At 36.5% G+C, this 116,078-nt stretch overlaps 5 protein-coding genes across 7 annotated transcripts; 4 read left to right on the top strand and 1 right to left on the bottom strand.

Moving 5' to 3' along the window:
- Nucleotides 1-2,329: 2,329 nt before the first annotated feature.
- On the top strand, nt 2,330-12,413 carry ube2d2l (ubiquitin-conjugating enzyme E2D 2 (UBC4/5 homolog, yeast), like). The gene is made up of 7 exons (XM_039648868.2): nt 2,330-2,676; nt 7,961-8,024; nt 8,116-8,147; nt 8,305-8,382; nt 9,550-9,655; nt 9,762-9,855; nt 12,085-12,413. The coding sequence occupies exons 1-7, from the start codon at nt 2,653-2,655 to the stop codon at nt 12,128-12,130; spliced, it is 444 nt and encodes a 147-aa protein (XP_039504802.1). The 5' UTR covers nt 2,330-2,652; the 3' UTR covers nt 12,131-12,413.
- Nucleotides 12,414-13,530: 1,117 nt separating this feature from the next.
- On the top strand, nt 13,531-52,650 carry nfkb1 (nuclear factor of kappa light polypeptide gene enhancer in B-cells 1). Of its 3 annotated transcripts, none has more exons than XM_039648866.2 (25): nt 13,531-13,807; nt 13,896-13,975; nt 17,266-17,300; nt 18,190-18,289; nt 30,697-30,737; nt 30,962-31,060; nt 36,144-36,292; nt 36,403-36,566; nt 37,498-37,656; nt 39,288-39,392; nt 40,902-40,993; nt 42,238-42,376; nt 42,611-42,754; nt 42,879-42,971; nt 43,196-43,369; nt 43,448-43,589; nt 43,706-43,820; nt 44,502-44,703; nt 44,787-44,956; nt 46,212-46,314; nt 46,446-46,582; nt 46,663-46,723; nt 47,936-48,102; nt 48,538-48,664; nt 52,092-52,650. In XM_039648866.2, exons 3-25 carry the CDS (start codon nt 17,271-17,273, stop codon nt 52,184-52,186), a joined length of 2,808 nt encoding a protein of 935 aa, XP_039504800.2. In that variant the 5' UTR covers nt 13,531-13,807; nt 13,896-13,975; nt 17,266-17,270; the 3' UTR covers nt 52,187-52,650. The 3 variants fall into 3 exon arrangements, with proteins under 3 accessions (XP_039504800.2, XP_088991144.1, XP_039504799.2); XM_039648865.2 differs by having other exon boundaries at nt 13,669-13,807; nt 13,914-13,975; XM_089135018.1 differs by lacking the exon at nt 13,896-13,975 and having other exon boundaries at nt 13,668-13,807.
- Nucleotides 52,651-57,201: 4,551 nt separating this feature from the next.
- dgkq (diacylglycerol kinase theta) lies at nt 57,202-95,526 on the top strand. Its single transcript, XM_089135017.1, has 23 exons — nt 57,202-58,059; nt 62,621-62,700; nt 71,788-71,887; nt 74,066-74,151; nt 75,595-75,720; nt 78,167-78,323; nt 79,662-79,736; nt 79,815-79,915; nt 80,066-80,280; nt 82,852-82,942; nt 83,229-83,283; nt 84,315-84,376; nt 84,551-84,701; nt 84,995-85,033; nt 87,548-87,663; nt 88,426-88,577; nt 88,679-88,827; nt 88,921-89,099; nt 89,699-89,800; nt 89,903-90,048; nt 90,155-90,266; nt 91,219-91,371; nt 92,876-95,526. Exons 1-23 carry the CDS (start codon nt 57,852-57,854, stop codon nt 92,975-92,977), a joined length of 2,757 nt encoding a protein of 918 aa, XP_088991143.1. The 5' UTR covers nt 57,202-57,851; the 3' UTR covers nt 92,978-95,526.
- LOC120460703 (metal cation symporter ZIP8) lies at nt 95,089-104,747 on the bottom strand. Its single transcript, XM_039648624.2, has 8 exons — nt 104,227-104,747; nt 103,870-104,032; nt 102,267-102,436; nt 101,020-101,142; nt 100,257-100,385; nt 98,017-98,206; nt 97,684-97,868; nt 95,089-96,008 (listed from the first exon to the last, which is right to left on the bottom strand). Exons 1-8 carry the CDS (start codon nt 104,440-104,442, stop codon nt 95,859-95,861), a joined length of 1,326 nt encoding a protein of 441 aa, XP_039504558.1. The 5' UTR covers nt 104,443-104,747; the 3' UTR covers nt 95,089-95,858.
- A 686-nt stretch (nt 104,748-105,433) lies between these two features.
- Nucleotides 105,434-112,747, top strand: abhd18 (abhydrolase domain containing 18). The gene is made up of 13 exons (XM_089135016.1): nt 105,434-105,597; nt 106,492-106,601; nt 106,970-107,054; nt 107,154-107,254; nt 107,377-107,452; nt 108,629-108,715; nt 108,824-108,849; nt 108,958-109,096; nt 109,199-109,288; nt 110,093-110,194; nt 110,349-110,727; nt 110,813-110,975; nt 112,279-112,747. The coding sequence occupies exons 2-13, from the start codon at nt 106,510-106,512 to the stop codon at nt 112,331-112,333; spliced, it is 1,395 nt and encodes a 464-aa protein (XP_088991142.1). The 5' UTR covers nt 105,434-105,597; nt 106,492-106,509; the 3' UTR covers nt 112,334-112,747.
- Nucleotides 112,748-116,078: the final 3,331 nt, after the last annotated feature.

Here is a 116,078-nt window from a genome sequence, read left to right as displayed (position 1 = left end):
TTGATTTTGACATGACAAAGCAGTGATTTTTAAGTGGCTGAGCTGTTTACTTACTTTTTTGCAAACGCAGAACAAGCACTAAAACAAGAGACGGTGTCCAATCACAGCCAATCATGATGTGATGGAGCCATTGCCTCTTCTCATGTGACTTTCCCTAATTCATCCTCAATTACATCATGCAACACATGCATTAGGGGGTCTGTTGAAACTCAATGGGCTCTGGGGAGGCAAGAGAGTCACAGACCACCGCTGTAACTTTACCTGCGGGTGTCGCTGTTGCACAGTGGTTTAGAAAAGGTGATTTATGCACTTTTTAATGTCACATTTTGTAATATTTGCATTGTTTTATTTTTGTAATATGGATTTTTTTAGGAGGCACTGCCACCATTGACTCCTTGGAGGAAATGTCCCATATATATATATATATATATATATATATATATATATATGTATATATATATATATATATATGTAAATGTATGTATGTATGTATGTATGTATGTATGTATGTATGTATGTATGTATGTATAACAATCAAATTTATGCACATTCTGTTATGTGAAGAGTTTATAGCCAACAATATTTTAATAATCATAATCAACTGCTGCCGATCAACATATTCTTATAAAATTGATATTAAAGAACAAGAAATATATGACCTTGTCACTTAAATATGAAAATTAATAAAATATTTTAACAAATCAGATTTGAGTAAACCTGTTAAAAGAATGTCTCCTATAGGGTGACCAACAGTCCTGTTTTCCCAGGACATGTCCTGTTTTCACGTCCTGTCCTGGCCATCCTGGCTGACGTTTTATAACTGTCCTGGTTTCAAAAAACTGCTGCAGCTCTGCAATATATAGATGGGTGAACAAGGAGGATGAGGAAGAAAAACAGGATAAAGAGGAAGAAAACTAATGATATCAATATATTTTGTTTGTTTGTGTAAAGATGAAAATCATACTGAAAAAAATGCAATTCTCTTTTAAGACCCACAGAGAAGAGGATGTTCTGCAACATTTATATTGATATTAAGAATGTGTAATATTTTTACAGCTCAGAAGGGTAAGAGCACAGTATTTAGGTCAATGTAAATTTAAATTCCAATGATGAAATTGCTCCTGTTCACAAAATTTCTGGCAAGGGTATGACAAAATAATTTGAGGTCTCACTGACCAACCAGGGACCTTCTGCCATGATGATTGACAAGGAAGCCTGAGGCCTCAGGAAACTGGCCCCAATTACCAAATCTATAGTCCATGGTTGTGATTGTTCAGAAGGAAGGAAGGAAGATGCCATCGCTGCCCCCTTTTTAGTGGATTTCACAATGAGGTTCTCTGGCTATTGTGTTGTGTGTGTATGTAATTATGTTTTTGTATAGGTTTTTATATAGGTTTACATATGGAACAATAAACTTGATTTTAAAGTTGGCATGAAACAGAATTAGCGATAGTCTTTTCGTGATGTATATCCAAGTGAAAATTGCAATCAAGAAAAATGTAGGCTGGGCCTTAATTTTGTCCATCTGAAATTGGTTGAGTCGTTGATGGTTGTGGTTTGCTAATGCAGGGATTTCATGTGAGCGACAGGTTGATGCAAGATAGTGGCTGCGTCAAAAATCGCATACAGATAGGCTACTTATTTTGAGTAAGTAGGCCTAATTACTTAACAGCCGTCTAAAAAAGTATGTTTGGCTATAGTGTGTAGTATGGACGTAACCTACTAGGCTAGGCCTATCTGCAATACTGTCATGTAACCTTCCAGGGTCAGTTGTGTGGCTTTACTGCCATTCATCCTCTCCCGTGGTCCAGATACTTTTTGCCTATTCGGACATAGCCTGTGTAGACTTTTGTCACATACTGTTTTTTGCCCACTAGCCTATATAGTAGGGAAATATCCGATTTTGCAGCCGTTGTTGCAAGAGGGGGCAAGTTATATTTTGCTTAAATATAAAGATATGAATAATGATCAATTTAAAAAAAAAAAATGATGTGGATATAGCTATTTAAATCTAATTTATAATAAATATGGAAATGTTCCATAAAAATTAAAAATGTTCAATTTTGATTTCATTGTGTGACTAACTTGCTGTCAGTAGGCACTTGGTTTTGAGACACAACCACTAAAAAGAAATAACCCTGACACAAATCCTCATATTTTGTAAGACTGTTTCGTAATGCCTTTTCCTCTCTATTCACTGCTTCCAGGATTTAACACAACATTTCCGCAAACCGATGCTGTGCGTAGACGTCAGGAGAGATAGAGGGAGTGAGAAAGAGGACATTTTGTAGAGAGAGAGAGAGAGAGAGAGAGAGAGAGAGAGAGAGAGAGAGAGAGAGAGAGAGAGAGAGAGAGAGAGAGAGAGAGAGAGAGAGAGGAGGTGGAGACACACACATACCTATACAAGTATTCAGTATTGATATACAGGCCTTCACGTTCATACTGAATATAACTTTCATTTTAGTCAGGATTATAATCGCTCGAACTGCTGGGATTCCGTTGGTCCATTTTAGAGGCTTATTTTCTTCGTTTCCTTTTCGGTCTTTTCTGGTTTCTGTTGGATCTTTAGTGTCTGGCTAGCGAGCACAGCTAACCGCAGCTAGCCGGATATTTCCTCTTTCCTCGGCCTCGGGAGCCCAGTACACCCACAGAATGGCATTAAAACGAATTCACAAGGTAAAATATTATATTTTATGTTAATAATTTTAAATTCACTGCCCAAACCCTTTGGTTTTTCGCTGGATATTTTATAGAAAGGTATAGCCTATGTTAACAATGCTATGAGGATAGCACAGGCTTGGCTAGTAGGCTGTTTTCATGTTAGTAGTATTATTTAGTATTATGTATAGTATTATGTTGTTGTTTATTGTTAACTTGCCTCAAAGGAATGCCTATCTATCTATCTATCTATCTATCTATCTATCTATCTATCTATCTATCTATCTATCTATCTATCTATCTATCTATCTATCTATCTATCTATCTATCAATTTGTTAATTCATTACATTTAGGCTAATACCCATAAAGACAGGTGCCACATTGTAATAGTTAAAGTTAAAATAACTATATGACATTCCTCATATTACTAGTTAAAAACAGTGGAAATACTGGAATCAGATTTTAGGTGGTGGATGAGGGGGGTTTATGTGGATGTGTTTCCTCTGTGAGTCACATCCAGGTGAATTCAACCATATGGGAGTTCTCATGTTTTTACTCATGGTGTTGGTTCAGGTGAATGCTATTTATGAATCATCTCAGCCACAAAAGTTCTGGTTGGGACAAGGATTTGCATTACTGATTTTGAGTAAATCCTATGGGCATATAAGCCTATTAAGATAAGATTGTTCTTATCTCTTTTAATAGTGATGTTATTTTATTTTGGTAAACGCAACAAAAACTTTGCGTCATTGCTAGAAGTGCTTCCTGGAAAGCTTCTATGAGCACATAATACTCCAATCAGATATATCCGGCCCATACCAGCATGAAGTAGTTGCACAATAGTTGTTGAACTTGGCGAAAGGATAATTTTCACCTGTTTCGCTGACTTTGAGAGCTTCTATGAATTAGACTGACACAGCAGATTGTTTGCAGGCAGATGGCCAAATACTGAGTTTGTCCAACTTTCTGTGGCTTGTTGTACCCATATCAATCAGTTTTCAGGTCTTTTTTGTTGTTTAATAGGGAAATGAAAAGAATGGCTGACATTGAAAGATGAGCTGATCATTTTGGAACAGCAAATACCAAGTGGCCACACAGACGACTAGTTGAAAATACCAGCAACGTGTAGACGTATCTCAAGTGGGAGGGCTGGTTTATTCCCCACACCCTCATCTGAAGTATGCAGACGTAAAAATAGCTGCTACTGTTAGTGCTGATATTCACACTGTCCTATATTGGTTGGCTGAATTGGTGTCGTACATTGACTGTAAAGGCTTCCTCCACATGTCATCCAGGCAGCTTTAAGGATGACAATTTTTGTTGATTTGGCATTTGTCTGTCAATTAACAATAGGCTGAAATGCTATATCTACACAGACAGAATGGCCTTGATTTAACTCTGTCAACTTTGTTTTTCTCGTGTGGCTTGTGACTGACTGTTTAGTTTCTAGTTTAGACTGTTTAAGTTCCTCATTAGTACCTCAGAGATGGATCTAAGTGAATCTCAGATCCATATTGTTTGATTATTTTGCTTCTCGCAGCACAGATTTCCAACAATTTAATACAACTGAATTATACAATTTTTCTTTTTAAATTTGGAATACATTTTCTTATTATATTCTTATTTTATATTATAATTAATAATACTGTTTTTAATGTATAGGCCTTTTTAATTGTTGCAGTCTGATTCATTTTATTGTCAAAAAGTAGAACAAAATTTGGTTCTTAAAATTGGTTGTAGGAGGACAATAATGTGAGGTGGTATGATACCGGTTAAAAAATAATATCAGTCTGTGGTTTTAATTTTTACCCATAATCGTTCAGGTCTGAGCAACTGATGTTCTCATAGGCATTTGTATGTTCGCCAACTGGTTTTGTATTTAGAGATGTGCAACCTGTCGACAGTATTATGACTAAACAGTGAGTCTACCTGTATTTGTTTTGATGTTTCCATCTTAGACATTCTCATCATCAAAGAAGGCTCTGACCTCTACTTCCTGTATGGTCACATGTTCACATGCACAGGCAAGCACTGCCAGAGGGTTGCCAGCACTTCGCATTCATGAATTCTCAGAAACTTGCCATTTTCTCAGAAGTGGTTTATATAGAGGCATGTCACTGTATTTTCTCCTGAAGAGAGACCGAAAGATCTAGAACGGTAGTTATTTCCTTGTTGTCTAAATGCCTAGGTGTGGCCAGAGATCGGAAGACTGGATTGCCAGGATTCAATTATTATCCTCCAATTTTGTTATTAATAATTACTGTATTAATAATGACAATATAGTTATTTCTTACAATATAAGAAACAAATTAAATGACTTTTTTTCATTTTTACATCTATTTAGGAGAAGGATTAAGGAAAGACATAATACAGAAATATTATAATCAGATTTTTTAAATCACTGCATAGTCTTTAGTCTATTAATTACAAATAAATGGATTATTATTAAAGCTATGAAAGTTATTCAGTCAAGAGCAATGAGCGATTCCCTCTTTTCTTTTGGTGCTTGATTAACAGTAATGAGCAGCAGGTTTATAATAAGACCTAAATGCACAGATTTAATATGATGTTACGCAACAGATTCCCCTCAACTGTTTTGTTTCACTTAAAACATAACCGGCAATGCTTTTGTGAGTACTCGCCAAGGCAGATATTTTGAAATCAAACTATACTATCTGTCTACTATCTGTATCTGATTCTGACCATTCTAGGGCAAATATTCCAGAATTCAGGATCGTATGCTGTCTGAGAAGCGTATTTTTGTGAGCGCTCTTATGTAACACATGAAATTCTTTTTCGTAGCGTGTTTATCTCTGACTCTGTTTGACATCAAGCACATCCTGCACTTTATTTTCATATTCATGCATGTTCTTTTCATAAAAACCGAAAGGACATAAGTATACACATTTTTTTATAAACATAAGAGTACTTTATTTCAAATAAAACGGCACAATAATATGTAGGCTTTAATTATAGGCCAATTTAATTCGATTTTTAAAAAATTGGTTCTTTTTTTATGCACGGATGCCGAGATGTTCACAGCATCGTGATGGATCATAAAAACTAGGTTATTCTATTCCAAAGCTAGGCCTATAGACCACCCTATTTCACCTAGAAATCTAGCCAAAGCAGAAACAGTGAAATCCGTGCTACCTGAAGACCTTGATCAAGTGCTGATATTGTAGCGAGTTGATTGGACAATATTGGTTTATTTAGGCCTATGACAATCTTAACATGATTTTTACAATTCTTTTTGTATATATTTGTTTTTGATGCAATAATAATAAATTATAACTAAAACAATTGACAATAATATAATCTACATGATGCTAATATGCATTTATTATTTTTTTATCATTATTAAAATAATGCATTGTTTGCATCAAAAATACAGAAGATATTGTGAAATATTCAAATTTAAAATAGATGTTTTATATTTTAACATAATTTAAAATGTAATGTATTCCTTTGATTAATATTTTTCCGGGATTAACTTTAAAATAAATATAAATCTTTTAAATATTATAAAATGTATTTTTATAAGCACATTTTATAAGTTACTTTGAGAGTGATAGTATTCTTTAAAACCTTTCTCAAAATAGTACAAGTAAAAGTGTAAAAAAGAAAAAAATAAGATGATGTTTGTTGAGAGAGTGTGTGTGTGTGTGTGTGTGTGTGTGTGTGTGTGTGTGTGTGTGTGTGTGTGAACTTGAGTTTCGTTTCCCAACATTTTAAATCTAAGGACCAACTGCAGACTGTTTGAAATGTTTATTGGGGCAGCCGGCAGTGTGAACTAGCCATTAGACCAGCTTTTACTGTAGAGGGTTCCAATATCGGGATCAAACACTGTATCATTTATAGAATAGGCGAAAGAACTTCAATTGGTTTGACTTTATACTAACGATTTCGATTTCTTTAATTTCAGGCCATAAAGTCTGGTCACTGTGATTTTTGCCAAGACATGGTCCAAAAATATAGTCCTAAGCCTATCCCTATCCCTACTCCTAAACCTAACCCATTACTTATCCATAAAATCAGAGGGAAATATAGGAGAATAACACTGATGTAGAAGCATAACCCAGGTTGCAATCCTAAACTTGACATAAACTGTAAACTTGTCCCTCACATCTGATTGGTTGATTGGAATGTACTTGGTGAATCACATTATACTAGTACATATGTCACATTCTGAGTCTGACAAGTGATCCTTTGATTATTTTTATTTTATTTTTTTTTGCTGAACTTGCGGGTGTTTGTGTTTTAGGTGATTGTTAGGAAACCAAAAGAACATTTTGCAACTTCTGATATTCTTTGTTAAGTTACATTAAGAAGACATCAGGACTGTCATTTCCTGCCTGTTTTTCAAGATTTGAGAAAGATGTCAGTATCAGTGAGGGGTGAGAGCATGTGAAATTAGAGGATAATATGTCCACTGTTCCTATCTTATTATGACACATGAGTCTCTGATTGTTCTCCTGGGTCAACAGTTTGGGCCTTGGGGACAGAAGAGCGTATAACAGTTCATTAATTACGTGTTATCTGTCTGGAAGAGAAATGCATCTGGATTAAAAGGAAATGACTGAAGTCTAGATTTCAGCTTTTTTAAATGGCTAAATGTGAATTATAGTAGAACCAGATAACTGACACAATGACTGAGAATGTACTTTGAATCAAAACCCGATTGCTTATCCAGTACATTAAAAGAGACGATCAATCAGAGCATGGTACATTATAACTGGTGTCTGTCTTACTTGTCCTGATAGTGGATAAGACTCTTGCTGTAAAAACTACTGTAAATTATTATACATAACAACATTATGAACCAGCTGTGCAACTTCCTTGACACACCCACTGTGATGACTGATTGTTTGCACAGACCTTGTCTTGTATTATTGCTTAATTGCTTCAAACCAAGTAGGTTATTGGTTATTCAAAATGATTTTCCATGATGGTGTAATAGACCATTTTTTGACACGTTCCATGAAAGAATAAGAAAATTGTACACAAAAGATTCAGTATACAGTAGCACGTCACAGAAAATGTTATCTTAGCTAAGCTAAGTCAACTAGCTTTATATAATTATATCGATAATTTGTATATATTTATATAAAATTAGCTTTTTTTAATTTTTTATCATCCCAGTCCCATTAAACATGGGAGTACAATGGAAAAAGTATTTTTCATTTTGCTGTTTTACCTCAAGAATGAAGAAATGTATGGAAACTGTATTGATGGATAAAAGATGTCATAGTTGATGGGATACTCAGAATTAAGAAGAAAATAAATCCTCTCTGTCTTTAGGAACTGACCGATCTGGGCCGGGACCCGCCAGCGCAGTGCTCAGCAGGGCCGGTTGGAGATGACTGTGAGTGATTTTGCTGTTTGTTTTCATTTTCTCTATCCGAGCACATCACAGAGCTCACCTTAATGAGACGTTTCTTGCTCTTTATTTGCAGTGTTTCACTGGCAAGCAACAATTATGGGACCTGTAAGTGGATATATGTCCTTATTTGCATATGCATGTTAATGATGGATTGTGACATTTATTTGCATGCAGTGTCTGGACTGTTATAACACTGAATTCACTAAAGGAGTCAAAGAAAAATCGTGTAACACTGTTGTTTTTTTTTTCTTTTTCTTCACAGAATGACAGTCCTTATCAAGGCGGTGTGTTTTTCTTGACCATTCATTTTCCTACAGACTACCCTTTCAAACCACCTAAGGCAAGAATCAAGTATTTAAACAACATTTTAGGTTTAATCTGTCTGTAAAAAGTACATTTTAATAAGATTGTCAAGTTTTTAATGTGTTTTTTGGCGCTTAAGGCTCAGACTTCAGGAGTTTCAAGCCGATTTATGGCTGAATTACACCACCTGACATTCATCAGTCGGTTCCAAGGTTCGGCCCTGTTTATCTGGTAATGTGAGGCATTTACAGATCAAATCTCAAACCTCCTGATCTGCTCGCGGACACATCGGGCTGCCCCGACGACAATATTAAACATGTTTGATATTCAGGATTTTAAATCGGGATGATTATTACTATGATTATGTCAGTACTTAAGAGGAGAGAAGCGCCGAGACTTTTAACAACAAACAGCTGTGAGAGTTCGGTGGACAACAGAGATGGAGGAACGGCTGGTCGAAATGTGGCAACAACACAACTGCCTTTTATAATGTCTCCTCATATAATATCTACAGCATGTTTCCACAACACAGTATCCATTTTGTTTACATCCTCTTCCCTGTGAGATCACTCCCACTTTATATTAAGTGGCTTTAAGTACCATGTACTTACATTGAAACGAATCATTTGATACAATGGATTTATTGTGTACATGCATGTTTTTACATTGTACTTATATTTTAAAAATACAAGCATGTAATTACAGCTGTGACTAATTTATGTAATTACATCTGTAATTACACAGCTGACCCATCCCTTACACTTTAACCTATCCTTAAATCTACCCATACCACCACACCTGTCCCTAACCTCACCCTCAATAGCAGCAAAAATGTTTTACAATACAACATGAGCACAATAAGTACATTATACTTATTTTTCAATGTAAGTACATAGTACTTAAAGCCACTTAATATAAAGTGGGACCACGTGGGGTGCTAAAGCACCATGTGATGCACCATGATTTTTAAATCTTGTAGTGTGTGTGGGTTTGAGATTTCAGAAGAATCTGCAAAAAGTCTCCTTTTGTGCGTGATGCAACCATATTTCACTATCGGTTAGGATTTCAAAACTCCTGCAGTCTGAGTCTGTCTTTATCAGTATTTTGCACATAATCAGGTTCCTGCTGCAATTCTAGAGATCTACAGTAAGGTTGGATTGATATGTGTGCGTTCTGACCGTCTGTTTCACCCTCTAATTTGCAGGTTGCTTTCACCACAAGAATTTATCACCCAAATATTAACAGTAATGGCAGCATCTGTTTGGATATTCTAAGGTCACAGTGGTCTCCTGCGTTAACTATCTCTAAAGGTGAGTTCATTAAAATAAACAGGGAACAAAATCCTTTTTCTTAAGAGTCATTTGATTGGATAGCCAATATATGCACTGATGCACCTCTCTCTTCTTTCTGTTGCAGTTCTATTGTCCATCTGCTCACTGTTATGTGATCCAAACCCAGATGATCCATTAGTGCCAGAGATAGCACGTATCTATAAAACAGACAATGAAAAGTAAGTGTATTTGTTTAAATAAATCCAGGCTGTTTGTTCTTTAGCTGATGTAAATCATAGAGATGCCTTTTAGGTAGGGGTCTTACAAGATCTTACCACAAGGTATCGCGATATTTCTCGTCGAGGTGAAAATCTCACGATATCAGGATGACGGAATTGAATTTGTGGCAAAACCCCTTCTGAAGTGTATATAATAAAGGTTGTTAAATAATTGCCTAATATCAACTCTACTTTGGTGCTGCAAAGATATGAGCTGCCTCAGTGGTCCAACACCCCTCGTCTATGTCAAATTGTTTGAGATGACAAATCAAATCAAAGTAGGTGGGCTTTATGTTCACAAAAGCGTCTGAGTGCGAAGCACCGCTTCAGTTAACGGTCATAGTGCGAGATATGATGTAAGTACAGCTGTTTTATGATAACTGGTGAAGAACTGAGAGATAATCAGGGATGCAAAATAATAAACTTTTGTCTAATTTTACTATTTATTTATTTTTAAATATATTTTACATTATTCACGTAATGTAATTCGTTACTGTCGACGAGACGAAATATTAACATTAAGTCGTTTTCACCAACTCTACTATCAAGCTAAAATTTTTGAAACCTCGGTATTTCCACCACAACCCTCTGGTGTTTATAAAAGATGATTAGTTAAACCGTTACAAAATGCACCTGCATTATTTAGCATTTTGTTACTTTTTTTCCAGTCTTTTATTCTTGTTCAAGTCTTGTTCTTGTGGAACCAATATCGTGTATCATCTCAAGCTAAGTGTATCATCATTCACAGACCTACTTTAAGGTTGTGTGAATAGTTTGATGTCTCCTTTCAGGTATAATAAACTAGCCAGGGAATGGACAGAGAAATATGCCATGTTATAGGGGTTAAGGTGAGCAAGGTATCGTGGGAGAGTGTTTTTGTGCGAGCATGAAAAAGGCTTACTAATCTCTGGACGTCACCGTGTTGCAGAATTGTGTTGGGGGTGATTGCATGGGGACAGGTGGGGCACGAACCCTTCCCTACCTTCAAAGTAGGGAATGGCAGAAAAAAGTTTGCAAAAACACTGTCTTAAATTATAGTAATAGTTCAAAATATTACAGTGTTTACTGAATTTTTCATCAAATAAGTGCAGCCTTGGTAAGCACAAGAGAATTCAAACCCCAAACTTTTGAATGGTAGTATATGGCTGTTGAAAATGTCTTTTTAGTTTTTGAAAAGTAATTTTTCTTCCTACTGAAATTAACAATATGCATGGTAAATGTTTGCAAATAAATTTGATTGATTTGTAATATATATATATATTAGGGCTGTGCAAAAGTTAATTGCGATTAATCGCATCCAAAATAAAAGTCTGTGTTTAAATAATATATTTGTGTGTGCTGTATATAATTATTTTGTATATATAAATACACACACATGCATGTATACATTTAAGAATTATTTGCGCTTAAATTCTGTATATATTTATAAATACATAATCTATATTATATAAATATAAATATTTTATATATGAATAACACATTTTCTTAAATGTATACATGCATGTGTGTGTATTTATATATACAAAATAATTATATACAGCACACACAAATATATTATGTAAACACAGACTTTTATTTTGGATGCGATTAATCGCAATTAATTTTTGCACAGCCCAAATATATTAATATATATATATATATATATATATATATATATATATATATTACATTGTGTGTGCGTGTATATATCAATTTTAATTAATGTTAATGTTTTCTGAAATCTGTTTTTCCAGAATAATTTCTGAATTATTATTTTGATTGTGATTTAATTCATTTTCATGACTTGTGGAAATAAATGATAAATTAGGCTATTTATATGAAAAATGAAGCAGTTTTCACACAAACCAGCCAGTTGTGTTTTAAATGTACATGGTTTAACTTTCAAAGGTCATGCCTACAAAAATCCGATCTAAATATGTCTGGTTTTATCATAGGTCTGATAACAAAACGTTTGGTTGAGGTAAACCGTTCAGGCTGACTAGCATCAAAGTAAATACTAGTATAAGTAAAGCTTAGAGTCGCAGTGTACACATGGAGAAGATGCCACTGTGTTCGACCTTGAGCTGTTTCTGAACTCTGTGTGTTTGTGTTGGCCAGTGCCGAGTTGGCAGACGGTCTGCTTACCCAGCATGTGTGACAGTGCCTCTGCACCAATGCCACACTTCATCTCTCTTTCTTTCTCTTGCACAGGTACAACAGAATAGCTCGGGAATGGACTCAAAAGTACGCCATGTGATACCCGAGGAACATCAGACCAATCTGCAGTTTAGCTGGAAAAAGAATTGAACAACTTTTTTTTTTCGTCCCCTCAATGAATCGACAGTTCCCCTTGTATTCAGACAATATCAGTTCTGCTTGTTTTTTTGTTTTGTTTATTTTTTGTTTTTTACCCCCTTTCAACCTTCATTCACATGCTGTAAAAAAGAAAAAAAGACCACAGTATTGCAAAGATCACCAACTTTTATGTTCAGAAAAATGCTCGTGTCAAAGAAGCATGTTTTAACTACGAGCTCAGACCTTTTTTTATTGAGATAAGAAAAAAAACATAAGTAAGGTGAACGCTTCTGACTCACGCCACTGGCTAGAGGTGCTATTTCAGAAAAAGAAACAACGATTCTGCAGGTGCCAGCGTACCTCAAAAAGTCGATCTTTCTTCATGTTTTTATATGCTTTTACAATAGCAATGAGAAGAACTACGGTCTGTGAAATATATTCTTGCTTATATCTGACTGTTTCTTACCAAATCAGTCACGTCATTGTATCAGCAGTTACGGAAAAATATATATTTTGCATGTTAATGGAACAGTTTAAAGTAATTGGTCTGTGGTCTGCCAAAAATGAATATCTGCAGACGATGTTAAGCAAATACATGTCCACTTTTAGAGTCTTGAGAACTTATTTTGTTACTCCTTTTCTCTCCTCTTTTTGATGTTTTTAGAATGGGGAGCTATTAGTTTGTCGATCCTCCTAAACACTGTTCTCTCATTGTGATTGGAAGCTCTCAATGGATGCCCGATCAACTAATAGCTCCGCTAGCTGTTCATTTTGTTTGCTCAATAAAGTTGCTAAACTATCATTTTGTGTTTCCTTCTGAGAGAAGTCCTTTTGAGAACCCTAATTGCACTTTTCATTTCACTGTATTCCATATCTGGGACAATACTGTTTCAGGAATGAATGGAATTTGATACTGTAGTTGTTGCTAAAATGCATGACCCATCGTCCAAATGAGATCTCTCAACGACTGCTGGACTATAATTAGTTTTCTGAAGGAGGGAGCCCAATTGTGAGGTGAATAGCAGCTATCCAACACCATTGTAGTTGTCACTGATGTATATGTGGACAGATGTAGAGGAGTGCCCACAAATGATTGACACTTAAACAGGTCCAAAGTATTTATTTTTGCTGAACTTAGATGGTTTAGAAGGCCTCCCTATACGCCTAAAACCTCTTTAAGGATATGGGACCTGTAAACCATTTTAGACTCTTTGTTTCCATGTTCAAAAACAGTAAATGAAATCAGGTTCATCCACATGTGGGCGCAAGAGGACGTTTTTGAAAGCAAGACATGAACATGAGTTACGTCAGGGAATTTCCAGTAAGGAAGTCAAGCCGTCTATTCAAACGTCGCGTTGATCTCGACATGATTTACTGTGATCATTCGCGACCGGCGATTAAAATCGATTGATCGATCGATGCGCCTTTTCACCTCAGTGGGCCTTCTGCTATCCATGTCTGGCAGACGCAACGATCTTCCTGAATAAGGAGCCTGCACTGAACTGACTTTCTATGAGCTTACATTAGTTGACTTCAGCGCAACATGGAGAAATAAGTTACGAATAAGAAAGCTTGACTCGGAATCCCAGATCCCAGCTGTTTGATGTTGATCCTGAACCACGAATATCTGTCGGGAAAGGTAAGCACCCTCGTAGATCCAGCCATGCTTGTTGTCTTTGAGTTGCCCATGTTGCCATCTAAAGGTTGTTGTGATACTACTTATCAAGTGCTGCTGAACTTCCTAGTTCTTGCCTCAGAGGCCAAATGCACATTTCAGCTCTCAAGGACTTTTGATCAACTCGTTTGGGTGAGTAAGAGCTACTCATGATGCACTTAATGTGTTTGTGATGGAAGTTAGTCAGGATTTGATAGTACAAAGTTTGAGATAAGTGACTGTTATGTGTTGTGCTGGCCGTGTGTCAAAATCTATCAATAAAGGCTGTGGGCATCAAGGCGCATTCATTCCGAACATCCGGAGTTGGTCAGAATATAAGTTTTATTCGAATTTCAAATCTGTTGTTCCAAACGCGCGAGATCTAGTTTGTTTTATATGAGCTTGGATTTATTAGAGTCTAGTGTCATTCGGTGTTTGAGACGAGTAGCCTAGTAACTGAGATTTTGATTAATTTCAATAACGCTAATAATGTTTTAAACGCCTCAAATAATTTGCTCACCGATTCGTTCAGTGAACGATTCACAAAGCCAGCAGTAGGTGGCGACTCCGAGACAATTTCTGTGAGTGATTCACTTGATCTACTCAACCGATTCCCTACAAATGACAACAAAACCATCATCGCATCCATCGCAACTTTTTTTGTTTGTTGTTATAAAATAAAGACAGAAAAATATCACGTGCCTGCATAACCTAACATTCTGTCATTAATTACTCACCCTCATGTCGTGTAACTCGTAAGACTTTAGTTCACCCAACTTTAGAACACAAATGAAGAACTTATTAATAAAATCGGAGAGCTTTCTGTCCCAAAATAGACCTAGACAACTGACACCTTGATGCTTCAAAAAATTCAATCAAAGATCAAAAGAGATAATAAAAATAATCCCTATGATTTGAGCAGTTTTGTCCAAATTATCTGAAGTGACTTGATCGCTTTATATGATTTATATGATGAATTTAGGCTTTTATTCACATATAAACGTTGATCAGCGACCATAAACAGAAGCTCAATCGAACCTGCTAGAGTCGCGAGAACAAACCTCATTGGTTCTTGTCAAAGCTCAAAAGAGCTGCGTAAAACACAAGAATGAACCTCATTGGTTCTGGCGTGTCAAGCAAACATAAGCTTCGGTTTACCTCAACTGATGTTTGAGTTGATGAATGTTTAGATGTGAATAAAAACCTAAATTCAATCTGTTCAATAAAGCGATCAAGTCTCTAAATGAAAATTTATCAAAACCGCTAAATTCATATCAGTTTTACGATCTCTTTATGATCTTTTTGAAGTGTCAAAAGTGTTGCGTGGACTGTCAATCTCTATTGTGCACATTCCTTAAAGGAGTAGTTCACTTTAAAAGGAAAATTACCCCATGATTTACTCCCCCTGAAAGGAGTATGGCATTCTTCTTTCAGACGAATGCAATCGGACTTATATTAATAAACACCCTTACGCTTCCTGATTCCTAGCTTTATGCTGCGTTCACACTGAACGCGAATTGAGCATCTGGAGCGAGTGATTTTTCCATTTTAAGTCAATGCAATTTCGTCTCATTCGTGTGTCCAGTTCAAGCGAAACAGGCGAATGGAGCTTCTGGCGCAAGTGATTTTATTTGGTGCTTTTTGTGCAATCACGCGTTTGAAGCGAATTCGCGTTTAACGCCCGAGTTGAAAAATCTGAACGTCTGTTCGTGCCGTGTTAACCAATCAGGAGCCTGCTTGCAGCTGTCAAGTTGTGAAATGACGTTATAAACGGGGGCAGGTCTGCTCAGAGTCACATGGGTGATTCTCGCTCTGATGCGGGACAACAGGTCATCAAACTGGCCACGGGACAGATGGAAGTACAACTGAAAGCGGCTGTCATCCAGGCGCAGATCCTGGAGCAAATTGGTGAAACTCTCCAAACTGGGTACGCCTCCGGAGGGTCTGGCGACAATGAGCTGTCCAGAGCAAAACAGAACGGTGACTCTCTCAATGACAACGTTACCGTCTAGCACTTCCTCCCACAAGAAGCAACTTTCACCTCGGACGCGTGTCCATTTCACTTCAAACACTTGGTTTAAACGCGCCTCCTATTTGCTTTGGACACCCGAATGGATTCAAAATGTTCAAGCATCCAACTAGACGTGAATTTGACACTCTATTCGCGTTTGGTGTGAACAAAGCATTATAATGGCAGTGGATTGCAACCGTCTATGGCTCCAGGGGGGTTAATAAAGGCCATCGGAAGCAAAGCGAAAATTCATATTTAACACGTTACAAAGTAATTTTCTAGCTTCCGGCTAAACTGTCATACGCTCTACTTGCGTCTAAAGCGAAACTTATGATGTCGCAAGTAGCGTAGTGCATCATGGCTAGCGTAAATATCAGTGCATTACTTGCACAAATTGCGAAGTTGAATCCGTATAATCGTTTGGCCGGAAGCTAAATATGAATATTTTTCTTGCACAAACTCATCGCTTTGCTTCAGAAGTCCTTCATTAACCCCCCAGAACCGTGTGGATTTCTTTTTATGATGGATGGATGCACTTTTTTGAGCTTTTAAACTGATGGTTAGTTTACTAAGTTAGCTTCTTCCTTCTCCTTTTTTTTTTCTATATTCTTTTTCTTCTCTTTTGAACATGCTGAGATTTTGTTTTTATTATTTTTTGTTTGGATATGCTCTGTTATCAATGACCATGTTCTGAAGAGGAAAAGGAAATGAAAAGAAATAAATTATTCATTCATTCATTCATGGTTGCAATCCACTGCCATGATAGAGCTCGGAAGCGTCAGGGTGTTTAATTATTAATATAACTCCGATTGTATTAGTCTAAAAGTCATATACATCTAGGATGGCTTGAGGGTGAATAAATCATGGGGTAATTTTCATTTTAAAGTGAACTACTCCTTTAAGGGAGCATAGGGCCTTTCAAAGGAGGGACAGAAATCTCTGAGATTTCATTAAAACGATCTTTATTTGTGTTACGAAGTAGTCGTGTTTGGAAAGACATAAGGGTGAGTAATTAATGAAAGAATTGTTGGTGAACTAATAATTGTATGGTTGGCCATTAGTCATTGATTTAAGACGTTTAAGATTTCCATGAAACAGAAGTTGTGGTAGTCTTTTCTTCTCTATTGTGACATATCCAAGTGAAACGGCTTCTGGAACATGAAAAAAATGTAGTAGGTTGAGGACTTGATTTTGTCCGTCGTGAATTAACGTGCACGGACTATTCCATAAATATTAAGAATTGTCCATTTTGATTTCATGGTGACTTTAGTGTCCTTTACTTGCAAAGGACATTGACTGAACAAAATCCAGATTTAGCGTTTAACATCACCCTCATATTCTCCATTTTATATTTTCAGTGTTTGACTACTTTTGGACATGACTATTTTCTGAAAATGAATCATAAATTCATTTGTTTTACTTTTCTTCTTAGGAATCATGGCTGGAGAGGACACATACCATCCGGGGGTGAGGAAATGCTTTCTACAATGTTTGGAGTCACAGTTGCCATTCGAAACTTATTTTACTTCAGAAATCTGACATTTTTCTGACATGAGTAACTAAGCTCAGTTTTGATTTCATGTTAACTTTAAGCTTCTGTTGCTACCTGCTGATTTATTTATAAAAAAATGTTTATTGTCATGAAGACCACATAGATAGCAGACAAGCGTGCAGGGAGCATGAAGCTTATACCTTACATTTATCTTCACAAGGTAAACATGGAACACAGAGCTATAACAGATTTATGCCTTTGAAGGCACATAAGCCTGATAGTAAATGATTAAATTTGAAACGGGACATATTAATTTCTGCAAATACCACAGCATCACACAGGAAGTGTCTCTTAGAAAGCTGAGGAGGTGTTCGTTTTTCCTGCCTACTGTGGTTGATATTTCACCCCTAACACAGCAGCTTTAGATTGAGACAAGGGTTTATTCAGTTTTGAATCCACATATGTCTAGTGTCTGCACTCACTTCATGCATCTTACAACTTTGCTAATAATCTGACTCCTAAATTCAAACGCTACACTGGAAAAGCTCTCTGTGTTTATGGTCATGAAGCTCTTTCTAAAGTACATTGTAGCTTAAATTAAATTCGAAACGTTTACAAATGTCCGAATTTCATGCATGAATAAGCCTTTATTAAAAATCAATTCTCTACAGTATAAATGGGAACCGGCAAATAGGATTTATTATGCTGTGTTTTTAGTAATTCTAAAATTATGCTTTTTAATGTGATTTAATATGTTTGCATGACAATGCATAATATGGATATGACCAAATTATAAATATATGATTAATAATATGACTATTCTTGTGCATATAAACTCATTGTTTTTCTTTTTATACTCTGAAGTTCATGGTGGAACCAATTGAATTCAATAACGAAGCATTGTGGATGAACATGGACCCGACACCATTTCCAGGCATTCACAACAATAATGTTATGAGGACAGGTAAGAGTTTCCTTTCAGTTTGAGTTTTATTAAACTTGTCGTTCAATCAAAGTCTTTAATTGACCATGAATCAAAAGTTGTGATAATCTTTTTGTCCCCCATTGTGAATTGTATCTGAGTAAAACGGCTTCTTGAGCATGAAAAATTGTAGGGCGGGACTTGATCTGGTGGGAAATGATTGGGTGGTTGTGGTTTGCTATTACTGTGATGTAATGTGAGTGACAGGTCATCCCGCCCTCATGCCCTCATGAGATGTTGCTGCAAATGGGAGGGAAAGTTATTTTGATTAAAGATTAATAGGCCACATGAACAAAAATGATACAGATACATCATTTATATACCTATAATAAATACGGCAATATTCCATAAAACAATAAAAATTGTTCAATTTGATTTCATGGTGACTTTAATCATAAGATAATTTGCTGAACATTGGAGAATGGATGCAGTAACACTAGCCTGCATTTCCCCTTTTTTTTCTTGCTCTATTCCTTCCTCAAGAAAACAGTAACGCTGCACCCTAAGATTCAGTCAGAGGTCTAAATCTGATAAACTGCACAGTCTAGCTGTGTTAAAAATCCCTCACTCAATGATGTCAGACGCTGTCATGTATTATTTTGGTTGTCGCTATAGGAGGAGATCTATTTTTTCATGCATTTTTCACTTCCTTATTTTATTGCTACAGAACCCAAGAAGTCACCTGTGGGAAAAAAAAAAAAACAACAATTAAAGTTTCACAAACAAACAAAATTTGACGCACATTGTTACAGTGGAGGCTCCCGCTCCGCTTCCTCTCCGCCACCAGAGGGAGCCTTCACCGGAGTATTGATCATTGGACATAAACTCAAATTCCCATCATACCTCTTACCTGGGACTGATTGCGTCACACACCTGCACCGCATTAGCACACACACATAAAAGCCACCTTCACACACACACTGTTGCGAAGTCTTGATTTGCCCCGGTGATCATTTCTGAGCGTTATTCCCTGTTTCTGGTTTTCTGGTTTTTGACTTTGGACTGTTTGATTATTCTACGAGTGATTTCTGCCTGGCCTGATCTTGGACTGTCTTTGGATTGTGATTATTGCTGCCTGCCCCGAACTCTGCCTGTTATCTGGATTATCCTTTAGCTCTGTCTGCATTGCTCTGTCTGCCTCGTTTTGACCCTGCCTGTACGACTCTGTTTAATAAAACTGCAAATGGATTCTTCTGTGTTCCGTGAGTCATTACAGAAGACTTCGCCATCAACTAATCCAGCAGCCGTCATGCAATTGACCACCGAACTCACGTCCCAAGCTTCACGCTTAGATCTACACCAGCAACAGCTCAGCCACCTGACTACCCTCACTGAGCAGCTCGTACAGGCATTTCAGGAGCTTCGCACCGCTGCTGGTAGCATACCTAGCACGCCTGCTACACCACCTCCACCGAGTGTGCCTCCTGATACTGTGAGTACGGCAGTCAATCCCAGACTCGCTTTTCCTGATAAATTTGACGGTACCCCAACCAAATGCAAGGGGTTCCTGTTACAATGTACACTCTTCGTGGAGCAACAACCAGCACTATACGCCAGTCATGGGAGTCGCATCGCTTTCCTTTGTTCACTCCTCACCGGCAGAGCATTAGAGTGGGCTACGGCTGTCTGGAGACCAGAGGGTAATACTTTTGCTACATTCGAAGAGTTTATTCAACAGTTTCGTCAAGTATTTGAACATACCACGGAGAAAGGTGATGCTGGCGACCAACTCTTAAATCTCACTCAGGGAAAAGAAACTGCTGCTGATTATGCCCTCACATTTCGCACGCTGGCTGCACAAACAAACTGGGTGGAGGATACTTTGAAAACCCTTTTCAGGAGAGGACTTACCAATGAGCTGCAATCCGAATTAGCCTGTCGAGATGATGGGAAAACTCTGAATGAATATATCACTCTGGTTATTCAAGTCGACAATCTGATACGATCTAGACGTAAACCGCGGGTACCAGTTCAGTCCTCACTCGTAACCACTAACCATCCCGAACCCATGCAACTGGGACTCACTCATATCTCGCCAGAGGAACGTGAACGTAGATTTCAACATCGGCTATGTATGTACTGCGGTCAATCTGGACACATGAAGCTCTCCTGCCCTGTTCGACCCTCCAACCGTAACCAGTCAGTGAGTACCCGAGAGAATCCCCATAATCCTGCTACCAGTTTCAAAATTCCAGTCCGCCTAACCATTCATAATCAATCCATTGACACTTCTGCTTTCATTGACTCTGGAGCTGCGGGAAATTTCATATCTCAAACATTTGCTGAACAACACAACATCCAACTCAATCCGTGTCCTTCTTCATTGACAGTGGAGGCGCTAGATGGACATCCCATCGGAGAGGGAAAAATTCAACGCATCACGGAGAGGGTTCAATTGCACGTCGGATCTCTTCATTCAGAAAATATTCAGTTTTACGTCATTCACGCTCCACATCACTCCATCATTCTGGGACATCCCTGGTTACAAACTCACAATCCTCACATCTCTTGGAAAGAGGGTCAAATTCTTCGCTGGGGTGAAGCATGTAATAACCGTTGTCTATCCAAAGTCACCCGAGTATGCAGTCCCGAACCAGAATCTGATACTTCTGTGCCCGAACCGGAGAATTTACCTTCTGTTTATGTGGATTTGAGTGAAGCCTTCAGCAAGGAAAAAGCTGCACAACTCCCCGAACACAGACCAACGGATTGTGCCATAGAGTTAATTCCCGGTGCCACGCCTCCCAGAGGTAGAATTTTTCCATTGTCAAAGCCAGAATCTGACGCTATGAAGAAATATATAGATGAAGAACTCGCAAAAGGCTTCATTCGACCCTCTACATCACCAGCAGCCGCAGGGTTTTTCTTCGTAAAGAAGAAGGACGGGGGACTCAGACCCTGCATCGATTACCGAGGCTTAAATGATATCACCGTCAAATACCGCTATCCCTTACCTCTGGTTCCAGCCGCCTTAGAACAACTTCGTCAGGCCAAATATTACACCAAACTTGATCTACGCAACGCATACAACCTGATTCGCATACGAGAGGGTGATGAGTGGAAGACTGCCTTTTCCACCACTAGTGGGCACTATGAATATCTCGTCATGCCTTTCGGATTGTCCAACAGTCCTTCTGTCTTCCAGGCCTTCATGAATGATGTGTTCCGTGATATGCTGGACAAGTGGGTGATTGTATACATTGACGACATCCTGATCTACTCTAATTCACTAGAAGAGCATATTCAACATGTCCGTTTTGTACTCCAACGTCTAATTCAGTTTCATCTCTATGCCAAAATGGAGAAGTGTGAATTCCACCAAACCAGCATCTCTTTCCTCGGATACATCATCAGTCAAGAAGGAGTCGCCATGGATGAAAAGAAAGTGAAAGGTGTAGTAGACTGGCCATTACCGCAAACCATAAAAGAACTACAAAGATTCCTGGGATTTGCAAATTTCTACCGGAGATTCATCAGAAACTTCAGCCTCATAGCCGCCCCTTTAACAGCCCTAACCAAACGTCACAGCCATCGCATATCCTGGAACCCCGAAGCACAACAAGCCTTTCACGACCTGAAGACACGCTTCACCACTGCACCCATTCTACATCATCCGGATCCTGAACAACAATTCATTGTTGAAGTCGATGCTTCAAATACAGGGGTGGGGGCTATACTATCACAACGCCAGGGAGACCCAGCCAAGATGTACCCATGTGCGTTCTTCTCTCGCAAACTCTCGCCAGCTGAACGTAATTATGATGTGGGAAACCGTGAACTGTTAGCCATGAAGTTAGCCTTGGAAGAGTGGCGTCATTGGTTGGAGGGAGCAGCAGAACCATTCATCATTCTCACAGACCACAAGAACCTGGAATACCTCCGTTCGGCCAAACGCCTCAATCCACGTCAAGCCAGATGGGCCCTGTTCTTCACCAGATTCAATTTCACCGTTACATATCGCCCGGGAACCAAGAATACCAAAGCTGATGCTCTCTCTCGTCAATCTGAAGAAACAACCCAGAACCTCAACCCCGAAAACATACTAGGTGAGAAATTGCTAGTGGCCCCTGTCCAGTGGGATATCATAACTGAGATCCAGCAAACCAATCTACAAACCTCCATTCCTGCAGAATGTCCAGCCAACCTCCTCTATGTACCAGAAACTTTACGATCCCGTCTCCTAGATCAGGTTCATTCAAATCCCAGCTCTGGTCATCCAGGTATTACTGCCACTGTCCAACTACTGCAAAATCGTTTCTGGTGGCCCACACTCACCCCGGATACCATCAACCACATCCACAACTGCTCTCATTGTCAGACCTCGAAATCACCACGAAAACTACCTGCTGGTTTGTTATGTCCTCTTCCAACTCCACAACGACCCTGGTCCCACATCGCCGTAGACTTCATCACCGATCTCCCCAATTCTCAAGGTTACACCACAATTCTCACCATAGTGGATCGATTCTCGAAAGCTTGTCGATTGGTTCCTCTCACGAAACTTCCCACAGCCTTCGAAACTGCAGAACTCCTATGCAATCAAGTATTCAGATTCTATGGATTACCCGAAGACATCGTGTCCGATAGGGGACCACAGTTCACGTCTCGAGTTTGGACCGCTTTCTTCAAAAATCTTAATGTAAACGTCAGTCTTACCTCCGGGTATCATCCACAGTCCAACGGACAAACGGAGCGCTTAAACCAGGATGTCATCCGCTTCCTACGAACCTACTGTCAACAACATCAACAAGATTGGAGCAGATACCTGTTCTGGGCGGAATATGCTCAAAATTCTCTGATTAAACCCGCAACTGGCATCACACCCTTCAAATGCATCCTCGGTTTCCAACCTCCTCTCTTCCCCTGGTCCGGCGAACCCACAGAACTTCCATCTGTCACAGAATGGCTACACAAGAGCGAAGAGGTCTGGGATCAGGCACATACTCACCTAAGGCACGCCGTCAGACGTCAAGAACATCAGGCCAATCGTCACCGTCGCCCCGCTCCAGAATACCAGATCGGCCAATGGGTTTGGCTGTCCACCAGAGACCTAAGACTCAGACTTCCATGTCGCAAACTCAGTCCCAGGTATGTTGGTCCCTTCCAAATTATTAGACAGATTTCACCAGTTTCATTCCGATTAGACCTGCCCGCTAACTACCGTATTTCCCCTACTTTTCATGTTTCTCTGCTGAAACCTGCTGGTGGTCCGAGGGGAGAAGCGGAGGGAGGGACCGCTTCTCAGAGCCCTCCACCCATTCTGGTCGATGGCGAGGAGGCGTACCGGGTACATAAGTTACTGGACTCCAGGCGTCGGGGTAACAATCTCCAGTATCTGGTCGACTGGGAGGGGTACGGTCCGGAGGAGCAGTCCTGGGTCAGTTCAAGAGATATCCTGGACCCCACTCTCACGGAAGAGTTCCATAGGACTTACCCGGAGAAACCGGCCCCTCGACCCCGTGGTAGACCCCGACGACAATTGCCTCCTCGCGTCAGGAGCCGCTCGCAGGGGGGGGGCTCTGTTACAGTGGAGGCTCCCGCTCCGCTTCCTCTCCGCCACCAGAGGGAGCCTTCACCGGAGTATTGATCATTGGACATAAACTCAAATTCCCATCATACCTCTTACCTGGGACTGATTGCGTCACACACCTGCACCGCATTAGCACACACACATAAAAGCCACCTTCACACACACACTGTTGCGAAGTCTTGATTTGCCCCGGTGATCATTTCTGAGCGTTATTCCCTGTTTCTGGTTTTCTGGTTTTTGACTTTGGACTGTTTGATTATTCTACGAGTGATTTCTGCCTGGCCTGATCTTGGACTGTCTTTGGATTGTGATTATTGCTGCCTGCCCCGAACTCTGCCTGTTATCTGGATTATCCTTTAGCTCTGTCTGCATTGCTCTGTCTGCCTCGTTTTGACCCTGCCTGTACGACTCTGTTTAATAAAACTGCAAATGGATTCTTCTGTGTTCCGTGAGTCATTACACACATCATTCATATTAAATCATCTACTCTATTCCAACATATCCCACCGTTATTGTGGAGCGCGCTGGATCTATCACTTGTGTTGTCCAATCAACAACAGTGGAAACAACTTCAAATACTAATACATAATTTATGGTCATACGGAAAAGAATAATACATAATTCGCAACCACTTTTTTTTTCTGAAAACTCACAATAACAAGAAAACATTGTTCTTTTGTAAATTAAAAGAAAACAATCAGGGCGCGCTTTCATGGTCTCAATGAACTGAAAAACAACGTATACTAGCCTCACATATACCTATATAAAGGTGGAAATGTCCTTTTAAATGAACAAATTCGTATCGAAAGCAAATACCATAATCCATATGAAGGGATCATTTCTCTCTAAAGGCACATCTGCTTCACAACAGAGATTTGCAGCCGACACTGATTTAGAATAGGCTATATTCCTCCATGCACCCAGTATTTAAGCAGACATTAATATAAACGTGACTACTAGTCGACTATAAAGATCTAGTTGACATTATTTACTTCTGTAGCTCTTTACATTAAATTAGTTGACTGTTTTTAAGGTTACAATCCTTTATACGTGTGAATATTATACTTGAAGATTGTTGTATTGGATCTGGGTCATTCTATGGAAATGTTAATTTTTCTTTCCTTACCTTTTACAGAAATATTACACTTGAAAAACACTTTAGGGTTACAATTGCTTTAGATTTTAAAATTAAACAATGTTATTTGAACAATTACACATCCATGAGCCATCAATGTATCAATATTTCTTTTTGATTTATTATATAATTCAAAGCACCACAGAAGTGCTCGTACCCCACATGTACATGTCATGTACAGAGGGAAAATGCTTTATTTTTATTTTTTTTTTATTTTAAAATATAATAATGTATACATAACTATCAAATATATTAAAATGACATTAAAAAATGCTGAAAAAATATTATACAATTTATAATGAAAGTAGTTGTCCCCTGGAGGCGTTGTCACGTTTAAACAAAAATCTCTTATTTTGAAATAAATCACACTGATGACATTATTTGACTTCCTCCTTCCAATTTCCTGAATATCTATGAAGAAATACCCATAGTAAATCCACTGTATCTTTTCATTTTTCATATGAAGCTTTTATTTGAACTCACATTGAATATTGCCAAATAAATAAAGTAACATCACCAGTGACAAAAAATGGTACATGCAGTATTTACATAAATGCACCAAAAAATATAAAAAATCATTAAGGTGTCATTTATTTGTGTTTTCATAGTCAAAGGGTAATCTAATAATGTGGTATAAGTTTCAATGTTAGAACAATTTTTTGGGACTTTTATGTAGAATTACCAATATTATTTTAGAAATATGAAGATTGAATTTGTTAATGAAAAAATAAGCACATAATGTAAAAATAAACAACTTATGTTCTCTTCTTCTAAAACGAGGGCGGGCCACAAATCACAGTTTACAAACCCGTTGGAACGGATTCCGAAAGCGTGGGCACGGTTTATGAATTTTTGGGAACATATTGGCAAAACATAAGGTACGGTTTACCAATATGAGAGCGTGGATTAGGAACTCGTGAGTACGGTTTATTAATCCTTGGGTACGATTTGTCAAACCGAGGGAACAGTTTAAGGATTCGTGAGTACGGTTCTAAAGGGCTGAAAAAACTATCAACAGCTCTTCACCGCCATGTGGTTACTTGAGAAACCCGCTTTGAGATAAGTGCAGTTTTGGGTCTGCCACTTTTTGACACACTCTCTTGATCTACCTGAGCATGCCTACACAGCTCCGAAGAAGTCTGTACAGTTTGCTTAAAAATGTTCACTCAATTCTAACAGTGTCATTGATTTCATGATGATTGATTTCAACAGGTTTTGGCAAGTGTCCAACTCATGCTGTTTGATTGACAGCTTGATTGATTGGAAAGGGAGCGTTCTTTGATCGCTTTCTTTAAAGATTATTTTCATATTACTAAGAGAAACGACATGAAGTTGATTGTTTGGTCACTGGCTTGATTAATCGAATGAAGTTGATTTACTCTTTCATAAATAGTATTGAATGATTTTAAGAGATAATCTGTTTGAATTTGAATAATTACATCAGAAATCACAGATCAGGCATTAGAATAAGCATGACTAGCCTAGCCTACTTGCATATTTGTGGCATTGCTGGCAGATCCATAACGTAAAAGTCTGTTTGCAAAGCCTGGATTGTTGAAAAAAAAACCCCACTATCCTAGCATTATGAAGGTAATGGTATTGATCCTGGGTCGTTCTTTTCTTGTTCTCATGTTCACTAAAGGCCAATTTATACTTCTGCGTAGGGTGCGCGCAGTAGGTACGGCGTAGCATACGCAGAGACGCGTCCCATACCGCGTACCCTTCGCCGTAGCCTGACGCGCACCTCCTCAAAAATGTAACTACACGTCGCGACGACGCAGACCGCAAGATCGGTGATTGGTCGGCTTGGTAGCATCGCATTTCCTCCTACACATTTCCGCACGTACCATCTCCTCTGACGTCTTCTCTCATTTCTGCCTTTCAGTTTTAGTAATTTTACTAAAATTAATTGTTTTTCCACCTCAATGAGCTCCAACTCCAACATGATCCGCTCTCTTGTAGGCTTGTAGTAACCTAGCCGCAACTCGAGGAATCTAAACAGTGGAACATTAAAACCCTCCGCCACCAACTAGTGTTTCGGAGCAGTACTGCAGAGCAACCATGTCCAAGACCTGAACGCAGAAGTATAAATGCTCACAAAGGCGTCACCTACGTGCGTAGCCGACGCCATACACTACGGCGTACCCTCGACGCAGAAGTATAAATTGGCCTTAAAGCTCCAGTGGGCGGGGCTAAAGATGCAGTGAAGTTGACGTAGGCATTAATGTTCTTCTGCAAAGGCGGTCTACAGCTGCCCTGTGACGTCACAATTCTCCCTTTTTAGATTCTGTCGTTCTTGACCTTGGTTTCAATAAAAGCAGAGTTTGGAGACTTTCAGGGTATTTTTATAGTATGACGAACTCTGTCAAAGGATCGAGAAACATATGAATTCTCAGTCTATGACCCTTTTAAAGATTGATTAATCTAAGATTTATTCTTGTCCATTATGGCGTAGTGGATAAGACACATGCCTTTGGTGTGAGAGACCCGGGTTTGAATCCACTGTGTGATACACCAATGTGTCTCTGAGCAAGACACTTAACCCCTTAGTTGATCCAGAGGCGTGCGACCTCTGACATATATAGCAATTGTAAGTCGCTTTGGATAAAAGTTATAATAAATGAAATGTAAATGCAATAATTATTTGTTTTATTTATGTGGCCTCTTAATATTTAATCAAAATAACTTTCCCAACATCTCTTCTCTGATGATGTGTTTACTGGCATGAGGGCGGGACAACCTGTCACTCACATGACATCACAGCAATAACAAACCACAACCATCCAATCAATTCCCAATGAACAAAATCAAGTCCCGCCCTACATTTTTTTTTCTTCTTCGAGAAGCTTACACTTAGATATGTGTCACAATAGGGAAGAAAAGACCATCTCAACTTCTGTTTTATGCTGACTTCAGGTTTCAACTGGTGGGGTTATTAAGGAAGGACATCACATTAACTGCAACCAGCATCATGTATTTTCAGTAAGAGTTGGTAATTAGAGGCGACATGAGCAACACAGTCAAGCAACTTAGACCAAGTTTGAGAGCAGAGTTTAACTTTTGATAAATAAAAAAATATTGTATTGTAAGTTTTCTCAAGCATGCAGTGGCACGATGTGGCATTTACCAGATAGTAGCAAAAGCAGATAGTGATACAGCTGGCGGTCAAGTTGGAGCACCAAGAAAGAGTTGCTTAAAGCTTACTACTCTGTTATCAGATGGTGTGTTCAATGTTCAGTGCAAAAAATGATGTATTTCTATTTAGAGTTCAGTGCACCTGTGGTTTTGACATCTGCTTTAGACTTGATGGGTAAATGTTGGAAATATGATAATGATATACATTATGCCATATATAACCAAATAAATGACCTGGCTGTCCCTGTTATATCAACATTTATAGATCCGTTCCATTGTGTCAGTGCGTTGGCAGAGGTGTACACATTAAAGTTTGGCTCTAAGAGGTTCAATTCTGCAAATTTGGCAGCAGATTGATTTAGTTGCGTTTCACCAAGGATGTGGTCTTAGTCCTTATAGTGCACAGGAAGAGGAAGAGGCTTGCATCTTCTGTGGAAACACGTGGTACGGCGAGAGCTATGGCCTTGAAATATCTGCAGAACATCAGCGAAAGTTTTGATATGCTTGATGGTTAGAAAGTATGCATGGTAATCCTGATTTTCCCACACCTGGTTGAACCTTTCAGCTAGTCATGTTTGCTTTTATTGCTGTTTGCATTGTAGCGTGACATGCACACTATAAGCGGGATTACTAGAGAATAACCACAAACGGTTCTCAAATGAACAGTTCTCAATCAAACCACAAACATTTCTTATTATTATCAATGTTGAAAACAATTCTTGCAGATTAATATTGATGATTAAAAATTGATTCATATCTTTGTGGAAACAATGACGTCTCTTTTTTTATTGCTCTGTATTGAATAGAAAGTTCATAAGAACAGTCTTTCCTGTCACTGTTTATCAATTTAATGCACCCTTTATGAATAAAAGTATTAATTTATTTCAAAAACAATTTTACTGACCAAAAACTTTTGAATGGTAGTTTATGCAACTGTCTAAAATTTAAATCACAGAATATGTACAGTAATAACTACGCAATTTAGTTCATCCTTAAAGGCCAAAAATGAAAATTCGGTCATGATTTACTCACTCTCAAGTTGTTCCAAACCTTTATGAGCACAAAAGAAGATATTTTGAAGAATGTCATTCCTTTCTACCATGAAACACAAAAAGAGATATTTGGCACAACGTTCATGCCACACCTTTGCCATGTGATGCTTTGTGCGAGGTACACACTTATGTTGTTTTTGCTGCAGCTTACAAGTTTTACATTTCATTTGAAATATGATGCATTCAGATGTGCCAAATCATTTTTGGCATCAATGATGCTAAACGGAATTGGTTGTGTTTAGGGCTGGGCAAAAAAAAAAAAAAAGCGATTTTTCGATTAATCGTTTTTGTGGTTAAAGGTAGGTCAGAATTTTATAAAAAACTTTTTGTTCAAAATTTCTTTAAACTTTCTCTATATATCAATGCATAATTAAAATCTAAGTACTCTGAAAAAGAAAGTATAAAAATCGAGTGTCTGTAGACCTCTCACGACTATTTTAAAGACAGCTCATTATTTCCAGTCACTTCACCCCCTCCCTTCTGTGCTCCGTCCAAAGCCACGCCCCCATAACAAATGAACGCATAACATCTACTAACACATAACGCATAACACATAACACATAACACATAGGCTAACACGTAACATCTACTACCGCTCGCTGAGTAATGCTGTGTTGTTAGCTATGTTAGCTAGCTCGCTGAGTAATTAGGCAGCTACGTGTGCCAATGCCAGAAAAGAAGCCATCAAGGCATCACTTTTCAGCCCCTTGAGGTCCCTCAGTTCTCGCCAACGCTGGAAAGCCACGCCGATATTCACACGGCTTCTTTGTTTATCCAACAACTTTTTGTTCATTACCTTTTCATGTAATGTTAATGACTTCCTTTTTTTGACTGGTTTGCCTTCGTGAACTGCAAATGTGAACCTAGATTGGTCTTTCTCTGCCATTGTTTTGGTATTCCTAGGTTCCGTGCCTCTTGAAATACACAAATCAAACGAGTGCACGCAAAAAGGCAGGTCCTGTGTGGCAAAAGGGTGGTTGCCATGGTTGCGAGAGAGTGACAGTTGCCTAGGCCAATCTGTTGTTTCGCCCCGTTTTGAAATAATGAGCTGCGTTTAGTGCAGATTAAACGGTCTAGAGACACTCGATTTTTAGACTCTTTTTATCAGGATACTTACATTTTAATTATGCATTGGTATATATAGAAAGTTTCAACAAATTTGGAAAAAAAGTTTTTTATAAAATTTCTGCCTACCCCACCTTTAAGTGGTTAATTAATAAACTGTTTTTTTTTTTATAAATATTTACAATTTGTATTACATCTATTTTCATTGTAGTCGAATCAGGAATCGAGAATCGAAATCGAATCGAATTGAGAGCCTGTGAATCGAAATCAAATCGAATTGAGAGCCTGCGAATCGAAATCGAATCGAATTGGAACATCTCGATATCCAGCCCTAGTTGTGTTTTAAAACCATCTATGATCCTGCATATATAAATATATTTAAGAAGGACCGCAGAGTTGATAATTAAGAGAACAAATTAGGGAATTTTCATTTTACAGTTCATCACATTTTTTTGCATCTCTCCTTTTGCAGTCGACGGACCTTATCTGCGAATCATCGAGCAACCAAAACAGGTAATGCACATAATATTTGGGTATGATGCTTGTTAAATGATTTGAACTAGTCAAAAAAACGTCACCGCTGAAATGTTTTCTTGCTTCTTCAAGTGTTTTTCCTAACATGTTTTTAGCTGTGTAATGGCTCAAAGGTTCAGAAGAGACTGGTAACTCTGGCAACAGACAGTGGCAATAACAAACTCAGTGTAGCACAACATTAATTCTGACGTTTTCATCTCCAGAGGGGCTTCAGGTTCCGCTATGGATGTGAAGGCCCTTCCCATGGAGGACTCCCAGGAGCCTCCAGCGAGAAGAACAGGAAGTCTTACCCACAAGTGAAGGTATGGTTCAACCAGTTAAAGCTCTGCACATGCTTTGCGATAAACAAACCATTTTTCTACAATTTGTTCTGTTTGGGCAATATGGTTTTGATTGACAGGATAAAACTATGTTCTGAGATTGTATTTCTCCACTGTTAATCAAGCTGAGTAGGCTATTATTTATTTGTGGTCTTGGCAGACTTTATCAGCTTGAATAAATTATATATATATATATATATATATATATATTATTAATATATTGCTTATAATCAGCAAGGATGCATTAAATGTATCAAATTTGACAGAAAAGACATTTTATAATTTTACAAAACTTTCTGTTCATCAAATAATGCTGTAAAAATATGTATCACAGCAGCACAACTATTTTCAATATATTAATAATAATAATAAGAAGAAATTATTCTTTTTCACCAAATCGGCATATTAGAATGATTTCTGAAGTATCGTGTGACACTGAAGAGTAATGATGCTGAAAAATCAGCTTTCCCATCACACAGTAAAATATATTCCAATAGAAAATGGTTTTAATTTAACACAATTTTTCACAATTTTTTTAATTTAACATCTTATCGACCCCAAATTTCCAGTGTACATTGTGTGATTGGTAGATATAATGTCATTGGTGACATTTGCATCCTGTATTCTTCCTTATGCTTATTACTGAAGTGTGATTGGTCTTTTTGCCTAGGTATGGATCATCATATTAATTCTTACCTAAAACTTTAAATTAATAGTTCACCTAAAATAAAAATTCTTAATTTGCTTATCTTTGATGTTTCTTAAGTTGAACACAAAAGATGTTTTGCAGAATGTTCATGCTTTCCTTTTTGTAAAATGAATTTTAAACAGGAGCTGTTAAGCTCCAAAATCCCTTACGTTTTGGCCTTTTTTTTCTCACAAAGCTTGTATGGCTTCAGAAAATTGTACATTTTTGAGTTTGACACTGACAACCAATGCAGCTTCATTGTATGAAAGAGCAGCATGAACATCCTACCTAATATCTTTTTGTGGTCTACAGAAGATAGTTCACGTCATGACAGTGAGTAAATAATGACATCATTGTCTAAATACTTGTTTTACAAGGTTTTAATTGCAGGAAATGCGTATCTATTTTGCATAGTTTTGAGATCTAGAGAGAAAGAGAGAGAGAGCTGTCTGACATGGCGGCTCTTTCATCAAGTGATAAATCCAAATGACGCAATATTTGCTCACGAAACTCGGCTAAGAATAGTAGCTGCTTATTTATAACAACTGTCTGTCTGTGCCAGGGCAGTTATTTTAAGGTCAAGGTTTCGAAAGTGAGTGAAATGAAACAAGGAAAGAGAGGGGAGAAATGAAAGAAGGACTTTGTTCTGTGATCATGTTCTTCTTCATGACGGCAGTCTGTTTGGGAATTTCCTCACTGTGTCACTGGGTTAATTAGTGGGAAGAATCGTTCTCTGTAATGTGGCGTCAGATATGGGATATCTCGCCCCGACAAGCACACATTAAAGAGGTGTGTGTGTGTGTGTGTGTGCACTTTGCACATACACCTCCGGTTAAGTGTGGGCTTTACTGGGACTCCAAATTATTGATCAGATCAATTTTATTTGGTGTGCATTTATGTTGTATATGGTAAAGGGGCGTGACTGACAAAACATGTTCAAATCGGTTGACCAATCACAACACACTGGTCCAGCCGACCAATCAAAGCACATTGCGATTTTAGGAAGGATGGGCTTTATGGAGACCAGAACTAAATGGAGCGATACTGACAGACTAGGAATAGAGATGCTGCAACAATGACAAATACGTGAAAAACAATGTTTTTTTTTTAACATACAAGCATGAAAACCTTTTCTATTAGACCCCAATACAAAATCAAGAATTTCTAAAAGGGCATGATAAAACCTCTTTAAAACTTTTCAATTTCAACTATGGAAATTTACCACTGTATCCACTCCCTCTCTCTACATAGCATGCAATAGCAGCCCGTTCTCATCCTTTAACGTCATATAGAACGCTATATGCAAAAACGGCGCTATACTACGCACATGGCACCCTTTATTGTTAATATAACACACAAACCCAAGATGTCATAAATCCTTTAGCGTGAATATGACACGCACACCCTACCCCACACCTAAACTTAGCCCTCACAGCGCGTGTTATATTAACGATAACGGGTGCCATGTGCGTAGTATAGCGCCGTTTTTGCATATAGCGTTCTATATGACGTTAAAGGATGAGAATGCGTTGGCAATAGTCTTGTTTTAAAGGGGTGATGAACTGAGAAATCAAATTTTCCTTGAGCTTTTGACATCTAATGCCTGGTTCAGATTACAAAATTTTTTTTGTCTGTTGCGATAGTCACTGTGTCAGATTACGCGATTTTGACTCCTAAAATCTTGTTGTGTCGTGGACAAGACATGTCAGACTACACGTTGCTTCCTGACCAGTTATCGCATGCCATCTTTAATGGCGCTCGTGATGTCATCGAGAATGCGAAACTAGTAGCGAGTGACTTCCGGAAACGAACGTAAACAAACAATGGATGAAGCGGTGAGTGTTATATTGGCTGTGCTGTGTTCAGAAAAAAGAAAAGAAAAAAAAAAGAAATAAACCCCGAAAATGGACACGTTCCTGGATCGCTCGAAGAGGACGGTATGGGCTGTCAATATTCCAAAGAGAACTTGAGGTAAAATATTGTTTTCTTTATATTTTTACTTTCAGTTTTAACGTTAGCACCATCGTCTCTCTTTCGTTTCGCCATTTTTGAAAGTTGTGTACAGAAAAGCTTCTGTGCTTCTATTGGTCAACCTCATACATGTGACGGAACCGCCGTGGACGACCGTTAATAAAATTAAACATGTTAGTCTTTTTGCCGTGATGTCGCGAAGCATCGCAGACGCGACGTAGGTTGTCGCCCACTATGACACACTATACGAGATGATACGATCAAATCTTGCGTCCCGACGCCTGTTGTCGTTTACGAATCCCCACGACACCCTGTCCATTGTCCGTTTGTTCGCTTCATTTCACTGAGGATTGTTTTAAACAAGACTGGATTTTCAGACCGATTAAGAGTAAAGAACGGTGCTGTGCCGTCTATATTGGATCTGACAGGAATGGTGCAACTCACGGACTCTGGGTCGAATGTGTATGGGCAAATCATTCCGGTTTACATTGGACGTTTTTCCCCCATGTGCACCGACGCGTGAGTCGAAACTCATTATAATATGCAAAACTGTTATCCACTCACAGCAGTGGGCGTTTACTTCCAAGTCTTCAGTGCGAGACGCCCATAAAAACCAAGCTAGGCTCAAATCTAGGGTAGAAAATAGCCTATTACTTATTCATTTTAATGTTTTTGAATGCAAAATCCAAGCGAACGTCATACGTTGACCTCAAACAACAATGTAATAAAATTTAAAAAGCCAGTTCATGACCCCTTTAAATCTGGCGGTTTTGGTAATCTTAACACATGTGCTATAATTTTGATTTCATTTGTGATCTACTATTAATTTTCTCGCTCTGTTATGTACATCATACAGATTTATTTTAGGGATTTCCGTGTTGATGAATTTGATATCATTTCTCACAGCAAGAGGAAATTAGCTCAGCTGTTGCCCATATTGCACATCAACTGCTCAGCTGTCTTCAGCTTTGTTTGACTCTTAGCTGGAAATGAGAGGGCGAAATGGAGAATAATAATTATTTACGCATTGGCACACGTATGTTTTCGTGTGTGGCATCAGTGTTTTAATGATATCATCCAACGATCTTTCTACAGGGGCTTGCGTTTATGTTCTTTGATATTCTCTGGGTATTTTTTTTCTGGGGGTTGATATTTCTATGTGCATGAGTCATTTCTTCCCAGAGAAAGTGTCTTATAAGCCACATTTGAACTCGCCCTATAAGCAGTCAAACCACACACCCCAGCATATGAGTCAAGAAGAGATGATTTTAAAGTCTTTTCTTATCAATGTTTGGGATTTGCTTGTTATTCAAGTCACCGTGACACTCTTTTGTTTTCATTTTAACGTGTCTGTGTGTTTATTTAGGATGGTGTTGATGAGAATGGTCAAATTATGTTGTGGAAAAGTCCACAGATTGTCCGCCCACTTTCCCTGTGAATGCAGGGTTTTCCCCTACCAAAACGAGATTAGCATACCTGTGACATTCCTCTGCCATTAATATCTTCTGGTTTGACTTTCTGAACAGTATTTGCCGAACTGCTGCACAAAGACTTCAAATTGTATATACCCATGTATGAATAGTCAGTTTATTATATAATATGGTACTATTTGTTTGTTTAAACAAAACAAAAACTACTGTTGTTTTATTAAAATATTGCAAAATAATATTAATTTATGAATAGCTTTAATTGACTAGATGATGGTGATTTATTATTATTATTTAACATTATCTAAATGATTATATTGATCATAAGATAATTCTCAAATGTATCAATATTATTTTACAATATGTTATAAATGATTGTTATTTATTCTGAAATAAAGACAATAATCTATTGATGATATTTTTAATTATTCATGATTTGTTATTATTATTTCACAATAAATGAATTTGTTATTTTTAAATAATTATATTTTTGATATTTGTTTGATTGTTTATTGAGTAGATTATTATTATTATTGTTGTTATTTCTATGTTAAATGAAATTATTTTATTCATTATAAGATAATAATGATAATTGTCAATGGATCCGTTATTAATCGATCAATAATAATTGTTTTATAAATGGGTAATGAGGATGCTTATTATTATTAATATTATTATTTCATAATAAATTATATAAATTATTATATTATTCATTGTGAATTAATAATAATAATAATTTATTTATATGTGATTATTATTATTATTTCACAATATTTTTTTAATTGTTATATATATATATATATATATATATATAGATATAGATAGATAAAATGAAAATGATCAGTAATTGTTTTTATTGATAAATGATGATGCTGACGATTATTATGGCAAAGTGGCAATTTTTTTGTGGATTTTGATCTGAAACTGTGTTTTTAAACTATATTTTGTCATTGATTTCTGTTTGTTTGTGGGACAACAGATCTGTAACTACCAGGGAGCAGCACGAGTGGTCGTTCAGCTGGTGACCAACTCTCCGGAGCCCCATCTTCATGCTCACAGTCTGGTGGGCAAACAGTGTGATAAAGGAATCTGCATTGCCGATTTGCAGCCTAAAGATTCAAGTATCAGGTCTGAATTTATCTCTCAACGTACCAAAATACCTCTTTCTGAGCAGCAACACTTTTGGTACATGCAATGATAATGGTCATAATTAATATCCACTTGCACTTGTTTCACAGTTTTCCTAACTTGGGCATTTTGCATGTGACAAAGAAGAACGTGAGTAAAATTTTGGAGGAGAGGATGATTGAGGCCTACAGGATGGGATATAACTACGGCATATTCATCAATCCTGAAATAGATGCCCTACATGGAGAAGTTCGCATACCCAGAGAACTCACAGGTGTGTGTGTGTGTGTGTGTGTCCATCCATATTCTAGTTGAATGCCACCAAAAAGAATTATAAATGTTATTGTTGTATTTTTAGTATTTAGATGTATTTTACAGTCCAAAACATTTTGGCCAGTTATTCAGCAAAGTGTCAGTAAATACATTTATGTTACATATGATTTCTATTTCAGATAAATGTTTTGTCTTTTTAAACGTAATATTTATCAAAGAAAAAAATGCATTACGGTTTCCACAAAAATATTAAGCAGCACAATTGTTTTCACAATGTTTCTTTAGCACCAATTCATCATATTAGAATATATTATGAAGAATCATGTGACACTCACGCTGAAGACTGGAGTAATGATGCTGATCCATCAAAAAAATACAATTTGAAATATATTAAAATGAAAACAGCTATTTTAAATTGTAATAATGTCACAATATTACTTTTTTTCAGTATTTTTCATCAAATAAATGCATTGGTGAGCATAAAATACTAAAACATTAATATTACCAACCCCACATTTTTAAACTGTAGTGTAAATACATGAACATAAATACATTTTTGCAGGAAGTTGATGGCATGCAGTGTGTGACCATTGTTACTGACTGGTTTGTACTTTTCAACCCAAAAATACAAGTGACTAAACTTATTATTTAGTCATGAAATTGCTTGTGGTTGTTCTAGCTCAATGGGTGAAGATCTGGAATAGGATCCGAAAGATTGTAGGTTTAAACTCCACAAGAAGCGAACACTTGTCACTTTGTACAAAGAAAATGAACCCCAGTTTGGTCCGAGTGCAGTGGTCCTATGAATATAAATAGGAATTGTCATGTCTCCTGATGATCTGAAGATACTCTGGTCAACAGAAAGGTTTAAGAGATGAGTGAGTCTTTTTAAGAATTCTTGAATTGTTCAGAACATTGTGACTGTATTTCAGAACCTGAGAGGACCCTGATTAGCAGTGCAGCCAATAATCAGTCGAAGGAGATGGACCTGAGTGTGGTTCGGCTCATGTTCACAGCCTTCCTGCCCGACAGTGATGGAGGGTTCTCCCGCAGGCTGGATCCGGTCATTTCCGACCCAATCTTTGACAGCAGTGAGTATCATCCTTCTTCATGCGCACCATGTCAATCAGAAGTTGAAAATGTTAATGTTATTAATGCTTTATGTTGAAAGTAACATTAAGATTGATGAATACTGTAAGTATTGTTAATTGTTCATGTCAACTATGCAGTTGACAAATTAAACCTTATTGTACAGTGTTAGATTTTATTAACATTCTTAATTCGTTTTTATTTATTTATTTTATTAGTGTTTTTTTGTCATTTTTATTCATTTTTGTTTTTTTATACAAACTTTTTTACAGACTTTATTAAATTTTATTTCAAGTAACAAAATAGTTTTATTTAACGGTTTTAGTATTAGTATTAGTTAACTATAATGACCTTAATTCATTTAGCCCAATATGTATAATTTAGCAACAAACACTGTTCTTTCTCTTGTTTGTCCCAGTAGTTTCTGTCAACGTGGCGTTCACATGATTTTGAGTTTGGGGCTAATGATCGTTATTAGCTCTCACTTTCAGTCTCATTCTCTTTTTTTCTTATTCTGTCTCTCTCGCTCTCTGGCAGAGAACTGTCAGGTATTGCTTCCTCCCTGAAACTAAGCCTACACTTTCAATTTCCCCTCCCTTTTCTGATAATCTCTGCCCATTTCTACTCTCTCAGTGCTGTCAGAGTAAAAAAATAAAATGAAAAGGAAATATAAGGAAACGATAGAAGCTTGTTTCACCACAGAATGAAAAATAAAAAAAGGTAATTGCGACTTTATATCTCACAATTCTTTTATTTCTCACAATTGTGTTTACATCTCATAATTCTGACTTTATTTCTCAGAATTGGAAATCTAAAGTCAGAATTGTGAGATATAAAGTCAGAATAGCGAGATATAAAGTCAGAATTGTGAGATAACTATTCTGAGGGGAAAAAAGCTTTTTTTTCCTAAGAATTGGCCTGATAACTCGCAATTGCGAGTTTATATCTCACAATTGTGAGAGAAGATGTCAGAATTTCGAGATATAAACTTGTAATTATGTGTTATAAAGTCAGAATTGCGAGACGTAAACTCGCAATTGTGAGAGAAAAAAAGTCAGAATTGTGAGGTAAAAAGTCAAAATTCTGTCTTTTTTTTGCAACTATTTCTCATAATAGCGAATTTATATCTCGCATTTGCGACTTTATTTCTCAGAATTGTGACTTTATATCTCGCAATTGCCACTTTATTTCTCATAATAGTGACTTTATATCTCGCAATTGCGACTTTATTTCTCAGAATTGCGACTTTATATCTCGCAATTGCCACTTTATTTCTCATAATAGTGACTTTATATCTCGCAATTGCAACGTTATTTCTCAGAATTGCGACTTTATATCTTGCAATTGCGACTTTATTTCTCAGAATTGCGACTTTATATCTCGCAATTGCGACTTTATTTCTCATAATAGTGACTTTATATCTCGCATTTGCGACTTTATTTCTCAGAATTATGACTTTATATCTCGCAATTGCAAATTTATTTCTCACAATTCTGACATAATTTCTCGCAATTGTGAGATAAAAACTTGCAATTATTTTTTTTATTCAGTAGCAGAAACCAGCTTCCATAGGAAACTCCACAAAAAAAAATGTTTTGTTTCTAACACCCCTGTCTCTCTTGTTGCTTTTTAGAAGCCCCAAATGCATCCAATTTGAAGATAGTACGGATGGATCGAACTGCCGGCTGTGTGACAGGAGGAGAGGAGGTCTATCTGCTATGTGACAAAGTCCAGAAAGGTCAGAAAGCAATATCATAACGGTCATGGCATGCTCTGCCTGTCTGTTATTGCTGGACAGAATTAATTTTTTTTTCCTTGCCACTTTGAAATTGTAATATTTACAATGGAGATCTTAAAAGAGTAAAGATCTTGAAGTTATTCAGCAATTACTGTGACATCACAACCATGATCAAATTAACATAGACAATTCCCGCACAGCAACTTGGTCATTCTCATTATTTCCCTTGCAGAGTTTAGCCATTCATAAAGATAATTTGCATATACACTACTGTTCGAAAGTTTGGGGTTAGTATGGTCTTTAAAAAAAAAAAAAAAAAAAAAGAAATCAAAAAACACTGAAAAAAGGACTGGAAGTCTCACCTTATGGTTTAAAGAGCCAATTGCCCTTTTGATAGAGCCATAACCTGTTTGTTTTACTCGTGAACTTAAATTAGCTAGACCAGCTTAAATGTAATAGAGATTTCCGTCTTTTGCCATTAATGTAGACTGGAGCTATACTTGTATGACGGGAAATAGTTGCCCGGGGCATTGCCAAGATGGCCGCCGAGGGAACCGACTTGTTTTAAAAGGGACTTTGCTAAGGGTCAGAACGAGAGAATGGTGACCGTCTTCACCTAAGGAGAAAGAGATGTAAATGTGGATTCTTTAAGGATCAGGAACATTTGAAAAAGCCATTTTGTAAAGTTTTCTGAATGAAACAGTTTTAGCTGAACAGGTGATACGCCACCTAGATTTTGGATGCCCTGCACTCTTAAAGGAAGTTTTCACTGCAGATTTCCAGCTGTAGGGAATTCCCCATTTCATATGCAAATTCGAGGGTAGGAGAAAGTTAGCTTTACGTCAGGTTTTCAACAACCTACCCGCCATTTCCCTTCCCTCATATTATCCCCACCTTGCTCACAAAGATGACATCTCTTCATGGACAAATCATAGTATGATTAAAAAAAAAAAAAAACATCAGTCTGATTCTGGTTGAACCTGAAATACAAAATCAACAGTGTTCACCATTACTACCCACTAAATCAACTGAAACATTGACAACAAGCTCTGTCTGGAGTGTTTTAAAATGAGGAATAAGATTCATATCACAGTTTCAGTCATGGTCTGTTAATGGCATTGTGATGTATTGAATGACAAGTTTTACTGCGTGAATCATATTGTGGGGGCATTGGGGTCATATAAAAAGACAGTCTTACATGATTATTTTATTGTTTGGTATCATGGTACAGTATATCATCAAAGTACCGTGGTATTTCCAACTGAAACGTAGAACATCTGATATGTTTCTGGATCATGTGTCTGTAATGTGCTTATCTGTTGAGTGAAGTGTGTATTATATTAAATCGGGGCTTTTGAGGAAGTAAGAGCGTTCTGCATGGTGATGACAGAGCTATTCAAATTTTACTGTGTGTCTGGCCACCGTTGTTTCCTCTTTCTTTCCCTGTTGGTTCACAGTAATTTCATTTTCTTGTTTTCCTTTTATGTGATGTCATTGTGTTTGTGACAGATGACATCCAGGTGCGGTTTTATGAAGATGATGATTCGGGTCTAACCTGGGAGGCCTATGGGGATTTCTCTCCGACTGACGTCCATAGACAGGTCAGCACAGGAACTTGTCTGCCCTACTGGTCGAAACCTGATTCTTTATGTTTAGTGACTTGCTTTGTGGTTTGATGATGCCTTCAGTCTGTTTCTTATAGACAAATCCTAACTCCTCTGGAATAAATAAAAGATTGAGGATTTATTAAAAGAGTAGTTAACTTTTGAAAAAACTTTTGTTGATAATTTACTCACCCCCATGTCATCCAAGATGTCCATGTCATTTTTTCTTCAGTCGAAAAGAAATTAAGGTTTTTGATGAAAACATTCCAGTATTTTTCTCCATATAATGCACTTCAGTGGGAACCAAACGGTTCAAGGTCCAAAAGACAGTTTCATTGCAAACTGTTCAAAGGGCTTTAAATGATTTCAGACGATGAATAAGTGTCTTATCAAGCGAAACGATCGCTCATTTAAAAAATAAATAACAAAGTTTAAGTTTTATAAGCTCAAATGTTCAAACTCGTTCATCATAATGAATGAGTCTTTTTCCGAGTCATTTGGTTAATTCAACGAACGAAACGAACAAACTGACTGGGAAAAAGATTTGTTCAAAATTTTTCAAAAAATAATTTCTTTTCGACTGAAGAAAGAAAGACATGGACATCTTGGATGATATGTGGGTGAGTAAGTTATCAGCAAAAGTTTTTTTCAAAAGTGAACTACTCCTTTAAGCCAGCATTGAATCAAAACTGAGTGTATATTTATACATTATTGTTTGAAAGTTTGGGATTTTTAAAATATATTTTATATGATTTTATTCTGCATTTATTTGATACAATAAAAGCGGTGATACTGTGAAATATTATTACAATTTAAAATAATTTATTTCTGTTTTAAATATATTTTAAAATGTAATTTATTCCAGTGATGGCAAAGCTGAATGATCAGCATCATTACAGCATCAAGTTACTTATCAAGAAATGTCCTATTATTATCAGTGTTGGAAGCAGTTCTTTTTCTTTTTTTTTGTAAACCTTGATGCATCTTTTTACAGATTCTTTAATAAATAGAAAGTTCAAAAGAACAGTGTTTATTTGAAATAGAAATCATTTTGTAACATTAAAAATGTATTTACTGTCACTTGATAAATTGAATACATCCTTGCTGAAAATTTGTTTAATTATTCATCAAGACACTGTTACATATCGACTTTAAATGACTTTAATTGTATAGTAATATTATTATAATTAATAAAATATTCTGGCGGAATGAATAATCCACCTTTAATTTCCATCCCTTAGTTTGCCATCGTCTTCAAGACGCCTAAATATCGAGACCAGAACCTCCAGAAGCCCATCTCTGTGTTTGTGCAGCTCAAGAGGAAGTCAGACAATGAGACAAGCGAACCCAAGCCATTCACTTACCATCCACAGATTATAGGTACAGTCTTTACCCATCTCCCACAAGTTTTGATGGTAACCACAGCATCAACTCTCTCTTTTTTAAGGATTTTTGCCACAATTTTGCGAGCTAAAAAAAAAATTGCTGACAGGAAAAAAAAAAGTCAAAAAAAATTATAATTTTTTTACTGCATAGCAATCAAGTAAAAAGTCTAATCTCTGCCCATATACTGGTTTACTTTTCCACTGAATTTCTCATTTAAACTGTTTTTAGACAAAGAAGAGGTCCAGAGAAAGAGACAGAAAACCCTGCCAAACTTCCAGGACTACAGCGGCGCAGGAGGCGGAGCTGGAGGCATGTTTAGAGGAGGCGGGGGTGGGTCTACAGCAGGGGGCGGTCCCAGTGGAGGAGGTGGAGGTACTTCAATATTGCATTGGACCTTTTAATTTAACATTTCAGTATCCCACCCTTGCACTGCTTTGATGCATTGATGTCGGCCAAATCTTTTAGATCAAATGATTTAAATGGTTTTGTCTTCTAGGGCATTTTTTCCAGGGATATTCAAATTATAACAATTATGGGACTGGATACAACTTCTCAGGCATGGGAGGAGGCGGGACTAGCATCAAGCATAGTGAGTGTCCATGCTGTCAATCAAGCTGCCATCATCACAGCATATTCAGTGTCACATGATCCTTTATGCTGATTTAATGCTCAGGAAACATTTCTTATCAATGGTGAAAAGAGTTATTTAACTTAAAAAAATAAAATAAAAATTAGGACCTCAGGATTTGTACAAATGTTATAAGAAAATATATATTTACATATATATTTTGGGAAAAATCCTTCCTCTTTTAGCATATCAAGACCCAGTAGAAGACAGTGAAGAGGATAGCGACAGTGATACAGATGATGATCCTGCTTCAGGTGGAGGGGTGCGGATCTGTGCCCAGCCTGAACCTGTTCCCCTGAATCGGGGAGGGGCTAGTGATGACGCACAGCCTACAGAAGATCTCGAGTTAGACGCCACAGGTTAGACTTCCCGGTATAGTCAATGCAGCTAAATCTATAAACTTGTCTCTGGATAAATTTGTGCATTTCTCTTTTCAGGCTGTGTGTTAGAGCCACATTTGGCTGAGCTAGCTGGAAGACATGCTCAAGCTCTCTTTCATTACGCATTAAGCGGTGATGCTAGAATGCTTCTGGCTCCACAGCGCCCCCTCATGACCACTCAAGACGAGAACGGAGACACGTAAGTCAGACAAACCAAACTCATGTCTTTGTAGACCAAACTATACACTTCTCACCAAAACACAATGTTGTTTTTACCCAAAAATGATTTACTGAAATTTTGGGTTTGGTTTTTAGGGGTTTACATCTGGGAGTGATCCACAGTCAGGCAGATGCCGTGCGAAATCTAGCACAAGTCATCTCTGATCTCCCTGGAGAGGATGTACTCAACATGAGGAATGATCTCTATCAGGTAGGGCTGCTCAATTATGGCCAGAAATCATAATCATTGTTTTTTTGGTCAATATTGAAATCACGATAATTGGTAGGTGATATGATCAACGTCTTATTTTATGATGGGAGTTATTTTAGTAGGGATGCACAAAAAATGGCAATTTCAGTTTCGGTTTTAGCCAAGTCCAGCCCTAATTTTTTATTTATTTTGTTGCACCCCTAAATTTTAGATATCAGTGAAATTTCACAATTATCGATACTTCCGCAAACACTAATATTAAGTTAACTAATGTAGCTAAGTAAAAGATCCTCAAAACAGTTAGAGAAGACGAGTAAACAGTCAGCAATACTTCATTGTGTACATTAAAGGGATGGTTCACCCAAAAATGAAAATTCTGTCATCATTTACTCACCCTCAAGTTGTTCCAAACCTTTACGAGTTTGGCTTAGGGAGGAACGAAAGTGCTCTGGGCGGCAGCGGCACAACAATCGTTTTACCTCGATTATCTTGTTTTCATAATTTTGGAAGCCGAAATCAAAATCGAAAAACAATTTTGATTAACCGCACAGCCCTACGACCAGGTATACTAAAAACTCACACAATACTTTAAAAACAGGTTTTGTTTCTCACTACAACTGAGGCCTGTGAAATTTCCAAAAACTCAGTAGCCAATTAAATCCTCTGACACTTCTGTCCCAGACTCCTTTGCACCTCGCAGTGTTGACGCAGCAGAAAGAGGCAGTCGAGGCTTTACTGGAGGCTAAGGTGGACGTCACGCTGACAGATCGCCATGGAAACACGGCGCTTCACCTGGCGGCTCAACAGAAAGAGGAAAGCATGCTGCGATTGCTGCTAAAGCACAAGTCAGTGGCGCAGTTAACTAGCATGCCCAACACAGCAGGTACGCTGGACTTACTGTCTGAGAATCATTCATGCGTTCAAATGTTTTGGGCTCTGATTTTATGTTTATATGTGTGTGTTCAGGTCTCTGCGCGCTTCACCTGGCTGTACAGGCGAACAGTCTGAGTTGTGTGCGGGCCCTGTTGGATGGCGGGGCAGACGTGGAGGTTCAGGAGCTTACGTGTGGCCGCACAGCACTTCATCTGGCCACAGAGCTGGGAAACCTTTCCCTCGCCGGCTGCCTCCTGCTGGAGGTACTACTAACACCTCCATACATGATCAATGAGGCGGTGAATGGCTACTTTAGTGCAAATATTTCTATTATTTTAAAGTTTACTCTGCTGTTGTATTGTTTTTTCAACTGAAGCCCACTTATAAATGTTAATTAGTGTATATTTTAGGTGGTCATGACCTCACTAACTGTTAAAAGTTAACTTCACTTTCTCTTTAAGACTTTTATTGCTAAATAATGTCTGTTACAGTATGTTTGGCTAAACTTGTTTCATGTGAAATGAGTAACCCTTTCAAATTTATAAATACTTAATGGTTTAACTGCTGTTGGGGTCGGTGCATTTTTATATACATACATATATATATATATATATATATATATATATATATATTTATATTTATAAATATATATATATATATATATATATATATATATATTTATTTATATTTATAATATATATATATATATTTATATATATTTATATGTGTATATATATATACATTTATATGTATTTATATTTATTTATATTTATAATATATATATATATATATATAAACATATATACACGTGTGTGTGTGTGTGTGTGTGTATATATATATATATATACGTGTGTGTGTGTGTGTGTATATATATATATATATATATATATATATATATATATATAATTTAAAAAAAATATATGTTTGTTATTATTAATGTATAATATTTTTTAAAATCTTTTGCTTTTCTAATTTATTTTTTTTTTAGCAAAGATTAATATTTAGTAGCAGTCACATGATTCTTCAGAAATCATTCCAATATGCTGCTCAAGAAATATTTCTTATTATTATCGATGTTAAAAACAGTTGTGCTGCTCAATATTTTTGCGGAAACCTTGATGTTTTGTTTTCCGAGTTTTCTCTTTTCAAAAGAACAGCATTTATTTGAACTTATTTGTAACAGTTTAAATGTCTTTACTGTCTCTTTGGATCAATTTAATGCGTCCTTGCGGAGTAATTTCTTCAAAAATAATTATAAAATCTTACTGACCCGAAACTTTTGAATGGAGGTGCATATAACAACAAATATGGTCACATGATATATCACAGTATACACTGACAAGTCTGACATCATAGCCGTAGCGGTTTCTGAAGGACCAACAGTCAAACTCGACAGTGTAAAGAACTTAAATCTTATATATTAGAATATGAAGGACAATCTTATTTTCCATAAATCGCTTTGAAAGTGAAATATCTCTTGATGAATAACCCTGCACGTGTTACATTTTGTCCATGCAGGGTAACGCATATGTAGACAGCGTCACATATAACGGCTCCACTCCTCTGCACATTGCTGCAGGACGGGACTCAACCAAACTGAGCGCACTTCTAATGGCTGCAGGTGAGGAATTATGTGTGTCTTTGCATGCTGCCATTAATGTTTTATATATAGATCTGGTAGAATCATTCTAAAGCAAATTCATCATTTATTAAAGATGTTTCACGACTCACTGTTGTGTGCTTTGCTTTCAGGAGCAGATCCTCATAAGGAAAACTTTGAACCGCTGTTCTTTAAAGATGATGAGCTGTGTGGCACATGCGAGGATGAGGAAGAGGATGAAGGCTATATTCCTGGGACGACCCCTCTGAACATGGCAACTTCCCCAGAGGTTGGTTTCTCAAATGTGGGATGTAATGTATTTGTACTGCTGGTTGTGAAAATAACGTGTGGTCTGTTCTGTGCTGACAGGTGTATGATATTCTTAATGGAGAAGAGTATCAGCCCAACACTATCGTCGTTCCACCGCAAGGTATGAGCTCCTTGTTTTCTTGTCATGTTTAATTTTTTTAATTGTTCAGGGCATTTTTAGGTTCAAAAGGTTAAATGAATAAAATCTTGGCATGAAAGTTACATTTATTGTAGAAATATAATAATATAATTATGCTCAGCTCTAAATATTTAAAGCTACACTGTGTAACTCTTAGTTTATTCTTAGCTAAAAACACTTAGTTCTTTCAAAAATATATGTGCTCATTAATGTGTATTTACTTCGTTCAATTAATAAAGTATTCTCGTGAGTGTATATGCCATTGAAAATACATACGGGTGAGGGGTTCTAATGTCGGTCGCCATGTTGCCCCTCCATCTTGAATGTACATTAGCCAAAGAGGGACATACCCGTTAATTCAAGCTTCGCCTTTCGCGTTTACGTTTGAGTTGAACTGGAAGCCATGTTAATCTTGGACTACATTGGCCACCATAGGAGTTAAAACGAAATCGGAATTGAGAGGAACAGAAACTAATATTCACTGGATGGTCATATAACTTTTTACCACTAGATGGGGGTAAAAATCACACAGTGTAGCTTTAATAAACTATTTAAATACTCTTTATAAACCAATTAAAAAAAAAAACCTTATCCAGTTATCATGAAGTCAGTGGACTGGAAAAGTTGTGGATATTAATATAAAGGTGTGGGGACCTGACTGTTTATTTTCAGCTGCTGAAAATTGTAATGCTTTTAGCAAAAAGGAAAACTATTTTACTACTATGTACAGTACACTTCCATTCATACGTTTGGGGTTCGTACAAATTTTTTTTATTTTTTTGAGTCTCTTACGCTCGGCAAGGCTGCATTTATGTAATCAAAAATATTGCTATGTTTTTAAATATTATTACAATTTAATTTAATATTTAAATATGTAATTTATTCCTGTGATGGCAAAGCCGAATATTCAGCCATCATTACTCCAGTCTTCAGTGTCACATGATCCTTCAGAAATCATTCTGATATACTGATTTGATGCACAAGAAACATTTCTCATTATTATCAAACTTAAAAACAATACAATTTTGGTGAAAACCGTGATACTTGTTTTCAGGATTCAGCATTTATTTGAAATATTTAACTCTGTAAATGTCTTTACTGTGTAATTTAATGCATCTTTGCTGAACAAAAGTATCAAAAGCCCAAACTTTGGAAAGTTAGTGTGTGTTGAGAACACATGGCTCGTGTTGGCAGGTGACATGAAGAGCTTGAGCTCTGAAACGAAGCAGGATCTGTGCCAGGCACTGGAGGGGCAGACGGGAGGATGGGAGAGTCTGGCTCATGCTCTGGGGCTCGGGATCCTGACCAGCGCCTTCAGGCTCAGCTCCTGCCCGGCTGGAAAGCTGCTGGACAGCTACGAGGTAAACCAAATCACTTCCTTTTTTCAATCTTACAGAAACACTGGACGGTGGTAAGAAAAATAGTTAACGTTGGCGTGAAACGGAAGTTGAGTTGAGTAATTTTTTCATTGTCGTGACGTATATCCGAGTGAAACGGCTTCTGAAATTAGGAAAAAAATGTAGGGCAGGGGTTGATTTCGTCCTTCGGGGATTGATTGGATCGTTGGAGGTTGGGTGTTGCAAACGAATGCGATTCTCTGAGAGGCGGTGCACTGTTTTTGTTTGTCTCAGTCAGGAACGGCCTGATGTTGTGCATTGCAAACCTGACATAATTTTCATATGACATTAAAGATATGAATTCCTCTAATACTATCTATATCAGTACGCTGAACTGTTATTTTTTTGTGCTTCCTGTTGTTGTTCTGGTTTCAGCTGCTAATCATCTGTCTCCTTCAGGTGTCTGGAGGAACGGTGCATGAGCTGCTGGAGGGACTGAAGCATGTTGGGAACAGCAGTGCTGTTAGTTTACTCCAGGCTGTGTGTAAGGAGCCTGAAGCAGTCCAAACCACACCTCAGCTCACAGGTAATATTGTTTGATATGTGTGGTCTAAGTAGTTGAGAAGCCAAACGTTGTTGGTTTTAGCCCATGAACCATTACCATTGTGTCCAACTTTCCAACCGTTACCAACTTTTCCACTGTAAGTCCCTTTGGTTATGTTAGTAAATGAGTAATTTGTCAAATAATATTAAAAAGAAAATCTGATCAGATACGCTTCGTTTAAAGCCATTGTAACATTAAACAAAAAACTGACAACACACTGACATTCAAATGTCTGGGGTCTAGATTTTTTTTTTTTTTTTTTTAAAGACATTTTATGCTCACCAAGGCTGAATTTATTTTTTCAAAAATTCAAAATAGTAATATTGTGAAATTGTGTAATTTATTCCTGTGACGGTAAAGCTATTCATTATTTATGCGTCAAATGATCCTTCAGAAATCACTCTAATATGCTGATTTGCTGCTCAAGAAACATGCAATTCTACGTGACTCTCCTATTCGAACTCGTTCATCAAAATGAATGAATCTTTTCCAGAGTCAACTTATTCATTTTGTTCGTTGAATGAACCAAATGACATGAAAAAAGATTCGTTCATTTTGATAAACGAGTTCGAACAGGAGAGTCACGAACGTGCATCACAGAACAGAGCAAGGCGACCATTTGAGCTTATAAAACTTAAACTTTGTTGTTGTTTTTTTTTAAATGAGCGACCGTTTCACTTGATAAGACCCTTATTCATCGTCTGAAATCGATCGTTTCACTTGATAAGACCCTTATTCATCGTCTGAAATCGTTTAAAGCCCTTTGAACAGTTTGCACTGAAAAAGTTTTTTTTAAAAGTGAACTACTCCTTTAATATTTTGTCTTGTGTACCAGAACATAAACCTCAAAGATTCATGTTCTCAAAAGGTATTTTTTGCTCATTGGTGAGTCATTTTAGATCTTTTCCCAAGAGCACGTCGTCATTGTGACATTTCGTAGAATGAGTGAGATTTTGGACTGAGAGGTTGTTGTTTTTTTGTCCCACAATATGGTTTGTAAAAACCCCCAGATTAAATCAGTGTCAGTCTCGATCCCCTCTCTCCGTAACAATAATATCACATTGTGGTTCTGACATCACCTCGTGTGCACTCAAGCATGATGTCAACAAAACAGCACTGCCACTGCATTCTAAAGGAGTTCCCCTCGGTCTCAGGGTGACCCGACACATTGCTGTAGTGTTCGCTTACAGTGATGTCTGTTTCGGGGGGAAGTGGACACTTGAGAGGGGGATTCCCAGGAACAGAAGTGAAAGCCAGATATGGCACTTCTGGTTTTCGTTTCTGGCGCAGTTTCTTTGAAACAAGTCTTTCCACCTTGCTGTCTGATTTGAAGGTTTCGTCATCAGGGTTCAGTGAGCATGTGTAAGCCAGTAGGGGAAAGTTTTCTTCTTGTTGTTTTTTTTGTCTCGGTTTCCTTCTCGTGGTTGTCCATATTGTTGTGCCACGTTGTTGTTTTTTTTTGTTGTTCAATAAATAGAGTGGGGTTCAAAAGAGACCTCATGAAATTTGGGATTCTAAATCTGGAAACAAATGTTTTAGGAAACATTATGATGTGAAATATTTCATATTCTGAGGATTGTTGTTATTAATGCAAAATAGGGACAAACCAAATATTCTGACTTATTTTATTTTTAAATTACTCTTTTAACTTGTCACTCAAGTGGTTGACCTGGTGATATTAGTTTTTTTATGTATTTATTTTGCAAACTTTTAGACCTATCTGTAATTAAACTTAATAATAATCAAATAATATATTACAATTGCTTGTGGTTTATGATTGCCAAGCAAACACAATGATCAAAAAGAAACAGTTTTAGCACAGTATTATATAATTAATTTTATAAACGTCATAGTTTGTGTATATTGGCAATTTCATTTGAACATTTTCTTTTTATAAAACAACTTTTATGACATTTTTACTCTATATAAAGGTAGTAGTAACACTTTACAATAAGGTTCATTAGTTAACATTAATTAATGTATTAAAAAACATGAACTAACCATGAGCAATCCATTTGTTAGTGTATTTGTTCATCTTTGTTTACATTCGTTAATAAAAATATAAAGCTGTTCATTGTTAGTTCATAGTGCATTAAATAATGTTAACAATATTTTCATAAAGTATTAGTAAATGTTGAAATTAACAAAGATTAATAAATGCTGTATATGTGCGGTTCATGTTAACTAATGTTAAGTTAAGTCAAGTCACCTTTATTTATATAGCGCTTTTTACAATACAGATTGTATCAAAGCAGCTTCACAGTGATAACATGGAAATAATGCAACACAGATCAATAATATTGTTGAATATTAAATGTCCCCAACTAAGCAAGCCAAAAGCCAAGGAAACAGTGGCAAGGAACCAAAACTCCATCAGGGACAGAATGGAGAAAAAAAAAAACCTTGGGAGAACCCGGGCTCAGTCCTCTGGCCAACAGTGTGTGATTCGGGTAGAATTTGATCGAAACATTAAAAATATTTTGTCCATTTCCATCTGTTTGGAAGTCAAAGTAATCACGCCGGTTTGGAGACGAGATGTTGAGGATCAGTGCCGATGGCTGCCGTGTCGATGAGGTCGGCACTTAAGGATGGGTCCAGGCCATGGGATGGGTCCCTCGGGATAAACAGAGAAACTAATATTAACGTAGACACCATCCTTCTTATAATGTACCAAGTACATCAGGATTTACGGGACGTGTTCCCGGTTCCAGGCAGCTGATCTAAACTATGCAGCACTCTAATTTTGAATTAAGGTAGTCTATAGTGTGTTATGTGTAAGCTAGGCCAAAGAGATGTGTTTTTAGTCTAAATTTGAACTGACAGTGTGTCTGCTTCCCTGACAATGTTAGGAAGATTGTTTCAGAGTTTTGGTGCTAAATAGGAAAAGGATCTCCCGCCTGCAGTTGATTTCAATATTCTAGGCATTATCAACTTTTGAGATCGCAATAGATGTGAAGGACTATAATGCATTAAGAGCTCGCTCAAGTACTGCAGAGCTAAACCGTTTAGTGCTTTGTAAGTAATCAGCAATATTTTACAATTTATACAATGTTTAATAGGCAGCCAATGCAGGGTTGACAGAACCAGGCTAATATGGTCATACTTCCTGGTTCTGGTAAGAACTCGAGCGGCTGCGTTTTGAACTAGCTGAAGTTTGTTTATTAAGCGTGCAGGGCAACCACCCACAATAATCTAGCCTTGATGTCATGAACGCATGAACTAATTGTTTCGTATTTGTCAATAAGAGCATATGGCGTAATTTAGATGTATTTTTTAAGATGGAAAAATGCGGTTTTACAGATAACTAACGAAAGTAGTTATATTCTATATAAATAAAATGTGTTTTTGATATATAATCAGGGAAAAGATTTGAAATGATTCTATGGTGATATTAATATTTTTTTCTCAGGTCCAGGGCTCTGTAAGTCCATTCAGGCTTTGACACTGGGCCCCCATCAGGAGGAGAGTGGGATATGTGACAGCGGGGTGGAGACCTCTTTCTAGAGCCACAGCTTTGGTCTCGCCGACTCCAAACACAATCGCACAAACTGAGGCCTGACCCTAAAGACCAGCTTCTCCCTCCTCACTACAGCAGCAGTGCCACTCAACCTCAGGACACGCCTCCAACACCTTTGATTGGCCACCACCCTCTGTGGATGCTGCTCAGCCACGCCCAAAATGCAAATGAGCTCTGAACTCTGAGGAGTCTTTAAGCTGGGGAGTCCCCTGGCCATGGGGATTTTATTCTCTTTTTTTTAGCTTTTTAATATTAATAATACCAAAAAGCACTTATTTGAAAATGTATTGTTTTCCTTTTATAAGAGCTATATTATCTTTAAATTGCCATAATATAGCTTTTAAAGGGTATATTAAAGTGGCTGTTTTCATTCGTGCTTAAGCTGAACAATGACATCCACAACTAAATATTTAGTTGGTTATGATGTCTTGGACATTATTAGATTCTCAGGCCTGATTTGCAAAAAAGAAAAAAGAAAAAAAAAACATTTCTTGCTTGAATTTCTTGCAACTATTTCCTTTGTTAATGTATTTTAACAAACAATCCGATTTAAGAACAGCACCTTCAGTTTAGATAACCAATTATGCAGACTTCCTCATAGTCATCTGCTTGCAAAGGATTTTCTCTTGGAACAGCAATGCAATGACATACAGGAAGAGGAAGAGAGGAAAAGGAGGTCTACTGGGTTATTATGACCCTCTGGACCAATCAAATCTGTTGGATGATGGAAAAAGTTCTTCCCTTCATATTCAACCTTTCAGCTGTTATTTAGGTTGGCGATGGATTTTATTTTGCATTTAGTGGTGCTAACGGGTTGTGATAAAAAAAATAATAAGCTTTGAGAGATTATTCTCCCTTCCACTTGTTTGATTGGTTAAAAAAAAAACAGAAGGGTCAGTCCTAAGCAGTGATTGGAGTGTGTGTGTGTGTGTGTGTGGATAGCTTCAACCAGATGCCTCAAGTGCCCTTAAAGAAATATTTTTGTTGTTACATTTTTATCATTCTGTTTAAAAAAAAGTGAACTGTCATTCCCTTCTGTTGTGTGTGTGTGAACTGTAGAAGACAAAACATCACTCCGATATTCTGCTAATGTAGAATCAGTTCTATTCATGCATCACAGAATATTTGTGTCCCAGATCAGCTGTCTTTCTTTTTGCTTTATGAAATGTTCTAAACATGGCCTCTGACCTTTGAACTGACTTGGGGACTCGCGTCACCAAAATGCTTTTAGCCTCCGTGATATTATTCATACTACAGTAAATAATGTTCCAATAACCATCCAAAACCCCAGGCTAAAGGTTTGACAGGCACTGTAATGTATTTTTGGCTGTAAATTGGTATTTATGTCTGTAACCTGTGAAGCAGTGTTGTACAGAGGGAAAATTGTTTGTGCTTTGTTACTGGTTTTATTGTGATACTTTTTATAATAAAACGATCCATTGTGTACTACTGTTTTGAAATTTTATTTTACATCACCTGTACTTTTCAGACTATCCATATTGCATACAAATTTGATACAGCAATTTTCATTTTGCCGCTTGTTGTGATGTGTTTTGTAAAATCACCAGCAGATGGAGTCCTTTCTTACTTTTTAAAACATCCGATTAATTATCTGAATTCTCATAATACCTCATGTATTTTCACTTTTATATTATAGTCTTAAGCTCATTAAAATTGCAATAGGACAACAGTAAGCCTAACAATAAAGTATAACTTATCATTTATATACTGTAATAGACAATATTTTTCATTAACTATTATTTTTCAACCCAGTTGTCCTTTTTTTTTTCTTTTAGCAATTTAGTTGCCATAAGTATAAACATAATGTTAAATGTGTATGCAGTATGTTTTTGTCCTAATGAATGTGTTAGCATCTGATACTGAGTGAAAAAACTACTCACAAATTAACATATACTGAAGGCTATTCTACAATGAGTGCCATCCACATACATTTATAAAACATGCTCTTTTTAAACATCATTCTATAAAAAGGAACTGAAGAAAAAACGTGATTATTCAATGTAATTTAAAATTTGTATATTTGTTTGTTTTACAGTTTACGAAGACAAACCTGAATCCTTGGTTGACAAATGACAATCACTGCATCACTATCACTACAGCATTGCTTCCTCATTGAGCTCAGAACAATCTACCATTGAAATTTAGTCCCGGGCCCTGTGGATTTTAGCAACATTGGGCCTACACTATTATTTCAGGTATGTTAAAGGCGTGTCATCAATGTGTTTAGCAATCTGAGAAACACGTAAAAGAAATGTATATGATAACAGGAAGCATGGCTACAAAGAGCTGTGACCACCCAATCTGTTGTTGATTGTATCTGTCTGAAGGTTTAGCTACACTTCGGGGACCAAATTGCCTACAGAAGTTAAATCTGACAAAGCCTTCTTCTGGGGATGTCCCCACACAAGTTAAAAAAAAAACTTTTTTATTATACTACTCTATGACATAAAACACTTTATATGACTAAGTAAGCAGCCAGGAGGGCGTGGAACTCTCACATCTGCAGAACATCATGATGTACTGCGAGCGTCGACGTCACAACGGAATTCCGCATTCTAAAAACAGCCTGTGGATCCAGCTTGGAGCTCTTGTGTGTGTGTGTGTGTGTGGCAAGCTGTGTAAACATTTCGCCTGATAACTTTACAGTGTAATATTATTATATAGCCAACTACGTCTTTTTTTGTATTACTAATAGGTAAGCTTGTTTCAGCCAATGAAAAAAAAATATTCAAAAGTAGGTCTAATCGCGACCTTTTTTCTTATGACTGAGTGATATCAGAGAATGTCTGGTGATATACATGGATTTCTCGGCGACGTCATCACTGCTGCTTGCGCACGCAACCAGGGGCAAAACACCTGCGGTCTTATTATTTTGTTTTTTGTTTCAAACGAAAAAACAAACTATCAAAACGTACACGGACCGTCTTCGTACCTGAGTAAAGGGTTTAGCCTAGTACCATAGTGGTGGTGTTGTCGCTAGTGAAGAAACCGGAATGGTTGTGGCCCGTCAGGCCCGATCATCGGCCGGAACCATATATATACGACCAATGTTTCCACGCGAACCCCTTTTGATGGTGCACCGGCTCACGGGACTCCCGTATCAAACAAACAAACAAAAACAACGGTAAGAATAAACTTAAACTAAACGTTAAAGAGTGTGCGCACTTAACTCCAAACGAACGTTTAAATAAAGTTTATTAAACCAATATAATGTTGTGTATTCTTTACTGTAAACAAATTCCATTAAATAAAAAGTCAAACTGACCTGACCCAGGCTCACCAACATCCGCCACAGTCACGTCTAGTCTTAACAGCTTTTAGTTACATCGTTTAGGAACCGTTAACTATGAACTAAATTAATATTGTTATTACTTGTAGAGTTACCGGACATTTTCTCACCGGATCCCAACTCCCAACATGCACAGCTGCACACGCACACACATCTGTCCTACATCAGCGTTACATTATCTCATCCCATCTCACCAACAGTTTAATACTCGCACATCCAAACGTAGTCAGAAAAGGGCCTCATCTTCTTTCTGATCGCATGAACGTTACGAAACAACAGTCGCCCACAAATATGTGTAGGCCCTATCAATAATTTTTTCTTTTTTTATATTGTTTTTAAAAAAAATCAGAGTTCAGAGAAGGAACGGACTATTTTCTTTAGCGGAAGCAATACAGTCATTTTTAAATCAATAAACTGCTTTTTAAATCAATATTTTGTTACATTATTGATTTATTTGGTAGGTTGCCATCATGTAATAAGTGGGATAATGTATATTGAATACAAAAAGCTTAAAAAATTAACAACCGCATCGCTATACATTATCCCTTACATAGCCTATATTATATTTTTATAGATAGCCTACTGACTGTACACATCACATACTGTGACTTGTTGTGTTTAGTGCAGTTGTGACTGGCTTATAGAACCGAGGCAGGTATCATCCTAAAATTTCTTGAATGTCTTCAGTGTAATCTGATTCTTTTTATACAATAAAAACACTATTAGAATTAAAATAACTGCAAAAAAAAATCCCTCTGCACGTGCACCAAGGTCACTCGCATAAAAGGCCTCTCCATCTTAAAGTCCCCGTGAACCGGAAGTTGCAAACGATTTTTCTCCAGTGCTGTGACGTATTTCCAAGTGAAACGGAATATTGAACAGAGGGCAGGGTTTTACTCTAGCGCTCCTCCTCTCCATCTCTCGCTCATAGCAAACTAACGGTTTGAGGGGAGTGGTTAAGCGTTTCCCCACCCAAGTTGTGAAACCTACGTCATCAGAAAAAGAAACCGTTCCAGACCGGAAGTAACTTTTCAGATTTTGATTAAAGATTACCAAGGTAAAACATTTTTTTAAATATATTTTTACTTGCACAGATTAATTGTTCACCACAAGACTAGTTGTAGCGACAATTGACCATCTTGTCACTCAGAGGTGTTTGTAGGGATATCTGACGCGTGGCTCCTAAACAAACTCACTTCAGTCCAGTACTTCATTTACACAGTTTATTTTGGTTTCAGCTCAGATGCTCAAACAGCTTGCCATCACCAGTTATCATGTCCTCTCTTGATCTTGACACGGTCAAAAATTGTTTGCTTCCCATTACACCTGGCTTCTCTTACTCGTTGGTTACCTTTATACCAAATAAAACCCATACTCCACCCAGTGTTCACCAGTGGAAATACAACAGACATTAAATGAACATAACGTCAGAGTTTATTCACCCATAACAAATGTACATAATATCAGAGTTTTAAAATCAAACATTTTAAAAGAGAACAATATATCACTGTTGTTTAAACCAATGAGCATTAAGCTGTGTCGTCAGCAAGTCGTTTCCCTTCACGCAGTCAGTGGAGAGCAACTGCGCGCGACTGCAGAAGCCGACACTTCGGCCTTGGTCCTAAGCCTTCCACAGATGATTTATATTTATAAAAAATACATAAAAGACTGCTTAACATATTGCTATCAGGATATGAGGAGACTTTCAACCAGCATAACAAAAATGTTTCTGCAGTGAATCACTTGCATGTAGGTTCGCCTCAGGATACTAGTAATTTCAAATGAATATTAAAACGGCTTGCCATAGCTGAGGCTGCTGGTGTGAAGCTCGTGTGAATATGTGTTTCTCTCTCTGGCCGGAGCTCTACTATAGGCGGAAGTTACAGGCGTTTTGTGTTGATCTCTTCAGCTGAGAAAGTGAAAATCATCGTAAATGATAAGCAGCAGGCGTTTTATAACGTTTAAAACCTCCGCGCATCACATAAGTGGACGCGGTGGCTTTATTTTCCCTCATGCATTTGCAGACTGCGCTGGTTGTCGTCGATAAAGGCAGACTGGCATATTTATTGAGTTTGATGTCTGGTTAGATGGTCAGATAGTGACGCTCATTCAGTAACTAACTCGCGCTTTGATCGGAACGTTTGGACATTTTGTTACAGTGATTCATTGTAGTGCGTTTCCGACTCTGATACACTGTAGCGGAGAGAAGAAACATTCACTTTATTCAGTGATGACTCGATTGGGTTTAACATAACTGCCAAATCACATATGTGACTTTCACAACAACCGATCTCGTGGAGCATTTTCTCTTTGAGCTGGATTTTCCATTGGAACCGACAGAGATGGCAGACAGCGGTCGGATGAAGATCGACAGCCCAAGCTCGAGCCCCGGACCCGGGAGGAAAAAGGCGCAGCAGTCGCCCGGTTCAAAGGCGCGGTACTCTGTCAACGCTCCCGGACACTGCTTTCGAAAAGTGACCCTGACCAAACCGACCTTCTGCCATCACTGCAGCGACTTCATATGGGGGATTGTTGGGTTTGTTTGTGAAGGTAAGAATCTTCACTTGGTCGGCATGTTTCATTCAGCAAAGCAATGTCAACAAAGTGCTCTTACTAAAAACAACAAAACTGCTGTGGTAGAATTATGGCACATAGTGATGGTATTAGACGACACTATTATGGTAATTTGCTATGTACCTTACTAGTATTGGATGAATACTCTCATAAACATCCTAAAAACACAATATTTGTCAGAATATATTTGGGGTCATTTGACTATTTCATTCAAAATGCAAGTGCTTGTGTTCCAAATTAAAATTTGCCCATACCACTTTGATTGACAATTTTGATTGGCAGATTGTTATCTGTGCACGTGCCATCCTGGAAAGGGAAGGGATGAAGAAGGTGTGTTAGAAAATATATGGAGGATTTCAAGCAAATCAGTCTCTCCCCTCTACACCTCCCTCTTGACAGAATCGAATCGCTTGTCTACTAACATGGGGAAGACAGATTGATGCAGATCGATCCAACACACTCCTCCTGTTGGACAGGAATCTGTGCGGACACTTTGATGAGGTCCATCTCTAATTGATGGAGGCCGGTGAGAGTGAGAGAAGATCTGTACCATTCTCACTTCTGTTAGTTAGATACTAAGCGTCAGTTTTGTTCTTTACAGAGCTGCTCAGTTGGGTAAACAATAAGCTAGTAGCTCTCTTTAGATTAGGCTTTAATTCAAACCAATGGACAATCCGTCAACAAATCTCTAATGGCTCATTGATCACCTTTTGCAGTATCCAAACCTATAATAGCCCAGATTACAATGAGTTATAAAGTGCAGATCAACATGCATTCCCTTATTCACTGATAAACTTCCCAATTCCCATCCAGTCAGTTGTCAATGACTGCGAACAAATAATTGAACAAATGGGCTAGGTCAGGGCAGTTAGCAAATTAATCATTTGCGTCTTGTCATAATCTCAAATGAAAGCTAGGGTGGATATCAATATTTTCAACACAAACACAAAGTAAGACTTGGAATATAGTGCCATATGAGTCACATGGACCACTTTTATGATGCTTAGTTTTGGGTCCTTTATGATGCTTGACAGTTTTTATTGTAATCATAGAAAAAAGCATTTTTTTTCCCCTTTTGTATTCAATACTGGTGTAGTAACCCATGGCCTTGTAGAACCTATGATATAATATCTTCTCTAAAGACCAGTCAGAGTGTAATCTACGCCTGAGCTTATTTCTTTTGACTCTTTATGAGGAGTCATCACAAAGCTGCTGATCTGTAGGTTTTAAACATTTATGGTCTGCAAATGACTTCAAAATGAATCATTGATGGGGCCAAATCCCCTTCCATCTGATTTCTATACGGATATTTATTTTCTTCTTCATACATATAGAGGTCATGTAAACTAGATCAGCCGGTTTTGTCCCTTTAAAGCCTGTTGCTGTATCCATAGGGAGAAATGAATCCACAATGCTCTGCTATTCATCAAGGTTTCACCACAATTCCTCTATGAATGATTATGGCAACAAGCAGCAATTACTTTAGAGACAAGTGGACTGGATTTATGTCGCCACATGAGATTGTCATGGCAGGGAAAGCAGATGTTGATTGACAATGTGGATGTTACCAGGCAGAGTTAGGCAGAAATGAGACGTTTCTGTTACGTAATGTGCTGCAGCGAAGTCGTGATTGACTCTTCCAGGTTGGCATGGCAACACGTAGTCCATTGGAGCAAAGCGGCGGACTGGATTCTGTAGCTAGACAGACCGAACATAAACACACATGCATGCTCTATGTTCTAATGCTCATTGTGTGTTTATTGCACTGGTGAAGAGACTTGTAACGTGCCAGGCTCAGACTAATGAATTCATGTCATTATATATTCATTACTGTTGCTATTAATGCAAGACATGACTAGTAGGGGTCAAATTATATAATCCTGATAATAAAGATGTTCTTAAAATTGAATATCTAACATTACATTATTTTCTATTTGGAATAATTATTCATTCTATGAATGTTATGAAATATTGATAATGTTTTTCATAGAACTTCACATCCTAGCAATCAATAATAGAAGTATGGTCTAAATAGACCATATATTTAGGTTATATGATAATCTTTATTCTATAATATGACGTTTAGCCTCTACCAATAGCAGCCTTTAAATGCGTGAGCAGAAGTTTCAGTACGTCCTTCATTCTAACTTCTTTTGCCTCACCTTACTAATGGTAAAAATAAGATCCATTTAATACAATACTTTTTTAATTGTTTTATATATTAAATTACATTCAGTTTCAGAAACTGTATTTGAAATGAAATTAATAAGGATCAATAAATAAATATTGATACAAAAAAAGAAGAAATTACGTTTATTGATTATGACTGATACTTATGCAGAACATGGACTGATGCACACAGCAGCGTTGCTTAGGACGAGGATAAGCGAGTGTAAATGTCATCATTATGCCTATTATATAGCCTATGTCTAAAGAATTGAAGTCTGTCAGGTAAAAGAAGAGCTTATTGATGCAGTTCAGTCTGATATTTTATTCCAAACGTTGCTGTAAATATTTAGTTGGAACGTAGAGTTTAAACTAAGTTTAATGGTGCAACATAAAAATATTTAGTTGTGCGTAAGTTGTAACTTAGTGCCCATTTACTTCAAAACTAGGCTAAGTTGTAATTTGCGCACAGTTGTTTACTCTCATTAATATTGTAATGTTATGTGATTTGAGAAATGTGTGTGATTTAACGTCGTCTCTCGTTATGCTTTGCAGATTCTGGCTGTGAGTGTTCATGCGTTTTGAAGGAGGCGTGGCTTTGTAGAAGCTCTGAAGGGAGGGTGGGATCGTATGCTTTCAAAACTAGCTTGCTTCAGTAGCTTTTTTCAATCGTCGTGGATGTACAATAGGCTCTATCAATTTTTTGAATATTGTTTAAATTAACAAATGTAAAGGGAAAAACTTTTTAAAAATGTATTTTGTAAAATTTTTACTTATCAAAAAATGTGCATACATAATTATTACCAGTACCATTTTTAACTGGAAAAAAGGCTGTGGAGGTTGTGAGGATAGACAGGATAAATAGGGTTTTTCTGTTATTTGATGTGTTTTTTGACTGCAAAAATATCTTTCCAATTGATATCAGTAGACAAACCCCCTTATTTGTGATCTAGGAGCTTTATACAGCTTTTTGCAGCGGATGCCATTGATAACACGGTCTAATCAAGTTTATCCCTCACAGCCTCGCTTTCATACCGGACAAAGCGCAGCTCTGAATAAAGTCTTTTTTTACAATACTATTTAAATAGGATTAGAACTGAAAAAAATTCATGGCCAAAATTCTTTGTTTATGTCAAAGTATTATTATGTGTTTCAGCTAAGATATTTGGTCTACCGTAAAAGTATTTTTAACCTAAACGTATTAATTTATACCAACTAAACTTAATTAGCAAATTAAATGGAGAAAATCTTGAAAAAAAGGATATATTTTTTTATCTTTCCAATTAACATTGGAAACCCTGGCTAAATGGTCACTAGTGTCACTAACAGTTGCATGTGTTCATATGACATATGAAGAGTTCAGATGCAAAAGCCTCTAAGTGCCATTTGAATTTTTCTTCTAAAATGATCATTTTTATCAAGCTTGTATATTTAAGTTCAGTAATTTCACTTAAATGGCAATGAAGATTACCTATTAATTGTCATTTAAGTGAAATTACTGAACTTAAATATACAAGCTTGATAAAAATGGTCATTTTAGAAGAAAATTTCAAATGGCATTTAGAGGCTTTTGCATCTGAACTCTTCATATGTATGTGTTGATTAAGAATATATAAACAGAGCAGTCTTTGTGCTGTCCTTAGCAGAGTGTGTGTGTCATTTCTAACTGTTTCTGATTTCTCAAGCGTGGTGGACTTTACAGTGTGCATGAGAACGCGCCTGTGTTACGTTAAACTTTAGAATGTTTTCCTTGCTCTTGTGGTTGTGATAGTGAGAGGAGCTCACCCTGGCCAGCGAGATCACTTCCTGCCTCTGGTTAGCTTGAAAAACCAACAAATGCATCAGTCTGTAGTGAGGGCCAAAGTGGGCTCTGAGAGCAGCATAAATTGGGCACACAGCGATCCAGCAGTCACCGACCATAGAGACAGCCAATCGGTGCGGTTGTCTTTGGTGCGAATTGTTCTCTTGAGCGGTAAATGCTGCTGCTTGATGTTTGGAAATCTTCCTGAAATTTTGTCTTGTCATAGATTGACCTTCCCTTAGAGTATAAGCATTACTTTGTTTTTATGAGCAGTCCAACAGGTCGATTTTTCACTCCACAAATGAAATGAGTTTCGGGCAGAAGGTGGCAGATGGGTTTGGGAAACCGGTTTAATTACAAGTGCTTGATTTTGCTATAAATGATTTGTTTTTTTCCAAAATACAAACTGACATTGGCTCTAAATTGTGAAAATTATGATGACATGGTTGTGAATTCACTGCTGAAAAAGAATGGCAAGTTTTCTTTTTGCTAAAGCTGCTGTACCTGCATAACCTTGGCACCATAATTCTGTGGCCCACACTAAATCTCTCTCTTTCTCTTTCTTTGCAGTGTGTAACTTCATGTCACATGAGAAGTGTTTGAAGCACGTCAGAACTGTGTGTTCCTGTATGGCTCCCACACAAGTTCGGGTGAGTGACACGTGCCACACATCTGATTAAGAACCGACAAACATCAGTAACTATGAGAGGAAACATGCCCTAGTCATATTTTACTTAAAAAAATAAAATAAAATGAAAGAAAAAAATGCTTGAAGAACATTATTTTCACTGAAAAGGTTTTTGCATTGTGCCTTTTTTTCTCGCAACTAAACTCAAAATTCTTGTTACTGCAACCAAAAATCATTACTGTAATACACTCTAAAACATGCTGGGTTGTTTCAAACCAACTTTGGGTCAAATATGGACAAACCCAGCCATTGGGTTACATTTTTTAATTACATTTTTAACCAAAAGTTTGGGTTTGTCCATATTTGACCCAACGATGGGTTAAAACAATCCAGCATTTTTTAGAGTGTATATATTATGGGGTTTTTTTTCATAACTAAAAAAATTCTCCATTACAACAATAATGAGAATCTACTATGAATCACTATTCAAATTGAATAATTAAATCTTCCTAAAAAGTCTATCATATGGATGCAAAAAGTATAAATTTTTATGCTTAATTTTCTTTGTAATATATATGTTACTACGACATGATCTTGAGATTGATTGATTGATTATTGATTGACTCATCCATCCATATAAGACACTGTGAATATTACACTTACACACATAAGGCAATACAAGGTTTATTTACTCGGACATCCCACTAACAACATTATTGAGGCATCACGATCCTGGATGGATGCTCTGATAACACAGGACATGAAGTCTCGAACAATTATGCTGTTAATGAAGAATGATCAAACTGTTTCGTAGGGTATGATCATGCAAGAAAGATCATAATTTGCAGCTGACGCTTACCTGTCGTCTTCGTGGCATTGCATTACAAACAGGAAGTGCAAGTGCATTTTGTCCTGAATCTACATTAAATAATTTAGTCCTCGTATACTGACTGGAGCTGTTTCGCTCCGTGACACAACAGTCAGTGACCAGCCTTCATAATGAATTACTGATGACTTCCTGTCGCGTTGTGGTCTTTCATGAAGGCCAGCTGTCAGCCAGCCTTTGTGCCTTTGACAGCAGCTCATTTGGCAATCTAGAAGAGCTGCTATCAGCCTAGACCGGAAGTTGTTTTGGCCCATTGTACTCGCTACAGATTATAAACACAATCTATAGTTGATAAACTCATTGTACTGATTTGATGCAGGTCCCGATCCCTGTGAATTTTAGAAGTGGCCTTGCTGATATGAACATATTGTGTTGGCAGGCTAATTTGGTTTATTATACTTTGCTCTGAAATAATTGACTCTGATTGGTTAGTCACATTTGAGAATTTCAAATTAATTTAACTTTTTTTTAGCAATTAAAATTTTGTCAGAACCTATAGAAAACGTTGTTATTTTGTTTAGTTATCTGTTCTTTATCCTTGGAGAATCGTAATGTCAGTTTGAAACAAAAATATTGTAATTGTTAATTTTTTTCTGCAGCTCTAGTGCTACTTTATTGCATTTTGTATCGTTCCATAGTCTTCATATACAGATGCCGTAGCTACGGTAACTACGGTGACTACGGTAACTAGTCCATAGGAAAAAAAATCTAAATTAATAATTATATATAATAATGTAACATTGTTTCAGTGTTCGTCCGTTGTCATTTTAATATTATTTATATAGTATTATTGTGTTTATTATTATTTTGAGTATTATTATTTGTATACACTTTATTTGTATATAGCTTTAATAAGTTTAAGTTATTTTAGTACTTAAACTCATTTATTTCAGTTAGTTGCCAAGGCAACATTTAAAAAAATATTTTTTATCAATATATATATATATATATATATTAGGGCTGTGCAAAAATTAATTGCGATTAATCGCATCCAAAATAAAAGTCTGTGTTTACATAATATATTTGTGTGTGCTGTATATAATTATTTTGTATATATAAATACACACACATGCATGTATATATTTAAGAAAATGTGTTATTCATATATAAAATATTTATATTTATATAATATAGATTATGTATTTATAAATATATACAGAATTTAAGCGCAAATAATTCTTAAATATATACATGCATGCATAGGTATTTATATATACAAAATAATTATATACAGCACACACAAATATATTATGTAAACACAGACTTTTATTTTGGATGCGATTAATCGCAATTAACTTTTGCACAGCCCTAATATATATATATATATATATATATATACAACAACGCATCAAAGACGCTCGCAGACCAGCTTGCTAGATATCCAGAGCTGTCGCGCAACTCAACCTCAGTGATGTCATGAGCTCCAGCCAATCAGAGCAAGGCATGGGTTGAGGTCACCGGGTAAATCTTATTTTTTATTTTTTTGCATTTTTTTTTTTCTCAGAGCAAATCATCGCGCGAACAGTTTGAAACACTAGTTTCTGTCTGACGTCCATATTCGCATGTTGTGTTCTTCTCTTTTTCGCTGGGTATTGACGCACGTGCCGTTTTGCGCCGTTTCCGGTTCGTCTTATCGCGTGATTTTTCGTGACAAAACGTGGTTTGTAGACAAGTTAGAATCGTTGGGTGACAGAGTTGTTGTCGTGTTGTGTAGTGCAATACCTCCTGTTGTGGATCAATCACGTTGTGTTGTGTGAGCAGCTCAACAACTTGAACTCTCCTGATTTCACTGAGAGCAAGTCATGTAGTGTGCACACCGCACAGTTCAGCCCGACGTGTGAGCAAGGCATAAGAAAACACGCCTTGCTGGTTACCAGCTATCGAAAAAAGTAACCACATGAGATGCTCGCTTCTTTGAAACTGCATCCTCTCAATGTGCTGATGCCACAACAGGGCTGAGTTCCCACCCTTTGCTTTAGCCAAATGACACAGAGGTAACACTGACCAGCCAATCGCAACAGAGCAGCCTCGGGGCAAGACAGGAGGCCGAGTCGAGCACCATGCAGCAAAACTTAATTTAGAGCAAAAGATAATGAGGTGGAACAGAAACCACTGGTCTGAATCAAAGACAGGCCCTCAGAGAATCTACTAGAAGTTTGCCTTCATGCATAATGAATGAAGAGACGAAATGCAGTGTTTTGATTCTCTTTTGTAGTTTCTTAGGCTTAAAGAGTGGTGCATCCAGTTTGAAAAGGAAGTAGATATCACTTTTTCTCTGGCTGAAGACTTTTTTCTTATCTGTGTGTGGGTGGGTGGGTGGTGTAGGAGTGAGTCAGTCTTTGAGCCAACTGCTCCATTAACCTTTATTCAACAACTTCTCTGAACCGCATCTGAGGGAATACGAACACAACAGTCGCAACCATTCGACACTATTATTTCTGAAAGTCAAGAATATGTCCTTTAAGACTTGAGAAAGTCGTCTTTCTACTTCTGTGGATAAAAATGTAGTTAAAATAAACAAATAATTGAAGTCTTCACAGAACACATTTAACGTCTGGAATGGTACGTATTTCCATGTCAAACAGAATATTTGGCATAGTGGAAGTGGACATCATTTTGGTTGGAACTTAAGTGTTTTGATTGAGGATTGTCATTGTTTGGCTCTTATATTATTGGCTAACATGATGTTTCCCTGTCTGCACAGCTTTGATAAATGGTAATTTAACCCTTTGAAGTCCGCACCAAGAAAAAAGTGATGGAATTTTTTTTATTTGCATTTCTTATTTCTTATGTCGCTAGTAACCATACTCTATGAATTTTTTTTCAACACATCCCATAATTTTTAAAATATCGGCCTCTACCAAATGGTTGAGATGTCACTTAATGGTAATAAATGGTACTGGAATTCATTCCCATACTTTTTCATTACCCATCATAATTTATGATTAAAACCTTAGTCTTGACAAAACACATTGTCAGAAAGGCCTCAAGTCCTCGAGTCTCAAGTTTCCATATTTTGTAACAAAAGTGATATTTGGACAGAAATTTGATGATTTGTTGCAGCAGAATGCATAAAATTAAATTCAATGGAATTTATGTCATGGTTAGTATTATGCCTATAAACAATTTTTCTGATATCAACTTCAAATTTGGAACCAAACTTGGTTAGATATATGGCTTTGATTTTATAGTAATTTTATAGGAAAAATATTTTGTAAAATATATATTTAAAAAAAAAATAGTACAGTATTTGAGTTAATGTAAATTTAAAACCTCCATAACTTTTTCATACTTTTATTTTTTTTAAGTGTTTTTACTTCAGGAATAATCAGCAGTGTTTTCATTAACACAAGACTAAACTTAGGTCTTTATTCCGAAGCATACTTGAATTACAACCAAGTTTTAATAGTGCATTGTCATGTCCATTCTCAAAAAGTGGGGTGACAGTTAACCATTATGTGCCAAATCAACCGTTTTGGTTGAGCATGTTTTCGAAAAATTATAAAAAAATATACTTAGGTTTTTTCATTGCACCAAGTAACATCTTTTTGTAAAGTTAAGGCTCTTACAGTGTAATATGTAAAAAAAAATTATGTCACCAAAAACAGTTCACATGGCTGGTTTATTTGTTTCTGACATCCATGTTAGAAGTGTTGTGACAAGTGCTGTTGATTGACACTGTGAAATCTAGTGGATTTTTTTGGCATAATATACCTCAACCAGATGACGGCTCAATCAGTTTGAGTTAAGTTAGGTACTCCTCTCAATAAAATATAGTGACTTAAAATGTGCTCAACACCATTTGGTTGAGAAGTCAGTTAAAGGGTTTTAAAGTGTGGACTACAGACAGTAAATTTAATTAAATTATTTAAAAAAATTTTTTAGATTAACATGTCATATACACTGATGAATTATAAACAGTAAGACCAGATACCAGTGTTCTTTTAATATTATTTATATGCTATTAGTTTTTTTCTTCACTTAGATTTATTTCATTTAATATTTAAATTTTATTTTATTTCAGTGTTATTTCAGTCCCTAAAGTTTAATATTTATATTTATTTATTAACTTTTAATGTCTTTCACTTTTACTCACCATGAATATAGCCATGGTGGCTGACATGGCATTATATTAACAAAACAATTTTTTATATATAGTTTTAGTTACCTATAACAGCACTGCAAGGACATTTATTAAGGAAGTAAGTATTGTCATTTTATTTCATGTAGTATTTTAAGTAATTACTCACAATTTCAGTTTGATGAATTATGAATCTTAATCTGTAATATGAATATTACTCTTGAAAACCATCCAAAACAACAGCAAAAAAAGAGTGAATAGTATTAAATATATCTCACCCAGAACTCAAGAACAAACAGTTTGCTTTTTAGCATTTATTCTCATCCATTTGTTCTAAAAGAACAGATGGCTACCAGAAGTAGGCTACCTCAGCAGTAGCCATTTACAGGAGCCAATCACCTTTAGGATCAGAGAGATGGCGGTTAATAACAGGAAACGAGGTCATGTCCGGTAGGATGCTCTGCAGTCTACTGTACCAACTCCCTAGGGAGAGCAAGAGCCAGCAAGGATGTGTCCACTGCAGGAGGGAGAGATGGGCCGCAGCTCAAGGACACATGCAAAGTGTGTGTGTGTTTGTGTGTGTTTGGGGCCTCATCAGCAGAGATTTTGAGTATTTTAGCAACCTTAAACCCAAAACCTCACCATAATGTTCATAGAATTTAGGTATTTTTTGTGCAGTGGTCTTATTTTGGTTTGTGACATTTCACATCATTATGAAAATGTAAGGCAATCCAGACATTTAAACAGCTGTTCCTTGTCTGTGAGCTCACAGACATAAGCGAGTTCGATTTCTGGAACCCTGACAAGCATCTAAATATCCTGATTTGCTTGAGCGAAGGTCAAGCTATTTTCCTGCGTATTTCCGAGTCATAAATTCAAATCTTGAGTAAAACACCTAATCTATCCCGTCGTTCACTGAGCTGTGTGCTGTTGTGAGAATGTCTGCCCTTAAATGTCACTTTAATTTTTCACTGAAGCTGACGGGTATGCCTCGCAGCACAGAAATGGGGTTAATGTCCCCTGCCTTTTTACAGTGCTTGTATGTTAACAAATTGTCACTGGACACATTTGTAGCTATCTACCCCGAAATAAATACATATTATGTTAATGGTACATGTGGTATTTAACGCTAATATGGACCATTTAGGGCTAGATCAGGTCAAGGGTCTTAAAGGAGTAGTTCACTTTTAAAAAAAAATTTGCTGATAATTTACCCACCCCCTTGTCATCCAAGATGTCCATGTCTTTCTTTCTTCAGTCGAAAAGAAATTAAGGTTTTTGATGAAAACATTTGTCCATATAATGGACTTCAATGGGAACCAAATGGTTCAAGGTCCAATTGAGAGTTTCAGTGCAGCTTCAAAGCGCTTTAAACGACGCCAGACGATGAATAAGCGTCTTATCTAGCGAAACAATCAGTCATTTAAAAAATAAATAAAAAATGTAAGTTTTATAAGCACAAATGCTCGCCTTGCTCTGTTCTGTGATGCGCATTCGTGACTCTCCTGTTCAAACTCGTTCATCAAAATGAACAAATCTTTTTTTCGAGTCATGACTCGAAGGGTCCTAGATAAGACCCTTATTCATCGTCTGGTGTCGTTTAAAGCCCTTTGAAGCTGCACTGAAACTCTCATTTGGACCTTGAACTGTTTGGTTCCCATTGAAGTCCATTATATGGAGAAAATCCTGGAATGTTTTGATCAAAAACCCTTAACCTCAGTGTTTTCCTTGAATAGTTTCTCTGCGTTTCAAACTGGGGCAGGAGAAACTGGGTTGTGGAAAAATGACACACTTCACTTTTAAGAATGTTTAATGGAAATGTTCAGCAGCATAGTCATCCTAAAGGGAGTTTTCCGTCAATTAAAAGGGAGTTTTTCCTGTGTGTGGGGAAATAAAAGGATGTTTGTTTGCTTTTTTTGCAGCATGGCTTTGAATATGCGAATGGACCATCATGAGGCAGTGCAAGATATGGCTCTCTAGATTTTGCTCATTCTCACTACCCAAAATGCATTAGATGTTTGGTTTGGTGACATAAAACTTTTAACCACTAATTCACCACCCCAAGGAAATATTTGTAGAATTGTTTACAAACCTGCACATCAAACCAAACCAAAGACCTGGAGATATTTATCCAGAGTCACAGTGCCGCCCATCACGAGTGAGAGAATGGGAAGGAGATGGCAGAAAGGCTGACTTCTCCTCCCCCCGTTTCTGTGCCGTCACAATCTTCTGTGTGATTCACAATGTGTTCCCGTGAAATCAGTCGTTACAGATGGGCACACGCATCATGACAGCCCAGCTGGGATTTGTCACCATATCTCTTCTCTTCACTATATCAGAACATCTTGCTATGGGATTTGGGTACAGTAGTTCCAGACAGGCTCACATTTATATTCCAGATAACTGGATGTCATTTCGCTGGATTCTAGTTTGAAGTTGTAATCTTCACAATATGATTCTGTTTGATTTATATTTTTTGTTATTCAATAATGATTCGAATGCTGTTTATGTGATCCGTGATTCATTTAAACTTGGACAGAGTGGTCAAGTGCTACCTGATTGTGATTTTGACAAATGCAATTGCATGTTAGATGTGAAGAGAGCCTCTGTAGGAAGTAAATGCGTGTTCTCAGGCCATTCCCCCTTTCTTTGAGTGCGTGTAATTGTATATGTTTGGTTAAACAGGTTAAACACTTTTAAATATAAAGCTTGAATGCACTAACGCCTTCAGAGGAAGGATTAGGTTTCAGTGTTGTATTACACTCTAAACAATGCTGGGTTATTTCAGCCTGTTCTCATCCCAAGGCGTCATATACTGCCGCTTTTGCCAATGTGTAAACATCCAACGCACATGGCACCCTTTACCGTCAATATGAAACACACACACACATATATATATATATATATATATATATATATATGGGCCAGAAGGCGCCTCCTAGTGGTCTAACCCTAACCCTACCCCAGACCTAAACCTACCCATAACCGAAGCGTTATATTGACGCTAAAGGGTGCCATGTGTGTTGGATGTACACGCATTGGCTAAAGCGTCACTATATGACGCCTTGAGATGAGAATGCGTTGGTTATTTCAACCCAAATTTGGGTAAATATGGACAAACCCAAATGTTGGTTTAAAAATGTAATTAGAAAATGTACAGTTGAAAGTGAAAGTTGAAGTTGGGTTAAAATTGTAAATTACATTTTTAAACCAATTTTGGGTAAAAACAAAACAAAAAAAAACAGCATTGTTTAGAGTGTATGTTCACTTTTATCGTATTGTGCTTTACTGTACACTGAAACAAAAAAATCTAAATATGGCCCATGCTTAGTAGGGGTATTCTTCCCATTCCTTCATTTATCATTAAGACATATACTGTACATTAAAACCTTCCTCTATTATATTTATATAAATCTGTCTATTTGTGGTCTGCGATGCTGGTACATGAGGTCAAAGGGAAAAGAAATCAGCTATTTAAATCCTTAAATACTATACTTCCCTCCCCCAGACGGGAAGGAAGTATGGGCATCTGCGCACTTTCCCACCATTCAGACCACTCAGACAGGAAGTGATGTCACATGGAAGCACGCATCTACCGGTTTGCTCCCTGATACATGATTAGTCCTTAGTGATGTCTGATTTGGGACTAATAGATTGATTAAGCCAGTTATTTCAGACTTTTCTTGTTGACATGACCTTCATTGAAACATACTGATACTCTAAAGTGAATGAAATGTGAATGAAATTATGTAAGTTAGTTTCAGTGTGGATCAGGGCAATGTGCCCTTCGGAAATATCGTAATTACCAATTCTAAGCACATGAATGACTAAGCAAAATTCTGGGAAACTTTTTAGATGATGTAAGTTGGAAGGGGTACGTCTATTTGAAACACGGTGGAAACCAGAAACACTGATCTATAATATAGAATATACATCTAACAATCTTTATAGAGATCTGTTAGTGGAAAGCAAATGTTAATTTCTCAACTTTCACAGTTTGCTTCACATTTAAATGGGATACCCCATATACATAGTGATAGAATTCAGATGTAGCTTTAATTTTGTTTAGGTTTCTTCTACTTTAGCCTACTTTCTGACTTTGATTTTATTAATCATCATGCTTCTCCTTGTTTGTGGTCCAGGTTCCTGTAGCACATTGCTTCGGTCCTGCTGGTCAGAAAAAGAGGTTCTGCTGTGTTTGCCGGAAGCATCTGGAAGGCAGTTCGGCTCTGCGCTGTGAAGGTGTGTGAGAGTGTGGAGGAGGATGTTATAAATTAAGAATAAACTAAGTGTTGATTATAACCTAAACTAATTTGGGCTCATATAACTATTTTTATTTTTCTCCGGCCAAATTGATGCATTTAATGCAAATTAGTCATTTAGTGCAAATAGGTTATTTAACCCTCTGGGGACTAAGCCCTTTTTGGTCCGTTTTCTCTATTTTTTCATTTGGGCTTATAAACTATATATAATGGAGATGGAACACTATGTGTTTGGTATCTATGGATTCAGAAGACCATGAGCTAACATAAACATGTATGTAATGTGTTTATTAAGGAAGTATGTGTAATTGTTAAATAAAAAGAACAATAAAGAACGGTTTGACTTAAAAATATCAAAATTGAAATTACTGCGTAAACAAAGACACCTACTTCTTGGATGCCCTTGAGGTAAGCTAAAACATATCAAAAATTAATTTCAAGGTGAACTATCCCTTTAAGCACTCAAAATATAATTTCTGGGGACTAAGCCCTTTTTGCTCCGTTTTCTCTATTTTTTACATTTGGGCTTATAAACTATATGTAATGGAGATGGAACACTATGTGTTTGGTATCTATGGATTCAGAAGACCCTAAGCTAACATAAGCATGCATGTAATGTGTTAATTAAGGAAGTATGAGTGAAAAATTTACAAAATACAAGAGAATTTCTAAAACGGAAATTCAATTTTTGTCATTTATTTCTGAATATCACACATCACACAACAATAGTGAACAGTTTTTGAACAAAAATATATTTGTCAAAGCCTTTGGTTGACAGACATGTGTAATTGTTAAATAAAAAGAACAATAAAGAACGGTTTGACTTAAAAATATCAAAATTGAAAATACTGAGTAAACAAAGACACCTACATCTTGGATGCCCTTGAGGTAAGCTAAAACATATCAAACATTAATTTCAAAATGAACTATCCCTTTAAGCACTCAAAATATAATTTCTGGGGACTAAGCCCTTTTTGCTCCGTTTTCTCTATTTTTACATTTGGGCTTATAAACTATATGTAATGGAGATGGAACACTATGTGTTTGGTATCTATGGATTCAGAAGACCCTAAGCTAACATAAACATGCATGTAATGTGTTTATTAAGGAAGTATGAGTGAAAAATTTACAAAATACTAGATAATTTCAAAAACGGAAATTCGATTTTTGTCATTTACTTCTGAAAATCACACATCACACAACAATAGTGAACAGTTTTTGAACAAAAAATATGTTTTTCAAAGCCTTTGGTTGACCGACATGTGTAATTGTTAAATAGACCATTTCAAAAAATGTAAACAACACTGGTCCAGAAGCACTTCCTGTTTCAGTTTTTTAACACTACATAAAAGCTGGGATAAAATAAAACCAACAGAACATTTAAAATTGAATCAAAAAGTTAAACAAACATCTTTAAGATGTTTTCTTTACATGTGAAATAAAGAAAACAGCTACAAACTGAAACAGGAAGTGTTTCTGGACCAGTGTTGTTTACATCTTTTGAAATGGTCTATAAAAAGAGCGGTTTGACTTAAAAATATCAAAATTGAAAATACTGCGGAAACAAAGATAGCTACTTCTTGGATGCCCTTGAGGTAAGCTAAAACATAAAACATATCAAAAATTAATTTCAAAGTGAACTATCCCTTTAAGCACTCAAAATATAATTTACCTTATTTTAATATTTTTTCCCCCCCAAACTCTTGGTCTTGGTCTAGATCTTTTCTTTTTTTTTCTGTTATTGCTCATTTGTCTGTGCTGGATGTTCCTGTTTGGAAAGCTGCTGTTTCCATGGAAATGGCAGAATGGCCTTTTGCAGTGGGCTGAATTCTAAGAACTGAGCTGAAAAGAAAAACATCACACTCCAAATCTCTCTTTCTATTTCTCTTCCTCTCGCACATACAAAAGGCACAAATGAAGCTCACAAGGAAAGTCGATCTTTAGTTCCCACACTCACTCAAACAGTTGCTACAATAATATGAATTAAGTGTTTTTTTCCTCTGTTAGGCTTGCAACACATCACAGGCAGTACTAATAGTGCCCGTGCTAATAAAATGAAAATAACAAATGTTTCACCTCAGATGATGCTTGCTTAGTGGGTAAACCACATAAAGACACTCCCTATTCTTTCAATAACCTTACCTCATGTGTCTTTCAGTGTGTGAGCTACACGTCCACAGCGACTGCGCCCCGTTCAGTGTTAGCGATTGTCGTGTCTCTCATCAAGATGGAGGGCAAGACATTGTGAGTATGAGAACCAGGACTGCACCATCTCTTTCTGATATATTAACCTGACATTTAATGGCTGACCTCAATTTGAAAAGTAATTGAATGTTTTATAGCTTGTCAAGCTTTTCTTCACACTCTAAATTATGTTGTTTGGTAGATTTTAATTACATCAGTACTGATTCAAACTACATGTTGCCTACTTGCACGGCGTTATTGCTGTCTACACATTTGGGAGCTTAAAAATACGGCCTTCGAAGGTAGGATGGCATCAAAGCACGTCTGAATCCAATATTTGCGTCTTTACTCTTTTCCTATCAACTGAAATGCCTTCATCTGATCATTTTTGAAGGCAGCATAGAAGTGTACTTCGCTGCCTTTGATATCCCACAAACCTGTGCTTTCCGTTCTGTGACAGTTGAGCTAAAAAAAGAAATGACGGTAGCATCTGAAAGTTGTGGTTGGTGGTCAGTTTGTGTGTAAATGTACTTTATTGGCCAACATTTTCCACTTTTGATGTCATTTCTTGCGAGTAATTACTGTAGTAATTAAATGTATGCTTCGTTCTTACCAATGATTTGTTGTAGATCATTAAACCATTATTCTACCTCACAAGGTACTTTCTTGTGCTAAAGTCATTACCTATAGGGCATTAAGGCATTATAGGTAACACTTTACTTGAAGGGGTGTGCATAAGACTAACATGACATCGTCATAATCATGACATGACACATTTTTATGCATGTTTATAACAACTGTCATTAAGTGTCATTCACTCGATTATTACATTTTGAATGCAAATATGACATTGTTTGAGATGTCTTTGTTATGACACCTTGACATGAAACAATACATCATAACCTGTCTGTCTTAGTAATGTCAAGTTGTCATGACAAAGACAAACACAACCTGTCATAAACATGACATAGCAGATTAATCATCAAACTTAAGAAACCACCTAGCTCTGTAGTTGAGGTCACAGAAAATATTCACGACACACTTATAATGGCCTCATGACAGCCAATCACATGACAGTTTAACTTAATTTTATGTCAAGTTGTCATGACAAAGACACTGACAGGTTATGATGTTATGGTTCATGTCAAGATGTCGTATTTGCATTAAAATGTTCATTATTGAGCGAAAGACACTTAATGACAGTTGTCATAAACATGCATAAACCCTATTTCATATTCATGACATGTGTCATGTCATATGTACACCTCTTCAAGTAAAGTGTTACCGAATTGTATAATTATATAATTTCTAATTATAGATCAGACTCTAAATTACAGCTAAATTCAGAGGGAAATGTTTGGTTGATAAGAATATTGTTCAACCCCAGCAAGCTATGTTGATCCAGGAGCATGTCCTGGGTAAATCACGTCTCTATTATTGCTCTAGATTGTGTGATTGGCCACATTGCTTTTCTTAACCCATCATCTCCTCCTGTTCTGATAGGACACGTACCAGCATCACTGGCGGGAGGGCAACATGTCCTCTGGTGCCCGTTGTGAGTTTTGCCGTCGCACCTGCAGCTCCTCAGACGTCCTGGCTGGCATGAGATGCGAGTGGTGTGGCGTTACGGTGAGTGTTTGTTTCTCGTTTTTACAGTGCACCCAAACTTTACTTGTCTTGGCATTCAACGCTTTCAGTTTGCCTGTATTCATCGCACAAACATCTTCATTATTTAGTCATAAGAATGAAGGTGAATGGACTCTTAGGCTGTCGTGTCTCAAAGAATCGATCAATTATTTAACAGGATGCAATATGCGATGCAGCTCTTTGTCAGTACTCATAAAATTGTACTTGGTCAAAGTTGAATGCAGGAAAAAAGTCTTGCTGCTTGCTGTGTTTTTATTCCTCTGGCATCTTGGAAGTTGCTGTTTTTTCTGTTGCCTGGCCTGGTTTCTTAATTTTGATTGTTGCCAGATTGCCTTTTGTTTCAAAACTAATTATATCCTTTATGGATACCATTTTATGGCATCAAAAGGTAGACAACCTTTTTCTTTTTTCAGATCCTAAGAAAACATCTCTTCTATTTTTCACAGAGAAGGCAATCCCAGAATGCATTACTCTGGCCTGAAATAAAAAATAATAATTCCAAGATGACTGATGAATGATGCAATAGAAATGTACTTATAATGCTTAAAAGACTGAATAAAAATCATTTTTTAAATAATTTGTTAATCAATAGTTAATAGATTATCAAATGTAATTTATTCCTGTGATGCAAAGCTGAATTTTCAGCATCATTACTCCAGTCTTCAGTCACATGACCCTTCAGAAATCATTTTAATATGCTGATTTGTTGCTCAAAAAAACATTTCTAATTATTATCACTGTTGAAAACAGTTGTTCTGCTTAATATTTATGTGAAAACTGTAATACATTTTCGTTCGATTTTCGATTTTCTAACATTGCAAATGTATGTCTCTTATCTGTCTCTACTGACTCTTACTGGTTTATTATGCTTGTTGTTAGTCATTTATTCATTTAGCTGACGCTTTTATCCAAAGCGACTTACAATTGCTATATATTTCAGAGGATTGTCTTGCTCCAGGGGTTAAGTGTTAAGTGTTAAGGGGTTAAGTGTCTTGCTCAGGGACACATTGGTGTCTCACAGTGGATTCGAACCCGGGCCTCTCACACCAAAGGCATGTGTCTTATCCAATGCGCCATCACCACCCAGTTAGTCCTTTCATAATGCCTGTATTTAAATCAGTTGTTGAATCAGCCACTTTGCACTAATTGTATGGCGATGTTCCAAATCACTCACTTCAGTTAGAATGCTGACTTAGAAGTCACCTGTCTACATCGAAGATGCCATTTTTGCAAGAGAGCCACTGTGTCAATAGAGTTACATACTGTACCAATGGCTCCCTCTCCACTTTTTCCCCAAATATTATTTTTAACAATTAAAAATAATATTTAATTGTATTTATTATTATGATTTATTTTATAATATTTATTAAATAAATATTATTAAATAATATTTAATAATATTAAATATTATTTAATTTAATAATATGTAATATTATTAAATAAAATGTAATATAATTTAATAATATTATTTAATCATTTATCATTTTTGCAAGAGAGCCCCTGTGTCAGTAGAGTTACATACTGTACCAATGGCTCCCTCTCCACTTTTTCCCCAAATATTATTTTTAACAATTAAAAATAATATTTAATCTTTTTAAATATTTTTTAATAATATTTATTAAATACATATTATTAAATAATATTTAATGATATTATTTAATTTAATAATATTTATTTAATATAATCAAATAAAATGTAATATTATTTAATAATATTAAATATTATTTTATTTAGCTCCAGGTGCTAAAACGCTCTACTCGACTGCACTCCAGCTAACACAACATGTCCCTCTGAACACTAGCCTCTCCCCAGCTCTCAAGTTTTTCAGCATGTGCTGTAGGTTAGTAGATGATGTAAGCAGTAGCGCCTGAGCAAAGGTTTTTTGAGGACAGAGCTTCGGGGTCTATATTTGAAATGGCTGTTTGCAGCTCTAATACTCTGAAAGCACAAACCTCTAGGATTTTGAGGGATTTTGAGAACAAAGGCACAAGAAAAAGATCTTATACAAGACTGTAGCTTTATTTTATTTTAGTTGTTTAGTGTGGTCGAGTGGTCAAAAATCAAGACTGGTAACCAAAAGATTGTTGGTAGAAACCAAGCCTGTCGTACAAGCCCTCAAAAGTGAAGCCAAAATGTCTCACTGGCCCCCAGTGACCGGTCCTAGTATATGTCATAAACCCCGCCTCCCTGTGTTATCGCGTCAAAGGGACGTGAGACCAACTAAACAATTAAATTACACTTCACATTTCCTATTTCCAAAGATAGTTTCTGTCATTTACTGTAGTTTCTATCACGCTGATGTAATTTAAAGATTTGTTTTTAAAATAACTTTATTGACTGCTGTGTGAAGGAGTCTTATTAGAAAAATTGGAGTTGTCTTAAAGCTGTACTATAGCTTGTGAGCTTATCTGTGTTTATATGTTTGCAGGCACATGCGTCATGTTACATAATCATGTCTCCGGAGTGCAGCCTGGGACGACTGCGGGACATGATTCTTCATCCCAGCTGCGTGTCAATCTGCTCACGAAACTTCAGCAAGATGCACTGTTACAGAATCTCAGAGAACTCCCAGCACGGCGAGATGGGTAATGCGGCCTAGACACTTTCCCATTATCCCTGAAATCTGAGCAGACACCTTAAAGGAATGTTCCGATTCACAACACGTTCTGTGCACAGCATCTGCATTCACACAATCATTGAGTTGATGATAAAAACGAGCAAGAAATGTGTTTGCACTTAAAGGGGTAGTCTACTTTTAAAAAAACTTTTGCTGATAATTTACTCACCCCCATGTCATCCAAGATGTCCATGTCATTCTTTCTTCAGTTGAAGAGAAATTAAGGTTTTTGATGAAAACATTCCAGGATTTTTCTCCATATAATGGACTTTACTGGGTATCAAACGGTTCCCACTGAAGTCTATTATATGGAAAAAAAATGCTTGAATGTTTTCATCAAAAACCTTAATTTCTTTTCGACTGAAGAAAGAATGACATGGACATCTTGGATGACATGAGAGTGAGTAAATTATCAGCAAAAGTTTTTTTAAAAGTGAACTACTCCTTTAAATATAAGTTTGGAGTAAGATTTAAAAACGTACTTTTAGCAAGGACACATTAAAATAATCAAAGATTTCTTTGATGAAAAAAAAATGTTTCTACGAAAATATTAGGCAGCACCACTGTTTTCAACATTGATAATAATGAGAAAGGTTTCTTGATCACCAAATCACCATATTAGAAAAATTTAGTCGAATGAGAAAATTCAGCTTTGCCATCAGGAATAAATTACATTAAAAAAAAATATTAAAAAGGTACAATTATACAATTATAAAAATATTTTACAGTATTAGACTTATGTATTAGTATGATTTTTGCATCCTTGGTGAACTTTAAATGTCTTTCAAAAGCATGAAAATGTTGTTTCGGACTCTTATTCAGACCTTTTGTGTTCTCTCTGCATGTGTCATGTCAAAGTGATAATTTTAGATATAACTTTGCACAGTTTATCAGTCAAGTTTTGTGATTACATCCATAATCGGCAAGTCTTATGGATGTGCTTTAGAAATGTTGTGGTTAATATCCCCCCTGCAGTGCCCTATAGATTTCCATTACTGGAACACATGATATTTGCTTGTTTTTACAAACTGTGAGGCATGTCACAATCGTTTTCTCTGGTACTCGACAGCACACGTCACAGACGTATTGAACTTGTATTGAACCCAGAACATTTCTTCAGTGTCAATGAGCACGATAATTATTTTTCCGTTTTAATTACAGTTTCCTTGAAAATGAGATGGTTGTGAAATTGCACATTTCAAATTTAGCCTTTTAATTCATTGTTAGACTGTCCTATTCACCTTTGAATATCAAATAACAAGATCACATGTCTGTAAATGCTCATAGAGAAGTGTGTTTTCTCCAGATAACCTGGATGAGGTCGATACTCCGAGTCCGGTAGCGTCAAAGGAGACTCAGTCCACGGGGTCACCTGATACGGGTACAAAACTGGTCAAAAAATGACATCATATTGGTAATCACACTTGCACCCAAAGTAAACTCCCATCTTTTGGCCTAGGTAAACAGACGGTTAAAGTTTTCGATGGAGACGATGCAGCTAAGCGCAATCAGTTTCGCTTGGTTTCGATCCCTCGAATAATCAAGAATGAGGAAGTAGTGGTGAGATGTTTTTTCCTTGATCAGGTTTTACCTGAATTGCAATGTATATAAATTTTACAGTGAATAGTGTTTTATAAAGATCATGATTGAATAACATTCAAACTTTATTGTCAGTGGTATTCTGATGTTCCTGATTTCCGGTTCTGACAGGAAGCGGCGCTCAGAGCGTTCTTCATCCCAGATGAACCGCAGGATTATGAGCTACAGAGTTCCAGCCAACAGGGACTGTTTACAGATGACATCATCAACCGTAACGGCACCCCAGACAACAAGCCCGTTTTTAAAGACACGGTGTCTGATCCCTTGGTGCTCAGAGCAAAACCCAGAGAAACAGAAGTGGTGAAGATTTACCCCAGCTGGCACAAGTGAGCTCTACTTCTGGTTTTTTAGTGCATCATGTTCTGCCGTTTTGTTTAGTGTTCTCCGACTGCCATGCATATATTGATTCACAAGGTACCGTACAAGAATGTTGAGGAAATGCATTCTTTAAAGCAATATTTCAGGTTAAATTCAAGTTCTGTCAACAGCACCTGTGGCATGCTATTTAAAGTCAACATGAAATGGCGTTTTCACCACATTTTCTTCTATAATCCAGTATATATGAACTGAAATGTAATATTTATTGAGAAAAATCCTTGATTTTATATATAAGGACTTGAAACAGGGTCCTGCACGGGTTTGGGTACCCATGGGTTAAAAACGTAAAAATATATGCATATTTTTAGGAACACATCTACATAAATATGCCTGTATTTGAAGTTGATAAAACAATTTAAAAATCCATATCAGTTTATCTGTACCCTCGCAGGAGTCTCAAGGCCTACTTTTACTATTAAAAAATCCCAACCGTGCGATCTATCTGCTGTCGCCGAGATGGATCCTGAGGAGTTGAGGAAAAGAATAGCTAGTGGAGATTGTAAAGTTGGTGACAATACGTCATCAAAAGTCAGGTCCAGTGTGTGGGAGAAATTTGGAGTTATCTCAGATGAAGAAAACAATATTGTGAAAGGCTTTGCTGCTTGCAAAACCTGCCTTAAAGGAGTAGTTCACTTTTAAAAAAGAAATATGCTTATAATTTACCCACCCCCATGTCATCCAAGATGTCCATGTCATTCTTTCTTCAGTCGAAAAGAAATTAAGGTTTTTGATGAAAACATTCCAGGATTTTTCTCCATATAATGGACTTCAATGGGAACCAAAACGAATCAAGGTCCAAAAGACAGTTTCAGTGCAAGCTGCAAACTGTTCAAAGGGCTTTAAACGATTTCAGACGATGAATAAGGGTCTCATCAAGCAAAACAATCGCTCATTTAATAAATAAATTACAAAGTTTAAGTTTTATAAGCTCAAATGGTCACCTTGCTCTGTTCTGTGATGCGCGTTCGTGACTCTCCTGTTTAAACTCGTTCACCAAAATTAACAAATCTTTTCCCGATTCAACTCGTTCATTTCGTTCGTTGAATGAACCAAATGATACAAAAAAAATATTTGTTCATTTTGATGAACGAGTTCGAACAGGAAAGTTACAAACTTGAATCACAGAACAGAGCAAGACGAGCATTTGAGTTTATAAAACGTAAACTTTGTTATTTATTTTTTAAATGAGCGATCGATTTGCTTGATAAGACCGTTATTCATCGTCTGGAATCGTTTAAAGCCTTTTGAACAGTTTGCAGTTTGCACTGAAACTGTCTTTTGGACCTTGAACTGTTTGGTTCCCATTGAAGTCCATTATATGGAGAAAATCCTGGAATGTTTTCATCAAAAACCTTAATTTCTTTTCGACTGAAGAAAGAAAGACATGGACATCTTGGATGACATGGGGGTGAGTAAATTATCAGCAAAAGTTTTTTTTTTAAATGAACTACTCTTTTAAAGTTTTCGTGTTGGATAGCCGCAAATGTGGAACGTCATCGCTGCTGAGGAAGCACGCAGATAACTGTATTAACAAACCAACCACATTTGCAATCATGCTGATATTTGAGAAGAACAGCACGCTTGCTTTTGATATTGCTTATATTTATGTCATAGTTAATACTAAAACATACAGAGGCGTTTGAGGTGCCCATCTTGAATTCTTGAGAGCGTTCTGTATACTAATAGGCCACTCTTAGTGTCAGCTTGCACTTTGTTATATTATCGTAGACAATACATACCCGCACACCCTTATTTAGAAGACGAAATTCGCTTTATATAGGTAAGCAGAACAGAATGGAAAATGGATTTTACATATAAACACATCATAAAGAGGCTCAGTTCTTGCGTCAGAACGGAGGTTCTAGTGTACAGTTTACTTATCTGAGGGTTTTATGGCACATCAATCCGCTCGCTGCTCCAAACAAACCATATATCATCTCCTTGCATTGCAAGGAAATGGACAATAGTTGTGTCGTGTACGAGGGCAAGTGTAAATGAAACCCATCAAAACACGCACTGCTCGACTGATGACAGTCTTGCTGTTGTGTGTCCAGTTGCCACGGAGATGAGGTGACAGCATCCGTGGTTTACCCAAGATGTTTTTGCAGAAAATGGATCACAAATGCTGATGGACCCTCATCGCCTACATAAACTCATCAGGGAACCTTTAGATTTATTAAAAAAGAAGAGCAGTGCCACTGAAGTGTATTTGATAAGGCGTTCATTTTGTTAACATGGGTTTGGAACTAATGAAGAATTTTATATTTTATTAACATAGGGAGGGATTGAGTCACATGCGACCAGTTAGTGAATCATAAACCAGAATCAAGTTTATGTTCTTATGTAATATTCACCACATTAAATCAAAACATTGTCAGAAGTTTCAGTGGCAGAACGGCAGATGATTTATACAGTGCCACACAGCTGCTAAATCATGGGATGGGTTGTTTTTTGATGCTTTACGCTTTCAAATGATGGTGTAATGAGGAACTTCATTGGGTTTCACATTTGTGTTTCAGGGTAGGAGTCTCCTACATCTCAGTGACTGCTGGGAAAAGCAGCACGGTAGACTCAATCATAAAAGAAGTGCTTCCACAACTAGGAAAAAAGGTAACTTGGATTTCACTTCTCAAAAATCCTGCATGTTAGTACGTACAAACAACTTATTTGTGCCACAAATGTTGACGATGCCTCAAAACAAGCATGGAAATGTGTGCCATTATTTTTTTATAAGCAATCAACCTTTTTTTTCCTTTTTTTACTGATTTTTTACCTACCACTTAGCGACTGCTTGTGGCAAATCCCACAATAGATTCTTAATAAAATGCAAAAATAGTCAACTTTTTATGCACAATTTGCATGTTAATCCTCATGTTCTTTTTGCTAATTTCTATAGAATGAAAACCCTGCTGACTTTAACCTTGTAGAAGTTTTCATGAGCAGCAAACAAGGTAAGTTATCCTACATGTATTATAATATATATATATATATATATATATATGTGTGTGTGTATATGTATATATATCATATTATACAGCTGTATAAAAAATTAAGAGACCACTTAAAGTCTCATAAAGTCACCCAATAGCAATATAACTGACTAATAGAGAGCATGCCAAGGTGCATGAAAGCTGGGATTGGAAATCAGGTTTATTCCACTAAATATTGATTTCCTAATTCTTCCTAAGTTAAAACATTAGTATTGTGTTGTTTAGAAATGCATATAAACTTGTTTTCATTTTCTGCAAATAAATGCTCTAAATGACAATATTTTTATTTAAAATTTGGAAAACAATATTGTCTGTAGTTTGTAGAATAAATCAAAAATGTTCATTTTCCTCAAACAGATACATATAAATAATAATTCCAGAGAAACCACCACCGCAGTGGTCTGGTAAAATAAAATTTAGAGAATAAGATTTTCTAATCAAAATGTGTTATGTTAAACCAAAACATTTAATGTGTTTATATATGCACTCAATAATTAAAGTGTATATTTTTATAAGGAGTTTTATTTATTTATTTATTTATTTTATAGTTGACAAATACAGACCGTAATGGGAAATGTAATTTGCCTGATTTTATATATATATATTCTATTTCATATTAATTTAACAAACAAGTATTCATTACTTAAATATGCTAATTGTTTCTGCCTTAAATTAATAAATCCTTAGCTAACTGTATCATTCGTAGTTGTACATTTCTGAAATTACAGTTACCTCTAATAACAGATCACTCTAAATTGTAATGCGGATGCATTTTCTATAAAGCTGCTTTGAAACGATGTGTATTATGAAAGCTCTATACAAATAAATGCGAATTGAATTAATTTTGATATAATTTCCTCCAAGTACCTTAAGAATCTGATTGGCATCATGAAAAGGATTTTGGCTGAATCCTTTTCAACATATAGAACAGCTTCGAAAAATATGGAAAGGTTTCATGATATCCTAACCTTGTGTTTTTTACCGATCTTCAGTTCAAAGGCAAGTCCTCAGCGGTCAGGAGCTTTTACTGGACAAACTTCTGGAGATACGGAAGGTATGTGGGGCGGGTCATGCTGATATTGCTTGGCATTTGGAAAACACTCAAGGTGATGAGCCCTGATAAGCACAGCACGCAAATTTTACAGTGCATGTGTGCTTGTTACATACAAAAATCTTGTGAGAGCTTCTCGGTTGTCTCAAACTCTGATTCCGAGCATGTGACTTTCAGACATCGTTGCGACAGATGAATCAGACACGGTTTTACATCGAAGAAAGCAGGAATCGAACGGTGCAGGTCAATCTGATTCTGGGAGGCTTTCCGACGCAACTCGACAAAGAGGAATACTCACACCTGCTATCCGAACACCTCGCCGTCAAAAGTGAGTCTGCACATCTGTGTGTGCTTGAATGATGTGTAAGCTCTGCGATCCTTTGGATTTTAGCCGTTCGTTCCATATAAATCTCTTTGGATTCTATTAATCTTTCCATGAAATAGACAATGCTGACCTATAACTCTGACATAAGTCATCTTGTGTACTCATTGTAAGTATGCCTGATGCCACTCTGCTGAGAGGGATTAGAGCAGATAATATAGTGACAGCTGATGATTTCTTGTGATTGCATGGTTTACACTGACATATCTCATATCTCTTTCTCTCTCTTCCCCACCCAGGTCACTTGGCCACCATCTCTCACGTATACACCGGACAAGGTAAGAGTGACCACATCCATAAATCACAGGGTTCTGTGGGAGAACGGCCACAGGAAATGCATCCCTCCATTAAAGGCGACTCACAATGTCCGTGTTTGTTCCGAGTACAACTAAACTGCATGACTTTATTTGATAACACTGAAGGTCGCTGGTGCATGCTGCAGAACAGACCGCTCGCTGTGTCCATGGGCCATAATCTGGCCTACTGTCAGCGCTCTGTAAATGAAAGCCCTTGTTCTGCACACACACGCTCCGAACTGCCGGTTGTTCTCAGTCATCCACAACATGCCCACTGGCCTTGGTGCTTTGAATGCATTTATAATGTTGTTGCAGCGGCGTGTTGGTTTGTGTGGAGGTCTTAAAGTATGTAGAGGTTAACACACAAGCTCTGATACCTAGAGCTATTGCTATTCTACTCGCTATTACTTTGTGGTTGGCTATACTAGGAAAAAATGGTACTGTGGTGCATGTATGTATTTATGTATATAATATTATCCTAATTAAACAAAATAATATGTGTGTAATATGAACAAATATATACTGCTATTATTTATATATATTTTATTCAATTAATTTATATATAATCATTAATCTATAATGTACTGATCAAAAGTTTGGGGTCGGTGAGCAGTGAGCAATATTGTGAAATATTATTACAATTGAATATTATTGTTGTAACAATTTAAATTATTCAAAGTCAAAGTTTATTTATAAAGCACTTTTAAAAACAACAAGTGTTTGACAAAGTGCTGTACACTTGTATCCTATTTCACAACTAGTATTATTATATTGTAAAATGGATCTATTCTATTTCTATTCTATTTTAAATTTTATTTAGTTTATTCCTGTGATGGCAAAGCTAAATTGTCAGCATCATTACTCCAGTCTTCAACATAACATGATCTTTCACAAATCATTTTAGAAGCAGAAGAAAATCCAGCAACACTTGAACTTTTAATGGATTTTATGTCCGAAATTATTGTAATATACTGATTAACAGCATTTTTTATATATATATATATATATATATATAATTACTGACCACAAACTTTTGACTGGTATATACACTCACCTAAAGGATTATTAGGTACACCTGTTCAATTTCTCATTAATGCAATGGTAACACTTTACAATAAGGTTCATTAGTTAACATTAATTAACTACATTAGTTAACATGTACAATATGTGAACAATACTTCTTCAGCATTTATTAATCTTAGTTAATATTATTTCCAACATTTACTAATACATTATTAAAATCAAAGGTTGTATTAGTTAACATTAGTTAATGGACTGTGAACTAACATGAACGCACAATGAACAGCTGTATTTGTATTAACTAACATTAACAAATATTAATAAACACTGTAAATAATGCATTGCTCATCGTTAGTTCGTGTTAGTTAATGCATTTACTAATGTTAACTAATGAACCTTATTGTAAAGTGTTACCAATTATCTAATCAACCAATCACATGGCAGTTTCTTTAATGCATTTAGGAGTGTGGTCCTGGTCAAGACAATTGCTGTGTCTGAAACCTATATAGGCGGTAGGGAGTAGAGCACTATATAGTGAGCTCACCAGCTTAATATAAACACCACTTTTAAAGACTACTGCCGTTGATTACATCATCTGTCAGCTGGTGCCGAGCCGGCTCTGGGCTAAATAGATTTTTTTTTAAATAAATACATCACATTATATTGAGCTTATTTCTCCAAAATTTAAAATGTTTTTTTTTTATTTTTTTTTTATCATTTTTATGATCAGTGCAATGCATGCTGGTATATAGTGCTTGGGTTAGTGACCATCGGTTGTGCACTACTTTTCAAAATGCATTCTGGGATAAATTGAATAATCATCACTATACATTCGGACAGCAATACAAAATGGCGAGCTCACTATATAGTCCACTGTATAGTGACTAGTGGGTGATTTCGAACACAGCAAATCTCTTGAACTCCAAACTGAATGTCAGAATGGGAACGAAGGGTGATTTAAGCAATTTTGAGTATGGTATGGTTGTTGGTGCCTGAGTATTTCACAATCTGCTCAGTTACTGGGATTTTCATACACAACAAAGAATTAAGGGTTTACAAAGAATGGCTTACTTGAACATGACAATGAGTTCACTGTACACAGTCACCAGATCTCAACCCAATAGACTATCTTTGGGATGTGGTGGAACAGGAGCTTCATGCCCTGGATGTGCATCCCACAAATCTCCATCAACTCCAAGATGCTATCCTATCAATATGGGCCAACATTTCTAAAGAATGATTTCAGCACCTTGTTGAATATGCCATGTAGAATTAAGGCAGTTCTGAAGGCGAAAGTGGGACAAACACAGTATTAGTATGGTGTTCCTAATAATACTTTAGGTGAGTGTATAAAGGATTGCATTTGGATTTGCATAGCCTTATTCCATCATATCATGATAGGTGGTAAAAATAACTGTGTCCCAGGTTTGAGCAGGTGAGTGTGATTGTGTAACTGAGCTGGTGTGCTGTTTTCAGGTGCTGTGGTTCTGCAGATCAGCTGTTTCTCAGAGGCAGAGAGGATTTACATGCTGGCCAAAGACATCAGCATCAGCGGCAAACAGCTCTACTCGCTTGTCATACCTGAGATCATGGTACAACACCTTATTACAAAGCCGTAAATCTAATAGTGACACTCATTGGGTGCAACAGACTCCTTTTTGTGAATATGGAGGGTTCTTTACTCTCTTTTTAAAACAAATGCAACATGGTTTGATATTTTATTGTATAATGCAGTGTGATTTATACATGGACATTGCATATTTAAGTGGGGCTCAAAGGGATAGTTCCCTCAACAATGAAACCATGTCATTCCAAACCTCCATGACTTATTTCTTCTGCAAAACAGATCTTTAAAAAAAAAAAAATTGTTTAACCAATGAAAGTCAGTGGGTTCCAATGTTTTGTTTCTTTGCGAAAGAAACTTTGCGTTCACAACTTTTTTGAAGGAAATGAAGTGGGAAGGATGTATTTTAGTGCTTTTTCAGAGGGAACACAAATTTTTTTGGGGGGGAAAAACACTAAAATTTGCAAGAGAATGCAAAAGCATTGGAAATAACATTTTTTGCATCTCATATATTTTCCAACACCATGTCATAGTCATAGGACATAGTAGGCTTGAAATGACATGAGGGCGAGTATATGACAGATTTTGTATTTTGTGTCCAAATGTCAGATATGGATCGCACAGCTGATTCAAAATAATCACCTGTTTTGACTTAGTTGGTCACATGCTGTTCATTAAAGTTCACAATGCTGTTCCAAGCTTTAGATGGATCTGCCATCTAGTGGCCCGGTGAGAAACTACAATACAATTCAACAACAAGTGTAACAAATGTTTTTTTTTCTCCCAAAAGCAAAGCAAGCTGGCCAAAAGAAGCTGTCCCCTGCTGGTCTTCGTCAACCCTAAAAGTGGTGGGCTAAAGGGCAGAGAGATCTTATACAGTTTCCGGAAACTTCTAAACCCTCACCAAGTGTTTGAGCTGAGCAGCGGAGGACCACTTCCTGGGTTAGACCTCCTCTCCTTTTGATTGATGGTCAAACTGATGTTAATGTCTTGATAGGAATATGTATGGATGAATCCTGCTCACATGTATGTGTTTTGTACAGGCTGCACACGTTCAGGGACGTCCCTCACTTCCGTATCCTGGTGTGTGGAGGAGACGGAACAGTGGGATGGGTTCTGGGGGTTCTGGAGTCCATCCGACATAAGATTGCCTGTCCTGAGCCAGCGATCAGCATCATCCCGCTGGGCACAGGTGCGTGATGGATGAAAAAAGTTTATTATTTTAGTTAATGTAGTTAGTTTATTGTTGGTTTAACTATTTGCAACCATTGTGGTTTGTGTTCAGGGAACGATCTGGCTCGGGTGTTGCGATGGGGGGCGGGATACAGCGGCGAGGACCCCTTCAACATCCTGGTGTCTGTGGATGAGGCAGAGCTAGTGCAAATGGACCGCTGGACAATCCTTCTGGACGCACAGGATATGGCAGAGGACGGCAAAGAGAACGGCGTCCTAGAGCCGCCCAAGGTACGCAATCAATCCCTGAGACTTCAAATAACAATTAATATGATTTCTGCATGAATGCACCTATAGTACATTTTTATTTGATTTATTTATTTATTTATTTATTTTTGATTAATGCAATTATTATAATATGTACATTAATGAAAAAAATCATATTAATTATTTTTAATGAATATTTTATATTTTAATAATAAAATCAGAATACAAATTTTATTTGTATAATTAATGATATTCTAGAATTGATTGTTTTAAAATAAAGTATATTTTTGAATTTAATATTTAACATAATTGAACAATTATAATGAATGTAATTGTAATATGCACACATTAATGTACAGTAATATATATATATATATATAATTACATAATAATGAAGTATAATTAATTCATATAATAATAACAATAAAATAAATTATTACAATAACAATACTATAATAAATAATTCTACTATTTATTAATTCAACTTTAATTTTTAATAATTTAGCTATTAATTTTTCATGCTTCTAGCTCTGCTAAGGAATTTGTCACTGCACATATTTTGTAAGTTACCAGCGTAAAGCAGTCAAACATGCATAACAGGGTTGTACCTGTCTGTGTTCTAGATTGTGCAGATGAATAATTATTTTGGGCTGGGAATTGATGCTGAACTGAGTCTGGACTTTCATCACGCACGTGAGGAGTATCCAGACAAGTTTAATAGCAGGAAAGTATTGTTCTTCACTCTAAAGGGTGGCCATGTGACTCAGAGTTAAGGTGAGGGAGGTCTGTGTGCATTGCTATTTTGACTTTGTCATTATTCTCGCAGGTTCCACAATAAAGGTGTGTACGTGAAGGTGGGCCTGCAGAAGTTGAGTCACACACGAAACCTTCATAAAGACATCAGACTGCAAGTGGACAGACAGGATGTGGAACTGCCCAGTATAGAAGGAATAATATTCCTCAACATTCCCAGGTAAACACACGTCAGTCTCACACAATGAAAGTGAAGACAATTCCACACACGGGAGTTTGTTACAGAAGATTAAAGGTGCTGTGTGTGTGTGTGTGTGTGTGTGTAGCTGGGGTTCTGGTGCCGACCTGTGGGGCTCAGACAATGACTCTCGGTTTAGGCGGCCCAGGATAGACGATGGGATGCTGGAGGTTGTGGGAGTTACTGGTGTGGTGCACATGGTGAGTTCTTTCTACACTCTCAGAAAAAAAGGTACAAAAGCTGTCACTGGGGCTGTACCTTTTCAAAAGGTGCACTTTTGTACCCAAAGGCTGCATATTGGTACCTTAGTGGTACATTTTAGCACCTAAACTGGACATATTGGCTCCTGAAATATACATATTAACACTTAAAATGTACAGATATTAGCACCTAAAATGGACATATTAGCTCCTGAAATATACATTTTAACACTTAAAATGTAAAGATATTAGCACCTAAAATGTACATATTAACCCCTAAAATGTACTTATTAGCACCTGAAATGTACATATTTGCACCTAAAATGGACAAAAGTTTACCTTTTGAAAAGGTACAGCCCCAGTGACAGCTTTTGTACCTTTTTTTCTGAGAGTGTAAGGAAATGTTCTCCTTTTAGTACATACACTACTGTTCAAAAGTTTTGGCCCGGCGAGATTTTAAAATACGTCCCTTATGCTCACTTTATTGCTCATTTATTTTATAAATACAGTAAAAACTGAAATATTGTAAAGTATTGTTACATTGAAAAATAACCAATTTCATATATTTTAAAATGTAATTTATTCCTGTGATGGAAAAGCTGAACGTTTAGTAATCAGTCGTTGCTGCTTAACATTTTTGTGGAAACCGTGATACTTTTTTTCAATTTAGCATTTATTTAAAATAGAAATCTTTTTATTAACATTATAAATGTCTTTAACATCACTTTTGACCAATTTAATCAATCCTTGCTGAATAAAATTATACATTTCTTTAAAAGAAAAACCTTACTGACCCCAAACTGCCAAAATGTCTGTTTTATAAAAAAAATGTTTACTGTATATCGTTTATTAAACATAATTTGATATGCTTTCTCTAAATCACAGTATAGATTTGTTTTATGTTCTATTTTAACATTGTTTAATACATTGTTGGTCTTTTTTTTTTCTTCAGGGTCAGGTTCAGAGTGGGCTGCGGTCTGGGATTCGTATCGCTCAGGGGAGCTATATTCGCATCACTGTGACCAAACCCATTCCAGTGCAGGTGGATGGAGAACCCTGGATACAATCACCTGGACAGATCATCATCTCAGCCGCAGGACCAAAGGTACTTCTACATATTTTTTTTAACACAGTCATATTCCCTAAATTGCTTGCCCAACTCCATGAACTCCAGATCTGATGTGTAAAGACGACACAACATTAATGACGTGGAATTCCCAGATGTGAATTTAACAGTCTTTCAATGGTAGAGACTTGATTCATTGAATTAACATTATATTTTTTACACTGCCTGGTCAAAAAAAAGTTGCAGTTTGGATTTAAATAGGCAAATGTTTAAGAGTCTATGATTTGATCATTATTGCAGTGATTAAGTTTCTAGCATATATGTTTGGCAACAGTTCTTCTTCTAACCCTAATTAATGGAGTGTGTAGCTTTTCATTTATTTAACAACCATGTAGGAAAACATATCATGGACATATTCCAAGTTGACAAAGTCAATACTCATCAGGCTCAAACTGAAATAATGGTTGGGAGAGAGCATGAAGAATCCTTTTCACACATGAATTGGCATTGAAAGTCGTTGGGATGTGCTGGAGGAGACTTTACAGAGAGCTCGACTCTTGCACTGTCAATAAAACATCTTACCAAAAATGATCCTCTTGTTAGAAATAAATGTTATTAAGATAATAAGATGTTTTTGCATCAAGAGGTGCATACATTTTTGTATTGACTGCAAGTCAAGCACTAGACTCTTAACCATTTGCCTATTTAAATCCGAGCAGTAACTTTATTTTGACCTTTTATGTTAGATGATTTGACAGCACATATATATATATATATATATATATTAGGGCTGTCAAACGATTAATCGCGATTAATCACATCCAAAATAAAAGTTTGTTTTTACATTATATATGTGGGTGCACTGTGTATAATTATTTTACACACCCATGTATATTTAAGAAAAAAATATTATTTATATAAATATAATTATAAATATATATAATTATAAATATATACTAGCATGTGTGTGTGTATATATATATATATATATATATATATATATAATAATTATACACAGTGCACCCACATATATTATGTAAAAACAAACTTTTATTTTGGATGCGATTAATCGAGATTAATCGTTTGACAGCCCTAATATATATATATATATATATATATAATATATATATATTGAGATTAATCGTTAGGGCTGTCAATATATATCAAGATTAATCGTTTGACAGCCCTAATTAGAAATAAAAGTTTGTTTTTACATAATATATGTGGGTGCACTGTGTATAATTATTTTATATATATAAATACACACACACACACACACACACATATATATATATATATATGATGTTGTTACTGAAGACTCATGAAAGGTCACTAAGTTAGCCTTGATCTCATTAATATTCAATATAAGAGGTAGGTCTTCAAAAAGTATTTGTTTTGCACAATTAATTGAGTGAGTGCAAAAATGTGTGTTCCACAATCCAGAACCGTTAACGAAACCAAAGGCCATTCTGTTCAAGTATTTCATTTTGTCACCATCCGTTAGCCTTTAGTTCTAATCTAACGGCTTTGTTTTCTGTTCTAGGTGTGCATGCTTAGAAAGTCCAAAACCAAGCAGAAGAAACAAACGGGCAGTTTGAAGGAAGTCCGTTCCGACAGTCCAGCTCCCAGTGAGGGTGGGCAGTGACAAACCTCACAAACACTTCATTGACAGCCCTTTACTGTTGCCTTGACAACTTTTCATTGAGTCTTTGTTTCACTTTGGCTGTGTATCAACTTTGACTTTAGCTGAACTAAAATATATGACTCAGATAGACATCTCTAACATCTCTATTCTGTAGTGTTCAAACGCCCCATCAGATGATAGCACTGCAGTCTGTTTCTCAGGACTTTAGCTGCCCTCGGCCTGTTTTTGCCTTAGATTCATGCTGGTGTAGACCATTGTGTCGGTTTTATTTCGACTGCCAATCCGCAATATTTGTCTTAAAGTAGTCCATCACTGAAATGCTATGGCACATGAGTAAGCAACCAGTATTTAATCCCATTGTGCACATCACAAATGCCAAAAACGACCGTTTCGTGAACACCGCCAAGTTAAGACTATCACTTAATACTCACATCTTGCCTTTTTGGTTTATGGTAAAAACTGGCCATTTTTGTCTTTATGATGATTATCATTAATGTCTTACTTGAAGTTTATTTGCAAAAGCAGCCCCTTGTAGCTTTCTACAAGTATCTAAACCAAAACAATGCAGTATATATGTACAAACAACTCTAGTTCTTGTTCATTAAAAGCACATTTGAATGTGTCAGTGTGGAGAGATAATCGTCTTTGTATTCAATTTTCTAGCCTTCTTAGCTGTGAGACAATCATGTCTCGGCAAACAAGCTGGTGTCATCACGGCCGTTTTGTGATTAAAAAGCTTTTCGAACTGGAGCGGTACCGAAAAATACTGTGACTAAAGAGTCGTGGATTTAACAAAGGATGAACGTTTTGTGGACAGACGCACCACTTTTGGTGTTAATAGTAATTTAACGCTGTACGATACTTGATAAAACATTCCGCGCAAGATCACGTAGCAAGTTCTGTATTTATAATTGAACTGGTCATATGAACTTTTAAGCCAAGCGTAGCTTCATCATGTTCTGGTGAAAGCGTTGATTTGTAAGTAAATAAATATGTTACTGTTATCTGACAGAGTAGACAGTCGTGTAAAGTTTAAGCTAGAGGCGAGCGCAGTGCTGTAATATATATATATTTGCTAGTAAGTGGTGTGTATATGTTGTTTCTGTACAGTGACTGGTCAGCCCTGCTCCAGCTGTATGGATTCATGAGGCTGGCCTTAGATTTTGTATGTATGATCAGTTAGACGCTCCACTTCCCATCAGGCATGCATTAAAGCCTCGGCCACCTGAGGGGATTGTCTGACCTCATCTACCTCACCAGCACACATCACTCTGAGTATCAAATTCCGCCAAGCTCTTCCAAAGACTTGCGCCTGCTTTTCTTCCTGCACTTCATCGTGTCTGGGAATATTCGGATGATGACAGATATGAAAAGCTGACCAAGTGCATTTGATTATATATATGAGTACGACCAATGATTTAGGTCTCATTGTCATTTTTCTTCAGATGCAATCTTATCTCGCTGATTCGCCCTCTCTCGTGTCGTTGATTTGCCTGCAGTGTGTACAGTGGTGATTTCTGGATTAGTTGTGCCTCTTGCCATGACAAGCCCTCGGGTTAACGTGCTGTTCTGTGGTGTGGTTTGGCCCGTTTAGTGCCTCATATAAGTGCTTCGAGAACTTACGTGTGCGTTCAACTCCATGCCATTCTGTTTGTTCTGCTGGTTCAGTGACTATGAAGTAGAACCGTGCTGTTCTAGGCCCTTTAGAGCTGATGTGCCTCCTAATAGAGTAAATCTCACGAAAATCAGTCTCATTTTACTCCTAAAATCAAAAGAAAAATATATTAAATTCAGTGCTGTCAAATCGATTAATCGCATCTAACATAAATGTTTTTGTTTACGTGTGTGTCTGCGTATATACATATAAAGTAATGTATATATATGTGTGTATACATATATATTATGCAATCAAAATCTTTGATGTTAGATGTGATTAATCAATTTGACAGCACTAATTATAATTTTTGGACCAACATATTTTTACCCCAAATCTCTCTAACTTTTTTTTTTTTATGTGTAATTCACATAATTCACACTGATTATTGTTGTAAGATTCTCATTAGTGTAGATAGTGCAGTGTATTATTGTTTTTATTTATGATTTTTAAAAACTTGACTAAAACAATGACTAAAATTCTGTGTAAACACTTGACCGTGTGATGAAAATAACATCGAAATATCTTGAAGAATTTATTTTGATTTTGGGTGAAATATGGCCCGGACATGTTCTTGACAGGTTTCGTGAGATTTGCCCAATAACTTATTTTACCTCCTTGCTATGGTTTTAAGTTTTATTCTTACTACTTGTAAAGTGGGTTAGAATTAATGTTCTGAGGTCAATATAGATGTATATTTTTGAAGAGAATATGTTTTTAATTTGGTCTGTAAAGATATTGCACTGATTGTACTGTTTTAAAGATGTTTTTAAGTGTACATTGTGTTAAATGAATATTAAATAACTAAATGTATAGATATATCAATCAGCTGTATAACAGATGGATGTGTCCAATGAGAAAGAAAAAAAGACATAAATTTGGACTTTTTAATACAGTTCTGTTCTGTTTTTATTTTGTATGATATTAGAAGTTCCTATTGTACAAAGTAACAAACTTGGTCATTCAGTTCACCAAATGGACCAAAAATTAATCTTTTCTACAAAAAACATGATTAGCAGGTCAGTACAGTTTATTTACAGCAGTATACAATGGCTAGAATTGTACATAATAATCAGCTTATACCAATCAAATTACTTTACACCTAATGATTTTAAGTTTTCTCAGTACAAATGATTAAAAAAATAGTATAAAGTCGTTTTTTTCTCAAATAAATAGCTTAAATGAGAGTTTCATCTGGAGTGGGAAGTGCACAGAATGAAATGGACATTAGCCCAGGCTAATATTCCCACAAAACATTGTGATGAGAAGAATCAAGGTAAATCCTGTCAATATTCCAGCATTCTGGATTGTGAAAAAAATGATATCGTCCTTCGTGCTCCGCACTTGTTCACTGGCAATCATGTTCATTTCAGGCAACTAGGTGAGAGGAGGAAAGAGGATTTAGGATATTTAGGATATTTGCGCCGCTAAAACAGATTTATGTTCCGTTTAGTGATTGGAAGTGGAGTCAAAGTCATTTTGTTCCCTAAATAAATGAATACTTCTAGGTTTAAAATCATCTAAGCTCACATACAATGAAGTCTCCAGTCATTTGACAAGCCTAATTATAGCTGTTTTATTTTGCATTTTGGAGACATGGCCAATCTGATATGGCACACTTTTATCTTGTTAACACCACCATTATCGGTCACTGAATGTATTATCTGTGGCACACTATGAACAGTGTGTTTCTCCTATGCATCTGTAACCACTTTCAATGCTGCCTCCACAACTCTAGGTGTCAGTATAAGTCCAAGAATGATTTGACAGGATTTGTTTAGATACTGACAAAAATAGTAACATATTGTTGCTTCTTTAGCTGAAAACATCCACCAACATCTATTTGCTTGGTAAAAAATGTTAGCATTATAATACTGTTCAAAAGTTTAAGGGTCGAACAGACTTTTTTTTTCAGAACTACAGTATAAACTGTAAGATTATAAAATATTATTGGCATAGCTGAATTTTTCTCATCATTAGAGTCATTTCCTTCAGAAATCTTTCTAATATGCTGATTTGATGCTCAAGAAACATTTCATATTATTATCAATGTTGAAAACAGTTGTGCTGCTCAGTAATTTTGTTTTAAAGTTACATTTTTCAGGATTATTTTATAAACAGAATTTCAAAGAAACAGCATTTGTTTTACTGTAAAAATGATCGTATATTATATAATATATATTACTTTACTATTAAGTCTTGTTTTTTGACCAAAATTAAGTGAGTTTTGCTTAAAAACTTGTAGCCCTCAAACCATATTCACTTTATAGCCCGTAATCCTGTAATTGTGGACAAATGTGGGCAAAGAGGACTCGGGTATGATCTTAATTTTTATTTATTATAAATGTTATATCACTTTCTTTCGATAAAGTTTTGGCTATCCATTTATGGAGTTTTTTTTTATTTGGGGGGTATTTTTGAATTTATTTACATCAAAAAGTACCATATTTTCTATGTATATTATGCTTATTTTTATGTTTTATTTATTTTTTTTATTTTTTAACTACATTAAAATATCATTCCAATAAGTTCTTAGAGCTAAAACCTAATGATGAAGTGACTTTGCTGTTACCTGTCTTATTTTAGAATGCTCTAAATTACAGTTTTTCCCATTCATTTCTATGGGTGCCCATTTTTGACCCAAATACAAGATTAAGGAGGGTTTTTTTTTCACCCACTTAACATTGTAGAATTGAGTCCAAAAAAAAAAAAGTGTGTTCATGAGGCAAACTTAGGAAAAGTAGCCAAGTCTTGTACCGCTCAGATCAAGGGAAGTATTTTTTAAAATAAATCAAAACTATTTGGCTTTTGTAAGAAAGCGTTGTTTTCCCTTTTTTTTTTCAAGCACAAACTCTTCATTTTGATTTTTTTTCCAGAAAACAAGACTTTTGTCTTTTCTGTGACTTGATTTAATAAAAAAAGTATTTTCTAAAAAAAAAAAAAAAATCATACTGACCTTAAACTTTTGAACGGTAGTGTATGTTTTTTTTTTAATACGCCAATGAAGACAATCCTATAATGTGCTGTATTTACTAACCCACACTGCTCTTACCATATCAGCCAAGGATATGTAAAGGAACATGCCGCCAGCGAAGGCAAAGATGATGTTGGGGGCAAAAGCGTTTCCCAACAAGATGCCCAGGACCAGGCCCACGTAGCAGGACATGGCAGACAGCAGGTTGAAGAACACGGCCTGTGGGATGCTCAACCCCGCGTTCAGCAGGATAATGAAGTCGCCTACAGGGGGAGACAGAGCGCAAATGTGCCTCGCATGTTTTTTCCATAAACATTCAGTGAAGGTCAACGTTCAAAGGGCAGTAGTTGACGACTGAATCAGAGCTCTCTCAACTGAAAAACCGTTGTTGAATCCCTGTATTACTCTTACCCAGCTCGTGAGGGAATTCCTCGCAGACGATAGCGATAGAGGTGCTAAAGCCATTGAGAACAGACACCGTGAACGAGGCGCCGATGGCCAGTCCGTCAATGAAGTTGTGTAGAGCATCGCTCAGGGAAATCATCCATGCCACCGTCTTCACGCTGGACAGCCGTCTTCCTCTGAGCCATCTGCAAGACCCCTGCAAGCACATTCACATCGAAATTAAAACCTAATTCTCTTCTCTAACAACATTACTATACACTCTTGAGCTTGGGTTCATATTTCAAATACTATTTACTTTTAGCCCTAAGGTCTAACTTTTTGTATTGTTACAGGGTCGAGATGACTATTCTAATTACACGGTGCTCGTGATTTAGGGTCAAAGGTCAGAAGACAATCTTGTTTCTGCTGGCAGCTGTGACAGATGAAAGTAAACACAGCTGTGTGTGTCTCCTACGGCTGGACGGTAAGTTGCACTGACCTGTACACTATGTACAACTTAATACACTATGTACTTAGTACACTATGTACTACTTAAATTCAAAACCCTCGAAAAAACCCTTGTGTGTATGTGTTTTACGTTACATACATGATTGAAGGCATTCAAAGAAGTGCACTGGATCCCGCTGAAGGACAACTGTTATCACATGACCCTGGTTTAACCATTGACTACAGTCTGATGTTACACCTAAAGGGATAGTTCACGCAAAAATGAAAATTAGCCCATGATTTACTCACCCTCAAGTCATCCTCAAGACTTTGTATACGACATTCTTCTTTAAGACTAAAGCATGATTTATACTTCTGCGTCAAACCTACGCTGGAACCTCTACGCTATAGACTACGCGTTGGTTTTCATTTACACTTCTGCATCGTTGTCCACGTTGACGCGCAATTACACATGCAGAGGGAGCATGTAATACCCGGGGAGTGGTTCTAGAAGACCAATCACAGCGTGTATGCGTAGAATTGACGCATTGTTACATTTTTTAGAGAGGTGCACGTCTGGGTAGCTACGGCGTGAATCCGACGCAGAACTATAAATTGGGCTTAATATAATGAGAGTTATATATTTATTAAAAAAAAATGTCCTGGCTCTTCCAAGCTTTATGATGACTGTTTCTGTTTTAAAGTCCATAAAAGTGCATCCATCCATTATAAAAGATCTCCACATGGCTGTGGGGGTTTAATAAAGGACTTCTGAAGCAAAGCGGTGAGTTTGTGTAAGAAAAATATTCCTATTTAAAACTTTATAAAGTAAAACAAACTAGCTTCCGGCCAAACGAAACGAACATACGGATTCCACTAGCCTAAACGCAACTTGCATGAGTAATGCGACGCCCTGCTGATATTTACACTACGCCATGACGCACGACGTCATAAGTTGAGCTTTAGCCGCAAGTAGACTGTGTGTGTGGCCATTTATCCAGAAGTAAGAATATTACTTTGTAACATGCTTTTTTCTTACACAAACGCATCACTTCACTTTGGAAGTCCTTTATTAACCCTTCAGAGCCGTGTGGAGCACTTTTATGATGGATGCACTTTTATGGACCTGTATCGATGCATATGCATTTGGCAGACGCTTTTATCCAAAGCGACTTACAGTACATTGCATTCAAGGTACACATTTACATTCATATCAGTTCTTGCTTTCTCTGGGAATCAAACCTACAGGATGACCTTGGCATTGCAAGTGGCAATGCTCTACTGTTTCGAGCTACAGGAAAGCCATCCACTGCCATGATAAAGCCATTTTTTTTTTCATATAACTCCGATTGTCTTAGTCTGAAATAAATTGTCCTATACACCTCGGATGACTTGAGGGTAAGCATTTTTGGGTGAGCTATCCCTTTAATAATGTAATAGCCTGGTATGACAAATAATTAGCATTTATCTTTATTTGATAATTGCAGACATCTTCATGTAGACATAAATAGGCTACCGCTGCAATAATCAAACAGTCTTTTTTGTAAATGAAATGTACAGTTTGCTATATATATACCTATTATTTAGTTGACTCAGTAAGCAACCAACTAGAACACCCTAGTAACCGTAATGTGACGGCACCCTGTTAGCATGTTTTACAAGCGCCACTTGCAAAATAGAAAAATGTCGTTTTCCTATAGTACATTTACTTGGTTTCATGTGCGAATGAATCAGAATTGTCTTGCAGCTCTATTTAGGTCAATCGCATATCTCTTGGAACTGTTTGTGTTTTTTGTGAGATGTGACCAGTTGTATAGTACCTGTTCCACTGGGGGTTCAGTGGTTATGCTGGCTTTGTCACCGCTGGCAAAGTTGAAATCAGAGTCTGCCGCAATGATGCCGCCGTTCTGTTGGACACTCTCTGAGGGGACGAAGTGACTGTGTCCGTGCTGAGGTACCAAAGCAGAAAGGATTAAATTAAATAATTACTTGCATATTAATGAGCCAATATAGTCAACAGGTCAACTTATATATATATATATATAGTATATATGAAGAGTTCAGATGCAAAAGCCTCTAAATGCCATTTGAAATTTTCTTCTTTAATGATGATTTTTATCAAACTTGTATATTTAAGTTCAGTAATTTCACTTAAATGGCAATGATAATTACCTATTAATTGTTATTTAAGTGAAATTACTGAACTTAAATATTCAAGTTTAATAAAAATCATCATTAAAGAAGAAAATTTCAAATGGCATTTAGAGGCTTTTGCATCTGAACTCTTCATATATACAGTATATACCCTGAAGTTGATTCAGCCATACTGACCAGCTTACTGTACCTTTCCTGCTCACTCTCCAACTACTGTATTTGTAAAAAGAATATTATATACTGATTTGAGTAATTATTTAATTATTCTATTACATGAGAACAAATTTGATGTGATATGTGAATATGTGACTGACTAATCAGAAGCAAGTATGCCAGAGAGATTTATTTATTATTTTGAATTATACGAGGAATGAAAAGAGCCAATTGAGTTCTGTGGTGTCCTCATTATACTGAGATGAACCTACCTACCTCATGTCCTGGTTTGAGAAGCATCCTCAGGATTTTTTCAGTGAAGTAAAGCGCATAGAATCCACCAAAGATCCCAACAGCTTGGAGGACGTAACCGTCTGCTTTTGGGTCAAACCCAAAGGCCTGTTCAATCAGGAATCAATCATGGAATCATGAGTCTTTGAAGAAGTTAAGCCAGATATCCAGCTTTCCCCATGTTATTAGTTCAAAGTTAAAACGTAAACCCAAAATAAATATTACAACATGTAATCAGTGCAAAACAAATATTACGTCATGCAACGATGATGCCATCACATATCAAGAAACATCTGCACTCTTCAGGAAAATACAAATGTCTGGAATTGAGTCCAGTTCAAAGAGCATTTTGCATTTTATTATTATGAAATGACTGTAGGCTAAGCATAAATAACCCGCATCATTGTGCTGATAATTAAAGGGGTCATGAACTGGCTTTTTACATTTTTTTATATTATTGTCTGAGGTCAGCTTATGATGTTCACTTGGTTTTTAAATTAAATAAACATCAAAATGAGTAAGTAATAGGCTATTTTCTACCCTAGTTTTGAGCCTAGCTCAAAAACGCTCTGATTTTATGGGCGTCTCGCATTGAAGACGGAGAAGTAAACGCCCACTGCTGTGAGTGGATAACAGTTTTGCATATTATAATGAGTTTCAACTCACTCGTTTATGCAGCGACTGTCTTCTTCCACAACCAGGCACTGCACAATATTTTGTAACGGCATGTTTATTGCTCGGTAGCTTGATCTGGTTTGTCATCACGAGGTAGGCCTGTGTTTTTTAGCTATGCGTGTAATGCACAAATCGGTGGGCGGGGCTAAACCGTCCGTGTTGAAGTAGGCGTTGATCTTCTTCTGCGGGGGTGGTGCTTTATCTTCTTTGACGTCATAGTTCCCCACTATGAAAAACGAGACGTTTGCTGAGGCTGGTGTCAATAAAAGCTTTTATTGGACTAACAAGGACGTTTTCAGTTCTGAAACTTACAGGATATTCTTATAATATGATGACCTCTTAGATGGCACAAGCTCAAGGAAAATTTGATTTCTCCGTTTATCACCCCTTTAAAGATGAGAACTAGTGTTGGTTATTGGGTTTACACTCAAACAATACCACCGATTTGACCTTTAACAACCTCCTAGACCTAGAGGACTGTCCTAAACTGACCTAAATGACATCATGAAAGCTTATAATGTAAATGAAATAAACTGAAAAATGAAAAAGCATTTTACCTCGGGTATAAGTTGGAGAGCAGCATTGGAGAAGAGTGTGCCAACAGCCAGACCAATGAAGTAGGTGAGCACTTTGGGGAAGTAGGGCTTTTTAGTGACAGGAACAAGAGCCAGACCCAGCAGTGAGGCCAGATTAATGATGGTAACAGCCAAGAAGCCATATCCCCATACTATATGCAGAAGGACAGGTGAGAGCTCACAGTTCAACTTATACAGAAAGGTACATCATTTTTCATTCTAGTATCTTAGAAAAGAGAAAGAAAATGCTTTGTGTAAAGAAGGATTTTTGCTGTAAACAAGTTTCTGTAATTGCCATTATTCCCAATTGTGATTTTCATTACTGTAATACAGAGCATTTTTAGTGTATTGCAGTATAAATGTGTGTAAGGCTCCAATAAAATGAAGAGATGAGTATTCCCTCACAAATATAGTATATCTCTCAATGAGTAAAATTGCCTCTGTCTATTATAAACTACACAATGTTATAACTATTTTCAAATAACATAAAAAAAAATCTAAAGTTTTTTATTAATTTAAATTCAACATTTACTAGTATATTATTGAAATCAAAAGTTTATGTTCATATTGAATAGAGAGGACTAACATTAACTAACAATGAAGAGGTTTATTAACTAACATTAACAAAGAATAATAAATACTGTAACAAATGTATTGCTTATATTCTTAGTTAATGCTTAAAATAATATAAATTGTTAGTCATATTTGATCTTTTATCTATGAGACTAGACTACATAAAGAAAATTGTGTTTTCTTTCATTTCTAAGATAAACAGTTGTATGTAATGTATTATTATTGACATTGAATTTTCATTACTGTTATAAGGTGCATTTTTGTATTTTATAAAACAAAAAATTATTGTTATACAGTGCTATTTTTATTTTTTTAACTAAATGTGTTTATTTCATTTTCATATTTGTGAGAATCTTTATTATTCATAAAGAAATATTTGTTACAATGTATGTAAGACAATTAAACACAATTCTCAATGATGATAATACAGTACATTTTAATCTATTATTGTAAAAAAAAAAAACTATTGTCATGCATCAATCTTTTAAAGGCAGTACAAAAATAGAACTTTTAAAAATACTAGTTTAAATAATATATAATTATTTTTTTTAATCAAAGTTAAGTTGTGTTTTGCATAAGGAAAGATTTCTGCTTTGTGACAAGTAATGGCCATGGAATTGCCATTATTCTCAACTCTGATTTTCATACAGAATATTTTTAATGTTTTATAGGAAAACTTATGCAGTGCTTCATTCAAATAGCATGATAAAAAATAGTACTAATACAAATTAAAAATATTTTAAATGATATACTTTCCCCCCAAGATTGTTTTGCATTACATTAATGAGAATTGAGAGGGGAAAAATACTTTAATTGACATGATTATAATTTAAGATAAGTGTACGGCCTTCAACTTTATTTCATGTGGCACATCCATCCCATCATTCTCTGCTTTTAGGATAAGCTGGTTGACATCATATGTAGGTCTGTGATGGCACTGCACCATTCACCCTCTGTCATGTGTGTGTGTGTGTACTGATCCAGGTTCTTCAGCAGATGTAAGAAGACTCACCGTGAAGTTCTGTGGGATCAGTGAGGACAGGAGGTTCTGTTGAACAGGGTGGCAGCACTGCTTGGTTCAGCAGAGCCGGGCAGACAGTGACCAGATGCTCCTCTGTTAGATGGGAGAGGTTCTGAAGCCCATAATGCACCAGAATATCTTCTCCGGACACACACTGATAAACAGGGTCACAAGTCAATGTAATAAGGCCATAAGAACGACGAGTCTAAACAGTGTGAATATCAGAGTTTCACTTGTTTTTCTGTATTCGTGCCCTCAAAAATGTAAGGTATATTCAAATGCCAGAAAATAAAATGTCAAATGTTCTGCGTTTGGTAGGCCTAACTTAAGTTAAAGTGACCATTTTACCTGAGCATGCGGAGGAATGTTCGTATCCAAGGGCTTGTCTTGCACAATTGTCTTCAATAAACTGTTAATGCCATTGAGATCCAGTGAACCGTTTTTTCCGTAAACAGCTACGATATCCTTTATGAAAATCTGCTGCAGAGAGTTGGCTCTTAATCCCGAGATTACAGTTATTAGAAAGGCTAACACATGAGTAAAAGCTTTGGGAATGCCTGCCATGCTTACAGAACACACGTTTCAGTGTGAAGCGACACGAATGAAGTAAAAGCAGCGAGAGTTTTAAATGTCCCCTCTGGAGATTATCCTAGGAGCGGCGCGCGACTCCAGAGGACTAACGTTATCGTATAAGAAAGAAAGTTGCATCTTAAGAATAAAGATAAGAACTATGAAAAGAGTTAATTATTTCTTCCCCAATAGTATCCTCGGTGACATGACTAATACGTCGCGCCTCCATTTGGCACACAGCCCACCGTGATAAATGCCGCTAGTTTCACCCACAAATAAAGAATTTAGCGTAACGTTCCCGACTGTTATTCAAGCAGAAGTGGTTCTGGCTCCATAACAACAACCCAGTGAGCCCTTTACACTTAGGCTAATTCACTTTTGCAAGTTAGTTTACAAGTTAATCGTTTCGAGTTAATACAGAGCTAAATGCATTACAGTGATTAATTTAGTGCTAACAAACATTTTGCATAATTTATTGTTTGTGCTCCGCGGAGCCTCGATGCGCATTTATTGGATTCAATTTTGATGACAATAAATCGAACATTTTAAAATACTTATGGATCCACATGTAACATAGCCTACAGTCAGTGCAAATATATTTACATTATTAATTACAAGAAAAATTGAAGTGGCAAACTCTGCTTATTATTACAGTGATGCTCAGTTACAAATTGTGATGCCTACAAAATGGTGAAGTAAATGTACTATTATTCAATACAAATGGCTTTATATTGTAAATATAATTTGTTGGGGTTTTTTTAGCATCTGGAAACTGCATCTGGAACAATAGGCGTTTTAAATTCGTGAAGAAAAAAATAGTCTTTAATGTCCAACATATGAATATAATGCTGGGATTTGTGTACATGTTGTAATCCTATAAGAATATGATATAGAGTTAGAATATAATTTTAATACAGTAAAATTACTATATTTGTAGAGTTCGACTGTAAAATGTCCCTGTGCAACACTGGCATCTAACGGTGCAACCGAGTACTCCACTGCCGATCATGAGCGTAGAAGAAGAGTTACTACTTCCGGCAGTGAGTTGAACGCTGGGATGGCGCTGCACCATCAAATGGAATTCGCCCTCTGTCATGTTCATTGATCCAGCTTCTTCAGACAAACACATCTCCGTCCTTTTAGCACGAGGTATATACGTATTTATTTGCGTCCATTGATCCGCACTTTGTTTAAAAGTATTTGTGGGCTTGAACTTGTAACTTGTAAACAACTCTACTGCAGCTTCCTCACTGACAGCTGATTAGGTTAACTGTTAGACTTATAGACAGTCAGTGTGGGATGTTCAAACACTGGTCATCTTTTAGGGGCAATGTGAGAAACCAGATAATCATTTTAATGTTCTAGATTTCACACAACCCTATTGAAGTGTCACGGGATGACTCAATAGTCATTCATTATGAATGAGATGTTATGACATGTCAGTGTCTAACTTATGTTTTGTTTTAAAAACTAAGTAACATCATTTTTTAATAATCAAAAACACCCTCTAAAGTTTATTAACATAATTTAATAGATAATTTGTATTGTATATGGGTTTTAAACTGGGGTCCGGGCCTCCATAAGAGTGACAGTTAACAGTTAGTTCAAATACGTAAATTAATCGACTAGATTAAATCAAATCAATAAAAATGTTATTGATCTTTGAAATAGATTATATTAAACTATACTAAAATAAACATACATTTAGATTCATGTAAATAAAAAAATGATTAAAATTGAATTAATAAATAATACGTTTAACAGTACATTGCGATAGTGAGTAGAAGAAAAAATAATAATATTAGAAACTAACACTACACTTAATTTTTCAGTGTATAAATTGGGTGCTTATAAAAGATAGATGCCTTTTACATTTTAGGATGGGATCCCTGACACGGGGATGATCATATTTGGGGGTCTGTGGCATCTAGCCGGCGTTTTGTTAAGTGTGTGTTGTGCTGCTCAATTCATATATATTGGAATGTGTAAAGCCTAAAGCTGACTGACGGATTATGTTGATTAAGTGTATTTTGTTCTCTGCAGAAGAATGTTTTTTTGTCAATGGGTGTGAGTCGGCTTGATGTTCTGTACAGAAGGCTTCTCCTCACCAAACTCTTCATCCAAGGATGGGGGAAGCCAGAGGATCTGAAAAGGTAAGCTAGACACAATAAAACAAATGCATCACATGACAGACAAGATAGTGGGGTGAAATTTTTGATAATTATTCACACAATATTGATGTTAAAATAATAATTAGCAGTGGTATAAACATTCTATTTTGATGTATGTCTTAGCAAAAATAAACATTCATAACAGATGGACATGTAGGAACAAAAATGCACACTTTGTTTGAATAACATTTTGAGCATGTAGTCTTGTGTACTACAGAAAAATATTACATGATCAGTCACATCATGGTAATGAATAGTAGTGTATGAATAGACAATGAAAAAAAAACACACTGAGTGCACCTTAAATGATATTAACTTGTTTAATTTAAATTGCTTTTTGGATATTACAGAATATTTGAATTCCGGAAGATTATTGGCAACAGGGAGAGGTGCAAAGATCTGGTACAGAGGGACTACCCAATATTTATTGACAAAGTAAGAGACATTATTGTTAGTAATAGTAACTATATTATATGCATATACTGTATATTATTATAATGACCTATTCACTGTGTTTTACCGCTGTGCCCAAAGGTTGAAGATCAATCAGATTGCAAAATTCACAACGGTTATTTCATATCACCACTGGAGCACTATGTCCCGGGCATCTTGCCAACCGAGTCCGTCAAAGCCCGGTAGCCAAAACAAATCACCCGCAAACATTGAATGCAAATGTGAAGGATTAATGTGACTTACTGTGTGGCTTGTACTCAAAGTTCTTTCAAATGAAGACATTTTGTTTCAACTTTATCACCAGATTCCAGTTCATTGTACCTAAGAAATGGAAGAGGCACAGACCAGTCTGTATTCACCTGGCTGGAACAGGAGACCACGTGAGTGCAAAAACTGCCATTGTTTGGCTGTGCTTTTATTCAATCTCAGCATTATGAAGTTTTTCTTTGGGATAAACGATATACTAGGGGTGTAACGATACCCTCATGTCACGATTCAATACAACTCAACGATATTATTGACATATGGTGAAAGGTTAACAAAAAGAGTTAAAATGCTAAATGTGATATAATTGAATTGGCTTGGATTTGGTGCTTGTAACCCAAGGACAATGATGACACCAGAATAACAATATTCATTGATTCTGAAGCTGAAATTACTGAGTTATTGTAGATGAATATGCTTGCACACTTTCACTGACTAGATGTATTTAAAATAATGTCAGACACCTTTTACTGGTATTATCAGGACCCATAAATATCCTCCCATTGCATTATTATACATTATAATCAATGTTATATATATATATATATATATATATATATATATATATATATGAAGAGTTCAGATGCAAAAGCCTCTAAATGCCATTTGAAATTTTCTTCTTTAATGATGATTTTTATCAAACTTGTATATTTGAGTTCAGTAATTTCACTTAAATAACAATTAATAGGTAATTATCATTGCCATTTAAGTGAAATCACTGAACTTAAATATACAAGTTTGATAAAAATCATCATTAAAGAAGAACATTTCAAATGGCATTTAGAGGCTTTTGCATCTGAACTCTTCATATATATATAGTAGTTCAATGTATTTACACTAAAACTCTGAATTTTTTCTCACACAGTAATTTTTATTTTGATTGATTGATTCCTTTATTTTCATTGTACTTGCATACAATGAAAATTTTAATACTTCCAACATTCATACACAGTAAAGAGTAGTTAGTTCATATTGCAAGTTGCCCGTTATAATAAAGTGCTTAGTGCTATCCACTTAATTGTGTGACATATAACATGTCAAAAGAGTCTTGTGGTAATGACAGGTGGTAATTTTGGGGGAACATTTTTGTATTGCGATATATTGTGTTATGATATATTGTTACACCCCTACAATATACACTAAACTTTAAAAGTTAGGGGTGTTCATCTTTTTAAAAAAAAAGTATTTTATGTTTATTTAAAATGTTTTAAAACTATTAAATACTATTTAATATTAATATTTATTAGCTAGAATTTTATTTGAATTAGATTTTTATTTTTTATTTTTTTCAGTTTTTCTGGAGAAGGCGAACACTAATGGCCAGGCCGATGGTTAAAGAATCAGGGATGGCATCCCTTCTGTTGGAGAATCCGTATTATATCCTTAAAAATGCTAAACTTGAGAGACATATTAGTTTGCCATGTAGACTCCTATTATCAAAAATGACTATATCTCATCTGACACCTCCTTGACTCTGAGCTGTACATGGATACAGGAAACCTAAAGACCAACTGTGAGTGTTTGATTTCTGGCAGCAGCTGTGGTGGAAGCTATTGATGTCCATGTCTTTTTTGTCCATGTTTACTATTACGATGTATATGATGATGTGCGTTTATTGCAGTCGCTCCAGTCTGAAGAACGTATCAGACCTGTTTGTGATGGGTGGAGCACTGATCCTGGAGTCCGCTGTGCTGTTACACTGGCTGGAGCGAGAGGGTTTCTGGCCTCTGGGCATGACTGGCATTTCTATGGGCGGACATGTAGATTCTGCATTCCTAATTTACATTATCTGACTTTGTTACTTCATGTTGTGTTGTGATGAACCTGTTCCATATCCTATATAACATATCATTTCTTCCTAGATGGCATCATTAGCTGTGACCAACTGGCCCAAACCAATTCCGCTCATTCCTTGTTTATCCTGGACGACTGCTTCAAATGTTTTTACCACAGTAAGATCAAAACTATGTTTTAGCATCATATTGTGGCGTATTAATGTTGCCTACAAGTCATTTTGGATCGGTTGTATTTCTAAGATGCCACAAAAATCTAAACTAAACTTCGGATTTGTCAAGTCAGTTGTCTACTTTTTAGTTTGTATGCAATTTGTGATATTTTAATGATCAATAACTATAAATCCTCCCAGAAAATATTAAGCAGGTTTATGAAATGTAAGGCTCTGTGGCAGTGATGATAAAACGCATAGATAAAAGTTCCTCCTTATATTTGTCAGAAAATGAAAGTATGCATTTTTAAAGTAAGTATTCATATTTTTCTAATATAAGCGTTTTGTCCTTAAAAGTGTCAACTACGCGCAGTGATATGGAACTGTAATGCGGTCAAACCTGCCTGAAACTACTTTAGTCGTGCATTTCCCTGAAAATAATTGCACACCTTTAGAATGTTCTCAACCAATCAGAATCAAGCATTCAACAGCCCTGAAGTATAAATTATTTTAATACATTGATTTTGTGTTTTCAATGATCTGAATTAAGTTTTCTCAAGTAGGGTTTATTTAGCATGTAACGATTTTTTTAAAATGGTTTTAGTTTAACTATAATAATAACCCTGGAATGTAGGGATTTCCCAGGACATAAATACAGTATTAGTCACTTACCTGGTGTCAGTGAATGGATACCATCAGAACATGATTATACAGATGTGTTACTCTCATTCCCATTTACAATGATTCATTCATGAATAACTCTGTTGGGTGTCTTTCTTAACATCAGATTTATTAATTCGATCTTCTGCAGGGTGTTTTAAGTCGAGCCGTGAACTGGAGAGAACTGGAAAAGCAGTATGCAGCTCACACAGTCTACGAGCAAGAAATCATCAGTATGCTGGAGTATTGTGGGGTAAGTATGTTATTCTGCTGTAGTTTAGCTTGTGGACACCACAAAAGATCACAGAGGAAGATATGAGTTGTTCCTTGCATTATGCATCACATGACTGATGTTGAATGTGCAACATTTTTGACTAATCGCTCACTGGCACACCCCTGATTTTCAGACAGACTCTTTCCGGATGGGCCAGGAATTCGTAAAAAATGCCCCAGGCAGCTTCGACAGTCTCTCAGACCTGGATCTCGGCCATGAGCTTCTTGACCTCCACTCGCCAGAGAGGAACCAGCAGATGGGGCAACGCTCCTCGTGTTCTCAGCCCGGGACTGGAGGTCACGCGTCAGACTCAGCCCTGCTGATGGGGCGAAGAGAGAGAGATGGACTAGATCAGATGCTATCCGCTGTGAGCAGCAGCGGGCCTCATTTGGACATGCTACACGCTAAGAACATCACCTACGGGACCAGCCAGCGGCAGTCGCTGCAGCGGGAGTCTTTCTGCTTCATGAAGGGAGTGATGGACGAATGCACACACATTGCCAATTTTTCAGGTATTACATCTGATTTGTTTTGCACATGGTTCGACTTGTGTTCCTGGGTTTGATCCTCTTTCTTTTTTGCATTCTTTGTCTCCAGTGCCTGTGGATCCCAGTCTGATCATTATAGTCCAGGCAAAGGAAGACGCTTATATTCCCCGCACTGGAGTACGCAGCTTAAAGGAGATCTGGCCTGGTTGTGAGGTTCGCTACCTCAATGGAGGTCACATCAGCGCCTACCTTTTCAAACAAAGGCTGTTTCGGTAAGCACAGTCAAATTTTAGAAAGAGTTTAAATAGTTTACTTAAAACCTTTATGACTTTATTGGTAACACTTTACAATAAGGTTCGTTAGTTATCGTTAATTAAAGTATTTGCTAACATGAGCAATACATTTGTTACAGTATTTAATAATCTTTTTACAAATACAACAGCACTTTAGTAAATGTTGAAATGAATATTAACTAAGATTAATAAATGCTGAAGAAGTATTGTTCATGTTAACTAATGAAGCTTATTGTAAAGTGTTCCCTCAATCTGTTCGATCTGCCAAATCCTTAAAGGGGTAGTTCACTTTTAAAAAAACTTTTGCTTTTGCTGATAATTTACTCACCCCCATGTCATTCAAGATGTCCATGTCATTCTTTCTTCAGTCGAAAAGAAATTAAAGTTTTTGATGAAAACATTCCAGGATTTTTCTCCACATAATGGACTTCAATGGAAACCAAACGGTTCAAGGTCCAAAAGACGGTTTCAGTGCAAACTGCAAACTGTTCAAAGGGCTTTAAACGATTCCAGACAATGAATAAGGGTCTTATTAAGCGAAACGATCACTCATTTAAAAAAAAAAAAATAACAAAGTTTAAGTTTTATAAACTCAATGGTCGCCTTGCTCTGTTCTGTGATACGCGTTCGTGACTTTCCTATTCGAACTCGTTCATTTCGTTCGTTGAATGAAATAAATGACACTAAGAAAGATTTGTTCATTTTGATAAACGAGTTCGAACAGAAGAGTCAGGAACGAGTAAGTTTAAAACTTAAACTTAAACTAACTAAAAAAAAAAACTGTTACAATAAAGCAAAATTGTTCAAGCTTCAAAAAATCATGGATTATTTAGTCAGTTAATGAAAAACATTTAGAGTGGTTTTATAAACTACATCAATTCATTGAAAAAGTCCAATTTAAAGGAATGATTCGTTCACAAATCCCAGCTTCTCTTATGAACGTAGTTAGTGTGGAAGTCAAGATTATTAGTGAATAACAACAGGTTTCTCACAAGATTTTTTTTATTATGGTTTCCTCAAAAATATTAAGCAGTACAACAGTTTTCAACATTAATTATAATAACAAATGTAATAAATGCAGCTATGGTGAGCATAAAACATTTGAACACAAACAATAATTCACTGTTTTTTTTTCATTGAATTATTTCTTTAATAGCGTTAATGTTAATTATGTGGTTAAACTGTAGAATATTGCTTATAATCATGTGAATTAACCATATGTCCAATAATTTTCAAAACATGCATTAACTTTTGAATTTTTTGCTTGATTGTTGACTTCCAGGCAAGCTATTTACGACGCCTACGACCGGTTTCTTCACAAGTATTCCAGCTTATAGCCATGGATTTTTTTGGACTCAGCACTGACAAGAATTTTGAAAGTATGTGGAGTGGAGAGGGAGAGCACTGAATGTGATGTGTGATTTGTACAGAAGACTATGTAACTGCGGTTGTAGGGACAGAACTGTGTTACTCTATGTGGTACACCTCAAAACTCACAGTGAACTGAAGCTATCTTACATGTGCTCAATCCATACAAAACCTTGTCTTCCTGACCTTGCTGCTTTTAAAGGGATAGTTCACTTTGAAATTAATTTTTGATATGTTTTAGCTTACCTCAAGGTCATCCAAGATGCAGGTGTCTTCGTTTCCACAGTAGTTTCAATTTTGATATTTTTAGGTCAAACCGTTCTTGTCTGTGAGTCATATAATGCAGGTCTATGGTCACCACCTTAAAGAGCATGCACAGAGAAGTCCAAATTAAACATGATTTAATGACTCGCAAATGTAATACACATTGATGGCCTAAGACATGAAACGAGCGGTTTGTGTGAGAAAACGAACAGTATTTATATCGTTTTTACCTCTTGTAATCACAGTCACGTCCAAGTACTCTGAGGGCGAGGGCGCTTCGGTCTGCGCAAGCGCGCCGGATGTGATTTTTCATGGTGTACGTCACTCATTGTTTACACAGAGATTTCGGAAGTGTTATCCTTGACTGTGAAGATCTAAACATATTTAGATATACAGGAAATCACAAGGGAAGACGATTTCGATATATCAACGTGGCTGTGGTTACAACTAAGAGGTAAAACAATATAAATACTGTTAGTTTTCTCACACAAACCGCACGTTTCGTGTCTTAGGCCATCAATGTATACTTACTGTACATATACGAGTTATTAAATCATGTTTAATTTGGACTTCTCTGTGCATGCTCTTTGAGGTGGTGACCACCATTATATGACTGACAGACAAGAACGGTTTGACCTAAAAATATCAAAATTGAAAATACTGTGGAAACAAAGACACCTACATCTTGGATGACCTTGAGGTAAGCTAAAACATATCAAAAATTAATTTCAAAGTCAACTATCCCTTTAATCATCGTATTATAATCATGACTGAAACCTTATTCACCAACCTAGACAAATATGTGCCTCCGAACTATAATTCACTCATACATCAAGGTGTCTTTAAATCTCTTAATGAAGCAGATTTCTGAAAATATAGCATTTTGAATTGTAAGGGAAATAAATATACTTTTGACAATCTATATTTTTGTTTCACCAACATAGAATATCCTAATTTGCAGAGCCAATGTTTGCCTGTTTTTAGAAAATAATGCATCAAGAAAATGGCCTTGAAATGGGCAGATCATTGTTTTAATCTCAGATAGGAAAAACAATTAACAAATTCAGATGAGTTGTACTTAAACAGATCTTTAGCAATGACTGGGGCTCATTTGAGGATTCAAAATACACTCTTTTTGTGTTAAAAATCAGTGTTTCAAATTTCAAAAATTTCAAACTCTTAAATCCTACAGTAATCACTGCCATTGCTACATTAACAACTAACAATTGTAGTTTCAATAAATTTAAAGGTTTTATATATCACTACTATCACTTGATCTGACCTGCCATGTGTTCACTATTCACTTCATCATGAGCCACTTGTGGAATTTCATTTGTTTCTCCCCTCTATAATAAAAAAGGAAATCCTAAATATTGAAGTGTCATTTTTTTCTCCTTTAAAATGAAACTTATAAACTAACTGCTAAAATAACAGTGAAATATTATAATGACAATATTTGAGTCGGAGACCAAACAAGTACACTAAGATATTGAAGTCAATATTTTGCCTAGTAGTAGAGATTCTCAACACTGGTTAACAAAATAGAGAAATTAAGTTTTGTTTTTTTAAACAACTTTACATTTGCAGAACTACAGGAGATACAACATGAGGACATTTAATGTTTGACAAAGGGAGATAAAATGTGTGAACATGCAGTATATCTTTATAAACAGACTTAATAAAATCTATATTAATACATATTATAAATAAAGTATGAAAAACAATGTTTTATCTATTGTCATACAACCCATAATTAACAACTAGAGAAATAAGAAATGGAAGCTGAATTAAGTAAAAGTTTGATTATCTGAGTGAATTAGATGTATGACAGGGTAAAGCAACATGCATGTACAGTCAAGTTTTTGTGAGTTTTTTTTTTTTTTTTTTAAATACAGATAAAGTTTTGTACGATACAATGTAAAAAGTTGCGGACTTAAATTTTTAAGTACAATCAATTTGGATGTTTTAAGTCATTCCAACTTAAATATTATTAAACTGACTTAAAGGGATAGTTCCCTTTTAAAGGGTAACTAAACACCAAAACAACTTTTTTTAGTTAATGATCTGTAAGAATGGAGATTCATAAATGCTGTTCATTGATTCGAGTACATTTTTTGACAATTGAGTATAAAGTGTTTTGATTTTCAAATATATGGTGTAAAAACGTCTGAGTGCTGCCCTCTTCAGGTTAAACGGAAAGCTCCTGCAGTAGGGGTACTTTCGGACGTAGCGAACTCTCAGACGCACTCTGTCACACCCTTGGTGCGAGCTCACCACGCCCTTGGCAGCCCCTGGTATAAAAGCATCTGGTTCCGTCAAAACTACTGTAGCGAGTCAGGAGTTGGATTTATGAGTATTGAAAACGATCAGGATAGCATATAATAGCATCTAGTTAGCATAGCATTTATATAGTTATTTAGATTATTTTTGAAAACGACCAGGATAGAGTATTGTTGCATCTATTTAGCATAGCATTATATAGATAATTTAGATTATTTTGTGTAGCTAGTAGCATAGTACAGTTAGGATAGCTTCAAGTTAGCATAGATTTATCAGTGTTTAGTACAGTGATCAGGATAGTAACGGAATAGAGGTGGACATGGGCTTCTCCACACGCAGTGCCAAACACTGCTCCTCCTGCATGGACTCCTCCACCGCAGCGGCGTCTTGATGTGAGTGATCATGGATATTTTAATCACAATTTATGGTTAGGATAAAGTTAATCCTCTGGGGTCGACAAACGAGCCGGTGCATTTTGCTGGATTTTTTTCATATAGCGGCATAATATCAATATGAATATATGCCAGCGTGCACTATTGAGATCAACTCGACGACATAACTCATCAGATGCCGGTCGCGATGCGGGAGTTAAGACCGCAGTTTGAGCCAGCAGCTCGAATGGATTTGGCCCTGTGTCTACATACAATTCACCCTCATCCACAGAAAAGTCCTCGACTTCAAATGGCCGCTCTGTTGCAAAGGCAGCTACTTGAGTCACTCCAGTCTCGCTCTATTTTAGAGTCTGACAGCAGCTGTCACTCACGGCGGGTCTCAGGTGCACGCCCCCTAGCCCCGCTGGGGTCTGCACATTTTTTCAGCATTTTTCAAATATTGCTAGTGGGTGGAGTCAGGCTCTGACCAGGGGTTTAGTTACCCTTTAAATGAAAATTTTGTCATCATTTACTCACCCTCAAGTTGTTTCAAACCTGTATGAATTTCTTTCTTCTGCTGAACACAAAGGAAGATATTTTGAAGAATGATTGGAACCAAACAGTAAACAGGAGCCATTGACTTCCATAGTAGGAAAAAAAAATACTATGGAACTTTGTCAATGGCTCCAGTTGACGGTTTGGTTACTGACATTCTTCAAAATATCTTCATTTGATTTTCAGCAGAAGAAATAAATTCATACAAGTTTGAAACAACTTGAGGGTGAGTAAATGATGACAG

The sequence above is a fragment of the Pimephales promelas genome, chromosome 9, assembly GCF_988280905.1.
Source record: "Pimephales promelas chromosome 9, fPimPro1.hap1.1, whole genome shotgun sequence".
Classification (NCBI taxonomy): Eukaryota; Metazoa; Chordata; class Actinopteri; order Cypriniformes; family Leuciscidae; genus Pimephales; species Pimephales promelas.
Note: the sequence above shows the minus strand (reverse complement) of the source record. Positions and strands in the feature narration are given on the sequence as shown.

What these genes read in the sequence shown, in the direction of transcription:
- nfkb1 (XM_039648866.2), top strand. Translation starts at nt 17,271, where the DNA reads ATGGCTGGAGAGGACACATACCATCCGGGG. An exon ending in CCTAAAGATTCAAGTATCAG is followed by an intron (nt 36,293 to 36,402) that starts GTCTGAATTTAT and finishes CTTGTTTCACAG; the next exon opens with TTTTCCTAACTTGGGCATTT. An exon ending in CGACTGACGTCCATAGACAG is followed by an intron (nt 40,994 to 42,237) that starts GTCAGCACAGGA and finishes TCCATCCCTTAG; the next exon opens with TTTGCCATCGTCTTCAAGAC.
- LOC120460703 (XM_039648624.2), bottom strand. Translation starts at nt 104,442, where the DNA reads ATGGCAGGCATTCCCAAAGCTTTTACTCATGTGTTAGCCTTTCTAATA. An exon ending in TGATCCCACAGAACTTCACG is followed by an intron (nt 102,437 to 103,869) that starts GTGAGTCTTCTT and finishes TTCTGCATATAG; the next exon opens with TATGGGGATATGGCTTCTTG. An exon ending in CTGAACCCCCAGTGGAACAG is followed by an intron (nt 98,207 to 100,256) that starts GTACTATACAAC and finishes ATGTGCTTGCAG; the next exon opens with GGGTCTTGCAGATGGCTCAG.
- abhd18 (XM_089135016.1), top strand. Translation starts at nt 106,510, where the DNA reads ATGGGTGTGAGTCGGCTTGATGTTCTGTACAGAAGGCTTCTCCTCACC. An exon ending in AAGCCAGAGGATCTGAAAAG is followed by an intron (nt 106,602 to 106,969) that starts GTAAGCTAGACA and finishes TGGATATTACAG; the next exon opens with AATATTTGAATTCCGGAAGA. An exon ending in ACCGAGTCCGTCAAAGCCCG is followed by an intron (nt 107,255 to 107,376) that starts GTAGCCAAAACA and finishes CTTTATCACCAG; the next exon opens with ATTCCAGTTCATTGTACCTA.
- dgkq (XM_089135017.1), top strand. Translation starts at nt 57,852, where the DNA reads ATGGCAGACAGCGGTCGGATGAAGATCGACAGCCCAAGCTCGAGCCCC. An exon ending in TCAAGAATGAGGAAGTAGTG is followed by an intron (nt 79,916 to 80,065) that starts GTGAGATGTTTT and finishes CGGTTCTGACAG; the next exon opens with GAAGCGGCGCTCAGAGCGTT. An exon ending in ATATTCCTCAACATTCCCAG is followed by an intron (nt 90,049 to 90,154) that starts GTAAACACACGT and finishes GTGTGTGTGTAG; the next exon opens with CTGGGGTTCTGGTGCCGACC.
- ube2d2l (XM_039648868.2), top strand. Translation starts at nt 2,653, where the DNA reads ATGGCATTAAAACGAATTCACAAG. An exon ending in AAGCAACAATTATGGGACCT is followed by an intron (nt 8,148 to 8,304) that starts GTAAGTGGATAT and finishes TTTTCTTCACAG; the next exon opens with AATGACAGTCCTTATCAAGG. An exon ending in TATAAAACAGACAATGAAAA is followed by an intron (nt 9,856 to 12,084) that starts GTAAGTGTATTT and finishes TCTCTTGCACAG; the next exon opens with GTACAACAGAATAGCTCGGG.